Source organism: Rattus norvegicus, chromosome 14, assembly GCF_036323735.1.
Source record: "Rattus norvegicus strain BN/NHsdMcwi chromosome 14, GRCr8, whole genome shotgun sequence".
Taxonomy (NCBI): Eukaryota; Metazoa; Chordata; class Mammalia; order Rodentia; family Muridae; genus Rattus; species Rattus norvegicus.
Window position 1 is genome coordinate 72,455,701 of NC_086032.1, and position 144,179 is coordinate 72,599,879.

At 39.2% G+C, this 144,179-nt stretch overlaps 1 protein-coding gene, 1 long non-coding RNA gene and 1 pseudogene across 5 annotated transcripts; 2 read left to right on the top strand and 1 right to left on the bottom strand.

Annotated features, from left to right (window-relative positions):
• Nucleotides 1-23,118: 23,118 nt before the first annotated feature.
• LOC103693082 (uncharacterized) lies at nucleotides 23,119-73,199 on the bottom strand. 4 transcript variants are annotated; one of them, XR_010057542.1, is made up of 6 exons: nucleotides 72,310-73,199; nucleotides 51,589-51,819; nucleotides 47,704-47,852; nucleotides 34,113-34,252; nucleotides 25,078-25,228; nucleotides 23,119-23,348 (listed from the first exon to the last, which is right to left on the bottom strand). It is a non-coding gene; the product is annotated as an uncharacterized LOC103693082 (long non-coding RNA). The 4 variants fall into 4 exon arrangements; XR_010057541.1 differs by having other exon boundaries at nucleotides 47,704-48,062; nucleotides 72,310-73,196; XR_001841155.3 differs by lacking the exons at nucleotides 23,119-23,348; nucleotides 25,078-25,228 and adding an exon at nucleotides 33,221-33,311 and having other exon boundaries at nucleotides 72,310-73,186.
• A 15,898-nt stretch (nucleotides 73,200-89,097) lies between these two features.
• Nucleotides 89,098-91,210, top strand: Rab5al1 (Rab5a, member RAS oncogene family-like 1). Its single transcript, XM_003751377.6, has one exon. It carries the CDS (start codon nucleotides 89,298-89,300, stop codon nucleotides 89,943-89,945), a length of 648 nt encoding a protein of 215 aa, XP_003751425.1. The 5' UTR covers nucleotides 89,098-89,297; the 3' UTR covers nucleotides 89,946-91,210.
• Rps11-ps1 (ribosomal protein S11, pseudogene 1) lies at nucleotides 97,745-98,302 on the top strand (annotated as a pseudogene).

Below are 144,179 nucleotides of genomic sequence, written 5' to 3' on the forward strand. Positions count from 1 at the left end.
GGGGCCACCTAGACTTCTGACAAGATCCCCTCCTTAACAAATAACAGTGTTTTTTTTTTAATTGATTGTAATTTCCCTCCATGGACCCATAATGCTCTTCCCAGAAGTCATGGGTTATTAAGCAAAAATCTCACTACCGGGACTTATGTCTTTCTCATGGGCTACTGCCATAGCTGTTACTTGCCAACAGAACTTCATGAGAAGATTCTAGGCTGAAGACACCATCTACTTTGTTGCCAGTCATAGAAAAAAAATCAAACTTGAATAGATTGGGGAAAGTCCTAGCTTTCATAGCAGTGGAAGGTTTTATACAGGTTGCTATGATGGAAAAGTAGTCAATAGTTTACCCAGTTGTGACTCTGTCCAACTATAATAATGACTCACCGGGTAAGATGTGCCCTCCAGTGCAATAGCAGCATTACTGTTATGGGGTGACCAACTGCTTTCTAGCTTGATCTGAAGCTCGACTTAGCACAGAAAAACATGTATATTACTTGTTTATATAGAGAGATAGTTTTATCTCTATATCTCAGTCTTTATGAGAGAAGCTTCTTGTGAAGCTGAGGTGGGAGTGTATATGTAGAGACTCATAATTAGGCCACACCCTGAAAATAACTGATTGTGCTCTGCCCTCTATGGGACATCTATACCACATATTCCTCCATAGATTAGGATATTCCTGGTAGGAAAACAAATGAAAGAGCTAGACCATGGGAAGATGTATAGCAAAAATTGTCTTTTTGACATGACCTAGCCATTGCACTTGTGAATTTACTTACAGTTTGATAATCTGCATAAGACTTTCACAAAATTGAGCCCATCAATATTTTGTTATGGATTGTGGAAAGATCTATAATGCCTTAAGGTATTATTATCTACAGATCTGAGAGTAGTAAGGTAGCTCTTGGACTCGAAGAACTCTCAGGATAAGAAAATGTCCACTTCCCCCAGAAGCCCTGCTTGATTGTGCTACTGAAATGAATCTAAATCCAGTGCCACTAAGTAACAGAAACAGTTAATACACATTGTATAGCTTTCTCAAAGAAGTAATAAAAAATATTAAACGTACCTTGGAAATGTCTGAAGGTCATTAATTCCTATTATCAATGGATCATACCTAGTATGCTGTGAGTAATGATAACTAGTTATTGGCAAGAAAGTTACTTAGAAGGGGAAAACATATAAACTCAGACCTGAATTTTGCCTTGGGAAGACGTTATAGAGCAATAAGAGTAGGTCAAGGTAACTTCGTAATTAAACATGACCGAAGTAAATTTGTCCGATAGTTGGTGGCGGCAGAGGATGCTAAAGTGGTTTACTGGGGTACAGTAGAGAGCACTTTGCTTCCCTTTCAGGAACTTCCAACATCATGCTAGGTGTGGGAAACTTTTTAGACATTTTAAGCAAAGAAGAAGCATGGTCAGATGGGATGATAGAATGACTATTCTTGACACCCAGATTAATGGGTGGGCAGGGCTAATGACAGGGAAGAGCTAGGAGGCTGATTCAGTAATCTGAAGAGGGTACTGAGGAGGCCTAAGGAGGGCATGGTAGCACAAGCTGCTATGATGAGACAAATTGACTCTGACTCCTCATTCATCCGCCTTCCTTTACCTTTAATGATTTCTGGATGTTCTGAAGTGGAACCTGGCAGATGGCATTTTAAGAAAAAAATGACTTCAGAGCCCCAGGTTCCCATCCCATTTATACTTCTTTCCCCTCAGAAGGAGATAAGCCCAGCAGTAGTGTCTTAGGTAATTAATGATTCAACATGGTGCGTTTGCAAAATAAAATGGAATCGGCTGGAAGCCTCATTTTCAGCCATAAAAATTCAAAGGACACATGAAAGCTGATTTGTGATTGTTGCCTTTCCTGAGCAAAAATTAAACTGATTACCACGAGCTGACAATGAGCCAGTGTCTTGCAAAAGTAATGTCTTTGACATTTGCTGAGTGTTTAGCAGAAATTTTCAAATTTATCACTCTTGACATTCTTGATGAAAATGAGGTTCAAACATTATTTTGGTCCTGTAATGCTTGGCTGTATTCTTATTTGTGTTTGTGCTTAATTAATGAAAAATTAAAAGAATTCTGCTTATCTGTCTTATTGATTTTTAAAACTTTCACAATTCTATATGTGTATATAATGAATTGCCATCAAATAAATCCTCATTTATCTTTCTTCTACTTCTACTGAAATTTCCCCACAAGTTCCCTTATTATTTTTATGGTGGTGTTGTCTTTGTGACTCACTGGGTTTGATTAGGGTTCCTTACATAAGGATTGGTTCAAGTTTCACTAAGTAGTGTGAGAAACAAGTAAGAGGATATACCATTGAAGAAAATGAGTCCTCGCCCATAGTCATTAATTGCCAGTGGCTTCTCAAATTAAGGGATAGAATAGATGATCACGAAGTCAAGTTTTATTTTTGGATATCACTGTCACTTCAAGGGTGACATTATATCTATCTTTTAGAGGGCATCATTCAGCGTATCAGTGTTCTAGAAGTTATAGAGTGTCTCTATTGGTCATCTGATGCTGGGTATAGAGATATTAACTTTCTCTGTCATCGTCATTCCATTGAAAAAAATGTTTTCTTGTATTGCACTGAGAATGTCATATCTCTGACTTGGGGAAATACATCCTAACTCAGACCATGCAGGAATATAGCTACATTAATATGGCTATACAACCTGCAAAAATGGATGACATAAAAATGCTTATATCAGTTTTAGTAGATATATACCTGGTCCTCTAGATGCTGATAATGAGAGTGCAAAACCTTTCGAATAAACAGTTTGGAAGTAGGACCTTCCACCCCATTCCCATGTGTTTGAATTACAATTTGAATGTGAGGAAGGGACCTGTTAATGGTGGTAGGTTGCTTGGATGGTGTGTTGGGAGGAGATTAAAAGAAGATGGAGTAAGAATAATCTCCATGTGTTGCGTACAATCATTATATTGTCCACAAATGGATTTAATTCAAGTTTTACACGTAAGGTCTGTCACAAATAATTAACTTCAGACACAAATTTTAATGATAGTAGTTTCATTTATAATGACTTGAAAGTTGAACCAAGCCAAATGTCTTTTAAAGAATTAACGAGTAAAAGAACAAGTCCATCCATCCACTGGCATGTTATTCAGTAGTATTAAGGAAAGATAGCTTATATATAAATAACTTAAATGGTTCTTAAGTGCAATTAATGCAGCTCTTTAAAAGCCCATCTTAAAATTTGTGTAGTATATGTTTACTATTTTCAGTATGAAAAAGTTGAAATGAGGAGCAGATGCCTGGCCTTTGAGCACTAGAGGAAGGCATGATTTAAGAAATTCCTATAGCAGATTCCCTAGAATAGATACGCGCTATTGTTCAGGAAGTGCTGAAAACCTATGTAAGTGATGAAATGTCAGAGAGTCGTACATGCACAGGAATGTGTTTACATAAAAACTGATAAATTCTCGATGTGGTCAGTTGCTTAATATTTTGTACAGTAACAACAGTTCCTGTGTTTATGGAAGATGTTATCATTGGGAGAAACTAAAGTAAAGGGATGTTTGGACTTTTTGTAGTATGTTTGTAGCATTTACGTGAGGTTAAAATCATTTTAAAATAAAAACATTCAAAATAGGAGGGATGTAACTGGAATAGTTCATTTGTGGTTACTAAGGCTAAAAATGAAAACTGCAGAGTCTTTAACCTCAAAACTCTCTGGTGTAAGGGAGTAAAGCATCATTTCACCATCAGAGCAGGGACCAGGAGACAGAAGGAAGAAGAGTTTTATAAATGAAAACAACTCATTTATAGCTTAGTGGTGGAATGCTGATTCTTGTATATGCCTTGAACCCTGGAGTTTGTCTTAAGGTAAACACAGAGGGGAGTGGGAGGAGATGAGGAGGAAGAAGGGATAGAGAGACATTTATTCTTTAAAGCATATACATTGACATTAAGTGAATATGTCTAGCCCAAGCTTTTTAAAATAAGGAATTGTTTCAACACAAATAATGTGAGGCACATTCATTGGGTAGTCTAGAACAGAAGTCAAGAGGTACAAAGCCATCAATGTGACAGAGTTATTTATATTCCATTACAAAAGGAATTCTCAAGCTGATAAAGAGATTGCCATCTAGAAATTGCTTCCACACTCATAAAATGTTGGAAAGCACCTCTCATACACGCACAAACCAACACAGAGCAGTTTGGTGTAATAGACTAAGCAATCTGCTGTTTCTATTACAGCGATGCATGCTACCAACTTAGCTAAGTGTTCAGATTTATACAGAAGATAACCCAAAGACCAGTATAACACAGGCATACTCAGGTGGAAGAATAGAGCTTAGGCTACATTCAATGTAAAAGTAGAGATTTCTTATCCTTAAGAGTAAGAGCTTGCTCATTCAGTATCTTCCTTAGCATTTATACACTATTTTGTTGATTCATGTATGAACATCGACTTCTTTTTATTGTGTGCCTTGGCTTATGCCAATGATCAGGATAGAGTAAGAAAAAAGACAGCAGAACTTCATTAAGGTAGCAAAAATATTATTCCATAATAATAATCACAATTAAAATGATGACAAAAATGATGTGTAATATGGGGGAAACAATATGAAAACACAGCCCAAGGGAATGGATCAATATAGAGCCAATGGTAGATTCGTTAGACCAAAATTGACTATCTTAAACGTCATTTCTTCCCATATCACATTAAGTGAAAAAACAGCAGTAGTTAGGAGAGCTAGCTGTGCTCCTGAAGACTGTTCTCAAACCATTATGATATAAGATAAAATACAACACTTATGTGGACAGTCAGAGCTAGAAGCCAGATCTGGTGTCATGGAAACAATGCTGAGTGTCTCACTCAGATGTATTGAGAGATAGAAGTATTATTAGACTTTTAACTTTAAAAACTTCTTTAAATTTCTTTTTTCTTTTTCTTTGTAAATAAGAGAAGTGTTGTAGAGGGTTATGAACTGGCAGCAGCAATTCTTTTTATTATTGGATATTTTTAAAATTACATTTCAAATCTTATCCCCTTTTCCCCAACCTACCACCCAACCCTTTCTGCCTCTCCACCCTGACATTCTCCTACATTATGGGGTCCAGCCTTGGCAGGACCAAGGCTTCTCCTCTCTTTGGTGCCCAAAGAGGCCATCATCTACTACATATGCAGCTGGAGCCATGGGTTTGTCCATGTGTACTGTTTGGGTGGTGGTTTAGTCTCTGGGAGCTCTGGTTGTTTGGTATTGTTGTTCTAATGGGGTTGCAAACCCCTTCAGCTCCTTCAATCCTTTTTCTAACTCCTCCAATGGGGACCCCATCCTCAATTCAATGGTTTGCTGGTAGCATTTGCCTCAATATTCATCATGCTCTGGCAGGACCTCTCAGGAGACAGCTATATCAGGTTCCTGTCAGCATGCACTTCTTTGCATTAGCAATATTGTCTGGGTTTGGTGGCTGTTTGTATATGGGCTGGATTTCCAGGTGATGCAGGCTCTGAATGGCCATTCCTTCAGTTTCTGCACCAAACTTTGTCTCCATATTTCCTCCTATGAATGTTTCTGGTCCCCATTCTAACATGTCTAACACAGTAGTAAAGTATGCCTATGATTGTTCTGTGATGTTCTTTCCAGTGATGATTGACATTCGAGAAGTACCTGTAAAGGAAAATTTACCCTGAATGTGGGTAACACTGTTCAGTGAGCTCTTGATCTAGATGAATCCGAGTATAATTGGGTTCAACTCCTGTCCTTTGTTTCTTATGCTTCTATTACAGCTGCCGTAGACTTAAGTCTACAAAGTCTTTGTCTTTAAACCTGGGCTTATACTAGTTACTCTTCAGAGGACTTTTAGGTAGTTAGAACTCAGTGGAACTGAATCATTAGTCATTTTGATGGTCTCAGCTTTTTGGGAGGCAGTGTTTTCTGCTTCATCAGCATATAGATCAATGTTTTTAACCTTGTGGGCTATGCTGTTTTAAGGGTCAAATGTCCTTTCTCAGGGGTGGCATAAGACTATCAAAAGAACTCATATTTATATTATGATTCTTAACAGTAGCAAAATTACAGTTGTGAAGTAGCAACAAAAGTGATTTGTGATCAGGGGTCACCAGAACATGAGGAAGTTTGTCACAACATTAAGAAGATTGAGAGATTGATAACCATTGCTATGATGGATAGTAAGCAGACCCCAAAACATGACAGCATTAACACACACACACACACACACACACACACACACACACACACACACACACACACACACAGAGACGCAGACAAAGACACACGCCCATGCATGCACATACATACGCACACACACAGTACACACATAGTACATTCTTGTGCACATGCAGATCTATGTGCAAGTACACAGACACTACACAGTTCCCAGGCTATCTTCTCATAACCTCCTGCATGAACACGGAAGCACGCTGTTCATGTTTTTAAAGTCCACCTTGTCTTTTGCCATTTCTTCTACAAGAACAACTTTATAAAAATGAACTTGGCCATCTCTGTGGATGAACCAGTTACTCCTCCATGCTCATCTTATCTAATCCATACCTGGAAATGCTCCATTTTAGAAGATTAAAAAAAACAGGCTCACCCTGAAGCCTGCTTACATTTTATTACTTGGACTGGAGTTAGTCATTTTATTTCTTTATACTTTAAATAACTCCTCTGTAACATGAGCTTTAAATTTGTTCCATAATGAGTAGGACAATTTTATGCATACAAAGAATTATAAAAATTCTATAACTGTATTCAACAAACCACCTAAAACGTTGCCATCAATGCCACCACTATTACTACCACATGATGACCATATTTATCTGGGACTTTCCTCTTATTTTGGGGTATACTGTTTGTGTCTGCTGTTTTCTATTTAGTTTTATTTTTCCCCATCCAAAGAAAAGTCCTTCCCGAGTTCCCTAGTCTTGGTATGGGTCCAATGGATAGCTTTCTTATCAGAAGAGAGATTTGCACAACATAGCCAAGCATTCACATGCTAACGTACCCTCCACCCTCAGCCTTCAGGAGCCTCTCAAAGGATGTGCCTTCTTTCCTGGAGACTTTTAGAAAATTCTCAGACTTTGAGTGTTGGTACTCTTTGCTATGTTCTATCATGAATGATAGTTTTAGGGCAAGCAACTAGCATTTTAAATAATCATGATGTTCAGGAAAATGGCATCTAATTTTAATGCTTTCAACCACTGCTCCTTTTCAAGGCACAAAGCAGCCAGACTTTCTTTTCACTGAAGAGACCGCTAATGTGATGACACCCAAACCATCAGCTGCCTCCCACGTGCACGCTGACAGCTGGGGTGCTTTCAGCCTTCCCTGCCATTATTGTCCTCTCTATCTGCCTTTCTTTCTTATTAGATTGAAATGGTAGCATTTTGTTGGAGTTGAGTCCAGGGGGTTCTGTGGATTGACAGACATAATTATCACATTTGCTTCCCAGCATGTGGCATCTAAGTAATAGTCTTCATATTTATCCACCACTAATCAGAAAATATTTCAATCATTTGAGAGGATTTTTTTCCCCAAAACACAGAACTACCTAGGGAACCCATCCAATAATCATAGTCTTCATTTCTGTTATGAGGTTATATTCTTCCCCTGGCTTTATCTGCGAGCTGCATTTATCATGCAAAGACTGGGGCTTTCAGTGAGTGTTTGATGGGCAGGTTTATGAGCTTGCCAAGAAGACACTCATTGATAGAAGCTGGGGCAATGCAGGGACTTTTCCATAAAGGGAATAATGAGAATATGTTGGATTACAGGAAACAAAATATGGGTAATTACAGTTTGAAAACATTTGTAAAAAGAAAAAAATGAGTATATGAACACACTGTTTTATTTGTTGTTTGAACAAAGCACTGAGGATCTTGGCTCTGGGTATTCTAATAAATTTCGAGCTAAATTAGTCTTATTATTTTCTTTTTTTTTCTGATGTGAAATCAACAAACCTTTACCACTATCCCAGAGTCATTTAGTTAGGGGTGGTTCAGAATTTATGTAAAAGGAATCAAGACATGAATGAGATTTCCAAGTAGTAAAACATTTGCCATAGTGCATGCTGGCCTTGACTTGCAATGGCAGAAGAAGACTTTGACTGTGTGTGGTACAAATTCTATTCCCCATCTTTCTTTGAGAAGATCTACCAAGTGTGATCACTAGAGTAACAAGATAAATCAGAACTGAAAGCTCAATGACGTTACTGATATAGAAATGACAATAATAATAGTGAGATGTATGGGTACAGCGAAGAAGAAAGGTATCTAAGGATTAGCACTGTGTATTTTACATTTGCCAAGTTTCTAGGGCTCTACAAGCATCACATTATTTAAGCCTTTCCACATGCAACGAATTGGCAACACTACTGACCTCAATTTAAAAAGAAGAGTTCACATATTAAGCAAATGTTTGTGGTTCAGGCAGTCTCTAAGTGGTAGAGGTAGGATTGTCTAAATGTAGCCAATTCCTTTGCCATGGTGTCATGCTGTATTGTATGTAGATCTTTTTATCCTAAACTAGACGTTTAAGAATATTCAGAAGTCCACCAATCCCTGACACTATTAATGATACTCTGCTATGCTTGCAGACAAGAGTCTGGCATAACTGTCTTCTGAGAGGCTCCACCCAGCAGCTGACTGAAACAGATTCAAAAACAAACAGCCAAACATTGGACAGAGCCAGGGGATTATTACAGAAGGGTTGGGGAAAGGATTGAAGACCCTGAGGGGATAGTAACTCCACAAAAAGACCAACCCTTAAGGGTTCTCAAAGATCTGAGCACCAACCCAAGAGCATACATGCACTGGATCTAGGCCCCATGAACATACTTAGCAAATGGGCATCTTGGTCTACATGTGGGTCCCCCAACAATTGAAATGGGGCTTGTCTTTAAAGCTATTGCCTGTCTGTGGAATTTGTCCCCTACCTAACTTGGCTGCTTTGTCTGCCCTCTGTGAGAGAGGATGTGCCTAGTTCTGTAGAGACATGATGGGCCAGGGTCAGGGGGATAACTGGGGTGGGGTGTTCAAGCCTCTCAGAGAAGAAGGAGAGGGCGTGAAGGGAGGGACTGTGTGAGGGGGAACTGGGTGGGATGGGCAGAAATTGGGATATAAAGTGAATAAACAAATAAATTATTAGGAAAGAAAGAATATTCGGAAGACAAAAGGAGTGGGGACAGAGTCTGCTATTTCATAATAGAAAAAGCCCAACAGAAAGCAGTTAAAGATGGATGTGTTCCGGAAGAGCTGAGAGCCCAACACTGATGGAAGCTAAAAGTAAATAAACACAGCCTGTTAATTTTGATCCTCCTGTTGCTGTGAATCTTCTCGGGAGGTCCATCAAATGGCCCACTGCCTTCGTTGTCTGTTTATTTTATTTTGTTTGTAAGCTCAGGGAGCAGAAACCCATTTCTTCTCTGTGGCACACCCATAAAAGTTAAATAACACTTCTATTAAAAGACACCAGGAAGGCTCATTCCCATTTCCTTTGGAGACCTATTTACCGCTATCCTTTCTCTTGTGTGACCATCTTAAGAAAGAATGATTTTGTTTTTCCTATGGCATGGAAAACTTGCTTCAATTATAAGAAATCTTTTTTAGGGTAAAAAAAAAAACATCGTAGGCAATCTGAGTGGTGCTGAATGTTTTTGGCATGGTCGCATGTGATAGTCTGGGTTTTCGAAAGAAATTTAATATGTATATAAGTAAGTATAAAAGATGAGTTAGTGGAATGTCTTAGAAGTGATACGGACTGTATAAGCTAACCACGACTGTCTGCATGCTGGAGAAGTGGAGAACTTCAGTATCTGACGCTTCATATACTGATGCTTCATCAGTCCCAAGCAGTTGCTGAAGGCCTAGATGATTGCCGATTATCCATCAATGCTGGAAGTTAAAGAATCAAAAACTGGGATTCTAATGTCAGTAAAAACTGCAGCAGCAGCAGCAGCAGCATTGAAGATGCACAATAAGCAAGAAATGAAACTGAGCAACAAGGCATCATAGCTTTGTCCTGTTTATCCTGGAATCTCTTTACAATAAGACCAGCTAGAGAGAAGGTGCTTCTAATTTTGGGGGGTCATGGTTTCAGGGACTCACTCAGTCCTTGAATCATTTCTGGAATTACTCTTGCAGATATGCTTCTTTGACTAACTTGAAAATGAATGCTAATCATTGCTCTGGGAAAGAAAAAATGGATATAGAGCTTCCTTGAAATAACAAATTTGTCTTTGATCAGCAGGTTAATGAGTTTGTCTGCTCAAGTTATTGAATGTTCATAGTAGCTGACTGAGGGGACCTCATAGTACATTTTAGAGGAAGAGAACACTACACAAAAAGGTTATGACCATGGCCAAGGTTGCAGAACACAAGGTCCTAGAGCGGGACTTCTCATGCTCTTCACTGCAATCTAGATGTAAATCTAAATGGGAAGTGTCTCTCATGGTCAGGATGGATAAGGACGTCTTCTCTGAAGAAGGAAAATCAGACTGAATACCTGGAGGATGAGCCATAACTGGAAAAAGAAAATGTTAAGCCAAAAAATTGTAACCGACGACGACGACGATGACGACGATGATGACGACGACAATGGCGATGAAATAAATCCAAAAGCACTAATGTTAAGAAATATCACTGCTGAGGAAGAGTAAAATTATGGTGACTGGAGAAGGTTGTATGAACAGTGCCAAGAGAGCCCAAACAGTGCAATGTGATTTTAAGGTCCTCCAATTAACCCTTTGATAATTCTGTGTTAGTTCTGGAGAGTGATGGTAAAAGTTCAGGGTTAGACCAGAACACAGAACTGTCCATTGATTTTCCATTCAGTAGACCTTAATAAGAATAATATCCATGTCATGTAGTTGACAGAATCTAAATAGGAAAGAGACATGCTAGACTAAGATATACAGACAATAAACATCTACAACTTTGTCAGGAAGATACTTTCCCCTTGAAAAGTTTAGAGGGCAGTGTAGGGTCAAAGAAGGATTAGTGAAAGGAGACAAAACCATGTGTGAATGCTGATAGGATTGATCTAGAAAAGATGATGAACAATGATGTGCAAGATAGAGAGAGATTGATTACCCAGAAACAGTGCTCTCTTTGATTCCTACGCTTTGGATGAAAGGTACTTATGTACATTTAAATGCTTTGGATGGGCAGCCCGTTCTGCTTGTCCTGACCTATATTATGCTCATCTGTGTCTTTGATGAAGTTAAATAACACCAATATGCAATAAACTTACTGTTTTTATTTGCAGTGGTTTTATTTTCTTCAAAAGTCCATTGATTGATTCCCTCCTTTGTGATAATTAAATCAGATAATTGGCCTATTGACTTATCACACACACTCAACAGATATGTTTGAGTGTTCAATATGCCCATTACTATATTAAATCAAATGTTACTCACAGAATATTTACATGGAGCTCCTGCAGCCAAGATTTTCTTTCTCTTAAAAGTAGAATGAAATATTACATAACATACATCAAGGCCTTTTGCATAGGTCTGTTTTTATACAGAAGAAAAAATATTTCTGTTACTGGAAACCGAAAGATACGGAAAGCTCTCTAGCTTTGGATATCTTCATACATTTTTTTCTTTGATCAAACTTTGCGTGTGTGTGTGTGTGTGTGTGTGTGTGTGTGTGTGTGTGTGTGTAGGTGCATGTGCACCTATATGCACTTGTGTATCACACATAAAGTAAAGCTTTCATGTCTTCAATTTGGAACACTGTTGAGCAGTGTGGCTTATATCTACCTCCAGAACCAGAAACTTCTAGTTATTTTTCTTGAAGACATGAATTAGCATTTGCATATAATGTGGTTCTGAGAATGTTCACAGAGCTCTATGAAGGTAGCTAGAATTTAGGTGTTCACTAAAACTTAGGGTTATAAAGAGATATGCCGTAAGGTAATATTGTTCTTTAGCAAATATGTATTGACCACTGATACGTAAAATATCATTGATGAATCTCAAAAACATACCAAAAGAGAGAAGCTATATGAGAAGATAGTAAAAATATTATGGTGGTAGAATAACACTTGATCACCATGTGTAGGAGTTGAGTAGAATAGGAAGAAGGGGAGTTTTTGCTGGAAATGATCTGATTCTTCATTCAAATTCTTTGACATGGTCATTAGAAAATCACATGGTAATTTTAGCATGGTAAACAGAGTTTCACAATGATGCTCTCAACAGAGTTTCTGCTCCCTCAGGCTACAGATATCATCTAAGAGTTTCAAGCATGAGAGGAATTCAAGGTGTCACTGCCGGCTTGGAAACAGAAAGCAGCACATGGGTAAGAAGTATGAGGTATTAGAATTCTCTGAAGCACTGTCTCAGCACCAGTCAGTTTTGGGGGACTTGAGGCCACTGCAGATATAAATATGTATTTTGCAAACAACCTACAGAATTAAAACTGTACCTTCCTCCAGAACTTCCAGACAAAAGCCCAAATTACTTGGCAGTTTTATTTAAGACCTTGCTAAGTCCTACATAAAAATTAACTATCAGAATTTTAAATGACTGGAAGAAAATAAGTTGTGAATCTTTAGGCAATTGTTTGTTTCATTTTGTTTTGTAGTCATCAAAATATAACACACTGATGGTGACTGACAAAGGATTTTACTGTGTTCACATTGCCCCTGCAACTGTGTGGATACACATTTGTATGTGATTGATTGTATACAAGCTTGGTGTACTGGCTAGTTTGTGTGTCAACTTGACACAAGCTGGAGTTATCACAGAAAAGGAGTCTCAGTTGTGGAAATGCCTTCATGAGACCCAGCTGTAAGGCATTTTCTCAACTAGTGGTCAAGGTGGGAGGACCCAGCCCATTGTGGGTGATGCTGTCCCTAGACTGGTGGTCTTGGGTTCTATAAGAAAGCAAGTTGAGCAAGCCAGGGGAAGCAAGTCAGTAAGTGACATCCCTCCATGGCCTCTACATCAGCTTCTGCTTCCTGACCTGCTTGAGTTCCAGTCCTGACTTCCTTTGGTGATGAACAGCAATGTGGAGGTGTAAGCTGAATAAACCCTTTCCTCCCCAACTTGCTTCTTGGTCATGATGTTTGTGCAGGAATAGTAACCCTGACTAAGACAAATTGGAACCAGCATAGTGGGGTGTTCCTGTGACAACTTGACCTTTGAGGAAGACTGTGGAAGGACTTTGAAACTTTGAGTTGCAAGAGCTATTGGGATGTTAAGAGCTTCTGTAGGAGCTTGAAGATAATGTTGAGAACAGTACAGAAGATGGTAACCTGACTTGTGAAATTTCAGAGGGAAGATTAAAACTCTTGTCAGGGCCAAGTTGTTTTGTTCATGAAGATTCTGTGGTTTTGGTTAGCTGGGGCAGAAGAATTGGTTGTGATCAACAAGATACCAGGACTACTAAAGCGAACCCTTGAGTTACTGGCACAATTGATGCTGGTCAGCTGGAGCTAAGAAATTAGTGGTGATTAAGAAGAGACCAGCATTGTTGAGGTGAAATCTTCTGGGAAGTGTGAAAGAATTTCTGTGCTTTTCAGAATGAAAGCACAAAGAGGCTGTGTTCCCTCCTCCATTGTTGGTGGGGTTGCAGACTGGTACAACCATTCTGGAAATCAGTCTGGAGGTTCCTCAGAAAATTGGACATTGAACTGCCTGAGGATCCAGCTATACCTCTTTTGGGCATATGCCCAAAAGATGCCCCAACATATAAAAAAGATACGTGCTCCACTATGTTCATCGCAGCCTTATTTATAATAGCCAGAAGCTGGAAAGAACCCAGATGCCCTTCAACAGAGGAATGGATACAGAAAATGTGGTACATCTACACAATGGAATATTACTCAACTATCAAAAACAATGACTTTATGAAATTTGTAGGCAAATGGTTGGAACTGGAAAATATCATCCTGAGTGAGCTAACCCAATCACAGAAAGACATACATGGTATGCACTCATTGATAAGTGGCTATTAGCCCAAATGCTTGAATTACCCTAGATGCCTAGAACAAATGAAACTCAAGACGGATGATCAAAATGTGAATGCTTCACTCCTTCTTTAAAAGGGGAACAAGAATACCCTTGGCAGGGAAGAGAGAGGCAAAGATTAAAACAGAGACTGAAGGAACACCCATTCAGAGCCTGCCCCACACATATACAGCCACCCAATTAGACAAGATGGATGAAGCAAAGAAGTGCAGACCGACAGGAGCTGGATGTAGATCGCTCCTGAGAGACACAGCCAGAATACAGCAAATACAGAGGCGAATGCCAACAGCAAACCACTGAACTGAGAATAGGACCCCCGTTGAAGGAATCAGAGCAAGAACTGGAAGGGCTTGAAGGGGCTCAAGACCCCATATGTACAACAATGTCAAGCAACCAGAGCTTCCAGGGACTAAGCCACTACCTAAAGACTATACATGGACTGACCCTGGACTCTGACCTCATAGGTAGCAATGAATATCCTAGTAAGAGCACAGGGGAAGGGGAAGCCCTGGGTCCTGCTAAGACTGAACCCCCAGTGAACTAGACTGTTGGGGGGAGGGCGGCAATGGGGGGAGGGTGGGGAGGGGAACACCCATAAGGAAGGGGAGGGGGGGATGTTTGCCCGGAAACCAGGAAAGGGAATAACACTCGAAATGTAAATAAGAAATACTCAAGTTAATAATAATAAAAAAAAAAGAGGCTGTGTTCCAGAGATAGCCAAGGTTATACCTTGTGCTGTGGCTGGACCTGGTAATGTGTAAGTCACCCAGGTGGTACTGGTTTTGAAGGCATGAAGGAGTCATGAAGAGCAGCTGAGGCTGGGCACTGTGAGAGGCCATGGAAGGGCATTGGTGTAAGTGCACCCTCAGTTGCAATTGATGGCCCAGGACTGAAGGGGTCATGCAAAGGAATTGAGGCTTGGCACCATGAACAGAGCATGCAGGAAGATATTGGTGAAGCCTAGTTGCAGCGGAAGACTGCAGTACTTTAGAAATGCCAGTACCATGAGATGACCACCAAGAGCAGCAGCAGCAGTGGAGAACTGGCATCTGCAGTCTAGAAGACAAGATGTATTCTACAACGTGCAGAACTAGAGAATTGACCCAAGCCCTTGCAGAAGCCTAGAAGATCATGAGTGGATCCCAGATGTTAGACAATTAGTTTGATTTTGATTTTGATTGTGACTGTGGCCTGGTATTTTTCCCTCTTTAAGGAAGAAAGTATTTTAGTGACGTCCATAGTTAAGAGACTTTGAACTTTAAAACAACTTTGAGTTTTAAAAGATATTGGATATTTTAAAGGGATTGAACTTTTAATATGTAAAGACTGTGGGACTCTCAAAGTTATTTAGATCTTGGGGATGAATAAGAAAGTAAGGGTTGAGGCTTAATAGTGATGTGCTTGTGTGTCAAGTTGACAAGGGGTCAATTGTACTGGCTAGTTTTTTGTATCAACTTGGCACAAGCTGGAGTTATTACAGAAAAGGAGTCTCACTTGTGGAAATACCTTCATGAGACCCAGCTGTAAGGCATTTTCTCAACTAGTGGTCAAGGTGGAAGGACCCAGCCCATTGTGGGTGGTGCTGTCCCTGGGCTGGTGGTCTTGGGTTTTATAAGAAAGCAAGCTGAGTAAGTAACATACCTCCATGGCCTCTGCATCAGCTCCTGCTTCCTGACCTGCGTGAGTTCCAGTTCTGACTTCCTTTAGTGATGAAGAGCAATGTGGAAATAAGCTGAATAAACCCTTCCTCCCCAACTTGCCTCTTGGTCATGATGTTTATGCAGGAATAGAAACCCTGACTAAGACGCTTGGGTAGGTACATATACACATTAACTTCTAAATACAAAATGGATAAGCAACTTAAATCATCTATGCATGTATAGCAAGTTCCCTCTGCCTCCATTGCTGATGAGTTATGAAAAATTCCTGTGACAAACAGGTCTCCGAAGTGTGTATATTGAGCTAACCATAGAAGTGAGGATCAGCTAACAACAGAGACCTCTAAAATGCTACATAGAAACCAATTACTGAGAAATTTCCTACTACTACTACACACACACACACACACACACACACACACACACACACACACACATGTGTATATATTTCAATTGAGTTATCCTATAATTTGGGGACAATTCCTCTCCCAGATATCATAGGTTATCAAATGAAAAAGTTCAGTGTCAATAATTGATAACTTCCTTTCAAGTTGTTGCTTAGTGAGGTCACATAAAAACCCTATTACAGGATAGTGGTAGTAGTTTTGATTACCCTCCACAATTTGATGGTAAGACCTAATTGATGAATATACCACAAACATGAATTGCAGGACATGGAGAAATCAACTTGATTTATATCTAGAAACTTCAGCTGTATGTAGTAGCTTTTACAATAATTTATGAGAAGAAACATAATCAACAATCTTACATAGCTATTTAATAACTGTAACTAAACTTGCATAGCAACAGTAATAACTGACCTGGAAATCGATATAAACCCACTGGTATAATAATGGAATGAATGTCAGAGGGTAAGCTATCCATTTTTGATTGGACCTAAAGCCTGATCCATAAAACAGAACTCATATGTAGCATTATTAAGAGGCTCAAAAACTGATGGTTCAGTCAGAGGCCCCAGAAGGGATTGAGCACTCTTAGCTTGCTAAAAGGTCATCACAATAAACTTCCTCCTATGTCCTTTTCTTTACTCTCATAGATTAGTACATCTTTCAGCCCTCATAGGAGAAACTTCTTTTTGCATTAGATGGTGGACGCAGAGACCTATAACTGGTCAAAATGCAAAGAACAAGAGGCCATTGAATGCTCAGTCCAAAATGGAACATTTATATCACACCTCATTCCCTAAGGTTCAGAGATCTTTGTGAAGGAGAAGGCAGAAAGAGGGTAAAAGCCAGGGCTAGTGAATGTTAACAAAGAAACATTTTCCGGACATTACAAAGTTGTTGCACATACAGGGCTGTTGCAAATATGGACTCTCTTCAGTTGTGATTGCATGTACAAGACCTAACTTCCCAAAATCAAAACAGTCAATATTCCAAAGTGAAGGTAGGGTGGGAGCCATGAAATCTTACCCCTGGTTGACGGGCCTCTGGCAATTGGTAGCTTTTTTGGAAAGGGAAAGTAATCTTCAATCTGATAGTTATCCCTTGAGAGACTATTAGTACTCCAGTAGATGGTCCAAGATTTAGGCACACAATGACAAACACTAAGTGGATTCAGAGAAATGTTTAAAGCACACAAAGTTGGGAAAAGAATGTCATGATGGCAAGGGAGGAAGAATTCAAAGAGACTGATTGGGACAGAAACGTTCAATATTATATAATCCAATGAAATACTTTCAGGAAATTGTAAGACAGTAAAGTAAAAAAACACAAAAATTAAAAAAGATCAAAGGTCACAGATTTGGGTAGATTGTGTGAACTTAAACAAGAGAGTTGATATTCATTATTCCAGATACAGCAAGCTCAAGACCAGAGTATTAGAGAGGTTGGCACCGATGAGGATAGATGAAGGCCAGTGCTTCAATTTGAGGGCAAACCTTGCGACATCTTTGCATGGAAGAGACTTTTTTAAGTTGGGTTACTTCCACAAACAATTTATCTCTATGAGATCACACAGGGTAAAATGGCTTTTGCATGTAAATTTTGAGGAGATATGGCATGGTATATAGTGTTTCCGACTTTACAGCTCAAATTCCATGTCTGTGACAGTTAAATACTCCCTGGATGCTCAGATTGTCTGGAGCCAGTAGGTAAACTTCACTGGGTCCATATCTGGACGCCAAAGAAAGCTGAGTACAAGGCAGATGACGTGTGCCTGAGTGTGGAAAGCAGGGACCTGCCCCAGGTGTTGACATCGCTATTTCTATGTTTCACTCTACACAGTCCAGTCATCAATGTTCTCTATACCATCTGCAAGCCAAGAGCATTGACCTTGGCACAATGATGATCAAAAAGGTGAATATTGGTTGCTGGGTATGAGATTTCTGCAACATGCAGACCTCATAGGCCGCACAGGCGTTCAACCTGGTGAGACCTCTAGTATACTCATTAGATACACACATTTTGCCAGATGACATTTAGAATTCCAGTCTTGCAGTGAAATGGCTTCTACACATTTACACAGAACCAGTTCTTCTAAGATGGAAAGTTTCCTTAGTTCTTCATTTCATAGTCGATCAGACATATTGTATGATGAACTATGTTAAAAGATGTGGAATTATGATTGACAAATACCAGTCAATAAAGGGTAGTACTACAGAAATACTATGAGTGAACCCTTTTATCACAAAAACACTACTGAAAATCAAAAGGCAAAAATTAAACAAATCAGAGTTGCAAACAACAAAGATTCCCTTTGGCACTGAAGAAACACCCATGTCCTGGGAAACATCACCTTGTAACCAAGGTTTCCAACATTTTTATATTTACAGTGGATTTTACATATGTAAATATATATATATACATATATATATATTCTTATGTCAACAGTGAATCAGAAGCAGGCACTATCTGAGATGAAGCAGAGATTATCAGGGGATTAAAAAGGGGCAAAAATTGGAAAGTGTATGCATTCATTTGAATATAGTAAAAGTCAATGAAAGAGTCATTGTGAAACTTATGATTATGTAAAATGGATACTCACTAGTAAAACTAACACCACACACAAAACTCCAAGTCCCCCCTTTTGTTGAAGGCATGTAGTTAAAATATTTAAGTGGAAGTCAGGAGGGTTACATTTGTCCCTCGATTGCCATTCCAACACTTATTTTACACACACACACACACACACACACACACACACACACGTGTGTGTGTGTGTGAATATATATGTGAATATATATGTTTGTGTGTGTAAACACAAATATATATATATATATATATATATATATATATATATATATATATATATATATATTGGAGATCTTTGTAAAACCCATCTGTGTCTCTGAGGCACCAGGCACTTCTGGAATCACAACTGAATTACACAAGTCACATGAGGTTTCTTTTACAATCCCAAAGAAAACAAAGGTAAATTGGAAAAGCACCCTGGGATTGACTGCAAACAATTGAAATTCTTCTCAGTTAAATGCTGAGATGAAAAGGCCAAGGCAAGCACAGCTCTGCAGAGAGAAGAAATGAAAAGTCAAGTCTGAAAGCTTTGCAGATGTCGATACTGCACAGAGTGGACTTAGTTCTGGTAGAAAAAAAAAGCCACAGCTACGGAAAACTTTCCACAGTTCAGTTCCTGTGCATATCCCCGGTCACCCTTGGATTCAACCTGCTGTGTGTTTAATGAGTCCTCCAGAGGTCTCACCAGGTTAAAGGGCTGTGCAGACCATGAGGTCAGCAGCACACTGCAGAAATCTCTTTTCCCAGTCACCAACGGTCAGTTAAACCCCAACACATACACCTTGTGGGTCAGTCCAAATACTAGAAAGACCGTAATTTTCCAGTGCCAAATAACCAAAAAATAAAAAATAAAGAAATATCCATGAAATACTTTGCTTGAAATTTATCTTCACTGCATTTAATATGTCTAATATTCATCAGGGAAGATATAATAGTTACATTTTACCAATAAGAAAAACAAAGATTGGGAAATTTACATCAGCCCCATGATGCACATATCCGATTTTATACCAATGTCTGCCTAAGCCCTTTGCAGTGTACAGCAATTACGAGAGAGAGAGTGGGAGGGAGGGAGGAAGAGAGAGAGAGAGAGTTGATATTCAACTTCTACCCCAAGCAAATGGAACATTTCTAAACTTTCTTATTAACATGTTAGTTTATTTGAATTTTTGTGACAAAATACTTAGCAGAAGCCATTTAAGAAGGAAAAATATGCTTTGGATAACAGTTTAAGGGATAATGTTCACCATAGCATGGTTGTGGAAACGTGAGGAAGCTGGTCATATTGCATATGACCATCATGGAGAGATAGACGCTGGTGCTCAGACTGTTTCATCCCTTTTCAACTTTTACTTATGCACCTACTCTAGTGAGTCTGCATCCTTCAAAGCATCACTGTCCATGCCTCACAGACATGCCTAGCAGTATGCTTCCAAGGTGATTCTAAATCATGACTATTTGACACTGAAGATTACTCTCCAAGGGAAATGACTTAGGGCCAATAAACTACAAACATATTCAATTGTCATATCCTCACATAGTTCTCAATGATTCCTGTTCCTCTGGTAAGCAAAAGAGAGTTCTGAGAAGACACTGTCATGGGCAGAAGTTTAGATCTTTGAATGCCTTTATACTGCTAAACCTCTCTAATACCAATCTTCATCCTGCCACCTCATCAAAAACATGTATTAGATTATGGCCATCATGTTGATTCAAGTGACTGCAGAGTGAAAGACCAAAAGGAATTAGGGAAATTAGGAAATTAGGGAATGATGGAGATTGGTCCTAATGCTTTGATTCAATTAGGAATCTTCATGTCCAAATGCTAAAGGTCCTTGTCTCCAATTGTTTTGTGATTGATCAATAAAAATGCTAGCACTAATGCTGGGCAAAGGGAGGAAGGGAGGGACCCTTAGAGTTATGCAGGCTAGGATGCAGGGGAGAGGAGAATTGCTATGACTCAGGGAAAAATATGGGTTGCAGGAGCGTCCAGGAGAGAAAGTCAACCAGCCATGTTAGAATTTGTGTAGGTGGCCACTGGTCCCTTCCCTGATTTGGACTGGGTTGGCAGGGGACGGTTTAAGAGTGACCAGCCTTTGAAGTAGCCAAGAAATTTCAAAAATAAATGTGCGTGCATGTGTGTGTGTGTGTGTGTGTGTGTGTGTGTTTCATTTGTAGATCCAAAGAGTTTCTGTGCAGGTGTCTGGAATCCTGAGATGTGCTGAGAGAACAAAACAATATAACCAAAATTCACCACCACAGAAACTCTTAGTTCTTACCTCAGATTCCTTAGGTACAGGTTCTAGCGAATACATTGGCATTCATCTACAGTCCACATCATCACTAGAACACAATTAAGGAGCTGAGTCCCACGATTCAATTTTATTCATCTTTCTATGGTAGGCAAATAGCTATAAGGTAGTGGCCTTGTACTAGGCCTCCAGATACCTCTCCATTTCAAGAATGAAATATATCTTTAACCAAAGCACAGGAAAATTTTATGGCACATGTCTAGCATTTAATGCTCTCTCCCAGAAATGTTTCTTGACCATATTGCCATAAACTATACCTTATTTAAACTCATAATTTTCTTCTAGTATATTATTTAACATATGGAATATTTGTTATCCAATCCAAAAACCTTGCCACATTGACAAGATCTATGAAAAACCCATTTAAAAATAGATTAAGGGAAAGGAAATACATTTGTGGCCCACTAATCTCTTGTTAGTAATTCATAAGGTCCAATTGTTAATGTGTCCATATGTCTATCCTTTATCCAGGTGATTGAGCAAAAAGTTAAGAATGGGTCACTAAATTTGAGCTTGTCCAGAAAGTTATGAGTGATGTGTGTGAATATCTCAAGAGGGTATAAGGGAGTGAAGCCAGGTTTGGAAATCAGGCACTTAATGAAACATCATTTTCAAAGGAGAAAATATGAAAAATTATGATGGAATCCTACAGAATATCAGTTGACTCAAACACTCTAAAATGTCTGACTTTTTCTGAACTATCATTTGCATGTTATTCTAAGGCAAAAGGCTACACTTGGCTGTAAAGTCATGTATTGACATGAATACATACCCACTACTTAGTCATCCATCTAACTTTCGTATACCCAACCATTATTAATCCAGTCAGACCACAGTGTGTGGAAAAGAAGCCAAGGACAGTGACTACTGATTCAGTTCTGTCTATATTCATGCAGTGTGAGAGAGCTTCCATTTTTACCATCTTCTCATGAGGACATATCATTACAGTTATATTATATAGAACACATTGAATAAGTATTGAGCCAGTGAGCTCCATATCTCTTTTTCATTGTTATTTGCCTCTTTCCCTTTTCTTTGAATAGTGGAGGGGAAGACAGATTCTCCTTAGACATTCATTATCAAAACCTTAAGACAGAGAAGTATTCCAGAGACAGTAAGAACAGGATCGCATGTTCAAAACCAACCTGGGCTACAAGGGTTAAGGGGATAATTCTAGGGTAGACTGGGCTACAGAGCAAGATCTTTTGTCAAGAAAACAAAGTGTGTGGGGTGTAGGGCAAGAGGGAGAGAGGGAATGGGGGAGAAAAAAAGGACAAGCAAAATGGAAAGAAGAAAACAAAACAAAGCTTGGGTTGAGGGATGATTGCAACGTACTTGTCATTAGTAATAGTTCGTACAAGAAACTTCCTTAAAATTGCTCTCACTCACATTTCTATTGATAACTGTGTTTCCAGACCCAATGGCAAAATGAGTTCCCTAGAATTACATCCTCTGTTTTCCACATTGCAGCTGGATGAATGTAGCACGAAGACTCTCACATAAAACCCAATAAGTCCTGTCTTACAGTATTTATGTACTTCTGAAATGTCCTCCTGGCGTAGGACCTTCGATTTCCTTGTAACCACTGGATTATGATAAATATAGCTATAATCTGGTGACTGTGTAATATATAAGATGCTGTCTTCCTTCCACATTTACTGTAGAGATTATTCCAGAATTTTTGGCAGGGTAAATAGTCACAGTGAGGAAGCCCACCTAGCTGGAAACTGCATAATCTCTAAGACATATAGCAGTCTGCAGGAAGGAATGACCAAGGGAATGGGTGGACATCTTGTCTCATCAGAGCCTATAAATAAGAAGATAGGTCAACAAAGACACTGAGTACAGCATTGCAAGCCTCTGAGCAAATGACTCAACTGAGCTGTGGGTGGACTCAAGCAATAAATGCAGAGAGGTAGTAAGAATGTGTACTGTTGGTGGCACAAAGTTTGCAGCCCTGTTGTATACTGCTTAGGAAGCTAGCTTATTTGGGATGCCAATTATTTTATCTCTTAGCAATTCCATGAAACGGTAATAATTATTATAGTTGTGAGAAGTAATAATAGTATACATTAAACACACTATCATTTGCATACAAGAAGACTCAAGGAAGGTGAGCTATTCTCATTCCACACTGCTCTAAAATAATAGAAGATCTCCTTCGAAGTTGTTTTTAGTCAATTTGGTTTTTCTTGTTTATTTTGTTTTGTAGAGTGTCAGCTTACGGTCTTCTTCCTATTCTTGTCCACATTTTCAGTCCTCTTCACAAGTTCCTCTTCTATGGAAGACCTCTTTTCAGATTTTGGCTTCCAGTTGACTTGCTCTTACCATCTCTCAGAACTTACAGGGAATACTAATCCTTGTTCCACACCGTTTTCAGGACTTTATGAAGATCATCTCTGTGTGTATTTTGACATAGTCATTGAAAACAGAAACAAAATGTATATGAATTAAAATGAACACAGTATTTTACTGCCTAATATACTTAAAGTTTTGACCAAGCAGGTTCACTTTTTAGAAGAATTATCAAGTCCACTTGGGCTTTTTGTTTTTGTTTTGTTTTGTTTTTGTGTGTTTGTGTGTGTGTGTGTGTGTGTGTGTGTGTGTGTGTGTGTGTGCATCTACATTTTGTAATCAATTCACAGTTAACTTGCTTTAAGTCTGCCCAAGATGTAATTGCTACTGGATTCAAGGAAATGGGAGGCTCCCAGCAGCAAGGGGCAGTTCAAAAAATGAGAAGAGGCTTTACTTGGAGAAAATCTGGGTTCACAGTCTTCCTGTCCTGTGCCTTTTGACAGCTATGTGGCCTTGGACAAGTTGCTCAATTGTTCTGGGCTTCTGTTTCCTAATGGCAGAATGAGGACGATTGCAGTTATCTTAGAAAACTGTCAGATGTGACCTATATCCACAGTAGCAGAAGCCAAATACTTTGTGGCTTTATTCTTCTTTGGTAAAAGAAGGGCCTTGTTTTGGGAAATTTCCAACATGAATATGTGATAAACAGGTAGGTAGGTAGATGATGAAGAGACAGATAATAAAAGAAAACTTAAAATTCAACAAAAGAAAGATGAAGTCTTCCTGGAGTAAATGAGGTGATGGTTGACATTTCTTGATAGTTTTCCAGGAAAATGTCATGGCACATTTAAAGGAGGCTTTAAAGGCCGCCTCAGTTTACAGAGAGCAAAACAGCTTAGAAAATACACCTGTGTTCCAGGAAGTCTCAAGAGACTCTTACTCTTCATGCATAATGATGCAGCAATTTAGATACTCCGAGTTTGGAGAGCAAAACTCTTGATGATTGAGGCCTTCCTAACACTGAAGTAGGCTCACACCCCTGTCTACACCAGGCCTGTGACCCTCAAGGCATTTCTAGCCACAGCTATATAAAGAACAGTCTGACAATGCTCTGGACAAGGGTTTGCATGGAAAGTTATTGTAGGACTGACACCTCTTGGCTTGTTGAAAGACCTGTTGTATACCCGGCAGGGAGTCTATATAAAGGATGCTCTTGAGGATTGCACAGAACAAATTTATCCTAGGAGAAAATAAAGCTAAAATTTAAAAATCGGCTTTCTGAACATAAAAGGTGGATGAAGAAAGAAAAGGGGAGTCTTATCTGCTGTGCACTTCTCTCTTGTAAATCACAAGCACATTAGGAAGGATTTCTAAATAAAGGTACTAAATCCCAGGGACAAGTCTTACCGAAGTGTCTGCTAGGCCTAAAGACAGGAAGCAATTTCTTTTATTATATATTGTGAACAATGAAGGATCCAAGAGTCTGCCCTAGGGGAAACAGTTTTGGAATTTCTTCTGTAAAGACTGAGCACAGCCCGAGATGAGCAAACATGGAGAGATACCTCAACATGAACCATTTAAGGGCATTCTGAAGCACTTGTGAGTGAGGAGAACATATATGGATACCAACATTTCCTCATAAAGTGTGGCGACAGGAAACCCTGTTTATATCCCCATGTAGTACCCCAACTCTCTGGAGTGGGCACGCTATATATCAGTGTGCTGATTGCTGGAGATTTGCAGATTTGGTATAATACATTAGCCAGTGTGATAGCAACTTTGAGCAGGGTCTGCCCATATGTAGAATAGCTACTTAGCACAAGCTATTGTTACCTGAGTCACGAATTAAAAGGACACATCTTGTTACTGGGGACTATATAGTAATCCTGACAGCAATTCCTCCACACACTATGTTGTCATCCAGCAGACAGTATATGTGGGCATGTCCAGCTTGCTTCTAACCCAGGAATTTAAGTTCCTGAGCCTGAAGAAAGAGCACAGTGGATAAGATGGGTCATATGCCTGTTATGTAAATGTGCGCACTGGAGTTTACATCACAGCACCCACATTAAAAAGTAAACAGGGTAGGCATAATTGCCTAATTGCAACCTAAGTCCTTTGGAGGCAGAAATGGGAGGTACCAAGCAAAATTAATCAGTCTGTTCTGGGATCAATAAGAAATTCTGCATTGTATAATAAAATGAAATATAATAAAGAAAAACAAACATGACAAACTTTGGTCTCTACACCTATCTTCAAATAGGTATATGAACACACATGCAAATATAATATACATGTATTACATGTAAGCACAACACAAATTCAACACACACAGACACACACACACACACATACACACACACACACACACACACAATGGAAAGTGAAACAACAAGAGAATTGTGGCACCTGGCTCACTAACACGATTCCTTACCAACAAGAACCCTTCCTCTAAATTGAATTCGAATGATCTTCACATCTCTCTTCCCTGACTGGCCTGGCTGGCTGCTTCACGTCTGTTTCTTACCTTTCCTAGCTTTGTAGCAGCAGATTTAATCTTTGACATTCTTCTAAGACTCCAGTTCTGATGTCTTCTCAACTAGATTCTTTGTGGCTTATGCTCTGACATCTCAGAGCTGTCATGGCTTCTGGTCTTTGATCTCTGCCTACAGCTCAGAAAGAGCAACCGCCCCTTACGCTTTCTACTCTCTGTTTGAAACACTTCACTTATATGAACACATTCAGTTCCAGATCTCTGTTTCTTCTCGCCCTCCCTCCCTACCTCTTCTCGCCTCTCTGTACTGCCCTCCTCCCTCCATTTCTCTATCCTTATCCCCTTTCTTTCTACACTACATTACTCTTCAGGATGACCTGCTAGCTACTAAGACTAACAATAGACTGTAGGTTAACTTGACCTTACAATACAAACTCAGAGAGAAGTGGCCACAGTGACTTTTCATCAGGAAAAATTCCAGAGGGCAGTTTTATAAATGAAATTGTATCATGCCCTCCACTAGTGGGCAATCTGATAAAGAGACCTGACAATGAAGGTAAATTTCAACCAGTATGAGAAAGAAGGAAGTGAATTACTGTTGACACAGTGTAAAGTGAAGTATTCTAGTCTACCTGGGATCCACCATAAGTCAGGCATTCTGCTTTAGAGGATGGTTCACCATAGATCATAAAGCTTAGCTGTTCTTTTGAATGAACAAGTGTCATCACCAGTCAGTAAAAGACCTTTTGATGCCCATCTGAGACCTTTAGTTTTCACACGCAAACAATAGCATAGATATTTATATAGGTGTCTAAAAGTAATCAAGTCAAAGTAGTGCTTTTTGTCAAAATGGAAGAAAAATGAGTGGGGTTTTCAATGAGTTCCAGGACACTCTTAGGAGACAAAAGATCTACAAGAGCAGTCAGGGAACTTGTACTTCACTTACAAGTCTCCAAGGAGCCAATAATCTTCAGTCCATTCAAGTTATTTCTTCAACTATTACTTTTCTCCAGTCTATAAAAACACTTGTTTCTCTCCTAATATCCTTATTGGTATTGATTTATGTCTCAACAAATTAAAAGGGGTTGTCCTGTGTTTAATGTGGCCTCACTCTCTTCTTTAGAAAGCCGGCATCATATGAAGCATCTGGCAGATTTCTTTGCAAAGGGACCTTTAAATACATGGTTAGAGGCCATTGAGAGGTCTGAATAAAAGAGATGAATGTCTTCTTTCCTGTTTGTCACCTCAGTTTCTATTGGCTATCGGGCCTTGGCCATGGCGAATAATGACTTTTTATATTGAAGGGGCAGATGTAACATTTCATTAAATGTCAAGGAAAATTTAGTCATAGCACTTGAGTTTGTATACAGGTAGGATGTTCTTTCTGAAGAAAGAGGAGAGACTATACCAAATATTAAAGGGAAGATGAGTTAAAGGGATTTCTTTTTTTTTTTGGTTCTTTTTTTTCCGGAGCTGGGGACCGAACCCAGGGCCTTGCGCTTCCTAGGCAAGCGCTCTACCACTGAGCTAAATCCCCAACCCCTGTTAAAGGGATTTCTAATGCAAAGATTTCTTTCCCAGATGAAGGAATGAAGACCCGAGATGCAACAGCATACTTATATCAAGTGTGTTGAAAAAAAGGGAAGAAGTGATGCTTCCCATGCTACAAAGAGATTTCAGAACAGCCTTCTTATTGTTCAGTTTGGTGCATACATTGCTTCATGACTTTCCTCACACAGCATTGCACAGTCATACACATTATTTTTGCGTGAAGGGTTTGTTTACATATTACATACTTGCTCAAAACAAATCCTTAAGATCTGAAGGCTAGTTTGCATGGGGGACATTTTTGCATTCCACTAATTTATTCTCATCAAGTACATTAGTTGCTGTTTCCTTTACTGTCTAGTCAAAATCCATCTGTCTCTAAAACCATCTCCTTGACCTGTAGTCCAACCTGCCCCATCAGAATGTCTCCTCTTTGAGTGTCTCCTCTGGCAACATGTAGCCTTCTCAGTTCCCTCTAGCACTGAGAAGGATACCTGGAAACCATAAATTTCTGTATGAAATTTATTTATTTTGTATTCTGAAAAGAAGATCAGTATTTGTCCTCTCCAAATAAACAAACAGTTTGTTTTTGTGTATATGTGTTTGTGTGTTGAAAGGGAGAGACAAAGGACTGTAGTGGCTTTTCTACTCATCCCTTGCACAGCCAACTCCCCCTTTCTCCTTGAACTATAGCAGTTATAATGCAGTGCATCTCAATTCTACTTACTATCATGTTAATTAGAATGGCCCCTTGAGCTCTTGTAGCTGTAATAACTACATGTCAGGAAATGAGGAAATCATATTGTTACTGTTGTTGCTATTGTTATTGGGTCTGTCAACTATACATTTACTCTTTAGACACCTACAGCTGCAATATATTTGTACATATAATACTCCCTATTTCTTCTTGACTTTTCTATTGGATATACTTCTATAATCTGTTTTTGTCCATTTTAGGGCTTAAATCTTTTCCATAGGAAATCATTTTTAATGTAAGTTTTGCACTTAACAGCAAGGTGGGAAATTTTCACTTCAGAGTTTCCTGCAACAATTTAAATGTATCTCTTCGTTTGCATCTGCTTCACTTAGTGTCATATGACTGTATTTTAGATCCTGGTACTGCAAGCTGGTACAACCACTCTAGAAATCAGTCTGGTGGTTCCTCAGAAAATTGGACATAGTACTTACTATCTGAGGACCAGCTATACCATTCCTGGGCATATAGAAAAAAGATGCTCCAACATATAAAAAGGATACATGTTCCACTATGCTCATAGCAGCCTTACTTATAATAGCCAGAAGCTGGAAATGTCCCAATGTCTCTCAACAGAGGAATGGATACAGAAAATGTACATTTAAACAATGAACTATTACTCAGCAATTAAAAACAATGACTTCATGCAATTCCCAGACAAATGCATGGAACTAGAAAATATCCTGAGTGAGGTAACACAGTCACAAAAAAAACCACACATGGTATGTACTCACCGATAAGTGGACATTAGGCAAAAAGCTTCGAATAACCAAGACTCAACTCACAGACCATATGAAGCTCAAGAGGAAGGAAGACCAATGTGTGGAAGCTTCAGTCCTTCTTAGAAGGGGGAACAAAATAATCACAGGAGGTAGAGGGTGGGAGGGACTTAGGAGGAAGAGAGGAGGGGAGGGGAAATGGGGGACAGGATCATGTATGGGAGGAGGCACAGGTGATATATAGAGGGTCAGGAAAGTGAACAGAGGTGTGTAGCAATGTGGGATACGGAATTGGGGGCAGCCACCAGAAACTCCTAGATGTCAGGAAAGCAAAAGGGATCCAATAAGGGTGACATTAGCTGAAATACCCAGTGAAGGGTAGGGAGAACCTGTAGAGACCATATCCAGAGTTTAGGCAAGACCCCCTGTTGAGGGATGGGGCCACCCACTCATCTCCAAAATTTTAACCAAGAATTGTTCCTGTCTAAAGGAAATACAGGGACAAAGTGTGGAGCTGAGACTGAAGGAAAGTCACCCAGAGACTCTCCTACCCCTCCCCGGGATCCATCCCATATGCAGCCACCAAACCTAGTCACTATTGCTGATGCCAAGAAGTGCTTGCTGACAGGAGTCTGATATTGCTAGAGCCTGACAAATACAGATGCAGATGCACACAGGCAACCATTGCACAGGGAACCCAATGGTGGAGTTAGGGAAAGGACTGAAGGAGCTGAAGGGTTTGCAACCCCATAGGAAAAACAATATCAACCAACCAGACCCCCAGAGCTTCCAGGGACTGAACCACCATCCAAAAGTACACATGGAAGGATCCATGGCTCCAGTTGCACATGTAGCAGAGGATGGCCTTATCTGGCATCAATGGGAGGGGAGACCCTTGGTTCAAGGCTCAATGCCCCAGTGTAGGGGAATTCCAGGGCAGTGAGGTAGGAGTAGGTGGGTGGGTGGTTAGGGAAGCACCTTCTTAGAAATGGGGGGAGGGGAATGGGAATAGGGTTCGCAGAGGATAAACTGAGAAAGGGGATGATAACATTTGAAATGTAAATAAATATCCAATAAAAAAGAAAAACATCTATATCTGACTACTTGCAAGGTTTTATAACCATAATTAACTTTTAAAATTGTTAACTGTGTCTCAGTATGATTTTATCTTTCATATATATCTCATTTGAGACTCTAAGTCATATATACCTGTAAATTTATAAACTGTTAGAAATTCTAGTTCTAATTTATAAAATTGGAAAAAATCATTCATAATACATTTTCCCAGTCTACAACACCTGCTTTTAAAGCTTCAATTATATCATGTATTAGTCTGAGATTATTTAGTGATAACTGATACCTTAGTGAAATAAGGTAATCTTTGAGACTCTGCAAATAATTTGTATTGCTCATTTTTCTTAACTTTATTTAATATTCTTTTTTGCCATCTCTGGTTTTGTACTACCACCTTTTAATGTTCATCCCTACAGTTTGATACCTTGTATATTTTTATTTAGATCATTCAATTTGGTAATTTTTGTATCTTCTATTTCTTTCTCTGCTCATGGTTTAAGTGATACATCACTAATTTCCTTTTTCTTCCCTGTCTTTTTGTGCCTCTTCTGACTGTTGTTTGCCCTGGCTATGATTTATTTATTTCGGCTTTACTGAATGGATAATAATTTAAGTTGTATTCAGGCTACTGTGATAGTTTTCCTAAGCATTTTCTAGAGCTTAATGCTCTAACAAATCAAAAATCAGTATATTTACTTTATAGGGTGGCCTATAACTATTTACTGGGCAGAGCTCCAGTTCCCTCTCACGAATATGGTATGGCTCGAGGGTCTCTTGTGAAGGAACTCTGGGGTGAGTACTTCAGACTCAAGCTGGTCTTGACTCAAATACTTTCCCAACCTGTTTTCATGGTGGGAACACTTTACTCACAGCCTCTTATATTCCCTGAATTCCTCTTAGGTCACTGTAGATTTTAGGTGTTTGGTAGCAGACATCACGACACGGGTTTCTAAATCTACTTTTCTTTCTTCACTAGTGCTTTCCTGTTTGAAACTCTTAGCTCCCAGGCAACTTGGCAACCAGTGTATATACTGGAGTCTCAAGGTACCATGATGTGCTTGCTTCACATGTGCTCTGTGCTCCAACCAGTGCCTCACTAAAGAATTCTAGATAACCTTGCAGGAGTCAAATAATCTCATACCTTTATCTCATATAAATTTCATATCTTAAAAAGATGTCTTCACTTATTCTGTCTAGGCCAGTTCACATTTAATTAATTAATTAATTTAGATAGCATCATTCACTAAACCTGAAACTCAGTATTTAGGTAAGATTGATCAAATAGTAAGCTCTAGAGATGCTCCTCTCTCTGATATCCCCAGTGTTAGGACTACACACATTTTTTAGTCAAAGTCTTATTTCTATGAAGAGACATTATGACCATAACAACACCCTTTATTCCATTTGGCACCAGCCTTTTCATTAAGTCTTTTATCTTCTTAAGCAATAGACTTAGCTCCATGGTACTTCTTAGGGCTCATTTTTCTCCACAAACTGTACATTTTGTAGTTTTCCTTGCCTCACTTGTTCATTTCAATACACATCTGCATAAAAATGGCCACTAATTCCTCCTGACAGAGGGTCATGTGGCTATATTGAAATCTCCTCTGCCAAAGTCCTGAATCCAAAACTCTCCGATTTAGTCTCAGGTAGACTTTTAAGACAAGGGCAGACAGCAGTCGCACTCTTTACCAAAATATCACAGAAATGGTCTCTAGGCCATTTACTAATATTCTTCTCCTCTGAAACCTCTAGGGTCAGGTTGTCACAAATCGTATTGCTCTCAGTACCACTGCCTTCTGTGCTTCTACTGGTATGACTCATTATGCTCTGCTTAAAGCATTCTAGTGCTTTCTTAATCCAAAGTTCACATTTCACCAATAGGCAGCATGGTCAGGCGCTCACAGAAACGTCCCACTACCTAGTACAAACTTCTGTCTTAGTCAAAGTTCTATTGCTGTGAGGAGACACGATGCCTATGTCAATTCTTATTTAATTGGGGCAAAGGTTTAGTCCATTGTCAGCAGCCTGCAGGGAGACATGGTGCTGAGGAAGGAGCTGAGAGCTCTGTGTCTTGGTCTGCAGGCAGCAGAAGGGGATTGCATATCATATTGGCCATAACTTAGGGATATGAAACCTCAAAGCCTACCTCCAAAGTGACATATTAGGCCACATCTATTTCAATAAGGCCACACATTTTAATAGTCCCATTCCCTATGAGGCAAGCAGTCAAATATTTGAATCTATGGGGGGCATTTATATTTAAACTACAATAGAGAAGTTTATATTGAAATCACCATAATACACATGCTTCCACTGTTGGAATTTTTTGTGTGCTGCTGAGATTCAAAGTCAGGTTGCATTCTTGTGATGCAAGCACTATGTCAATCAAGCCAATTCCATAGCCACTGTATCTATTGTCTTCTAATCCAAATTATCTAATCTTCAAAATGCCTATAAAAGATTGATATCATCTTTTTGATGAGGCAACAGTCTAACAGAATCTTAATAGTTTTCTCTTATTAAGAAGCTTATTCAGTGACCAGTGCAATGCTAGTTTAAGCTAATCACTCAAACACTTGCTTTTCAGCGTTATCTATATAACTATGGCAAAACATTGCTGAATTGTCTTCTACCATTTATTTTTGACTTTGCATGCTGGTCATTTCCTTGTCGATGTGATATGAGGTTAATTATATTTATTTGTTACCTCCCATGTCCATAAGGAAATGCTCAATTTATTACATCATTGCTTGCTACCTGCTGCCCTGTCTGTCAGCCATGATGGAATCTTATTCCCATGGAATTGTGAACTCCAGTAAACACTTCTGTAAAAATGGAGAAACAAATAAAACCACTCTGTCTGACTAGTCACTTCTGTCCCAACTGCACCTAGCTGGGTACCTATTTTCAGTAGTCATCAAACAGGGAAGACCCTATGTTGCACTTCCCCAGACATATCCCCTTCTCTAAACACACTCCTCTTTTTAGGAGGCTGGAGGGAGTCAGTGTGTGTGGGAGCACACTCAGGGAGGAAGGGGTGGGGAGATGGGATAGGGGGTTTCTGGAAGGGAAAACAGGAAGGGGATACTGTTTGAAATGTAGATAAAGAAAATACCCAATAAAAATGGAAAGATTAATAAATAAATATCTTACAAAAAAGGAAAAAAAGAAACTTAGATGATTGGGGAAATGATTTGAATGACATAATCCTCTAAGTCCAATTGAGCTCAGATATCATTTCTACCAATTTCTGCAGTTTCTCAAAGAAAGTTATTTAATTTCACATTTTTCCACTATAAAATGGTGGTAGCAAATGTGCCAGCAAAACATAATGGCATGTTTGTGTAAGAAACCCATGCCAGTAACAAGTACAAAGTGATGAGATTGTGTTCCACAAAATACTTTATTCCCATTCCTTATAAGATGCCTCACCACCATCATCAATTACAATTACCACTGAGAAAATCTTCTTAACCTGAGAAAACAAAACAGTTATTTTGAGAATACACACAGTCATGGTGAAGTTGATCATAAAGAGTCCCAAGGCTTGTGATACAGCCTGTGAGCCTTAATTCAGATTTCCTGTGGAGTCGTTAGTGCATTGGTATCATTGACTGGCCAAGTGTGCAAGGTCATGTGGCATGAAAGTGTTTGTCCCTTGCAGGAACTTTGTGAACTAATTTCTCTGTAAGAATAGCAGATAACAGAGTTGGTGTCCTTTCTGATACACAGTGAAGAAAATAAAAGTGATGCTAATTAAAAAAAATTAAGATTTCCGAGTCTTTAAGCTGGATTCATGGTTTAAACATTCCACAGCTCTTTTCTATGCTCTCACTGGTAAAGAGACAGGAGAAGAAAGAAAGGAAGAAATAAAGGAAGAAAGAAGGAAAGAAAGAAGGAAAGGAAGGAAGGAAAAAAAGAAGAAAAGACAAAGAAGTTAATCTCAGCTGCTTTTGACTTAGAAATTGAAGGAAATATATGTAAAGGACACATGGAAATTTATTTCGCAAACATTTCTTACAATCCATTCCATACCTGTCAGAATAACACTACAAGAATATGCAAAAAGATGACGGCTTTCCTAAGGCTCAAGAATGCTCACTGGGTCCTGAAAAAGACTGGAATTACACTGAACTTTTATATAACTTGGAGACAATATGACCATTAATATTTAAAAGAAAAAAAACTTTCCAGGTCACCTTTACACAAGTGTAGGAGAATCTGAAGGAAATGTGCATGACAGAGCCACCCACCCATACATATAATACATACTCACCCAGGGCCATTGATGTTCTAGGTACTGACAATAGAAGACTTTGTGAAGCGTGACAGGTCCCTGTGTGCTTTGAGTTCATGTACTTTATGAACTGGAACGTGCTTGGTGAACCATGAATGATTCAACAAAGTTTCAAGGTCCTGAAGAAATTTAGTATAGCAGAAACAATATTAACAGTCATCCATTTGCCCTGTAATGTTAAGGCTCCACTATATGACAATATTGAGTGAGATAGAATTTGTAATAAAATTGTTTCCCAAATGAAGTAGTATTCAATTCTTAATTTAACTGTTCAGCTTTTGTAGCCTCAGGTCTAATGAGCTATTCTTATATCTAACGTGGTTAGAATGAGAATCCCCAAATTCAAAGTATCATTCAAAGTATCAATTATTGCAAATTAACGAGACTATTATTCTTACTCGATTTTAGCTGAGAAAGGGAAGTCTTAATACCGACCATAGTTGTTAGGGAACAATTCTCTAAGCCGAAGGACTATGCTTAATAATTGGCTCTTATAATTAAACCAAGACTGGGGCTATTTATCAACTGCACTCTAGAAACTTCTCAACTCACACTTGAGCCAATTCTGTCTTTTAACAGATGTTAATATGACTTGACCATGTCGTTCTCAGCAAAGGCCACATGCAGATCCACATCTGACTTCAGAGAAAATACAGTTTACTGTCGATGGTAGGGACTATCAAACTCCTGCTTTGCTTGAATTTGTCACATTTTTACATTCTGGTTTCCCCAAAGTATATCCACAACTATTGCAAATATTACCTTTTAATTCACTGTATTTAAAATAAACTATTGCTGCCATCTGTCAATCAAAGCTTGCTTTCATCGATTACCCTTTGTGCAGTGTTTATGTCTCATGACCTGCTGTTGTTGATATATATCTCATGAACTCTGATCATTAAATAACATATTACTTTATGTGTAATGTGTCCTGTAGAATAAACATGTAGCCATCTTTTATCTGGTTTCACCTAAATCTGAGTCTAAAAATCATGACATGAATGTTTAAAAATGCTTTACCATCTCCCATACGTAGGGCTATTATCTTCCATTTTGTAGTTTAACATGAACTGAAGATAGAGTCAGTTATTAAAATTCTCTGTACACAAGTTTTGAGGGTTTTCTTTTCCTTTTTTTTTTTTTTTTGGAGCTGGGGACCGAACCCAGGGTCTTGCGCTTGCTAGGCAAGCGCTCTACCACTGAGCTAAATCCCCAACCCCGAGGGTTTTCTTCTTGGACTGCTTTCTTTTTTTTTTTTTTTTTTTTTTTTTTTTATTAACTTGAGTATTTCTTATATACATTTCGAGTGTTATTCCCTTTCCCGGTTTCCGGGCAAACATCCCCCTCCCCCCTCCCCTTCCTTATGGGTGTTCCCCTCCCAACCCTCCCACCATTGCCGCCCTCCCCCCATAGACTAGTTCACTGGGGGTTCAGTCTTAGCAGGACCCAGGGCTTCCCCTTCCACTGGTGCTCTTACTAGGATATTCATTGCTACCTATGGGGTCAGAGTCCAGGGTCAGTCCATGTATAGTCTTTAGGTAGTGGCTTAGTCCCTGGAAGCTCTGGTTGCTTGGCATTGTTGTACTTTTGGGGTCTCGAGCCCCTTTAAGCTCTTCCAGTTCTTTCTCTGATTCCTTCAATAGGGGACCTATTCTCGGTTCAGTGGTTTGCTGCTGGCATTCGCCTCTGTATTTGCTGTATTCTGGCTGTGTCTCTCAGGAGCGATCTACATCCGGCTCCTGTCGGTCTGCACTTCTTTGCTTCATCCATCTAGTCCAATTGGGTGGCTGTATATGTATGGGCCAAATGTGGGACAGGCTCTGAATGGGTGTTCCTTCAGTCTCTGTTTTAATCTTTGCCTCTCCCTTCCCTGCCAAGGGTATTCTTTTTCCTCATTTAAAGAAGGAGTGAAGCATTCACATTTTGATCATCTGTTTGAGTTTCGTTTGTTCAAGGGATCTAGGGTAATTCAAGCATTTGGGCTAATAGCCACTTATCAATGAGTGCATACCATGTATGTCTTTCTGTGATTGGGTTAGTTCACTCAGGATGATATTTTCCAGTTCCAACCATTTGCCTACGAATTTCATAAACTCGTTGTTTTTGATAGCTGAGTAGTATTCCATTGTGTAGATGTACCACATTTTCTGTATCCATTCCTCTGTTGAAGGGCATCTGGGTTCTTTCCATTTTCTGGCTATTATAAATAAGGCTGCGATGAACATAGTGGAGCACGTGTCTCTTTTATATGTTGAGGCATCTTTTGGGTATATGCCCAAGAGAGGTATAGCTGGATCCTCAGGCAGTTCAATGTCCAATTTTCTGAGGAACCTCCAGACTGATTTCCAGAATGGTTTTACCAGTCTGCAATCCCACCAACAATGGAGGAGTGTTCCTCTTTCTCCACAAACTCGCCAGCATCTGCTGTCACCTGAGTTTTTGATCTTAGCCAATCGCACTGGTGTGAGGTGAAATCTCAGGGTTGTTTTGATTTGCATTTCCCTTATGACTAAAGATGTTGAACATTTCTTTAGGTGTTTCTCAGCCATTCGGCATTCCTCAGCTGTGAATTCTTTGTTTAGCTCTGAACCCCATTTTTTAATAGGGTTATTTGTTTCCCTGCGGTCTAACTTCTTGAGTTCTTTGTATGTTTTGGATATAAGGCCTCTATCTGTTGTAGGGTTGGTAAAGATCTTTTCCCCATCTGTTGGTTGCCGTTTTGTCCTAACCACAGTGTCCTTTGCCTTACAGAAGCTTTGCAGTTTTATGAGATCCCATTTGTCAATTCTTGATCTTAGAGCATAAGCCATTGGTGTTTTGTTCAGGAAATTTTTTCCAGTGCCCATGTGTTCCAGATGCTTCCCTAGTTTTTCTTCTATTAGTTTGAGTGTGTCTGGTTTGATGTGGAGGTCCTTGATCCACTTCGACTTAAGCTTTGTACAGGGTGATAAGCATGGATCGATCTGCATTCTTCTACATGTTGCCCTCCAGTTGAACCAGCACCATTTGCTGAAAATGCTATCTTTTTTCCATTGGATGGTTTTGGCTCCTTTGTCAAAAATCAAGTGACCATAGGTGTGTGGGTTCATTTCTGGGTCTTCAATTCTATTCCATTGGTCTATCTGTCTGTCTCTGTACCAATACCATGCAGTTTTTATCACTATTGCTCTGTAATACTGCTTGAGTTCAGGGATAGTGATTCCCCCTGAAGTCCTTTTATTGTTGAGGATAGCTTTAGCTATCCTGGGTTTTTTGTTATTCCAGATGAATTTGCAAATTGTTCTGTCTAACTCTTTGAAGAATTGGATTGGTATTTTGATGGGGATTGCATTGAATCTGTAGATTGCTTTTGGTAAAATGGCCATTTTTACTATATTAATCCTGCCAATCCATGAGCATGGGAGATCTTTCCATCTTCTGAGGTCTTCTTCAATTTCTTTCTTCAGTGACTTGAAGTTCTTATTGTACAGATCTTTTACTTGCTTGGTTAAAGTCACACCGAGGTACTTTATATTATTTGGGTCTATTATGAAGGGTGTCGTTTCCCTAATTTCTTTCTCGGCTTGTTTCTCTTTTGTATAGAGGAAGGCAACTGATTTATTTGAGTTAATTTTATACCCAGCCACTTTGCTGAAGTTGTTTATCAGCTTTAGTAGTTCTCTGGTGGAACTTTTGGGATCACTTAAATATACTATCATATCATCTGCAAATAGTTATATTTTGACCTCTTCTTTTCCGATCTGTATCCCTTTGATCTCCTTTTGTTGTCTGATTGCTCTGGCTAGAACTTCAAGAACTATATTGAATAAGTAGGGAGAGAGTGGGCAGCCTTGTCTAGTCCCTGATTTTAGTGGGATTGCTTCAAGTTTCTCTCCATTTAGTTTAATGTTAGCAACTGGTTTGCTGTATATGGCTTTTACTATGTTTAGGTATGGGCCTTGAATTCCTATTCTTTCCAGGACTTTTATCATGAAGGGGTGTTGAATTTTGTCAAATGCTTTCTCAGCATCTAATGAAATGATCATGTGGTTCTGTTCTTTCAGTTTGTTTATATAATGGATCACGTTGATGGTTTTCCGTATATTAAACCATCCCTGCATGCCTGGGATGAAGCCTACTTGATCATGGTGGATGATTGTTTTGATGTGCTCTTGAATTCGGTTTGCCAGAATTTTATTGAGTATTTTTGCGTCGATATTCATAAGGGAAATTGGTCTGAAGTTCTCTTTCTTTGTTGTGTCTTTGTGTGGTTTAGGTATAAGAGTAATTGTAGATTCGTAGAAGGAATTCGGTAGGGCTCCATCTGTTTCAATTTTGTGGAATAGTTTGGATAATATTGGTATGAGGTCTTCTATGAAGGTTTGATAGAATTCTGCACTAAACCCATCTGGACCTGGGCTCTTTTTGGTTGGGAGACCTTTAATGACTGCTTCTATTTCCTTAGGAGTTATGGGGTTGTTTAACTGGTTTATCTGTTCCTGATTTAACTTTGATACCTGGTATCTGTCTAGGAAATAGTCCATTTCCTGAAGATTTTCAAATTTTGTTGAATATAGGTTTTTATAGTAAGATCTGATGATTTTTTGAATTTCCTCTGAATCTGTAGTTATGTCTCCCTTTTCATTTCTGATTTTGTTAATTTGGACGCACTCTCTGTGTCCTCTCGTTAGTCTGGCTAAGGGTTTATCTATCTTGTTGATTTTCTCAAAGAACCAACTTTTGGTCCTGTTGATTCTTTCTATGGTCCTTTTTGTTTCTACTTGGTTGATTTCAGCTCTGAGTTTGATTATTTCCTGCCTTCTACTCCTCCTGGGTGTATTTGCTTCTTTTTGTTCTAGAGCTTTTAGGTGTGCTGTCAAGCTGCTGACATATGCTCTTTCCTGTTTCTTTCTGCAGGCACTCAGCGCTATGAGTTTTCCTCTTAGCACAGCTTTCATTGTGTCCCATAAGTTTGAGTATGTTGTATCTTCATTTTCATTAAATTCTAAGAAGTTTTTAATTTCTTTCTTTATTTCTTCCTTGACCAGGTTATCATTGAGTAGAGCATTGTTCAATTTCCACGTATATGTGGGCATTCTTCCCTTATTGTTATTGAAGACCAGTTTTAGGCCGTGGTGGTCCGATAGCACGCATGGGATTATTTCTATCTTTCTGTACCTGTTGAGGCCCGTTTTTTGACCAATTATATGGTCAATTTTGGAGAAAGTACCATGAGGAGCTGAGAAGAAGGTATATCCTTTTGCTTTAGGATAGAATGTTCTATAAATATCCGTTAAGTCCATTTGGCTCATGACTTCTCTTAGTCTGTCGACATCACTGTTTAATTTCTGTTTCCATGATCTGTCCATTGATGAGAGTGGGGTGTTGAAATCTCCCACTATTATTGTGTGAGGTGCAATGTGTGTTTTGAGCTTTAGTAAGGTTTCTTTTACGTATGTAGGTGCCCTTGTATTTGGGGCATAGATATTTAGGATTGAGAGTTCATCTTGGTGGATTTTTCCTTTGATGAATATGAAGTGTCCTTCCTTATCTTTTTTGATGACTTTTAGTTGGAAATTGATTTTATTTGATATTAGAATGGCTACTCCAGCTTGCTTCTTCTGACCATTTGCTTGGAAAGTTGTTTTCCAGCCTTTCACTCTGAGGTAGTGTCTGTCTTTGTCTCTGAGGTGTGTTTCCTGTAGGCAGCAGAATGCAGGGTCCTCGTTGCGTATCCAGTTTGTTAATCTATGTCTTTTTATTGGGGAGTTGAGGCCATTGATATTGAGAGATATTAAGGAATAGTGATTATTGTTTCCCTTTATATTCATATTTGGATGTGAGGTTATGTTTGTGTGCTTTCATTCTCTTTGTTTTGTTGCCAAGACGATTAGTTTCTTGCTTCTTCTAGGGTATAGCTTGCCTCCTTATGGTGGGCTTTACCATTTATTATCCTTTGTAGTGCTGGATTTGTAGAAAGATATTGTGTAAATTTGGTTTTGTCATGGAATATCTTGGTTTCTCCATCAATGTTAATTGAGAGTTTTGCTGGATACAGTAACCTGGGCTGGCATTTGTGTTCTATTAGGGTCTGTATGACATCAGTCCAGGATCTTCTGGCCTTCATAGTTTCTGGCGAGAAGTCTGGTGTGATTCTGATAGGTCTCCCTTTATATGTTACTTGACCTTTTTCCCTTACTGCTTTTAATATTCTTTCTTTATTTTGTGCGTTTGGTGTTTTGACAATTATGTGACGGGAGGTGTTTCTTTTCTGGTCCAATCTATTTGGAGTTCTGTAGGCTTCTTGTATGCCTATGGGTATCTCTTTTTTTAGGTTAGGGAAGTTTTCTTCTATGATTTTGTTGAAGATATTTACTGGTCCTTTGAGCTGGGAGTCTTCACTCTCTTCTATACCTATTATCCTTAGGTTTGATCTTCTCATTGAGTCCTGGATTTCCTGTATGTTTTGGACCAGTAGCTTTTTCCGCTTTACATTATCTTTGACAGTTGAGTCAATGATTTCTATGGAGTCTTCCGCTCCTGAGATTCTCTCTTCCATCTCTTGTATTCTGTTGGTGAAGCTTGTATCTACAGCTCCTTGTCTCTTCTTTTGGTTTTCTATATCCAGGGTTGTTTCCATGTGTTCTTTCTTGATTGCTTCTATTTCCATTTTTAATTCCTTCATCTGTTTGATTGTGTTTTCCTGGAATTCTTTCAGGGATTTTTGCCATTCCTCTCTGTAGGCCTCTACTTGTTTATTAATGATTTCCTGTGTTTCCCTAAGTGTGTTCATGTCTTTCTTGAAGTCCTCCAGCATCATGATCAAATATGATTTTGAAACTAGATCTTGCTTTTCTGGTGTGTTTGGATATTCCATGTTTGTTTTGATTGGAGAATTGGGCTCCGATGATGGCATGCAGTCTTGGTTTCTGTTGCTTGGGTTCCTGCGCTTGCCTCTCGCCATCAGATTATCTCTAGTGTTACTTTGTTCTGCTATTTCTGACAGTGGCTAGACTGACCTATAAGCCTGTGTGTCAGGAGTGCTGTAGACCTGTTTTCCTCTCTTTCAGTCAGTTATGGGGACAGTGTGTTCTGCTTTCCGGCGTGTAGTTTTTCCTCTCTACAGGTCTTCAGCTGTTCTTGTGGGCCTGTGTCTTGAGTTCACCAGGCAGCTTTCTTGCAGCAGAAAATTTGGTCTTACCTGTGGTCCCGAGGCTCAGGTTCGCTCGTGGGGTGCTGTCCAGGGGCTCTCTGCAGCGGCAGCAACCAGGAAGACCTGTGCCGCCCCTTCCGGGAGCTTCAGTGCACCAGGGTTCCAGATGGTCTTTGGCTTTTTCCTCTGGCGTCCGAGATGTGTGTGCAGGGAGCAGTCTCTTCTGGTTTCCCAGGCTTGTCTGCCTCTCTGAAGGTTTAGCTCTCCCTCCCACGGGATTTGGGTGCAGAGAACTGTTTATCCGGTCTGTTTCTTTCAGGTTCCGGCGGCGGTGTCTCAGGCGCAGAAGTCCTGCCGCTCCTGGGCCCTCCCCCACGGGAGCCCAGAGGCCTTATACAGTTTCCTCTTGGGCCAGGGATGTGGGCAGGGGTGAGCAGTGTTGGTGGTCTCTTCCGCTCTGCAGCCTCAGGAGTGCCCACCTGACCAGGCGGTTGGGTCTCTCTCTCACCGGGTCTGGGAGCAGAGAGCTGCTGCGGGCCGGGATCCGCGGGTGTGGGACTTCCGGTAAACACAGACCGTGCCTCCTAGAGAAATTCTGCTTCCGTGTCCCAAGCTCACCAGGCAGCTTTCTTGCAGCAGAAAGTTTGGTCTTACCTGTGGTCCCGAGGCTCAGGTTCGCTCGTGGGGTGCTGCCCAGGGGCCCTCTGCAGCGGCAGCTTGGACTGCTTTCTTACCTTCTGGTTAGCTGCAGTATCAGTCTGAACTATTGTTGACACTTAGCCTTGTGGTAAGGGATATGAACAACCAATTGCATATTACAAGATGAACACAATGTGACTCTGAAGCCATATTGATGAATTCAAGGATGGTGTTTCTTATTTGAAAATATCATTCATCGCTCATGTGGTAATCCTGCCAAGACTGAACCCCCAGTGAACGTGATTTTTGGGGGGAGGGTGGTAATGGGGGGAGCATGGGGAGGGGAAGCCCATATAGAAGGGGAGGCAGAGGGGTTAGGGGGATGTTGGCCTGGAAACTGGAAAGGGGAATAACAATCGAAGTGTAAATAAGAAATACTCAAGTTAATAAATATAATAAAAAATAATAATACACCTAGAGCTAAGTAATTTGTCTACGTGAAATCACCTTGTACTTATAAAAATAGCCAATATTTTGATAAGAGAATTATTGAAGTTGAAGTAATATATCTCATATACTTTAAAATTATAAATTGATATGACATACTTGGTTGAAATTATTAATAAGGTTCAGAATGTTTTCTTTCAATATTGTAAAGATCTCTCTTAGAGCATGCTTAAAGTTTCATTTGGACAAATTGGATTTTATTTTAATAACTGAAAATAATGCAGCCTAAAAGTAAACTTCTTATAAAACTTTTAGGGACTATAGAATGTACATTCTAACCGGCAAGTTCTACGCAGTATACCAGCAGGTAAAATAAACATGTCTTGCATTTAAATCATATATAAGCACATGTTTTTGCTCACACATGAAATAATGCCTTGTGACATTTGAAAGGAAGTCATGACACTCCTGTAGAGCAAAAGTCTTTTTTTTAAATATTTATTTTTATGTGTATGAGTGTTTTACTGGCATGCATGTATGTGTGTACTGTATGTCTGGTGCCTGAAGAGGCCAGAAGAGGGCACAGGAGCCCCTGGAACTGATGTCAAGCACAGTTGTTGCCATGTGGGTGCTGGGAACTGAACCATGATCCCCTATAGGAACAGCACATGCTCTTAATCAATAAGCCATCTCTTCAAGATATATGTATATGCATATATATAATGTATATAATATATTATTATTCACTTCTTTATCAAAGGATATACTCAGTATGTTAACTCTGTCATATGAACTTAATGAGAAACTAGAAGAATTCCCACTTCCTCTACCACAGAATGAAAGCAGCCTGGATCCAGGTGGCCTCTGAAATATTATAGGGTCTCATTTACACATCATAGGAAAGTATGCCTTTTGTTGAACAGTTTTGCAAAGGACAACCAACTACTCTTTCAATGAGGTAACTAATCTTGGCTAATTAATCCCATAAATGGACACTCCTCTACTCCACTGATTGAGAGGCGGGGTTTGTTAGCTGTTGGAGATTCTGAGATGCCTATCCTTATGCAACATGAAAATTTATTTTCCCTACACTGAGTGGTCCAAGTGGCTGAACTCAAGAGTTGTGCCTCAGTTGGTCCACCTGCTCAGGCACATCCGTGTGAGCTGGTCATCACATCAGCCTCTTTCTCTGCGTTGGCTCCTGAGTTTTCTCTTGAAGGCAGCTTTGAACAGGGTACCTCGTTCCTGTTTGTCATGGACTCTTCTGGTTACACTTTGGGAACAGTTGGTCATTTTCCATAGTACAGTAAGTAAACAATAGGGACACATAACAATAGAACTTCTGGGTAGCAACAGAAAATGTCTTTCAGGAATGTTATTAATGAATTTTATCAGTATAATTTTATCAGTATAAATTTAAAGCTGAATTCTGTCTTTCCGTGAGCCCTAAACCTACGTCTGAATTGATGAGATTATTCTCTATTATGTAGTGATCCCTACAAGCTGTGACCCATAATATTAGGTCTACCATAGGTGGCTTCTGAAGGAAGCTGTTTCCATAAACTCTTGGCATTATTATTGCCAGAATAACTGGAACTGGATTAAAAGCTTTAAAAAATCCACAGAAATAAGCTTTGTGTCACTCCACATAAATGGGAACTCATACACACAGAGGTAGGAAGCAATATGCACTGGTTTGGTTGTAGTTTTCATAAATGTTTTCTTGTGCATATTTAGCCTTTGACCTCACATTAGGTCTTCTGGACAAGCCCAGACATGAGCTTGACTTTGACCTTTGGAACTGTTTGACTAAGATGCCTTAGGAAGGTTCCCTGATGTGGATTAGCCCGTAAGGTCATCTTCACAGATTATAAGGACAAACAGGTAGCTTAGAGGACTGTTATACAATCTGTGGTTCTGCGTTCCCTGTCCCCCTCCACCACATTTTATTATAGATCGCTTTCAAGGACCTGGTCACACAGGTTATTGCTTTTGGTGGACGACATACTCTTTTTCAATCCCCATGTTCCATCAGCTGGAGCAATCCATACTCTCTGTTCTAGCATGGAGTCTATTCAAAAGTCATCATGCTCGGAGAGAGTTTATTCAAGTGCTTCCCTCATCAAACATCTTGTAAGCAGTGTATATGAACACATATACCAGCAAATGCATGTATATTGTGAGTTGTTTGTGTTGGGGAAACAATATACCACAGATGGGTGGCTTTTTAAGAAAGGAAATTCTACTTTCACTGTTATGGGGAATGGACACTGTAAGAAGCCAGTAGAGTGGATGTCTGGCAAAGGTCTGCTTTCTTTTTCACCCATGACCTATTCTCACTGTGTCCTGGTAGGAAGAGAGGTCTGTTGCTTTCATCCCCTTACAAGAACACAAATCCCAACCTTGAGAGCTTTAAAACTTCATGACCTCATTATTTAACCAAACCTCCACTGAGTATCATCATCTTAGAGGTTAAGATTCCAAAATACAAATTTTGGAGGGATACACACATTCTGTCCATAATATGTGTTGTGTATTTATACATATATGCTCATTTTCCACAGGTGGAAATGCTGTCAAGGATAAGCGAAGAGATGGGAGAGATAGTTCAGTTGTTGCGACTGCTTAGTACTCTTGCAAATGACCCATGTTTTGTTTCTAGCTTCCACGTGGTGCCTCACCATTATCTGAAAGCTCAAGTTCTATGCTCTATTCTGCCCTCCATGGCTGCTATATGCCTAGGGTCCAGATACATTCATGAAGTCTCACATGCATACACATAAGTAATAAATCTTCATAAAAAGGATCAACGATAACAGGCATGTTGAATGAGATGTTCATAGGCATCATTTATAGTCATGTGAAATTCAGTTTCGTGTTATAAAGTGGGCTTATTACAGAATGTATACTAAGTCATTTCTGTAATGAAAAGCAATTCTGAGTGAAATAATATTTGGAGCATTATTTTAAAATGGATTCTATTTGTCTAGTGAAGTTCAGATGCCATCTGGATCAGACCAGGTAAAATCCCTTCAGAATCTCCCACAATAGCAAACAAACGCAATCTGAGAATACCATTCATCTCAGATGACTGACAGATGAAACACCTAGAATTAAAATATTATACAGAATCAATCCCTAATGAAGAGGCATCGTGTACACTTAATTTCAACGTAATCTCATGATTTTATAATGTGGCTCACATGGGAAGTCTTCTGTACCTGCTATTTTGCTGATTCCCCAAGCTGATCTGAGTACGCTCCCCTGACAGTCCTTGCCTTCTCCTCCACTTGACAGGATGAGTCAGTTTCAGATGTCAGCACACGGTGCATGTGTTGACTTTTTAAATTTCCATTTTGACACCCTAATGATCTCTTCATAGATTTACACTGAGATAATATTACAATTTTATTTGCATCTTAAAGTAGTTTTCTAATTTTGTGCTGCTACAGTGGTTATATTTATAATACTTTACTCTTGATATAATGTCATATATAGATTTGTGTATGTTTGTGTATGTGTGTGTGTGTCTGTGTTTGTGTGTGTGTGTGTATGTGTGTTTGTTTACATAACAAAGTCTCAATAAATGTTTCCTTGTCTAGATAACCAAATTAAACCAGTATTTTGTTATTTGCTGCTTCTGTCAATGACAGAGAGGATCAAAAGATCTATGTTCTCACTCTGCAAATTCCTCAGCTTGAGCTTGAGGGTACTTGCAGGAGGTAGGGCTATCTTGGAAATTTCAGCATTAGATATTCTGCAATGCAGACACCAGATGGAGAGATAATGGGCCCTGCAGGCCGCCTCAGTGAGGGTAAGGAGATGGTAGATAAGGTGCTAACATTTGAGGACTGCAAGTAATTTATTACTTAAGTTTCTGGAAAACACTATCCATTTCCTCTCTAAATCACCTCTACTCTTTATCTAGTAGTAACACACTGAACCAAGTGAATGCTAACAAAAGATGAAGCAGCCATCATTTTAATCTGGTCTTAACTGCTGGCTGCGTTTCAGATGACTTACAAAAGGCTTTGAAGAAGAAAGTGCTATTACCCATTTTATTTCAGGAGATATGGAAAAAGAGGTTCTTTGATTCGGTTATACAGAATGCATTAAATTATTCAGTAGGGAAATTATAGTTTGACTTCCAAAATAAATATTTTTGGTTAAACCTCTAGTTGAAGTTTTAACATTTACAATACTCTGTAAATGCTGCCCCATCCTCTCTCCCTGTCTCAATGATTCTAGCCTCATCCTAAGCATCAATATTTAGCAGCATCTTGACTGGCAGCAGGGGTGGATCTGTATTCCTCTGCTGACTACCAGAAAGGACTAGGTCCTAATCCCAGCAGAGCAAGAAGGTAGGCTGGACTATTGATAAAGCTTCCACAATATTTGGCTCCCTCTCATTTGATGATGTCAGAGGTTCTGTCTACATGTTCACCAGACAGAAAGTCTCCTAGCCTTTTTTAGGCATTACAGATGAGGTCCACCTCGGGGTCTCATCATTGTTTCTTTCTCTATATGCCATGCTCCTTTACATTGAAACTCTCATAGCCTGCACAATGTCTCCTATTTATCCTTGATGGTGTCAAGTGAAATATTCTTGGATTATTCATTTGTAGAAGTTTTGATTAAAAACCTACCTTACTTGCCACTGCATTGAAAAAAATTTTTTTTTTGGTTCTTTTTTTCGGAGCTGGGGACCAAACCCAGGGCCTTGCGCTTCCTAGGCAAGCGCTCTATCACTGAGCTAAATCCCCAACCCCGCATTGAAATTTTTGGCTCCCCCAAAAGGTATATATTTTCTGTTGTGTACACACATATGACAGACACACACACACACACACACACACACACACACACGCACACGCACACGCACACACACACACACACACACACACACACGCACACACACAAACTCAGAGATACCACCAGTATGATAGTAGTTCTTCATTTTCTCCCAATATGGTCTCTAACCACTGTACAGGACAGTCCTGAACAGTTCAGAGATTTCTAGCTTCCGGCCTTTGAGAGAAGGGGGAAGCATAACTAGCCATACCAGTCAGGGCTTGCTTTGTAGGTGCAGTAGGACATGAGAAGAAGATAAAGGAAAGGGGAAGGACTTAACAGAGCAGAGAGGGGTGAAGAAAGAGTTCTGATAAACACCTGAACTATAGTCAAATCTGTGCCTCCCTCCACGCTATGAAATAAGACCCTTGGCTCTTGTAATTGCTTCACCCTTTGAAGGTTTAAAGGTGAAAATTGTCAGTGTTGTAGAACAATATGTGCTGATCAGTACAGCCTTTCTCTTTGATTGTGACTTTGCAGGTTTCATAAATAACTACCCACCTGAGAACTTGTTCCTCTAGAGCTGAATTTTATTCTGATTTTTCATCCTTCTTGATTCTTATCCCTTTGTGCCAAAATTGTATTTTTCCAAAGCTGTTTTCAAAAGTGGTTTTGTTCTGATTTAATGGGCTCAGTTTCCAATGTTTGGGCTGAAATTGAGGAGAAGCTTTGTGAGAAGTGAATGCATTTGAATAGTGAAGTTTCCTGTGAGCAGAGATGAAGTATTGTTTCCCTCTGAAGCTGCCTCTGTTACTTTACTTCTGTGTTTCCTTCCATGTTCTTCTTTAAAACTTTCCAAAATGACATCAAACAGCCTGGATCCTCATGAAATAGAGCAAGTCCTTTTATCTGCAGGCAGGCTGATGGAGAAAGGATTATCAAGCAGAGGCAGCCCAAACCATTGTTCTTATAAAATATATTAAGTATATAAAAGAAAACTTTCTCTTTCTGTCTACTCACTGCTGTATGTCTACTCTCTATAAACCAAGATATGACCACACAAAACAGCAAAGCATAAATAACCACAAGAGAAGCTCATCCGAATGAAGATGCATCACTCAAGGGGGTAGACAATAATAGCAAAAAGAAGAAAACAGAAAGCAGAATTTATTGATGAACTATTTTCTGCTCAGCAAAACACCATCTTGTATACTTTAGATGTACCTGAAGTCATTCATGGTTTTACAAAGCCTCAAGGAATTCTTTATTCTATGAGAGGAGAACAAAGCTAAACCAAGTTACTGACAATGTTGAATAGCAAAGCCAACATTTGAATTCAGATATTCCTGACATGATAAACAACATCACTCACTTCGCCAAATTAGTATTTTTTCTGCATAAAAAATTTTTAAGAAGGTTTCTGTTTCTTACAGATGATAAGAGAGAAACAAGAAGATCAAATGTTCAGAGAAGGGAATAATCAGTAGTTGATTATCAAACAAACATGTAGTGGATAACTAATGTTCCTCTGGACCTGAGTGTTTCAGCACAGCTTAGTAATACAAAACATGGAATCTTAGCATCACAAAGATTTCTCTATATGTCAAACACTGGCCTTTCATATCTACATGGATTAATACATAACAAGCAACTGGGCTTCATTTTGTAACAGAGAGAGGAATGGTTTCTGGTGTGGGCTTAGTGCTTTGGAATTTGCGACATTCCTCTGTAATGTAATTTAGCCACCCTTTCTTGCCTGAGATGAACTTTGACCTAGTGAAAGTTTCTTGAGAAAGCGCACAGGAGCAGTTTGACAGTGTAATGAAGACAGCATAGTTAATAAACTGTGAAGCCAGATCTAGAACCTATTCTTCAGCCACCAAGACATAATTTTTCAGGCCATGTTGGCTGGCATCCTAATTGATCTCTGAACGGATGTAATGAAGATTTATTAAAGCAAAGAGTGAGCAATCTCTAGGGAATAGTGCAAGGAGCTTTGCCCTTGTTGGGGACTGTTCAGCTTTACTCTTATAAAGAGGTTGCTAATGTCTCTCTTCATTGGATAGTGTCTCATCTCTTATACTCCCACTTCAAAAGGATGCTTGGGAATTTATGTCTATAGATGTCCTGACATTTACTGTTCTTTTTCCATGTTCAGTTAGCTTTTATCTCTCCTTACCAATTCTATTTTGTTTTATTAGATTTGATTTCATTTCAATTTTTGGTGATTGAATCTTGTCAGTGTGAACGTGACCTCTCACAATCCAAAGGCCACATGCCCAGGAAGCTTTGACCTCATCACAATAACACAGAACAGCACACAGTTAATAAAGGTAGAAAGCGAAGGAGGATGCTCTGTTGCATTGTATTTTGATGAATGAATACAATTTGGTAAGAGGAGGGACAGAGAGTAAGAAGAGGAGACAGTGAAAGAAAAGGCAGAAAGAATAAGTGGGCCTAGTGTATATTGAGAAAAGAAACAAAAACTGAAATGTTCCTATTAAACCCTTTTTAAAAAATAAATTTGTGTTTATGATATGTGTGTGATATACGTGTGTGTGTCTGGATGCACTTACTCGTGTGTATGTGTACACTTCATAGGTACGTGAATGAAGATACACATGTTCCACAGTTTGTGTTAGGCCTTGCCTTTCACACAGTCTGAGACAGCTTCTCTTCTTATTTAGCATTCATATACCAGGATACCTGACATACAGTCTCCTAGCAATTATCCTGTCTCCTCATCCCACCTTGAGGTTGTAGATGTTTGCTACTGTTTCTTGATATATATGTCTTCTGTGGATTTGAACTCATGTCCTTTCACTTCCATCCCAGCGAGTCATAAAGCCACTGAGCCATTTTCTCAGCTCACCTGTTATACTCTGAAGGTGTCATACTACAGAATCTTTTCCATCTCTCTTAGCCCATGGTTTATTCACCTTCCAGTGCATATACCGTAGATATAACAGTTATTAAAATACCACAGAATTTTGCTTCCTAACTAGAAATGTGAACACAGCGTTTTGGAAGAGACTCAAGATGGAATAAAACCGAATGCAGAGTTTTGCCAGTTTGGTTTTCTAATCAAAGTGTTGCAAAAATTTCAAGGTGAATATACCTTTGGTACTTCAGAAAGCTCTGAAGCCACTGTCTTCAATAAAGTAATGACAGCTGTGGAATAGAACCAGGAGGATGTAGTCCTAATGTTTTGATCTACAGTTGTTATCCTGGATACTTCACAACCAAAGGATGCTATCTTCCTAGCTGATATCTGTCTTCTAACATACACTAGGATACAACAAGCAAAGCTTGTGTATGCCTTCCTCCTCAACTAAACAGCCAAAGAAGACAAGGTTAAATAATTTTTCCAAGATCAATCATCTATGTTTTGGAAAAGAATCTTTAGAGTGAAGCTATTAGTTGCTAACATTGATAATGGTTATTTTCTTTCAATTGTATGGTATAATTGCTCACTGAAAGTTTTACTTTTACCTGGGAATGTCTGCACATAGGTCCCTGAAATGGATGCAGCAATATCCTCCTGTCTCACTGATGTATTCATGCTCTTAGCTGGAAATAAGTTCCACTTTTCTTTTTGTTAGTGTGCTGTTACATATACATATTGCTCAGATAATCATATAATCACTAATCAGATAATCAGATAATTCCAGCTACACTGTCTTTTTTTTGATTTGAGAAAAATTTATTTCAAAAGGTTATTAAATTAATTAAATACATCTTTGCCATAACCTTTTGAGAAAATGCCTGCCTTTCAAGGTGAAATATTTTGATAAGACTATGAAAAAGGGGTTTAAAACATTAAGTACAAGAATGACTGAAATTAGTGGTGAATTTTATCTTCCATTGGATTCACGTGGGACTGACATTGACCATGTTTTCCACAGGAACTTTCTACCATCTAGTACATTAATTAGACAGCCAACACTTGATGCTTCCACTTTTTTTCCTCGCTGACTTATCTTTCTTTCCTACTTTCCTTAACCAAGAAACAAAATAATAACATTTCTTCTTACAACGTATATGTCTGAACACAGACATGATATGTCAAGGCGTTGCCTGTCATGCTGTCACTAGTGAGCATTAATGGAAACTTTTTTTTTTACTTTATTTACTTTATATCCCAATATCAGCCCCATTTCTCAGTACTCCCTCACACATATTCTCCACCACTCCCCAACCCCTTCTCCTCTGAAAAGGGGAAGCACCCCTGGCTATCACCCTACCATGGCACATAAAATAATTGTAAGACTAGGCACATCTTTCTCATTGAAACCAGACAAGGCTGCCCAGTTGGAGAACAGGAGCCATAGGCAGGCAATAGATTCAAGACTAGCCTACACTTCAGTTATTTGGGGGCCCACATGAAGACTAAATTGCACATTTGCTATATATGTGCAGTGGAGGCTAAGCCCAACCTATACTTACTCTTTGGTTGGTGGTTCAATCTCTGGAAGGCCCCAAGGAGAAGGCCCCAGGTTAATCGACTCTGTTGGTCTTTCTGTGGAGTTCCAGTCTCCTTCGGGTCCCTTAATCCTTCCCCAAGTCTTCTACAAGACTCCCCAAGCTCCATCTAATGTTTGACTGTGAGTCTCTGTATCTCTTTTCATTGGCTGCTTGGGTGGAACCTCTCAAATGACAGCCATGATAAACCCCTGTCTGCAAACAGAACAGAGTATCATTAATAGTGTCAGAGATTAGTTCTTGCTTATAGGATGGGTCTCAATTTGGGCCAGTCACTGGTTGGTTAATCCCTCTACTTCTGCTCCGTCTTTGTCCGTACACATCTTGTAGGAAGGACACATTTTGGGTTGAAGGTTTTGTGGATGGATTGCTGTCTATCCCTTCACTTGGAGTCATGCCTGTCTAATAGTTCACTTAAGAATCCATATCCCCCCATTGTTATCCCTGTCACCTAGAGTCACCCCCATAGTCATCCTGTGGCTTGCCACTCCTTCCTCTCCCACTCCCATGTCTCTGACATATCCTAGAGCTGCTCTCCCCAACTGCTGATTTTTGTTCTTTGTTCCCTGATTTCCCTACACCTGATCCTTCTGCCTTTCTCTCCTCCCCATCCCCAATCCCTCCCAGTTTTCTCCCTCCATCCATGTCCAATATCTATTTAATTTCCCATTCTAAAAAAGATTCAAGCATCCTCCCTTGGGCCCTCATTGTTATTTTGCCTCTTTGGTTCTATGGGTTGTAGTGTAGTTGTTCTACACTTTATGGCTAATCTCAATTTTCCAATGAGTACATGTTCTTTTGGGCCTGAGTTAACACACTCAGGATGATATTTTCTAGTTCTATCCATTTGTGTACAAAATTCATGGTGTCCTTGTTTTTTCTTTTTTTTTCTTTTTTTTCTTTTTTTTCGGAGCTGGGGACCGAACCCAGGGTCTTGCGCTTGCTAGGCAAGCTCTCTACCACTGAGCTAAATCCCCAACCCCGGTGTCCTTGTTTTTAATAGCAGAGTAGCATTCCATTGTGTAAATGAACCACATTTACTTTATCCTTTCTTCAGTTTAGGGACATCTAGGTTTTTCTCTAGTTTTTGGCCAGATATATGGTTTTTACCGAAAGCAAAATTGCGGGAAATATATGGTGCCCCTACGGTGGTGTTGAAACTAAATCAGTGAGCTAACATAATAAAGCACATTGCTTCCTTACTCTGCTGTCCAGATGGTTTATAAATAGGAGAGAAAATGCGTATGTCTCATGAAGAATTTTAGTGAACTGAGACATGTCCTTGGACTTGAACCATGGTTAGTTATATGAGCCAACATGAGGAGACCCTGCAAGGCATAAGAGAACATTGCAAACACTATCTCGGTAGTTTGGGAACTACTTGCTCAGGCAAGCCATCTGATTTATAGGTACCAACGAGACCTCCCTGGAACATCCAGGTCTTTGCTCTTAGCTTGCCCTGATCCTGATTTAGTACTTCCTAGCACATACTGGCTGAGTGCATGGATTATTTTGCATGACAAACAGGTGAAAAGTTTTTTTGTGATTTTAATTACTTGAAACTTTAGTTTTAGGAGGTTTTCATATGTTTGTTTTTATCAATAACTTAGTAGGCTTCTGGTGTGTTATCCTCTCACCAATCTTGTGTACTGTTTAAAACCATGTACACTCTTATACTACTACTAGTTTTCAAACCTGCATTTACACACCTTTATTTCACCAAGTCCTACACACTTAACCTCCATGTATATGTGAATGCACATATGCATAGAAAATCTGGATATGAGAGGTAAATGTCCATTGACAAATGAAAGGATACAAAAACTGTAGTACATGTTGTTAATGGAATTCAACTTAGCTGTACAGAAAAATTAAATAATAAAATTTGCAGGAAAATAGATAGATCTGGAAAGTAAAACTTGAGAAATGTAGCTCCTAATCATGACATTAGTACGTCCTTGTACACAGTGTTGGAGTTATTAAATGGAGTACTGAATGTGTGAGAAGCACCCATTGTCATGTACACACTCAGTGACGTGCACACAAGCAGTAGTCACCACAGCTGCTGTATGAGGTTTAAGTGTACAGTCACAGTCTCCAGTTCTATAGTTAGGTGCTTTATGTTAAGCTTCAGTTAAAAACAAGTGAGTGAAATCTCTAATATTCCACCTCAGTGTGTCTTCCTCTGTTTACATCTTATTTTTTACATTCTCTACACACAAAAGTCATTTTCTTCACTAATACAAAATGAGAGTAGACATAGAAAGACCCGAGTTAATTTGCCTCAAATGAGACAAAAATATCCTGACTGGATCATTGCAAAATATATTAGAAGTCATACGGAAAATAATTTATCAAAATTAGAAAATGGTTTACCTCCATGAGCAATAAGTCTTGTATGGCTATGTCAGGGTTCCTGACATATAACCATACTGATGGGCATCAAGCTCACTGAATCGCAAATGGAGCATCAATTTTCATTATCTTGATGTGTGCATAGCTTGTCCTTCATTGCACACACAGGACAGTCTTCTCAAATCAGACACCAGTAAATTGCATCAGAAAACCTCAAATGGTTCTGTCCTGGGAAAGACAACCTCAAGCTTATTTAGACGGACTACTTTGGCTTAGTTTGTAGGTGTGCAGTTTGCTCTTTTCTTCTCCCCTTTGTTCACCGATTAACCTCTTAGAGTAGAAGTTTAAAATGAAAGTTTTCCTTTTCCTCACACAACGCTGCGTTCTTGTGCTCTCTGTCATCCTGTATAATCTCAGGGTTAGAGGGCTTTTAGGCTAGCTTCATTGTTTAAGCCAGCTGTTTTCCAATTTTAGATGCCCCTTTAAAAAGAACTCCTTTAATGAACATTTATGATACTCCTGCTTTTGTTTATTTGCTTTTGATACTCATTTTATAGTTTAAAGTAATTCTTCCTAATGGTGGCTGGGTTTACATCGTGTCTTCCTGTTTTTTTATATCATTGTGTTGATCCCATCACTTTTGCTCTCTGGTTTGGCTATATCAACCAAACTACTGAGCTAAATTTATTCCCAACTAAATTCTCAGTCACTTGTCTCAGATAACTCCGTACGGACTGAAGCAAGATGCTTTAATACTTCTCCAAGGTTTCACCTCCAAATGGACAGGTCACAGGTCCATGAATGAGTAGTAATTCCTAACTGTTAAGTACAACCTGGCAGAGGTTAAAAGCAACTTTTCTTCCACGTGTGTGTGTGTGTGTGTGTGTGTGTGTGTGTGTGTTCATAAAATCTCCCCAAGGGGCTCACAGAGACCAGCTCTATCTATGTGGTGTCATGGGGTTTACACTCTTAACACAGGCATAGAAATCTCATGTTGCAGTTGTAGCAGTATTCAGTTACTCATTCTTTGTTCATTCAGGCCATACACATTGAATGTCTACTCATGTAAGCATTGTATCAGATGTCAACCTTTATTTGTTGCATATCCCAAACACTTCATATATTTCTTATTGTGAATTATTTACAGTAATAGCTGTCCTTGCTAAAATTATTTTAATGTTCTATATTTCCACAAAATACCATACCTACAAATTAGTGTATCTTCTGTATAGGGATATGTGTAATCTTTTCTTTTATCCTCTATAGTATGAAATTAGTAAAATATTTAATAACAGTGATCATCAATAGTCCCTGGGGTAAATAACTTAATGTTTTTATTTTGAAGAGAAGACGTGGAAAAGTTTTATGACACCCCCAAAGCTTGAAAGCTGGAGCAGTTCTTGCTTCTCATAGGTCCATAAACAATGACCCCATTGTTCTTAAGTTCTCCACCTTAGACTTTACTGAAGACTTGGATTTGATTCTATGTATGCTTCATAAGTTTTTTTTCTTTATTGGTTCAGAAATTAATCAGGAAGACAAAAATGTCCCTTACCTGACCTCAAACTAGTTAGACTGCTTTTTCCCCCCACCATTTTAGCTTTCAAAAGCAAATTGTAATAGCAGTTGGGTTGTCACTGCTTTAATTTGATTTCTCCCCATGTTCTCCAGTTAGTATCCCAGTAATTAGAACCAACAGGTCCAGGGATAAAGATATAGATTGACACATATGGGGTAGCCATGTTATATTCCATTTTATGGAGACTGGGAATGGAAGAAAGGACTTTATGCTACAAGACACAGGACAGAAAAACCTGCAAAACTGTTCATGAGATGAGACCATAAACTGCTCTTAATTTGGAAAGTGAATGGAATTAGAATCTAATCAGGCAGAGGCCAAAAGCCAGGGCAAAGTGAACGGTGAGCAATTGGCAGATGCTGGTGCTAAAAGATAGATGCTCAAAATGAGCAAAACTTAATTTTCAAATAAGTAGAAAATTCCAATAAAATACTAAGTCTGCAACAGTTGGAGCAATGTTGGAAAGGTCAAAGAAATATACTTCAGAATAAGGTTCAAGGAATACTCATCAAGATTTGTGGATGATTTTATCTGTAGACATTATTTATGATGGAACTATTTTTATGGTTTTAGTTATTTAATTAGCATTAGACCTTAGTCAAGGATATTTTCATCAGAAGACATTCTCTGAAAGATGGATGGGAAATTGTAGGTGATAAAATGAATGTAATGTTTTAAAACAGATGGTTTAAAAATGAACATGTTTTATTCATAGTGGGGGAAAACAATGAAAGGAATATTAAAAATAAAGAAAATAAAAGGAAAGAGCTTAAAAGCTGTGGGTTTTTCATAGAAGGGGTGGGTTATGGTGTAGTAGAGGTAGAAAAAATATATTTCATATCAAGATCCTGATGTTAAAAATAGATCTATGTATAGTATTGATATTTAAAAGAGACAGATAAAGTGAAAGCCAAAACCTTAACAAGTCAGACACCAGATTAACAGACTCACATTTGGGCACATGTTGAGAGATATGTGGGGTAAAGGCAAAATCAAACAATGCATAGCTACTGCTGGAAAGAACCAGATTATCATATGTACACAAAACTATTATAATTGACTCATTTTTATTTTGCCCTTGGAAAAATCTTAACTGATTTATGTGTCTCTCTTTTGACAAATATCAACAATTCATTAACAAACAAGCTTTGCACATAACACATTTCACATAAATTAAGCCAGTTGTTAAAACTGTTTTGTCTCTATCATTGAACTATGGTCTAATGTTCTGTGAAACTGTCACATGACCCATGTTTCTTTCTCCTTTTCCTCCTCAATAATGCAAGTAGCCCTGAGTTAAACATGGCGATATTCTGTGATTATGAAACACTTAATTAACTGAGTAATCTTTTGAAAGTAAAGGTAAACAGAAGATTAAAATCTCTATCAATCACCCTTCGATTGTTTTTCTATTTTTAGTCTGGCTTTATTTTAGATTTTCAAAGCTACATCAGTAAGAAAAATTGATGCCATACGTGTAGGAGAAATAAATAAAAAACCTCATAGACGAGAAAGATTAACATACAGCTTTAATAAAATACAAAATGACAGGTGCTGAGCTATCGCAATCTTTTACTTAGAGAACTTGTCTCCTATGATTAATTTTGCATCAATTTTCCTTTTATCTATTGTTAAATTGTTGGTATGTGGAGGTTAGCTATAAAGATAATGCAACTAGCTATAAGAAATTCTTACAAATATTGATGACTTTTAAGACTTAAGGTGGGAAATTTGTGAGATGTTTATTTTCTCTCCTCCTTTATATGTGTTGCTAAAAATGTTCAAATTAGGAATTGAAAGTCAAGAAAGAAAAACAATGCCTGTAAACACCTACCTATCTAATGTTAGGAAGATTAAAGAAAGTCTGATAGAAACTCAACCATGCTATTTCTCCCACTTCTGAAGTGTATTTCTCAAGTTTTCTGATGGTTCTCTATCACTTAAAATAGAAAGGTATTTATTTTACTTAAAGAATAAAAAAATAAGAGTACATAAGCATTTGATTTATATTTTGTATATTTTAAGTCAAATATATTTACATGTTTAATTTTTAGCATTTTTACATGTAAATTTTCATTTAGAATGTTCCCATAAACATTTTCCATATATATATATGTGTGTGTGTGTGTGTGTGTGTGTGTGTGTGTGTGTGTGTAATCTATATATATATTTTTTTCTATTATTAGCCACATGGATGATAAAACTGTTTTCCTTAGTAAAAATAATAAACAGACAGAAAGTTGGATCTTAATCTTTTGTTTACATCAGAATATTTATTTATGATAGAGCCTTATGTCTCAGAAGAGTGGTTTAATGGATTGACATTCTTTCCTCTCCTTAGATGCAGGCATATAATCATCTATAAATTTTTATATCTTTGTGCTGACTGGGTCTGTAGGCAATAACTACACCAGATTGTTTGTATTTCCATGAAAAAATAATTCAGTCTCTCTATGATCAGTTTCTTTGCTGGTGACAGAGTACCTAATAGCATCTCTTATCTAAATACCAATGGGAAAGATGTATTTACAAGAGGGTCTAACAGCATCTCTTATCTAAGGACCAGAGGGAAGGATGTAACTACAAGATTGAGCACAGACTAGGAATAAAGCACATGAACCAGGATTCTCCTCTGTCCCTGTCTTAGAAACTACCTCCTTCCATGGAAATGCAGCTTTTCTACTGCAAGATGCTGCAGCTTGCTTTCTTCTTAACCATCGAAGGGGCCTTCAGTGTTGCCTTCTGTAGGTCTGCCCTCCAGGTCATGTTTCCCACCCTCAGCTACACTGCCCACATCCCAACTGTATTAGAAGGAGCTTATATCATTTCCTCACTCTACAAATAACAGACTTCTGAGAAGAAAAATAATGAAAAGTCAGATTGCTGCAGAGTATAAACAGAAAAAATAAAGGTAATGTTGAGTGAATTTCTGTAGTGATAAATGATTCAATACCCAGAGGTGATGAATGCTGCGAGGCACTAAATACAAATACACTAGTATTTTAAAAAAGCAAAAGAGAGAGGCTGGGGAGGGAGAGAGAGAGAGGAAAGAATGGAGAAAGGAAGGAGGGAAGGGACGGAAAGAAGGAAAGAAGGAAAGAAGGAAGGAAAGGCAGCATGAATATTGGCAAGGAAGAAGAAATCAGGGCACAGTGAGAAACACAAACACAGGAGATAAAGAAAATAGGTTGGGCAGCTGAGAACATGAAAAAAAAAATGGCCAGGACACAGACTGCAGATGAAAGGCACAAGCAGGATCTGCATGGATGACCAATTCCATTATGGAGGCACTTCAAGTTCCAAAAGAAGACAAGGTCAGCAGAAAAGCTTGTGACAGGGATATAAGCAGAGAGCCACGCTGAAGATGTACTGATAAGGTATGATCTCCCAAGTCCCAGGAAAGCCAGATAGGATTTTAATGGCATGATATGGGTAAGGGTTAAAAGAGAGAGAGAGAGAGAGAGAGAGAGAGAGAGAGAGAGAGAGAGAGAGAGAGAGAGAGAGACGCACATGAAACTTGTGACTGTGCATAGTACTCTGAGGAATCACAAATTAAAATCCAAAGTTCAATATGAATCTGGTCTTTTAGTGTCCCATCGATATTAGATGTCCTATTGAATCCTCATTCTGAATCTTTATGGTTGAATTCCTTTCTTGTTGCAAATAAAATCAGAAACAAATTTCCAATGGATGCTTCTGCCTTTCAAAACACTATTGAATGAATTTTTTGAGAATTGAAGAATGATATTCTTTTCTTTGAGCACTTTCCATGTTTTGGTATCTGTTGGTGGTACAGTGGAAACCCAATCCCTGGTTGTGACACAAGGTCTATATCATTTTGTACCATCTGACCTTTCCAAATGGATTCACATGTTGCCTGTAAGTTTTTGTCAGGCTCTAAAGTTTTCAGTGACTTCCATTGTGTGTTGGCAGCTGCCGTAGCTTTCTGTCACACGAATGCACAGGGAAAGAGAGTGGAGGTCAAATCAAGAGCTTCACATATCATATTGCAGACATGAGGCATGTCACCAGTGTTTGTTGTGTACAAGTGATCCTGATATCCAGTGATAACTCCTGGATCCTCATTGATAGATTCATTTCTGATTCCCAACCAATTTATTCACAGGTTTTATGACTTACTCTGCCATTTCTTACTCTTAATTTCAGATCAATTTTAAAGATCTCTTAATTGTGTTTGGAGTGAGAGTGTGTGTGTGTGTGTGTGTGTGTGTGTGTGTGTGTGTGTGTGTGTGTTTGTGTTCTGTAGAAGCCAAAAGATTATGCTTAATCCCATAGAGCTAGAATTACAGTCAGTTATGGTTACTTGATGTGGGTTTTGGGGAGCAAATCCCAGTCCTCTAGAAGAGCAATGAGCATGGTTAACCATGGAACCATTTCTTTAGCATGATAATTAGAGATCTTTTAATCTGAAATTGTCATTGTTATGATTCATCTCTAACTAAGGTTGATTTTATCATATGCCATCTTGGAAATATCTTCCCTTTAGGATCCAGAGTAATAGCTTAATTTCAATATAAATGTTGTCCTATCCTTGGATAGTTGTTGGCAATTTGGGTAGCTTCTTAACCCTGACTGTCTGAACTGAATATATAGTAAATAAGGAAGAGGTATTGTCTGTATGTCCTTCTTAAGGTTGTCAGAACTGGACAAGACAAGGAAAAGAAGGATGGTTTATAACATGATGGTTGCCACATGAAGGTCCAGAATGGTTATATTATTTTTCCATCATCATCTTTTTATTATTTAATCCTCACACAAATCAAACCTGCCCATAATTCTTTATGGACTCTTTGAGACACTTAACTATCATGAAAGTACCAACAGGTTTTATAACAATCTTCTCAAGATATTGACCAGTATTTCCGAGATGTTTAGATAAATAAACATGCTTGGGCCACCAAAACTTCAGGGTTTTTTTCTCACCTGATCCAAAGGGCAAGTCTATGTGCCAGACATCATATGTGAATTTATATTTCGTCTTCACTCTCAAACATTTCTAACTCCATAAGCTTGTGAAAGTAATGTCGATAAAAGGAGAAAACAATGGCACCCTTATTCACTTATGTCTAGTTCCGATCGACTCATCCGTTACTGCAGAAAGAACACAGCTTCACTGATTTATTGCTTTGCCAATTAAAAAGAAATGCAATCAGGTTCCATTAGTTTCCTATTGTGAAGCCACCTTTTACTTTTTTTTAAAGGCTGACCTTGCTGTATATCATCTATGGAAGTTGGAAGAGTCAAAACTTTTCTTTCAAAGTCTGTGAAGGACTTTGAAGGAATTGTACATTTAAAAGACATCTCAGAGCTTCAGTTTCCTTTCTTTATTTCACCATAAAGTCAAATTGAATGTAAGGAGTGGGGAAGCCTTACGTTTTGTTATTGTTATGGGAGTCCTCAAGTCCTCAAGTCCTGAACTGAGAGAAACTCTAAACAATAAATCTATAGTCAGTTGCTGGTAACCAAAAGTGTTTATCTTTTATCCTTTATTGTTTTCTGTGTGTTTTCACCATTAAATGGCTATTGCAATGGTTATTATAAAGAATCAAATTCAATGGCCAGATGAACAGATGCATAAGGAAAGGCCTTGATGGGTTCTGACTGCAGAAGTTGACGTGTTACACTGTATGTACCAGAAACTCATATCTTCTTTAGCACTCATACACTATAATTTAAATTTGTCTTCACATTAACCACTCTGGGTTTGATGATATTGGTTTTATTTCTTCTGAGTGAGAAGCTCAAGGTCAGCTGCAATGGCATGATGAAGAACATAGAACTAGGTACCCCAAAACCTGAGCAAATCCTTTAAGAACTCAGTAGCTGTTGAAGTCTTTAGCTTCAAGTAGCAATTAATGACAGTTGCTGTTGCCCATAGCACCACACAATGAAACAGCTCCTAAGCTATAGGTGTCTTGGTCCATTGGTCTTCAAGTTGAGATAGTTTTCAGGAGGCTACAGTTGTTCTCCAGAGCCTGGGTTATCATCAGAAGCTATAAATGAAGATAATAGTATTTCTATGCTGACCTTCCAAATGCCTTGGGCAGAAATGTTCTAGGCACACAAGGTCCTCAAGTCAACCTGGAAGACCTATGAGAGAACACCAGCAGGAGGCAAGCACACACCGATCCTCTTCAAATTGAAAGAATTCCTTATTGTTGATCAAGATAGCAGTGTTGTGTCAGGAAACCGAGATGGGAAAAACATTCATAGTAGAAGCCACAATTCACTAGACAGAACATCATGTTCCTTGTTGTATTGTCCAGAATTACCAGGAAGTGACTTACTTTTTCAGGAACATTATCAGACATAAGTGTGAGCTGTGGCTATAGAGTAAAAAGCCACCTCTCTTGTTGCCCACCATGGCATACAATGACTTTATGTTCATTGCACATATTAATTCTAATCACTTTGCATGAGCCCTGGTTCTCCAGCACGATGGGCTCAGTGTTCAGAGTGCTCAGTTCTTCATGAGGCTGCCAAGCTGTCTTCTTAGAAGTTCTTTATTCATATCCACTGTCTGCCTTCCCTTGGGCTTTAGAAAGGACACTTGCAGCTAGATCAAAACCAATATGCAAACAGAAAAAAAACCCCATATGCTGTATTTTTCTCTTGTAATTTGAGATCAGAAAGTTTGGTTCCGCACCATCAATAAGACACTGTTCTTTCTATCTCTCATCCTCAGCCTCAGCTTTATCCTCTCTCACGCTCTGTCTGCTTTTTGTCTATTGCTTCTTCTCATGTTTCTATGTAACAGATTATCTTGCATACAGGAATTATATTGCCCTCAAGACACAATTATTCGTTTCATTTATATAGACAAGTGTTACTTTTTCTACAATGACTGCAAAGTTATGTTAGCTTAATTTCTGAAAACATGATATATGCTGCTCTTAAAAATCATGTTTTCTCTAATTGGTTATCTTGGCAATATAGAGACCCAGTTTCTAGCAGTTTTGTCAAACTCTCTAATAACATCTTCCAAACCCTTTTGATTTTCCATGTTGATGAACAAATAATGTTTTGAAGTATTAGTGCATTCCATGTTGCCCTAGAAGCCGTAGCAAGCTTTTTTCCATTTATAGACTTGGATTGTTCTCATTCAAAACAGGGCTGAAGCATTGCTCTCTGGGCCATTGCAAAGCTTTCCTTAGCTAATGTGCTTTGAGTGCTGAGCTTACTGTAGATTCTGAGTTGGTCAAGAACCCAGAATGTGACCAAAGCCCACGGTGAAAATGATCCAATAAGCAGAGCTGTCCCTCTGTCCAGGAACAAAAACCTAGGTTTAATTCCAGGCTGTGCTGCCCTCAAAATAATCCCGTGTTTCGAATTTGTAGAGATTTGGGTTCTTTCTCTAAGGTTTTAATCTTTATCTAATGATTTAAATTATTTCCCTATGGGATATTGGTATGTGTAGTAAGTGGGCATGTGTATGCCTGTGCATGTATGTGTGTGCTTTGTGAATCGGTATACACTTCTACACATGAGTATGTGTATATCTGTATTTATGTGCAGATATGTGTATATGTGTGCGGTTGTATACACTCTTCTGGAGGCTAGATTTCAAACTTAGTTTTCATTCCTCACACACCACTCCCCTTGATTTTTGAGACAAAAGCTTTCTTATTCTTTCTGGTGTGAAGCTTGCTGATTAGCCTAGAATGGGTAACCAATGAGTTATAGGTATCTTCTTGCCTCTGCCTCCCAGCTCTGACAGTACAAGTGTAAACCATCATGCCTAACTTTATTTACCTGAATTCTCAGGATCCAGCTCAAACACTCACATTTACAAGCCAAGCACTTTATCTACTGACCCACTGATTTCATTTTAATCAATGGTCGTTTCTGCTGAAATGACATTGGCAAGAAAGAGGAGAAATGAACTAAAATTGCAAAACACTTTGGAAATGGACCTTGTATCACTATAAGAAACATATTTCCTTTATAAAAATGTACATGTAGACATGTATACATCAATATTAATGATGTAGAAATCACACTGAAGATGGATAATGAAAAAAGTTTAGTGAAGTTCACTGCTGCCCACATGAGAAGAAGTTCTAACCAAGCTTCTTCCCTACACAAAACACTTGGTATCCTCCAATCCACTGTAAAGCCCTAGCTATTGGCTGACTACACAGTCATCTATGTGTAATTGGACTATCTGTTTTTACGGTCTTATCCTTACTAAGAGAGTCATATATAAGTCCCATCTCATGGAGAAGGTCATATATGTAATCAAAAGGTGGTTGGCTACACCCATAACCTTTGTCCCACTATTGAGCTAATGGATTATCTTAAAGGCAGATTGCTACTGTAGCTCACAGATAAGAATTATAGAAAAGAATGATAATTAATTTTTCTTTTCTGGTACTTTGTATGGTACCAGATCCTTACGAATGCTATTTGGGAGAGGTAAAGCTTCTACATTAGCACCAGTCCTATTTCTTCATATTCAATGGCATAAGTATGTGGTGTTTTCAGCAATAGTACCTTACGAGCAAGTTGTAGAAAGTAACCAATAGCATTACAAATATCCTTTATTGTTTGGACTGTTCTATGTGACATCTTTGATTAATGAATCAAAAGGATGTAATTCATTCCTCGTACTGGGGTTTTAGTTGTTAGCATGTGATTTCTAGCTGGGGTGTTCTCTTCCCTACTATTTTATGAATTCATTTACACTCCTTTCATATATGTACCTATTTTAGAAAGCTTCTACTGTAGTAGGTTTTCTTACAGCTTTTCAAATGGTCATTAGTGTTAGTTGTTTCTCTTAAATTACCACCTTTAACCATACCATTCTCTCTCTTCCCATTTAATGTCCTATTATAATTTTTGCTTTATTTTACTTCAACACTATATTCCATTTTCCCTTCTTTAGAAGACATCTTCTTTCTCCATAGTCCCTTACTAGCTACCTAACCTCTGTAGATATTCTGAGTGAACCACGCATGTATAAATCTTACAAACTGACAAATACCTATAAAGAAAACATGAAACATTTTTTATTGTATCTGACTTACCTTAATTGGAATGATTGTTTCTAGCTCCACTCATTTACCTGAAATTTTTATTTTAACAGCTGATTAATATTCCATTGTGTAAGTGTACATTATCATTATTCTTTCATTGGTAGACATTGATATTGCTTTCAAATTCTAGCTATAATGAATGATGAGAAGGTTTATCTGCACTAAGATACAGAGTCCTTTGGGCATAATATGCTCGAGTGGGTCATCTGTATCTTGCAGTAGATTATGTTTTCAATGTTTTTTATAGTCTAAACTGATTTCCATGGTAGCTGTACCTGTTTGCACTTATAAAAGCAATTAATTAGTGTGTCCCCTTCCCCACATCCTCCTTAGCATGAGCTGTCATTTGTTTTATTAATCGTGACTATTCTGAATGGTGTGAGATGAAATCTCTAAGTAGTTTTAATCTTCATTTGCCTGTTTGCTAATCAAGTTAAACACTTTAAGTGTCTGTCTGCCATTTGTATTTCAAATTCCCTGTACAATTCTTCATAAAAATCTAAAAACACTCTTAAATTTATACAAGTCTTAAACAGATTCAAATAAACCAAGATAGCTTAAACAATTGTAACTAAGGGAAGGATTGAAGGAAGTAGAACCATTTGAGATTCCAAGTTGTGTTAAATATTGATTGAGATAAAAATAGCATAGTACAGGTATAAAAATAGACATGTACATAGATGAAATAGAATTGAAGACCCAAACATAAATCCACATACCAATTGATACCTGATACTTTACAACGTGGATAAAGTTACACATTGGAGAAAAGACAAAAACATCAACAAACGGTGCTTGTGAAACTGGACAGCTGTATGTAGAAGAATGACTATAGATCCATATCTATCACCATGAACAGAACTGTAGTCCAATTCTATCAAGACACTCAACATAACACCAAATACCTTAAGTGTAATAGAAGAGAAAGTATGGAATATGCCTGAACTGATCCACACAGGAAAGTATATTTTGAACAGGACTCCAATAGCACAGACCTTACTACAGCAAGTTATAAATGTGACTTCATGAAGCTATGAAGTATTTGTTTTGGTTTTCTTCATTCAAGAGTCAGCAAACAAAATCAGACAAAAAACTTCACCCATTATATACATGACAGAGGGTTAGTGTCAAGAATATACTAACAGCTAACAAAATTGAATTTAAAAACAAAACTACAAGAAACCAAAAAAAAAAAAAACCAAAAAACAAAACAAAAAAAACAACAAAAACAAATAAAAATGTGGCATAGAACTAATCACAGTTCTCAAAAGATGAAACCTGATACTTTTTCTTGGGAAATAAACTTTCTGTTTAGCTTGTTCATTCTTTTTCTTGTGTTTATTTCCTTTTCTACTATTTCCTAGTAAACTTCCTCTGAATCTAATTACTTAATAGTAACTAGTTACAAGGTCCTATTCATTTATTAGAGTCACTTATAACTTAGTGAATCTCAGCCAATACCAGGGTCATATATGTATTTGTTTGAAACTCAGGAGAATTATTTCTTCTTTCATATGCCCAGGTCATCAGTGAACAGTTGTAGTAGCAGAGATAGCCGTGAATCTCTGACTTCCCCTATGCCCATATAGACTCTTTGTATGGATACACTGACTTTCCTGTCTACCTGAAGTGAAAACTTGTGGTTTCTTTGGAGACAGTTGTGTCATATAATGCTTTTCTGAAATCTGTCTTATGAGAGGATGATGCGGTAAAAACAAAAAATAGGTGGAACCGGTTCCCACATGTTCTCACTCCGCGCTGATCCTCGGGAGCCGCATTTTTTCATTCTCCGGCTGTTTCTCTGCCAGCCACTTTCACACACTGTCCCCTTGGCAGATTGTTAACACGCCTGACACACATTGCGTTCTGTGGGCCATTCTAGCATGGTACCATGCCACGCTAGCCCCGCCCACCTAGACAAGATAAAATTGACCTAGTTCACCTGGATCTGGATCATCCTGCTCCATCGTCTCCATCTTGATTTCCCCGGCTTCTTCTCCTCCTCACTCTTTCTAGACTTTTCCCTTGCCTACCCTTCCTTCTCATCCAATGACAGCCTTTGCCTTATCGTGGACCTGCCTTGCTGCATAATGACATCATCCGACACATCAACCTTTCTGTTTAATCAAAACAAGCAAACAAACAAATAACCCCCCCCCCAAATCAAAACCTTTTAATTAAAAAGAAAAGGAAGATGGAGACAGAGGAGGAATATGATTCCAATCCAGGTGGTCTAGGTCAATTTTATCTTGTCTAGGTAAGCGGTTTCTATCTTTATTAATTGGCAGTGAATTTACTGTGTAGGTGTATTGTAGATTGAGAATTTAACATATAGATCTAATTGTTGAACTACAAGTTTCTAGAACTTTGATTTTACGGTTACAGGGGATGTGAGCAAAGCTCCCAGAGGGCAGAGAGACAACCTATTTCAGTGGTGGAAGCTGTGCTAGGCTGTAGAATACCTGGGGCTAGTGTGGCACCACGCCACACTAGAACAGTCCTTGGAACATGATGTATTTGTCAGGTGTCCCAGTCAAGGGGACAGTGTGTGAATGTGGCTGGCAGAGAAACAATCGGAGCATGTGGCTTCTGAGGATCGGCGAGGAGTGAGAATGTGTAGGACCGGCTCTGGTTCCAGTTCCACTGCCTTTTTATTTTTACCCCAAGAGAATGTTGTTGTTGAAGCAGAAGTGGGGGATGATGTTTTGCTGAGAACGGACATATTTTTCTAGAAGCTGCCTTGAAAAGGGGTATTTAATATTTTGCTAGAGCCAATACTTGAGAGGACATATGATGTTTAGAAATGATATAAGTAAAATCCAGCAGACAGTGGACAATGCTATGCCATTGGTTTGCCTTGCTGCTCTTTGCTGGTCTTCGTTGGGCTTTGCTGCCACCGGTCTTTGTTGACGATGCTGTGATATTGGTTCATCTTGTCTTCTTTGCTGATCATCCTTTGTCATGACTTTGTAGAGAGAAATGCACCAAAGATCTTCTTGTGAAATTCCAGCAGTTTCTTGATGCTTCTCAGACTCAGGCCAATTGACAGAATCTCGTGTTTTCTTCTGGATCGAGCTGTCGTTGCTGATCAGTGTGTGGTGTTTGCATGTAGATCCATGTACAGCTGCTGATTCATGGGAAGTGAGTTGCTGATATTCTGAGAATGAAGATTGGAATCACCCCCAAAGAATCATTTCTAAACAGGTCCACATCCTTCTTTGCCTTATTAACTTTTCCTTTCCACTATCTCTGGTGGGTGGTTGACGAGAAGGGAGGTTAAAGCATTTAAAATCCCTTATTAAAGTAGGCTTTGCATATGTCATAATGGTAAGAAAAGCAAGCAAAATTAAGACCAATATTATAGTTTCTTTCATACACAGAGTGCATATTTAAAACAAATATATAACACTCTCAAGTAGATGTGGAAGTCGGGTAGAGAGGAAGGGCACACATAGAAGGTGGGGAATAACAAGACGGGGCATGAAGGGATATAGATATTGTCAAAGAAAAAGACCCATTGTTTTCTACAATAAATATACACAAAGAACAGGAAAAATATAGTAGGTTTTGAAAAATATAAGCCTACAGGTAGTGTTACAGCTACCCTACTTGGGTAAATTCTCAAAAAAGTTGACTTTCTGCAAGGTGTCCTCCATTTAGGAGTTGGCCTATTACCTACTACAAAATGAATTTGTGAATACCTCCAAGCAGAGGCACTAAGAATTCTTTGTAATTAGCCTAGAAATATCAGAATTTTGATACGATAGAATTGGTATTGACTGGTTACTTAGGTCAGTTTATATTAAGGATAACTTAGTGCTTTCACCTCTTGAGTAAAGGAGCCGCATTATCCAAGTAAAGGAAAGCTACTAATGGAGGACACATTTGCGGAAGACCCACCACAGTATCCTGCATTGAGAGTGAGCAGTAGAAAGGTTAGCTGAGTCACGTGACGGTGATACAGCAGCTGCTCTCATAGTAGGAAGCCTGTATGTCACTCCACACTCAAGAGTGAACCCCTAAGTTCAAATGATCCTATTTTCTGTATTGTTCTTTATTTTCATAATTCCTGCTACATTGACTGCCTATATCCATCTCAAACCTCTACCAATTCCCTTTTGGTCTTGCAAATGATTCTCTCCCACTGACTTCAAGTGTCCTTTACAGCTTTACATAGCTGTCAGTTTTTACTTATTTTATAGAAACATTTTCCAAATCATTCCATTTCCAAACAACAAAAATTACTTGGTCTTGCCTATATTTCTCATTCCTACCAAATGCCTTTTCTCTTCACTTTTTCTTCTCTACCTGGTTTGCTATTTTTGTGCTCCCTAACCATGAATAGAGACCTATGCTTCCTGACTTATCTATATCTCTTTCATACCATAGTTGATCTCAAATTGAATAAGCAGATTTAAATTATATTTGTTTCCATATGCTTCATACATTGACAATGCTAGGTTGAAACCAGGACTTTGTCTATGCTAGGCTAGGCAAGTGCTCTCACTCTATGCTATATCCCAAGTCACATATTTTCTTGCATATTAATCTGCACATGCAACTTTTTGTATCATTAACATAGCTCTAAAATGCTATATCTGGTGACCATTCTTTTCTTGTTTATTGTCCTATAAAGATAACTTTGTCACTTCAGTGCTACTCTAAAAACATTTTTCATAAACATGTAAACATTTGAATTTTTACAATATCATAATGGCAAAGCAAATTGTAATTATTTTAATCATTTTATAGGAGTTACCTCTTTTTTGGCCTAGCAACTAAATTTATAGCTTAACTCTCTTTGGATCAGAAACACACTCCTTTTTCCAAAGTCATCATCATCTTTCTACTTACAAATAAAATGAAATCAGTGATGTTTACTGGAACAATAAATGAATGGATTATAAGAATAAATTAATTTTCTTTCACATTGTCGAACAATCTTCAATGTATATTTATACATGATATGTGTTATCAAATGTTAATGAAGAAAGACATCATCCAGTATTATGGTTTATCACTTTTGGTAGTATTACTACATTCTATGGAAACCAATGAACAACTATTTCCTTGTGACTCTATCTGCCTATGGAGGTAGAAAACCTGGACAAATTTGTGTGAACTTCTTATTATGACATTAACATATTTAGAGTTGTCTACATAGTAAGCCTCAGGTCAGCCAGGAGTAGAGAGTGAGACCCTGATCTCAAAATACAAAAGTAAAGAAAAGAAATTAATAGTTTTAAAGTATATCAGAACTCAAGGACTAGTATGATAAGAACTTCAAAACTAGTATGATAAGTTCTGATTTATAGATAAAAAATTGAAACTCATAAATATTAAGAGACCTAGATGAGATAGAGACCCAGCTGAGGCAGAGACCTGGCTGGGACCATAAAGTTCTTTGTTAGAGGCTGTAAAATTAGTCTTCATTAAGTAGTGTTATATATGCTAAGCTATTTGGTTCAGAGGCTATAGCTAGGCTTATGTTTACCCTGAGAGAGACCATTTCTCAACTTGAAATTTATTTTCGTGCCATTGCGATCAACCTTTGCAGTCAAGCAATAATGCCTCTCCTTGATCCAAGTGACAGCCGTACGTGAGATGGTCTAGCACGTGTCTAATTCTGACTGAAGGAAAACTCCTTCATCTCTTAGCTCTTCCAGTAGGAAGATTGAGAACGTTCCATAGGGATGGGTTATGCTGCAATTTAATGTTTTTCTGATGATGCTCAGTCCATAGAAAAGGATAGAAGGTTCCATTGTTTTTAGTCATTAAGTAAGGTTTGAATAATTGTGCCACCATCTCAAGCAGAGCACAGAATACAACAGTTGTTTAGAATAGCTTGTTGGAGATTTATTGAATTTGCCCACTAGGACTTGAAAAGAGTCCTTTTTCAAGAGCTATATTAGTGCCCACTATTTCTTTGCCTTGTGAGTTGGGGGAACTTTTCAAATGAGGTATCAAATAGTTCAATGTGGAGTCCTGAACCCATGTGGAAGAAGTTCAGGTTCTGGTGTATATATCCAGAGGTCATATAGCATTAGAAACTGAGAGCCTATGGTTAAATTCCTGTGGTTATTGAATTTTGCTATTTGTGGGAGCAGAAATCAGTTTCAGCCCTGACATATATATGGCATACTAAGGTGTACAGACATAGAAAGCAGGAGGTAGTCAGTCCTGACTTCTAATGGTTTGGGTGGGAGGAGCCATCACATATAATCGTCACAGTCCTCTTCTTTCATGTGCAGTGTGAAGGCTGCAAAAAAATGATAGTAACATATAGCTAGCCAATCAATCTAGATCCTTAACTGTGTTCCGGATTATACTTTATCTCACCGATAGAATTATAGCAGTCTACTCTTATCTGGGATCCAATTTCCTGCGGCTTCAGTCAAGTACAACCAAGTACAGTCTGAAAATGTTAAATAAAATATTTCCAAAAAAAGGAAAAAATAAATGACTCCTGTTATAACATTGTTTTTATGATTATTTCATTATATTATTACTTATTGCTATGCATCTCTTACTGTCTCTGATTTTATAGTTAAAAACAAAAATATATACAACACTCACGTGTAGAGAAGGCCATGACTGAGAGACTAGAGCAATCAGAAGGAGACAGGAAATAGATCTCTTTCAGGGATTTTTTTCCTTGTTGTTTTGGGAACACTCAGACATCATTATAAAGAAAAAAGAGTAGCTAGAGATAACTGTAACAGCCTTAAGATCATGCTTAAAAGAAGACAAAGTCTGTTCTTAGCACTGAAGTTTTTCTCTTAGATCCCTTTTTCTTGTCTCTATTACACCTCCACCTCCCTACATACACGCCAATAGGAAGAAAACTAAAACTAAATTCAAAATAAAAAGAAAACAGTGATTCTTCCCAACCAAATCAGCAATGGTCAACCAAAAATAGTTTTGATCTGGTAACACTGAACTGCAACCCTGTCATGAATCTAGCCTCTACCCAGACTGGAGCATGGGTCAACCAAGACTTTCTCTATTTGCATGGTGGGAACTAGATGCACAGAGTCCTAACTTTAATGAGGATATCTTCAAGCAAGACTAGCATAGCCTCTTGGTGTTGTTACTACCCTGTCATACTGATTTCTTACTTCAGCAAACTTAACTTCTCTACACTGCTCTGATGTGCATGAGTCCATCCTGGACCACCAATTTCCCATCACAGTTTGGCATTCACCATACCCAGGAAGAATTTCATCATTTGGTAGAATCAACTAAGTTGCTATGTAAATAGCATGGGACCAAGGGTCAGAGATTAACGGAATCGTTTTTGCAGCAACATAATTACATCCCAGATCTCTGTTAATATATTCATGGAGTCCTTGCTACCAATCTGTGGGTTGAATTTGGAGGAGTAGAAACATCACACTGTTCTTCCTAGAGGTCTGCCCTTTGGCACAGTGTTTCTTTCTTTCAGTTTCAACATTCTTTTTATTCCAGTGGTGTGAACAAGGTGGTTTTGTGCCTTTTGCTATCTCCTATAGCTTTAAGTCTATGGCCATTTTATGGATCCACACCTGTGTGCTAACTTTCTGTGGTTTTGTTAATGAATAAAGCTTTGCGTTCATATGGAAAGCATAGTCTTTTGGAGCTGCAAGCCAGTGGGCAGTGAACATGGTCAGGTATTTGTGGGCATCCTGAAAGGTAATATCTTACTAGATAACTTACTAGAAACAGCCCGGCAGTTCTTTTTGTATCCCTGTATGACAAGAAGTTCTCAGAGGAAAAAACAACACCTGTGTTCAAGATTCTGCAAGGCCAGCTGATTGATTAGAACTTGGTGATTATGATGTGTTGGAACATTGCAGATGCAATCACTTATCCTGTGCTATCTTTAGACCCTGTGCTATCATAGTCATTCATTATCCATCTCCAGGAACACCTTTTAGAACGTTCTAGCACACATAAACTTAGAAGCTAAGGATGCCATCAGATCACATCTGAAACCTACAGCCAAGATTTTTCTGCTTTGTTGTAATGGCAGGCCTGGCGTTCCTGCCAACATATTTGAAGTGTCTGGATTTATGACCGTCTTTTGCCTTATAATTATATAAATTTCATGAACCTTTGACTGCCTTGAAACACTGTTTGTGAGGGGATCTGAAACCTGAATTTTCAGGTTGTGACCACTCACATCTGACTCCAGAAGAAACTACACCTCCCTTCTGTCTTTTAGCTGAAAGCTGTTTTTGCATCAATATCCGTCTTTGTTTTAGTGCCTCTTACAGGTGTTCTCTTCCTCATGGCTCACATCGAGCTCTGTGCTCTGTGTTTCAGTAACCCAATGCCTCCTTTTATATCTGCAGACTTTTACTAAAGGAGTAAGAAAGGCATTTACAGGTAGGGCAGCTGTTTGCCAGGTCTGGCTCTGGGACATTGGCTGTGCCATTTGTATTATCTCCTCCTCTGAGTGTTAGACACGAAAGTAGGTACCTAACTGTACCTCCTCCATTCTGTCATAAGAATTAAATAGTGTCATGTTCATTCAGGGATATCATAATAATTAGTAACTGGCACATAGTAGGCTTTGAATCAATATACGCCGTGGATTATTTTTCTGCTCATTAGTATTCTTTACAATAAGGGATGCTCGCTGATCTGTGTGAAGAGTGTTTTTCTATTCTCTACAGCCACCCTGGAGTCAGCAATGTCCTCAGCTCACCCTGGCTGGAGGATTATTACTTGCTAACTCGAAACTTTTTTTCAGCCTTGCTGCGAGGAAGGATCAAGTAATATCACAGGCTGAGCTGGGAGACTGCAGGGAGGACATCCTGATGGGGATTATTCATGAGGCAAGCATAATCAGGGTGTGCAGGCAGAGATAGGGACTGTTGGATGCTGTTCAATTACAAAGCTGTATGGTGAGGCAAGCCCTGCTCAGGACAGCTAGAGATGATCTGCAACTGGAAGTGGGGGATCCTCAGGGCTGCTGGTAACCTATTGAGGGCCTGGGAGAGAAGGTTGTTTGGGGTTGAGAAGCACTGTGGGAAATGGTAGCAGGGAGTGGAAAGATTTTAGTGGAAAGAAAATGACTTTTGCTATGCTCTCTTAATTTGAATAGGAACTATTTCTCAAGATTTCTCCATGGTGTAGCCAAGTATGAAGACTAAATGATACTGGGAACAAAATTACACAATTCGGCCTCTCCCCTGTATTCTTTAAGCTGGTTCTTTAAGTAGAGTATGATTTTCATTCATTTCAATTAATGTATTTATTCATTTACAATTACAGACACACACATGTACACACATGCACACACACACATTTTTGATCGAAGTCCCTTCTTCCGCCAGTAATCTTTCTTATACCCATCTCTCTCTAACTAAATCTTTTCTTTCCAAGGCTTCCTTTTATTTTTATGGATTTTCTCGTGACTCATTATGAAGTGGAAACTTCTGGATTCTTTAGAAAGTCAATTATGTCAACTAATATTTTTCTGAGGCTTGCTAGTAAAAGGATGTTTTGTAAAGCATACATGTGAAGAAATGTTTGTTGAAACAGACAGATAAAAAGATGTTTTGCTAAAGCAAACATGAATGGACACATGATGTTAAAAAAGAATATAAATACAATCCAACAGATGGTGGATGACTCGGGATGGTATTAGCATGCTTTGTCATTCCTTACTGGTCATTGTTTGCCATGACTGCATAGAAAGAAACACACAAAAAAACTTCTGGGGCATTCTGGTGGCTTCTTGCTACTTCTGAGGATTTGGGCTGATTGACAAAGTGACATAAAAGTTTCTAGATATGCCAGATGATACAAGCTTACGTAGAGTTCTGCTAAGACAGACTCAGTGTGAAGTTTCACTCAGACTCAAGTAGTGTTGTGCTAAGTCATGACCTATGAGAGGACACGTGATATTTACAGGGAGTATCAATAAGACTCAACGGACAGTGATGGCTGGCTTACATAGCTACCTTTACAATGATTCATTGGTCTCATGCCTTTGTCTTTGCTGATCTTAACTTCATTGAGAGACACAGCAGAGAACTTCTCCCGGCATCCTTGCCGATCCTAGTTGGTGGAGGCCTGGCTGTTTTTGCTGGGTCACCGATACTGATTCATGTTTGCTCTCCTGACATTACTGCCCTGGATGGCTAATATCCTGGCAATTAGAGCATCTACTTCTAAATAACATACAGCAGGGCTTTGTGCTGGATTGATCTGCTGCTGTTGAATCATTTAAATTGAACTGCTAATATCCTGACAATGCAGCTTAGATTTGCTCCAAAGAAGTATTTCTACAAAGGTCTACTTTCCTGTGTCCTAATAGTGTTTCTTTTTCACTACCTCTGGTGGGTGGTGGGCTAGAGGGGGGTTAAAACATTTAAGAACCCTTATTAAAGGTAGGTTTTAAAAAAAATCTAAGCCTGTATCATTGGGTTCACTGAGAGCTGCACATTGAGTTATAGACTTATGGGGGTTATTTCTGTAAGAGGGGAAAAGTACCAATAGTGACACTGTGGAGGAAGATGACTCTTCCTTCCCATTCAACCACTCAGTACTTGTAGCTGGCTACTCTGAGAGCAGTGCGGTCTTATTACCCTTTCCTATCAATAAAGAGATGTCGATGGACCATAACTATCAAACAGTTCTTTCTTATTTTGAAGGCAGCACGTGATCACACAAGATTCAAATTCATACAGTAAAAGACAAGTATGTTCTGTGCTACTCAGTCCACCTGCTATCACAGTGAGCAGTTTGCCGTTTTCCTGTCAGTTTACTTAACATGAAAAGCCAATAGACTTGATGTTTGTGAGAATGGTTTTTAGTGTTTTCCACAATCCTCTTCCTACCGAGCCTCACGTATTTCACAGAACTCTGCTCACAATGAATTTAGTCACCTGATTAAATCTCATTCTGTTTTTATATCTCATGGAATAATGAGTTTTTCAAAAGAAATAAAGTCATTATTCTCTTTTAAAAGAAGCTTCCTTGCAAAACAAATGGATGAAAACAATAGAGCCTTGTGACACAAAAATCAGAAATCTCCTTCAATTCATATGTGGTCCTGTAACTCACATGGCTGCAAATGTAGCTCATGGTTTATATACCTGTGAATAAGCACACACATGCATGTGTGTATAACCAGAACCAGCTGTAGACATGCGCTTTGTGTCAATCATAGTGAAAAGCTTCTATAAATAAAATGTCTCAAAAGGTAAACACTTAATATTTGCAGAAAAGTATTTCAACAGTGAGCATTATTCAGCTCCACCCCCTCCACTCTAGCTGTGAAAGCTATTTTGGATTTGGGATGCTATAAACAATGCTGTGTTTTACAAATTCTGTGAGCAAGCACTCCTTGCCTCCTTGGTATTTCCCTAGAAGAGAGTCCTGTAATAACATAAATGCCTTAAAGAGTATAACTATTTCAAATCATACCCACATGTACAGTTAGCTCACTGCATAATGTTACTTAGATTAAGATATGCATAAATATAAAGTCAAGTTACTTTCTTGAATATTTAATATTTGTTTAAAAGTTAAAACCCTCCTCCTGTGTGTGTGTGTGTGTGTGTGTGTGTGTGTGTGTGTGTGTCTATTCTAGGTCCCTTCCCTCACCAATTCCAAAATGGGTCAAAGTAACTTTTGAAAACAAGCTGTGAGTTTGGAAGAGAAAATCTGTCTCATGCCCCCATTCCTGGCCTCATTTCTGTTCCTGGGAAGTCTTAATGTTGTTCTTTATTGTCTTATCATCTTTCCCATTGGTCTGTTCAAGTCTTCTTGAGGTATAATGTTTTTGTAATTGACTTGTATATGCTCCTTGAACAATAGTATGTTGTTGGCGCGCTTCTGTGGTGGCAAATATTCTTTGAGTTGCTTCATTTTAATTTCGTATTAGATGTCAACATTTAAAATGTAAATGCATTGACAACTTCACAAGACTCCCTCTGAAATTTCTGTTGGAGCCAAATGACTCTTATCCCTGGATCTCTTCTGGTCTCACCTTCATGTATGTTCAAAGACTTCTGTGACATATTTTGGCACACGACAATAAGACAGCGCTTGACAATTCAATGGGGAGCTCGACTACAGAGGAGATAGGGCTAGATAACTTTAATAGGACACATGGCTGACATTGGCCTGAAGGGGACATGCTACTCCAAACTGCTCCATTGTCCCTTAGTTGCTGTCCATTCCTCATCTTCTCCCTCTACACCCAGGCTTTCCCATATCCAACTGTGATAAAGGCAAGGTAAGTGTTCTCAAGTCAATACCTGATCTCCAGTTTAATATTTTTCTGGTTGAAATCTGTTCTATCAGTTTCCTCATGAGGAATCCCATCAGCATATCCTGGCCCATGACTTCTGGCCTTTGCATTAGGTTTCACTCTCCCAGCCTGACTCTTCTCATTTACCCCTGTCCAGACTCTTGTTTCAGCTCTGCACTCAAAATGCTTTTAGCACTTCTGGCATACTCTCAGAACCAAACTAAGAAGCATCTTTCTCAGAGAGAAATTCTGCAAACCTACTCTTTGCTAAGTAACAAGTCCTTTTGATTTGGAAAAACTTAGGGTGAACTATTACATTTGGAATAACAAAAAACCCCAGATAGCAAAAACTATTATCAATAATAAAAGAACTTATGGATGAATCACCATCCCTGACCTCAAGCTGTATTACAGAGCAATCATGATAAAAACTGCCTGGTATTGGTACAGAGAGAGGCAAGTAGATCAGTTGAATAGAATTAATAACCAAGAAATGAACTCACACACTATGGTCACTTGAACTTTGACAAAGGAGCTAAAACCATCCAATGGGGAAAAAGACACCATTTTCAACAAATGGTGTTGGTTCAAATGTAGGTCAGCATTTAGAAGAATGTAAACCGATTCATTCTTATCTCCTTGTACAAAGCTCACATCCAAGTGGATCAAAGACCTCCAAATAAAACCAGATACACTGAAAGTAATAGATGAGAAAGTAGGGAAGAGATTCAAAAACACAGGCACAGGAGAAAATTTCCTGAACAGAACACCAATGGCTTATGCTCTAAGATCAAGAATCAACAAATGAGACCTCTTAAAATTGCAAAGGACACTACCAATAGGACAAAACAGCAACTAGAAATTGGGAAGATCTTTACAAATCCTATATCTGATAGAGGGCTGATATCCAATATATACAGAGAACTCAGAAAATTTGACTCCAAGTATCAAATATCCCTATTAAAAATGGGGTACAGAGTTAAACAAAGAATTCTCAACTGAGGAAACTCAAAAAGCTGAGAAGCACCTAAATATTCAACATCATTAGTCATCAGGGAAATGAAAATCAAAACAACCCTGAGATCCTACCTCACATCAGTCAGAATAGGTAAAATCAAAACTCAGGTGATGGCAGATGCTGATGAGAATGTGGAGAAAGAGGAACACTTCTTTATTGTTGGCAGGATTGCAGGATGGTACAACCACTCTGGAAAGATCTGGTGGTTCCTTAGAAAATTGGACATAGTACTACCTGAAGAGCCAGCTGTACCACTCCTGAATATATACATAAAAGATAATCCAACATATAACAAGAACAAATGCTCTACTATGTTCATAACAGCTTTATGGAAAGAAGCTGGAAAGAACCCAGATGTCCTTTCACAGAGAAATGGATACAGAAAATATGATACATTTACACAATGGACTACTACTCAGCTATTAAAAACAATGGCTACATGAAATTCGTAGGCAAATGAATGGAACTAGAAAATATCATCCTGAGTGAGATAACACAGTCACAAAAGAACACACATGGTATGCACTCACTTATAAGTGGATATTAGCCCAAATGCTTGGATTACCCAAGATACAATCCACAGACCATAGGAAGCTCAAGAAGGAAGACCAAAATGTGTATGCTTCAGTCCTTCTTGGAAAGGGGGAGAATACTCACAGGAGGAAATACAGGGACAAAGTGTGGAGCAGACTGAAGGAAAGGCCATCCAGGGATTGCCACACCTGGGGACCCATCCCATGTACAGACACCAAACCCAGATACTATTGTGAATTCCAAAAAGTGTTTGCTGACTGGAGCCTGATATAGCTGTGTCGTGAGAGGCTCTGCCAGAGCCTTACTGATAGACATGAGGATGCTTGCAGCTAACCATTGAACTGAGAATGGGGACTTCAATGGAGGAGTTAGAGAAAGGACTGAAGGAAATGAATGGGTTTGCAACCCCATAGGAAGAACAATATCAACCAACCAGACTGCACAGAGCTCCTGGGGACTAAACGACCAACCAAAGAGTTCACATGGAGGGGCGCATGGCTCCAGGTGCATGTATAGTAGAGGATGACATTGTCTGGCATTAATAGGAAAAGCTCTTGGTCCTGTGAAGGCATGTTTCCCTAGTGTAAGGAAATGCCAGGGTGTTGAGGTGAGAGTGGATGGGTGGGCGGGAGTGAAAGCATCTTTATAGAAGCAGGGGAAGGGGGTGGGGGATGGAAGAGGGTGGAAAGGGGATTACATTTGAAATGTAAATACATAAAATATCCAATAAAAAAGAAAAAATATATTGAAGTTAGAATTTGTGTATCCTGCTCCCAATTACACCATAAATATCTTAATGTCAGAGACTCTGGGTTTCTTTTCTCGTACTTCTTTGGAGAGGTAGGTCCTTTTTCCATACATCAGAGATTGACAAGCAGGTAAGCCAGTGTTTCTGGAGCCCGCCTAGCTGAGGAGCACCTTGGACAATATCAGCTTTTGTTATGTGCTACATTGGCGTACACACACACACACACACACACACACACACACACACACACGCACCCCACGTACCCACGCACGCATGTGCACACACACACACGAAAACATATTGAGTTATCTTATTTAATAGAGTGCTCAAATAAAGCCAAATGTTATAACACAAGTAAATGGTGTCAGAGACGTCAGGAGACATGGCTAAGATCATTTAGACTCTCAGCATCTTTCCAAGACCAGGGTCTTTGGTTTTTTTTTTTTCCCATTTCACAACCATATCTGAAAAATGCTGCCTTCATCAATCCTGGGATGCTTTCCATTTACACTTCTTCCAGGGAATAGTTCTACAGTCCAAGCATCTTAGAGTGATATGGGTTCCCTCAATGGCATTTCATACATGTGATTGTATTTCAAGCCAGCACTGACTCTAGTCTTCATGCTTATTGCTATCGGGCACACTTTCAAGGATTCTGAGATATTCCAAGTATGTGTTTAGCTGGTTACCCAGCTGGAAACCCTTCTCATTCACATGGGCTTTAGACATAGCAATCTTCCAGTTTGGTAGCTTGGCTTGTTAATTGGCACATTTTCACGAATTAGTTAATAATAGAATGGGCGTAAAAGTTGATTGGATTTACAGTGTTTTGGAGTTGCTGGCAACTGTTTTACTGGATGAATGGGAAATCTACACTAATTGGAAGGCAGAGAAATAGGATTGGCACTACCTGAGCGTCTGCAAGGTGCCAGACTTCTTGTAGGTTTCAGGACAGCTGCCACTGGCCATTAGAAAGTCTTTCCTCAGTAAGAAAAAAAAGACACACATTGACACAAATAACCCAGAATAAACCACACAATTAAGAAATTCACAAAGTAGCTTGGGACACACGGAAGCAGAATTTCTCTAGAACCGGGCACGTTCTGTGTTTACCGGAAGTCCCACACCCGCGGATCCCGGCCCGCAGCAGCTCTCTGCTCCCAGACCCGGTGAGAGAGAGACCCAACCGCCTGGTCAGGTGGGCACTCCTGAGGCTGCAGAGCGGAAGAGACCACCAACACTGCTCACCCCTGCCCACATCCCTGGCCCAAGAGGAAACTGTATAAGGCCTCTGGGCTCCCGTGGGGGAGGGCCCAGGAGCGGCAGGACCCCTGCCACAGACACCACCGGACCCTGAAGGAAACAGACCAGATAAACAGTTCTCTGCACCCAAATCCCGTGGGAGGGAGAGCTAAACCTTCAGAGAGGCAGACAGGCCTGGGAAACCAGAAGAGACTGCTCCCTGCACACACATCTCGGACGCCAGAGGAAAAAGCCAAAGACCATCTGGAACCCTGGTGCACTGAAGCTCCCGGAAGGGGCGGCACAGGTCTTCCTGGTTGCTGCCGCTGCAGAGAGCCCCTGGACAGCACCCCACGAGCGAACCTGAGCCTCGGGACCACAGGTAAGACCAAATTTTCTGCTGCAAGAAAGCTGCCTGGTGAGCTTGGGACACACGGAAGCAGAATTTCTCTAGAACCGGGCACGTTCTGTGTTTACCAGAAGTCCCACACCCGCGGATCCCGGCCCGCAGCAGCTCTCTGCTCCCAGACCCGGTGAGAGAGAGACCCAACCGCCTGGTCAGGTGGGCACTCCTGAGGCTGCAGAGCGGAAGAGACCACCAACACTGCTCACCCCTGCCCACATCCCTGGCCCAAGAGGAAACTGTATAAGGCCTCTGGGCTCCCGTGGGGGAGGGCCCAGGAGCGGCAGGACCCCTGCCGGAGACACCGCCGGACCCTGAAGGAAACAGACCGGATAAACAGTTCTCTGCACCCAAATCCCGTGGGAGGGAGAGCTAAACCTTCAGAGAGGCAGACAGGCCTGGGAAACCAGAAGAGACTGCTCCCTGCACACACATCTCGGACGCCAGAGGAAAAAGCCAAAGATCATCTGGAACCCTGGTGCACTGAAGCTCCCGGAAGGGGCGGCACAGGTCTTCCTGGTTGCTGCCGCTGCAGAGAGCCCCTGGGCAGCACCCCACGAGCGAACCTGAGCCTCGGGACCACAGGTAAGACCAAATTTTCTGCTGCAAGAAAGCTGCCTGGTGAACTCAAGACACAGGTCCACAGGAACAGCTGAAGACCTGTAGAGAGGAAAAACTACACGCCCGAAAGCAGAACACTCTGTCCCCATAACTGACTGAAAGAGAGGAAAACAGGTCTACAGCACTCCTGACACACAGGCTTATAGGACAGTCTAGCCACTGTCAGAAATAGCAGAACAAAGTAACACTAGAGATAATCTGATGGCGAGAGGCAAGCGCAGGAACCCAAGCAACAGAAACCAAGACTACATGCCATCATCGGAGCCCAATTCTCCCACCAAAACAAACATGGAATATCCAAACACACCAGAAAAGCAAGATCTAGTTTCAAAATCATATTTGATCATGATGCTGGAGGACTTCAGGAAAGACCTGAACACACTTAGGGAAGCACAGGAAAACATTAATAAACAAGTAAAAGCCTACAAAGAGGAATCGCAAAAATCCCTGAAAGAATTCCAGGAAAACACAATCAAACAGTTGAAGGAATTAAAAATGGAAATAGAAGCAATCAAGAAAGAACACATGGAAACAACCCTGGATATAGAAAACCAAAAGAAGAGACAAGGAGCTGTAGATACAAGCTTCACCAACAGAATACAAGAGATGGAAGAGAGAATCTCAGGAGCAGAAGATTCCATAGAAATCATTGACTCAACTGTCAAAGATAATGTAAAGCGGAAAAAGCTACTGGTCCAAAACATACAGGAAATCCAGGACTCAATGAGAAGATCAAACCTAAGGATAATAGGTATAGAAGAGAGTGAAGACTCCCAGCTCAAAGGACCAGTAAATATCTTCAACAAAATCATAGAAGAGAACTTCCCTAACCTAAAAAAAGAGATACCCATAGACATACAGGAAGCCTACAGAACTCCAAATAGATTGGACCAGAAAAGAAACACCTCCCGTCACATAATTGTCAAAACACCAAACGCACAAAATAAAGAAAGAATATTAAAAGCAGTAAGGGAAAAAGGTCAAGTAACATATAAAGGGAGACCTATCAGAATCACAACAGACTTCTCACCAGAAACTATGAAGGCCAGAAGATCCTGGACTGATGTTATACAGACCCTAAGAGAACACAAATGCCAGCCCAGATTACTGTATCCAGCAAAACTCTCAATTAACATTGATGGAGAAACCAAGATATTCCATGACAAAACCAAATTTACACAATATCTTTCTACAAATCCAGCACTACAAAGGATAATAAATGGTAAAGCCCAACATAAGGAGGCAAGCTATACCCTAGAAGAAGCAAGAAACTAATCGTCTTGGCAACAAAACAAAGAGAATGAAAGCACACAAACATAACCTCACATCCAAATATGAATATAAAAGGAAGCAATAATCACTATTCCTTAATATCTCTCAATATCAATGGCCTCAACTCCCCAATAAAAAGACATAGATTAACAAACTGGATACGCAACGAGGACCCTGCATTCTGCTGCCTACAGGAAACACACCTCAGAGACAAAGACAGACACTACCTCAGAGTGAAAGGCTGGAAAACAACTTTCCAAGCAAATGGTCAGAAGAAGCAAGCTGGAGTAGCCATTCTAATATCAAATAAAATCAATTTCCAACTAAAAGTCATCAAAAAAGATAAGGAAGGACACTTCCTATTCATCAAAGGAAAAATCAACCAAGATGAACTCTCAATCCTAAATATCTATGCCCCAAATACAAGGGCACCTACATATGTAAAAGAAACCTTACTAAAGCTCAAAACACACATTGCACCTCACACAATAATAGTGGGAGATTTCAACACCCCACTCTCATCAATGGACAGATCATGGAAACAGAAATTAAACAGTGATGTAGACAGACTAAGAGAAGTCATGAGCCAAATGGACTTAACGGATATTTATAGAACATTCTATCCTAAAGCAAAAGGATATACCTTCTTCTCAGCTCCTCATGGTACTTTCTCCAAAATTGACCATATAATTGGTCAAAAGACGGGCCTCAACAGGTACAGAAAGATAGAAATAATTCCATGCGTGCTATCGGACCACCACGGCCTAAAACTGGTCTTCAATAACAATAAGGGAAGAATGCCCACATATACGTGGAAATTGAACAATGCTCTACTCAATGATAACCTGGTCAAGGAAGAAATAAAGAAAGAAATTAAAAACTTTTTAGAATTTAATGAAAATGAAGATACAACATACTCAAACTTATGGGACACAATGAAAGCTGTGCTAAGAGGAAAACTCATAGCGCTGAGTGCCTGCAGAAAGAAACAGGAAAGAGCATATGTCAGCAGCTTGACAGCACACCTAAAAGCTCTAGAACAAAAAGAAGCAAATACACCCAGGAGGAGTAGAAGGCAGGAAATAATCAAACTCAGAGCTGAAATCAACCAAGTAGAAACAAAAAGGACCATAGAAAGAATCAACAGAACCAAAAGTTGGTTCTTTGAGAAAATCAACAAGATAGATAAACCCTTAGCCAGACTAACGAGAGGACACAGAGAGTGTGTCCAAATTAACAAAATCAGAAATGAAAAGGGAGACATAACTACAGATTCGGAGGAAATTCAAAAAATCATCAGATCTTACTATAAAAACCTATATTCAACAAAATTTGAAAATCTTCAGGAAATGGACAATTTCCTAGACAGATACCAGGTATCGAAGTTAAATCAGGAACAGATAAACCAGTTAAACAACCCCATAACTCCTAAGGAAATAGAAGCAGTCATTAAAGGTCTCCCAACCAAAAAGAGCCCAGGTCCAGACGGGTTTAGTGCAGAATTCTATCAAACCTTCATAGAAGACCTCATACCAATATTATCCAAACTATTCCACAAAATTGAAACAGATGGAGCCCTACCGAATTCCTTCTATGAAGCCACAATTACTCTTATACCTAAACCACACAAAGACACAACAAAGAAAGAGAACTTCAGACCAATTTCCCTTATGAATATCGACGCAAAAATACTCAATAAAATTCTGGCAAACCGAATTCAAGAGCACATCAAAACAATCATCCACCATGATCAAGTAGGCTTCATCCCAGGCATGCAGGGATGGTTTAATATACGGAAAACCATCAACGTGATCCATTATATAAACAAACTGAAAGAACAGAACCACATGATCATTTCATTAGATGCTGAGAAAGCATTTGACAAAATTCAACACCCCTTCATGATAAAAGTCCTGGAAAGAATAGGAATTCAAGGCCCATACCTAAACATAGTAAAAGCCATATACAGCAAACCAGTTGCTAACATTAAACTAAATGGAGAGAAACTTGAAGCAATCCCACTAAAATCAGGGACTAGACAAGGCTGCCCACTCTCTCCCTACTTATTCAATATAGTTCTTGAAGTTCTAGCCAGAGCAATCAGGCAACAAAAGGAGATCAAAGGGATACAGATCAGAAAAGAAGAGGTCAAAATATCACTATTTGCAGATGACATGATAGTATATTTAAGTGATCCCAAAAGTTCCACCAGAGAACTACTAAAGCTGATAAACAACTTCAGCAAAGTGGCTGGGTATAAAATTAAGTCAAATAAATCAGTTGCCTTCCTCTATACAAAAGAGAAACAAGCCGAGAAAGAAATTAGGGAAACGACACCCTTCATAATAGACCCAAATAATATAAAGTACCTCGGTGTGACTTTAACCAAGCAAGTAAAAGATCTGTACAATAAGAACTTCAAGACACTGAGGAAAGAAATTGAAGAAGACCTCAGAAGATGGAAAGATCTCCCATGCTCATGGATTGGCAGGATTAATATGGTAAAAATGGCCATTTTACCAAAAGCAATCTACAGATTCAATGCAATCCCCATCAAAATACCAATCCAATTCTTCAAAGAGTTAGACAGAACAATTTGCAAATTCATCTGGAATAACAAAAAACCCAGGATAGCTAAAGCTATCCTCAACAATAAAAGGACTTTAGGGGGAATCACTATCCCTGAACTCAAGCAGTATTACAGAGCAATAGTGATAAAAACTGCATGGTATTGGTACAGAGACAGACAGATAGACCAATGGAATAGAATTGAAACCCCAGAAATGAACCCACACACCTATGGTCACTTGATTTTTGACAAAGGAGCCAAAACCATCCAATGGAAAAAAGATAGTATTTTCAGCAAATGGTGCTGGTTCAACTGGAGGGCAACATGTAGAAGAATGCAGATCGATCCATCCTTATCACCCTGTACAAAGCTTAAGTCCAAGTGGATCAAGGACCTCCACATCAAACCAGACACACTCAAACTAATAGAAGAAAAACTAGGGAAGCATCTGGAACACATGGGCACTGGAAAAAATTTCCTGAACAAAACACCAATGGCTTATGCTCTAAGATCAAGAATCGACAAATGGGATCTCATAAAACTGCAAAGCTTCTGTAAGGCAAAGGACACTGTGGTTAGGACAAAACGGCAACCAACAGATTGGGAAAAGATCTTTACCAATCCTACAACAGATAGAGGCCTTATTTCCAAAATATACAAAGAACTCAAGAAGTTAGACCGCAGGGAAACAAATAACCCTATTAAAAAATGGGGTTCAGAGTTAAACAAAGAATTCACAGCTGAGGAATGCCGAATGGCTGAGAAACACCTAAAGAAATGTTCAACATCTTTAGTCATAAGGGAAATGCAAATCAAAACAACCCTGAGATTTCACCTCACACCAGTGCGATTGGCTAAGATCAAAAACTCAGGTGACAGCAGATGCTGGCGAGGATGTGGAGAAAGAGGAACACTCCTCCATTGTTGGTGGGATTGCAGACTGGTAAAACCATTCTGGAAATCAGTCTGGAGGTTCCTCAGAAAATTGGACATTGAACTGCCTGATGATCCAGCTATACCTCTCTTGGGCATATACCCAAAAGATGCCTCAACATATAAAAGAGACACGTGCTCCACTATGTTCATCGCAGCCTTATTTATAATAGCCAGAAGCTGGAAAGAACCCAGATGCCCTTCAACAGAGGAATGGATACAGAAAATGTGGTACATCTACACAATGGAATATTACTCAGCTATCAAAAACAACGAGTTTATGAAATTCGTAGGCAAATGGTTGGAACTGGAAAATATCATCCTGAGTGAGCTAACCCAATCACAGAAAGACATACATGGTATGCACTCATTGATAAGTGGCTATTAGCCCAAATGCTTGAATTACCCTAGATCCCTAGAACAAACGAAACTCAAGACGGATGATCAAAATGTGAATGCTTCACTCCTTCTTTAAATGAGGAAAAAGAATACCCTTGGCAGGGAAGGGAGAGGCAAAGATTAAAACAGAGACTGAAGGAACACCCATTCAGAGCCTGCCCCACATGTGGCCCATACATATACAGCCACCCAATTAGACAAGATGGATGAAGCAAAGAAGTGCAGACCGACAGGAGCCGGATGTAGATCGCTCCTGAGAGACACAGCCAGAATACAGCAAATATAGAGGCGAATGCCAGCAGCAAACCACTGAACTGAGAATAGGTCCCCTATTGAAGGAATCAGAGAAAGAACTGGAAGAGCTTGAAGGGGCTCGAGACCCCAAAAGTACAACAATGCCAAGCAACCAGAGCTTCCAGGACTAAGCCACTACCTAAAGACTATTCATGGACTGACCCTGGACTCTGACCCCATAGGTAGCAATGAATATCCTAGTAAGAGCACCAGTGGAAGGGGAAGCCCTGGGTCCTGCTAAGACTGAACCCCCAGTGAACTAGTCTATGGGGGGAGGGCGGCAATGGGGGGAGGGTTGGGAGGGGAACACCCATAAGGAAGGGGAGGGGGGAGGGGGATGTTTGCCCGGAAACCGGGAAAGGGAATAACACTCGAAATGTATATAAGAAATACTCAAGTTAAAAAAAAAAAAAAAAAAGAAATTCACAAAGTGAGTGTGCACCAGTTAATGTGTTAACTGATTATTAGACCTAAATATTTATTTCACAGGGCATAAAGTATAATGCCATCCCATGTACAGGAAAGAGTGTTTCAAAGGCATGGATAATCTATATTTGCTCACTCCCCCACCAATACCTAACTTGGTTTCAGAAATTATAACCAGATATGTGGTTGTAATTTTTTTCCAGCCATGGCAATGTAGGATTGAGTAAAGAATGAATCAGATTTTAAAACAATGGGTGATATGTTCATCCCTAAGTTTTCATTTTTTACTTGGCACATTCCTGATTTGTTTATTCACTGAGACAGGGCTTTGCAATGTAGTTCTGGCTGGCTTTGGAAGATACTGTGTAGAACATGGTGGCCTAGGAGTCATAGAGAATCACGTGTTTCTGCCTTCTGAGTCCTGGGATTGAAGGTATCCACCAGTAGCCCAGGCAAGTGCATTCTTTTTAATGCCTTTTGAATGTCACTGATGGCATCACTGATGTGATGATAAAAATCATGGCAATTTTTATCTCTGTCATGATCTTACTTGTTGTATACATATATTTAATTACCACGCCATACCTCATAAGCATGTGTTAATTTTTTTCATGTAAGGTGAAAGGAAATGTTAGCTACTTCAGTTCGATCACTGGAGTTTGTATACACGTATCAAATTATTACAGAAATGTATAAAATTAGTTGGAAAGGAGAAGAAAGATCAACAGGAGTAAGAGAGGAGGTGAATATGATCAACACACAGTATAAACATATATGAATTACTTTGTTAGTTACATGCCAAAACATTGAAAACAAATGGGTAAAGTCCCAGTACTATAGGAAGGGAAACAAAAGTACTTTAAGGGTTTTCTATTGTTGTATTAGGTGTTTTTTTCCTGTTGCTGTTTGCTTCCATAAATGTTTATGATAGCTAGGTAAAGAAGCTAGATTGATGGGTAACATCAGTGAATGCATATTTTTTCATCTCGTGGAAGTTGGCCAATTTGTCCTAATGACAGCATGGATCTCCTGAGGGTATCTTGCTTGGGGAATGTTATAACTGCAACTTGCAAAGTATTTGAAGTAACACAGACCAGGTGGTATAGATGCTTCTAAGGAAGATAAATCACACTTTTGGTTTTCTACTGCAAAATAAGCAGAAAATAAATTTATCTTTGATATAAAAATAACAAGGGGGGATGGACAGAGAGTCCAGGAGATAAGAGTATGAAGTGCTCTTAGAGATAACCCGAGTTCAATCCCCAGCATCCACATTGGGATGCTTACTTTCCCTTATCACACGAGCAACAAGGGATCCAACAGCACTGGCCTCTATGGACATACATACATACATACATACACACAGACACACCACGGGGAGGCATACACATGCATATGTAATTAATAAAAATTAAAAGAAGTAAAGTAAAATAAAAGAAAAACAACCAAGATAAGAAACAAAATCTCTGAAACAGAATTTCTTAATCTCTTTGTTGTTACGGGGATATGATACGTTGTAATATGGAGGAATTTCTTCTCTACAGACTTAAGACTTTGAAGTCCAAGGTCAAAGCAAAAGCGTCCACAAATGGCTTCCCGGCTGCATTGTGGCCTGGTAGAAGGGGCAAGGGTGGGGGATGGAAACTGTAGGCCGACCTCATCTTTCTATAAGATACCAATTCCACTCATGAGTCACTCCCTCAAGACCTAATCGTGTGTTAAAGATATCACCTCTCAATGATGTCAGAAGGACAATAAAAATTCTGCATGATCGGAGTCCCGCGTCGGCCAGTGTGAGAAGCAGCGAGTAGGCGACGCCGCTGCAACTGTGGCGCGTCCGATCTCCGGGCCGTGCGTGGCCTCACTGCCGGGAACCGCGCCCCAGTTATTTTCTCCAGAAAGAAGAAAACATTGATACCTTGCATCCTGGAAGTTCATTTAGGAATCTGAAATCAGGGACTTCTTTATAATTTGGACATGGCTAATCGAGGAGCAACAAGACCCAACGGGCCAAATACTGGAAATAAAATATGCCAGTTCAAACTGGTACTTCTAGGAGAGTCTGCTGTTGGCAAATCAAGTCTGGTGCTTCGCTTTGTGAAAGGCCAATTTCATGAGTTTCAAGAGAGTACCATTGGGGCTGCCTTTCTAACCCAAACTGTGTGTCTTGATGACACAACAGTAAAATTTGAAATATGGGATACAGCTGGCCAAGAACGGTATCATAGCCTAGCACCAATGTACTACCGAGGAGCACAAGCCGCCATAGTTGTGTATGATATTACAAATGAGGAGTCCTTTTCGAGAGCAAAAAACTGGGTTAAAGAACTTCAAAGGCAAGCGAGTCCTAATATTGTGATAGCTTTGTCAGGAAACAAGGCTGACTTAGCAAATAAAAGAGCTGTTGACTTCCAGGAAGCACAGTCCTATGCAGATGACAACAGCTTATTATTTATGGAGACATCAGCTAAGACACCAATGAATGTAAATGAAATATTTATGGCAATAGCTAAAAAGCTGCCAAAGAACGAACCACAAAATCCAGGCGCAAACTCAGCCAGAGGACGAGGAGTAGACCTTACTGAGCCTGCACAGCCAGCCAGAAGCCAGTGTTGTAGTAACTGAACTCCAGTGTCAACTTCCTAAATGGCAAAAACCATGGAATTGGGAGCATTTAGCCGGCCCAGTGTGACTTCCAAAAAGAGACTATGGTAGAATCAAGTTTCTAATACTGAATTATTTTGAGTGTTTTGAACTTAATTTTTAATAACATGCATGTGTTCCTCCAGCAGTAGAAAGGAAAATGAGAACTGTGTATACACTTGTTCCATGGGAAATTGCAGGGGAACAGTTCATCTCCAGTGGGCATGGACCCACTCTTAACCCACCCAGTCTCCAAACTGGGATGATAGTCAGGTATGGAAGATTCAAAATTACTAATGTATGCTTTAGAAAAACATTTTTAGAAGACTAAAAATATTTATGCTTAGCAACAAAAGCCAAGCAAATGGTAATTTTCTTTGATTGTCTTAAAAAGCCTACATTTCACATATTAATAAAGTAATCCCAAGAAAACAGTCCTATATCTCCAGAAAGAAGGAATATTGGTGGCATCTTAATTTTATTCAGTCATGTTACTTCTTAAAATTTAATTGAAGAAAAAAAAGTCATGTAACCCCATCCTGTTTTAGGAATATAAAAACTGATAAGTGCATTTTAATGGATAGTGGTCCCTTCATAGGAGCTTCTTTTTAAGACAAAGTGGAAACAAACCAGGTATCTGCTTTCTATTTAATCACTGTTGGCTATTACATAGAGGTCTGTCTAGAACAGGGAGGGGGCTCTGCTTCCCTTTGGACATGATTAGTCAGTGCACTAACCATTATGTACATTCAAACTTGATTATTTTAAATATTCAGCTGTACTGTAAATAGAGTACTGCATTGTAGTCTCCATATGTTTATTATTTCCTGTAATATTTAAGAATTGCCTAAACATATACAAAATGTACAGTTACTAAAACAGCTAATTATTTCTTTCTCCCCCTATGAAAGGAAGGGGCTTTGCTGTTCTTACATGCTAGAACCATAATAAACACCGTACTTGCAATTTGTAACGTAAGTATTACAATGTTATTAGTAATCTTGAAGCCTTGTTTTTTGAAGTCCATTTTATTTTAATCAGTATATTGCACTAATTATTTTAGGTATTTTCATTATATGAAATCTACCATGTGTCAGATGATTTAATCTATTTAAGTGTTGATCTGCTAGCAGAACGTGTACATTTTACAGTAACTCAAAATTAGTAAGGAGAACAGCTCACCAGTGTTTAGTTTTATATTGAGGTGCTCAGGTTGGAATAAAGTGGTGTAAAAAGCAAAAAAAAAATTCTGCATGAGATTTTAGAGAAGACGAACCTTCAAGACACATTATGAAAGCAGCACAAACCAATCCAAAACAAAAGAGCAATAATAAAGGACATGCAGAAGTTAAAGTCACCAGGCATCAAATCACATCCATAAACCCACAGAGTGAAACTTGCCAGTAATGACTCCTAGAAGCTCCTAGTTGGGTCGGAAGCCTCCCCTCGCCTCCTCCCACCTTATTAAACAGGAGATTGGAGTTTTACAGGCTCTGCAATAAATGTGAGTCCTTGTAGTTCCCAGGGTACTTGACAAGGAGTTTCAGCTGTCATTATTTCACCATGACTAGATGGAGTTGGGCAGGAGAGGGAAAGCCAGAAAGGATTTGATTTACCATTGTCCTTGTTCCAGGGTGTCCTTGGCAGTCTGTTTTAGGATGCTTCTCAAGTCACCACAGAAACATCTGCCAAACACTCAACTTAAGGCAAAGGCTCACTGGGTTTTTATGCCGTGCTGCAGCACTGGCCTGTTTCTCCAGACTGCAAAGTGAGTTTAGATTCCATTGGAAACTTAGGCGGGGGGGGGGGGGGAGCTTATTTGAAGGCTGGCTGCATAAAAGCTGACACCTGCTACTTGGAATTTTTTAAAAATAATATCTGGTTAAGGGAAAAATGTCAAGGGCTTTTCAAATCTGCATCAATTTGAATAAAACCATTGTCACACGACTTGTGAAAAGTCAAAACACTTTTGGGTGAAGTTGGAATTGATTTTTTTCCCTTTACGGAGATTGGCACAAAAGCAAAACCTTAGAGATCACAATCTGAAGTAATTTTGTGAGAACTGCCCAAGCCCAAATCTTCCAATTAAACTCATGTTCCAGAAGATAAAGCATTTGCTGAATTAGAGTGTCTAATTTGATAGATAAGGGTATCTCTTGCCTTCATAAATATTGTATCAAGAAGTAAAATCAGACAAGGCTGTATTCCTGATAAAGCCATGAAAAGTGGTTAACATATTTTCAAGATAAATCAGTTTGGTTGAGATACACACATGCCATGTTTTCTAGAAAAAAAAGAATGCTACATATTAAAAAGCAACTTTTTTCTGGTTTGCAAATGAACGAAAGTTGTAGATGGATTTAACATGAAAATAAGGTGTGTTGTATATTTTCTTCTAGAATATAAATTTAACCTGAAAAAAGGAAAAGCTTCTCAATGGATTCCAGTTGTCATTGGCTTGATAATTAGGGTTCCAGCCAACTCAGATTATGATCTGTGGTTCCTTAAGTTCTCAAAGGCAACCATCAGGGTTCATAGGAAAGACTTCAATGAGCATAATGTTCATTTATGGCCTTGAGGAAGCATTGAGTAGTGTGCACACCATTAAATATGTTCAATGTCAATATGTATGGTTAGCAATGAGCAATGAAATTATTTGCAAAAGAAGATATTATTTAGTTCTGAGGGTCAGAAGTCATTTAGGTTATGCTCAAAATACTATTGTATTGAGTCCTTAAATTTACCTATCAATCACTCCTTCTAGGTAGTAGTATACTATTACTGTCAACAGAAACATATTGCTTGTCAACTGAAATAACAAATAAGCTAAGAAAGTTTTCTGAAACCTTATAGGCAGGCTACTTGCTTACCCTCTCCATGTGTAGATAAAATTCCAAGGAAATCTTCTAGGATACACCTAGACAATTGTACTAAGCTGTGATCTCCTTTCCCCCATTAGATTAATGAGGTTAACTGCTTTAACTAAATGGTCTTTTCTGGAAAGCAGATGGAAGAAATGAAAAAATTGTGTCACTGTCCTCATCTTGCTTCATCGTGATCTACTACAATGACCTTGATATGACGTGCTCAGAATAAGAGAAGCAAACAAGTAGTCAAGGAATCATAGATGTCTTCCAGTATTCCACGATGACCCTGTGCTAGAATCTGAAAGGATTTATTTCCACCCTGAACCACAATGTCTTCAGCATTAAAATTGGATGTGGATAATTATTCCTTTTAGGTTTTATATCCATGAAGTTTATAAGACCAGGAACCCATTATATTTGAGGACAAGGAGGAACAGAGTAGTCAAGTACACACTGGAACACACAGGCACACACAGAAACACAGACACAGACACAGACACAGACAGACACACACACACACACACACACACACACACACACACACACCCCTGATAAGTCACAGGTGTCAAAACCAGAATTGCTCAGTTAAAGTTACAATACTCTCCTGACATTCTTATTTATATTTTTTTCTTCTCCATCTTGATTCACTTGGGTATTTCTTATTTACATTTCAATTGTTATTCCCTTTCCCGGTTTCCAGGCCAATATCCTGATAACCCCTCTCTGTCCCCTTCTATATGGGTGTTCCCCTCCCAACCCTCCCCCCATTGCCGCCCTCCCCCCACCAGTCTAGTTCACTGGGGGTTCAGTCTTAGCAGGACCCAGGGCTTCCCCTTCCACTGGTGCTCTTACTAGGATATTCATTGCTACCTATGGGGTCAGAGTCCAGGGTCAGTCCATGTATAGTCTTTAGGTAGTGGCTTAGTCCCTGGAAGCTCTGGTTGCTTGGCATTGTTGTTCATATGGGGTCTCAAGCCCCTTGAGCTCTTTCAGTCCTTTCTCTGATTCCTTCAACAGGGGTCCCGTTCTCAGTTCAGTGGTTTGCTGCTGGCATTCGCCTATGTATTTACCATATTCTGGGTGTGTCTCTCAGGAGAGATCTACATCCGGTTCCTGTTAACCTGCACTTTGCTTCATCCATCTTGTCTAATTGGGTGGCTGTATATGTATGGGCCAAGCGTTGGGCAGGCTCTGAATGGGTGTTCCTTCTGCCTCTGTTCTAAACTTTGCCTCCCTATTCCCTCCCATGGGTATTCTTGTTCCCATTTTAAAGAAGGAGAGAAACATTCCCATTTTGGTCATCCTTCTTAAGTTTCATGTGTTCTGTGCATCTAGGGTAATTCGAGCATTTGGGCTAATATACACTTATCAGTGAATGCATTCCATGTGTGTTTTTCTGTGATTGGGTTACCTCACTCAGGATGATATTTTCCAGTTCCATCCATTTGCCTATGAATTTCATAAAGTCATTGTTTTGATAGCTGAGTAATATTCCATTGTGTAGATGTACCACATTTTCTGTATCCATTCCTCTGTTGAAGGGCATCTGGGTTTTTCCAGCTTCTGGATATTATAAATAAGGCTGCTATGAACATAGTGGAAATGTGTCTATGTTATATGTTGGGGCATCTTTTCGGGATATGCCTAAGAGAGGTATAGCTGGGTCCTCAGGTAGTTCAATGTCTAATTTTCTGAGGAACCTCCAGACTGATTTCCAGAATGGCTGTACCTGTCTGCAATCCCACCAACAATGGAGGAGTGTTCCTCTTTCTCCACATCCTCACCAGCATCTGGTGTCACCTACGTTTTTGATCTTAGCCATTCTCACTGGTGTTAGGTGGAATATCAGGGTTGTTTTGATTTGCATCTTATGAGTAAAGATGTTGATCATTTCTTTAGGTGTTTCTCAGCCATTCAGCATTCCTCAGCTCTGAATTCTTTATTTAGCTCTGAACCCCATTTTTAATAGGGATATTTGTCTCCCTGCAGTCTAACTTCATGAGTTCTCTGTATATTTTGGATATAAGGCCTCTATCTGTTGTAGGATTGGTAAAGATCTTTTCCCAATATTTCGGTTGCCGTTTTGTCCTAACCACAGTGTCCTTTGCCTTACAGAAGCTTTGCAGTTTTATGAGATCCCATTTGTTAATCCTTGATCTTAGAGCATAAGCCATTGGTGTTTTGTTCAGGAAATTTTCTCCAGTGCCCATGTGTTCGAGATGCTTCCCCACGTTTTCTTCTATTAGTTTGAGTGTATCTGGTTTGATGTGGAGGTCCTTGATCCACTTGGACTTAAGCTTTGTTCAGGGTGATAAGAATGGATTGATCTGCATTCTTCTACATGCTGATCTCTAGTTGAACCAGGACCATTTGCTGAAAATGCTATCTTTCTTACATTGAATGGTTTTGGCTCCTTTGTCAAAAATCAAGTGACCATAGGTGTGTGGGTTCATTTCTGGGTCTTCACTTCTATTCCACTGGTCTATCTGTCTGTCTCTGTACCAATACCACACAGTTTTTATCACTATTGCTCTGTAATACTGCTTGAGTTCAGGAATAGTGATTTCCCCGGAAGTCCTTTTATTGTTGAGGATAGTTTTAGCTATCCTGGGTTTTTTTCTTATTCCAGATGAATTTGCAAATTGTTCTGTCTAACTCTATGAAGAATTGGGTTGGAATTTTGAAGGGGATTGCATTAAATCTGTAGATTGCTTTTGGTAAAATGGACATTTTTACTATATTAATCCTGCCTTTATTTATATTTTGATGTAAAATAGTTGTTGTTATGCATCTCTGAAGGCAAAAACTGAATATTGAGTAGTTTTCTGCATTTTTGCTTCTTTTATCCCTCTAAATCTTTAAACTAATTTCATTACAAGCAGAATTGAAAATTACATGAAGTATTAGGTTAAACAGCGTGGTATACACAATACTGAATATCTGTTTTATAATATAGTTTCTGGGGATCACTTTTTGCTTCTAGATTTTGCTGCGGTCCTGAAGCAGCAATTTACTTGAGGTCTGTTTTTCTTACTGTTGTTGTACCCCATGAGCTTCTTCTGTGCCCCTAGATCCTCCTTTATTCATGGTTATACATTCTATTACCCCCAAGTTAGAAGAGATTTATGTATTTTCATTTCACTTGTATGAATGTGTTTCTCTATGTATATAATACACCACAAGGATGGATCTTTGTGGGGGCCAGAAAAAAACATTAGATCCCCTGGAACTACAATTATAGTCAGTTGTGAGTTACCATTAGATGTCATTTTGAAAGAAGATGGCAAACTAAGACCCAGAGTGCGGAGTATGGAGTGCCTTGCATACACCAAGCTCTAAGCTGGTTATTAGGTACTCTGGCAAAAGACCTCACCAAGACCACATTAAAGCCTTGAGAGATGAAATATTCTGATTAAACATGTGACGGAAAGCTCAGGAATGCTAAAGGGTTCCTTCAAGTTTGTGCGTCTAAGAAGTAGGACAATGAGGATTTAATCCACATCTGTATGTCGCCAAAGATTTGATTTGACTGAGTAACTTCACCACCTCTCCTCCTGTTACACCCATATGTCACAAAGATTCCAGGTAGATCCAGGCTGGATAATGAAATGATACACTCACTGTGATGATGAATGGATGTGGATTAAGAAAGGGAATAACATTCGAAATGTAAATAAGAAATACTCAAGTTAATAAAGAAAAAACAGAAAAAAAAGAATTCAACTCAAAGTAAAGAAGTCATTATGAAATTATCTGTTGAAGGGGAAAGAAAACAGATGAACCTAGGGAAAACATCCAGAAACAAGAATATAAATGCCACTAGAACTATTTCCTCACCCCCTAAGCCTGTGTTAGTTCTCATGACTTTTCAGTCCAATGTACTGTCCAGGACCACAGACAGCTACCAAGTACCATTGCTTTGGTATCCAGTAGAAGAGTATTGTGTTGGAATCAGAGGCTTTTGGATCACAGCACAAGGCTTTAATTGGCTGAGCTGGTCCCTCTGTATGACCTGAAATAATGAGCTGAACCTGAGGAAAGAGAGCTGAGCATTCTACTCCACTATAGAAAGAATGACGTAGATCACTATATAGGGCTAGAAAGGGGGTCTGGAACTAATGGAGAGAAAGATTTCTCAGATGGAGAATATCGTGTAGGATCAGTGCTCTAAAAGTCATTTCTTTTTCCTGTAGAGTTACTTTATCCCACCATAGTTTAACCAACAACCTGTTCTTGCTGTCTTATTTCTCTAGCTGCTAGGTAGACAATGGGAGAAGCATTTGCACCTAGTTTGTTTGTGTGTTTCAGTTAGTATTGAATTTAGGGATCCTTGGTTTGGGTTCTTTACCCTAAATTTAAATGGTTCATATTCAAGATAGAGCTTTCAGAATCATAAGGTCCTCGTGCTTTATTTGAAGCCAAACAAGGCATGTCTGGACTTGTGATAACTTTATTTATCTGCATAAAATTCCATGCAAGAGTCTCTATATCTAAAAACTTTTCTACATGTGTTATTGAAAGTTCCTGGGTTAGTCAAATCAGGTGACTTTAAGATGTAGGCTTTCTGGATCAGGAGGTTCGATTTATTTCTAGGACCTGGAGTATAGCAATGGGACTTTGGTTGTCTATCAACAATCATCCATAGCATCCTTTGATCTCATGTAGCAATGCCTAACACATCCCACTTGCATTCTTTGCTGGTGTCCTAGTTTGATTTCTATTACTGTGACGAAACAGAGTTACCAAAAGCAACCTTTGGAGGAAAGGGTTTACTTGGCTAACGTGTCCAAGACTGAAGAAGAGACTGCGGAGGACACTGCACACTGACCTGCTCTGCTTTCGCTTGTTCTGAACATGTCTCCAGGGGTAGCTTTGCCCACGGTGGACTGGAATCTCTCATATCCATATTTAATTAAGAAAATGCCCCTCTCTGTTTCTCAGGCTGTCGGGAAGATGACGGAGATTCAGGCGGAGCGTGCTTACCCAAATCAGCCTACAATCTTTCAAAAGAAGACGTGTGTTTTGCTTGTAGAAACACGCAAGGAAAAACTCCCTCGCTACTACAAAAGTTTTGGTCAGGGTTTCAAGACACCCAAAGAGGCCATTGAAGGCTCCTACAGAGACAAGAAATGTCCCTTCACTGGCAATGTCTCCATCAGAGGTTGGATCCTATCTGGTTTCATGACGAAGATGAAGATGCAGAGGACCATTGTTATCCACCGAGACTATCTCCATTACATCCTAAAGTATATCTGCATTGAGAAGCATCACAAGAACATGCCTGTTCACCAGTCCTCATTTCAGGGATGTCCAGATCAGTGTGACATTGTCACTGTTGGAGAGTGCAGGCCCCTGAGCAAGACTGTACAATTCAATGTGCTCAAGGTTACCAAGGCTGCTGGCACCAAGAAGCAGTTTCAGAAGTTCTAAGGGGACTGTAGCCAACGCCCTAGAATAGTTATTTTCGAACTTCCAAAAAGAAAGGAAGAAAGAAAGAAAGAAAGAAGGAAAGAAAGAAAGAAAGAAGGAAAGAAAGAAATAGAAAAAAGAAAAAAACAAAATGTACTACCAGATTTTCCTACAAGCAATCTGATGTAGTGATTTTCTCAGTTAAGATTACACTTCCAGGTTGATTCTAGGTCATGTAAGCTGACAAGACAAACAAACAAATACCACACACACACACACACACACACACACACACACACACACACACACATGTACACACACACGTACACGCACAGACACACACAAGCCAAGACAGCTGGCAATGGTATGCATTGGTGAAATTTTTCTTAGAATCACCTTTAACATATGCAGAATTTTAAATATATTTATAATCATTGTTTTCATTAACTTCCATCAATAATCTTCCCAAGGAAGTATTTTGACAGAAAGATAAATCCTTTAGTAGAGAGAATAATAATTATATTATGAGAAGAAAAATTGGATATCCTAAAGCTATCAATGTGAGAAAAGTTCTGTAAATTTGAGTTATCTGTCAATGTAATGATAGTCAGACCTTTTTTTTTTATTAACTTGAGTATTTCTTATATACATTTCGAGTGTTATTCCCTTTCCCGGTTTCAGGGCAAACACCCACCTCCCCCCTCCCCTTCCTTATGGGTGTTCCCCTCCCAACCCTCCCCCCATTGCCGCCCTCCCCCCAACAGTCTAGTTCACTGGGGGTTCAGTCTTAGCAGGACCCAGGGCTTCCCCTTCCACTGGTGCTCTTACTAGGATATTCATTGCTACCTATGAGGTCAGAGTCCAGGGTCAGTCCATGTATAGTCTTTAGGTAGTGGCTTGGTCCCTGGAAGCTCTGGTTGCTTGGCATTGTTGTACATATGGGGTCTCGAGCCCCTTCAAGCTCTTCCAGTTCTTTCTCTGATTCCTTCAACGGGGGTTCTATTCTCAGTTCAGTGGTTTGCTGCTGGCATTCGCCTCTGTATTTGCTGTATTCTGGCTGTGTCTCTCAGGAGCGATCTACATCCGGCTCCTGTCGGTCTGCACTTCTTTGCTTCATCCATCTTGTCTAATTGGGTGGCTGTATATGTATGGGCCACATGTGGGGCAGGCTCTGAATGGGTGTTCCTTCAGTCTCTGTTTTAATCTTTGCCTCTTCCCTGCCAAGGGTATTCTTGTTCCCCTTTTAAAGAAGGCGTGAAGCATTCACATTTTGATCATCCGTCTTGAGTTTCATTTGTTCTAGGCATCTAGAGTAATTCAAGCATTTGGGCTAATAGCCACTTATCAATGAGTGCATACCATGTATGTCTTTCTGTGATTGGGTTAGCTCACTCAGGATGATATTTTCCAGTTCCAACCATTTGCCTACGAATTTCATAAAGTCGTTGTTTTTGATAGCTGAGTAATATTCCATTGTGTAGATGTACCACATTTTCTGTATCCATTCCTCTGTTGAAGGGCATCTGGGTTCTTTCCAGCTTCTGGCTATTATAAATAAGGCTGCGATGAACATAGTGGAGCACGTGTCTTTTTTATATGTTGGGGCATCTTTTGGGTATATGCCCAAGAAAGGTATAGCTGGATCCTCAGGCAGCTCAATGTCCAATTTTCTGAGGAACCTCCAAACTGATTTCCAGAATGGTTGTACCAGTCTGCAATCCCACCAACAATGGAGGAGTGTTCCTCTTTCTCCGCATCCTCGCCAGCATCTGCTGTCACCTGAGTTTTTGATCTTAGCCATTCTCACTGGTGTGAGGTGAAATCTCAGGGTTGTTTTGATTTGCATTTCCCTTATGACTAAAGATGTTGAACATTTCTTTAGGTGTTTCTCCTCAGCATCTACTGAAATGATCATGTGGTTTTGTTCTTTCAGTTTGTTTATATAATGGATCACATTGATGGTTTTCTGTATATTAAACCATCCCTGCATGCCTGGGATGAAGCCTACTTGATCATGGTGGATGATTGTTTTGATGTGCTCATGGATTCGGTTTGCCAGAATTTTATTGAGTATTTTTGCGTCGATATTCATAAGGGAAATTGGTCTGAAGTTCTCTGTCTTTGTTGTGTCTTTGTGTGGTTTAGGTATAAGAGTAATTGTGGCTTCATAGAAGGTATTCGGTAGTGATCCATCTGTTTCAATTTTGTGGAATAGTTTGGATAATATTGGTATGAGGTCTTCTATGAAGGTTTGATAGAATTCTGCACTAAACCCGTCTGGACCTGGGCTCTTTTTGGTTGGGAGACCTTTAATGACTGCTTCTATTTCCTTAGGAGTTATGGGGTTGTTTAACTGGTTTATCTGTTCCTGATTTAACTTCGGTACCTGGTATCTGTCTAGGAAATTGTCCATTTCCTGAAGATTTTCAAGTTTTGTTGAATATAGGCTTTTATAGTAAGATCTGATGATTTTTTGAATTTTTTCTGAATCTGTAGTTATGTCTCCCTTTTCATTTCTGATTTTGTTAATTTGGACACCTTCTAGATTCCTGTGTATTGGTGGCTCTCAGCCTGTGTCTGAACTACCTTGAGGTTAGAACAGTTCTTTCACAAGGACTACCTAAGACCATCACAAAGCACAGACATATGATCCATACCACTAGTGAAATTACAATTATGAAATAACAATGAAAATGATTTTATGGTTGGGGGTCACCACAATGATTTTATGATTGGGGGTCATCATGAGGAACTGTATTAAAGAGTTACAGCATTAGGGAGGCTGATAATCAGTCTTCTAGATATTTATGAAGTGTTTACATTAACTAAAAAAGATGCTACGATACTGATATTCAGTGATCAAAAATATTATGCAAACATAATCCCAAACCTATGTGAATATAGATGTGTGTGTGTGTGTAATTATACCAAAGATACCAGATTTTATATATTAAGACATTAATGATGGTGCGTTAATTTTTTAACACGTTTCCAGTTTTGCACTTGTTATTTATAAAGTATCTCAATATAAGTATTTTCTCTCTCTGTCTCTCTATCTCTGTCTATGTCTCTGTCTGTCTGTCTCTGTCTGTCTGTCTGTCTCTCTCTCTCTGTGTATGTGTGTGTGCGTGTGTGTGTGTGTGTGTGTGTGTGTCTGTGTGTGTGTGTGTGTACGAACATGTATATGTGTGTGGTGTGCACAATTGTGAGTGGATGCTCCAGGTTTGTCAGGTATCTTTTCTCAAATTTTCTCCACCTGTATCTTTGCTGAACCTAAAGTCATTTTAAATACTCTGGCTGCCCACTGAGCTTCGGGTATCTGTTTATCTCTGCTGTCTGTCAAACCTGAATTATAGACATCCCACCCCACCTGTCTTCTGGGGATCTGAACTCAGATCCTTGTGCTTGTGCAGAAGGCACTGTACCGATTGAGCCATACTTCTAGCCCAATAGACATACATTCTGAAATCAAAATAAATGAATAAACCAAAATATTTTATGTTAAACATATTTTTGTATCACTCCGTGGAAACTTGGAAATAAAAGTGCCACACCCTGGCTGTCCCTGGGTATAGGAATGTGAGGAAATAACTACTTCATCAACTCACACCCGATTCTTACCCTGAACCCCTTCCCTGTTGTCAAATCTCTCCCTCTTTAGGCAGAAATCCCACTTTCCAAAACACTAAAGCTGAAACCTAAAAACATAGCTCCTAAGTCCATCCTGATGTCCAGAGACATATGTAATTTCACTCAGTTTTCTCCTCACCTGAAGGATTGCAGACATGTTAGAACAAGGCACACATATATAGTGAAATGCTACGAGGGACTAAATTAACTCTAACTGCTCTCTCCTCTCTGTCCTTCAAAGAAGTAACCTCAGGCTACTTCTGCTCTTCATTCTGCTTCCTACATTATATCCACTTTCCCAAGAACACAGATTATCTATAGTTAGAGGTCCTGCAAATTTTCATCATATTTCTTAAGCCTTACCAATTTATACACTTTTTAACCTTACATTGTATCAGGTGGATTCGGTCGTATTTCTCACTCACTCACCAAGGTACCCTCTGCATTTAATAAACATGTTTTATACTCATTTATGCTTCTTATTCTCTTCCTTCTTCTCCCCTCTCCCCCTCCAGAACCTCCACAATTCTAGTCTTTTTTACTTCTGTAAATGTGGGGGTTTGGTTGGTTGTTTTTTTAAAATTAATTATGTTATTTATTTACATCCCAAATGGTTTCCCCCAACAGAGTCCCCCCTTCCCCTTCCTGTTTGCCTCTGAGAGGGTGGTACCTTCCTGGGTATCACTCCACTGTGTAGCATCAAGTCTATGCAGACTTAAGCACATCCTCTTCCACTGAGGCAGGATAAGCCAGCACTCTGCAACATATGTACTGTCTTGGTCTACCCCATGAATGCAGAGCATGTGTACTTTATGATATGCTTCACGCACATTATAAGATACATGGTAAGACATTATCTTCCATTGCTCTCACTCAGAATTCCATTTTAAATGCAAAATAAAGTACCATGTACGGTGGGAAAGTGTTAGGAGAACACTGAATGGATGCACATTGAACCCACTCATACAAACATGCATCATTTCTCAGTAGAGCACACATTATTGAGAAAAGCATATCTTTACAATACTGCTGTCAACAGCGAGACTATTTTGCTGTTAATATAACATAAGCACGATCCTAGAACACATGCCATAGATGTTATCTTCAAAGTTTCACCCTCTGGGGAGCTAACCAGGGAGGAAGAGAGTCTTAGTCCACCATTGTGATGGTTTAGGCATTTGTCAAAAGCATGGTCCTTTGCTGGAGTTCAGATAGAACTGAATGGAGGTTGGAAGTAGAAGTTGTTCAGTAGCAGAATCAGATGAAAATGTGTGTATCTTATCCAATTCCAGGAGCATCTTCATGGATGCTCCAAGACACCACCTGCTCCCAGCATATGCCACTACCATTAATCTGTCAGCACTGGCCAATTTATTTCTCACACCCTCTACACACCTTGCAAGAAAACAATACTGTTTTCCCTGTGACGACTTTTCCTACTCTCTAACAGATGTGTATTTTACATTTTTTCCTTGTAATCACCATTTTGTCTTTTTCTACTCACTATTTGGGTAGTCAGTTAACAGTGTATGGCATGTCAATGTGAACATATATGGAAGAGTGTATGTCATTTACCTAAGCCATGGATCATCTATGTCACATACAAATATGAACAGAGACACCCTTCTCGTCTCTCTCTCTCTCTCTCTCTCTCTCTCTCTCTGTGTGTGTGTGTGTGTGTGTGTGTGTGTGTGTGTGTGTGTTTGTGTTGGCATGTAAAGGAGAAAAACCCATAAGAAGACACAGAAATGTGTAATGTGCCTGCTCCCTTATCAATTTAGGACATGCAGAAATATTCATTTAGGACTTAGAAGGGTCAGAGGTGGGCTCTGTAAATCCAGTGTTCAGAGTTAACACAGAATGAATAGTAAGGGACTTTATTGTCGCATGTTTTGCTGCATGAATAACTCTAGGTTATTTGCAATGGTATTTGCCTTCTAGTGAGCTTTACAGTTTCAAGTGAAGTATCCTAGAAAGGCACTGGTTTTCAAAGAAAATGAAGAAGCAAGTAGAAAAAGGTCTGGCTTGTGCAGAGAGAGACGGAATGTGAGACATTGTTCTTGAGAATCAAGTACTGAGTGCTTGTTCGGTTGAGCCATGCAAATGAGAGGGGTAGAAAGAAAATGGCAGAATTCATGTAGCTGGCCTGAAAAGTAGTTATTGTTGCTAGTATGCAGCTTCATATATTTAACTATACTTGAAATTTGGTTATCTCTTCTGTCCTTGGTGACCCTAGAATTCTGTTTGTATATTCTCTCTCTCTCTCTCTCTCTCTCTCTCTCTCTCTCTCTCTCTCTCTCACACACACACACACACACACACACACATATTTGTGTGTGTGCACAGAATATAGCAAAAACAATCTCATACTCTGCCTTAAATTTCATTTCACTTTAAATGTATACCCATAGCTAATTGTTTGAAGGGAAAAGATTAAGTTGACCTAAGTTGTGTGCCTTTTGTGTGTTTGTTCTGAAAATATGTTGAATATACAAACATGTCTCACTTGGTTTGCTGAAATAATGGGTCCTAGACCTGTATTGCTTTTTCTCCTAAAGAAGGGATTAGTACTAATATATTTGAATATTTATATAACATTATATGGCCTGGGCTTATAGGACTCTATTAAAACATCATGAATATAAACCATTATTACTTCTATTTTACAAATGACAGTATGTGTATATGAGAGAGCTACATAGTTACTGGAGCTGTGCTTTGAAGCAACATAGTCTTTTTGTAATGTCTTTATCCTTAAGTAATAATGTTCCTCTGCCTTTTCCTTGGCATGAACAGAAAACATGAGGAATCCTTACACCGTACAATGGGGAACAAGGAGAAATTTGCTTATACTTAGAATGATACACCTGACTTGAGAATTCATCTGCACCGATCCATTAGGTGGTTGCAGTAATTGGTTACTTTAGTCAGTTTACCTTCGACACACTTTGTGGTACATCGGTAGACAATGGATAAGCAATTACTATTTCTTTGAGAAAATGCAGCACATTCCTCCTTCTAGCATTTTGTTGCTATTGCTTTTGTTCTGCCTTCGTGGTGCTGGGAGACATATCCAGAGCCTTATGCATGCCAGGCAAGCATTTTAGCACCTCGGACCCTCTTCCTGGCACTTCTGTATATAGAGATGTTAGAAAAATGAATTGGCAGAGATTTCCATGGTAGAAAACAACATCTCAAGACCTTTAGTCAGCAGGCTCTGACTGTGACTGCAGAGTCCAAGAACATCATGCTCGATCACAGAACACTCATTATTCTCTCTGGGTCTCTGTGTCTTCGTGCCTGCCTCTGTCTCTCTGTTTGTCTCTGTGTGTCTGTCTCTGTCTCTGTCTCTGTCTCTGTCTCTGTCTCTGTCTCTCTCTCTCTCTCTCTCTCTCTCTCTCTCTCTCTCCAGTAAGCACAATACTCAGCTGTGAGATTAACTCTACACCTGAGAGTGTAATGTTCTGCCACTCACATCGTTTTTTTGTTGTTGATAGCAGATAGGCATATAAAAGTTCTTGCCAACTAGTCCTCAGAAGAAGTTGCCACAGATTTTAAAGAATTTCCTGTCATGATGAAGGACAGCAACAAAAAAGTCTGACATTCTGTTCATTACTAGAGGGAAAATGAGAGTAGCCTGGCCTTCTGGCAGGCATGTGTGCATCAAATTGGCATTGCAGTGACACAGTACAAAGGTTAAAGTAACTCAGGTCAACCTCAACATGGGTGGCTTCTTAAACTAGTCTATATTTTCTAGTTTCATGCCTGTTTAATTAAATATTCAAAAATAATTTACATAAGGGAGAAAAGGGTTTATTTGATAATTCCAAGTAACAATTCATTTTAGCAGAAACTCAAGCACATAGTCATATCACATCATAGTCAAAATCAGTGAGAGAATATATCCTGGTATGATCTTATCTAGCTTTTTTTTGTCTTACATAGTTTTAGAAGCTATGTCTAGGGAATAGTGCCACCTACAATGGTTTGAGTCTTTTTACCTCAACTAAAAAATCAAGGAAATATGTCAAGGATATGCACGCACCAAATTGATCTGCATAATTGCAGAATAAAAATCTCTTCTCATGTGATGCCAAATTTTGTCAAGTTGACAGTTAAAAACTAACCTACAAGATCAATCCCTTGTCAATTGGACACATAAACACACAGTCCAAACTTTAAAATTTCCAATGCTTTGCAAGATCTCTTTATAAGCCCAAAGTCACTTTAGAAGTCTAAAATTATTTAACTGTGAACATCTATTAAAAAAAGAATTATATGTTTTACGATTCCAAGAAGAAAAATCAGGTCATAAAGTAATCACCCAAATTACCCAGCAATCTAAGTACTAATCGCACCGTTTATTGTCCAATATTTAGTACTCAATCATAACTTAATAGTCTGGGCCTCAGAAGGCTTGTGAAACCCTACTTCTACAGCTCCCCTTTACAGTGCACACAGCTTCCCTCATAGGCCAGCTCCTTTCTACACCCACAGCTCTCTTTCATGGACATTCAATTGGCGTGGACTCTCCATTTTCTTGGAGTCTTCATTGCAATTCCCCAAGGGTCTATCACAGTCTCTCTTCAACTGCCACCTCTAGGTTCAGACCTTAGTTGCTATTCATGACATTTGTGATCTTGCAGAATCAAATTTGTTCTAGCAATAATACCACTTCTTCAGCACCAGTTGCTCTCTTGTTTTTCTTTCCATTGCTAATAACATAGAATAAAAACAACACAGTGAAAGATTGGACTTATTTGGCTTATCATTCTAGGCTATGATCCCTTATTTTGAGCAAAACAAAGCAGGAACTCAAACAGCAAGTCACACAGTTAGTCATATGTCCAAAGTCAGACCAAAGAGAAAATGAATGCATCTTTGCGTTCTTTATTATTTTCTTTCTTCTAACTTTCTCTTGACTTTTTGTGCTTCAGATTCCTCCTGCCAATGGTAAGCTGCTGCCCACAGTGATGAGTTTGTACATCAATTAGCAAACAAGATAATCTCCCAAAGCTGTTGCAACAAGTCAACTGATTGTGATAGCTCATTAAGCTTTTTCTTTCAAGGAGAAAGTAAGTTGACAGTTAAAATGGACCAGCACATTATTCAAAAGACAAGAAATTTGGGTTTTTAATTATTTGAGACTCTATGTACCTCTGTCGGAAAGTCAAATACAATTGTATGTTTTCATTTTTTTAACCTCCCAAACACAGCTTAATTATTTACCTAAGCTTGTGAAAGTCACTGTGAATATCTTTTCTGTGGTCCCTGAGTTAGAGACTCTTTTTCTTTTGGTCTATTTCTATTAGGTTTTGACCAGTACCCAATACTGGCTGTTTACTGACAAATTTGCAAGGTCAAAGTTCAAGATTACATGGCTGTTGAGGTTTGGTATTTTTCTTGTATTGTAATGCTAAACACTGACTTCAAAGGCTTGATTGCCCACAGGGACCACAAGTACCTAAATGACATACTCAAGGAACTCTGTGTAATCTTGCCCCCAAGTTAATCCCTGATTACTGAATAAAGAAGACTACAGCCAATATCTGGGAAGAAGACAGATACGGGGAGTTCTTGAATTCACAGGCTTGGGGTCTGAAGAGACTATGAGGGACAAGTTGGAGAGAGGAGGAATCTGCCACAGACTATGTAAATTACGAATACATGGCTATGAAGGTTGGCCAATTGGAGTTAAGAGCAGTTTACAGGGAACATAGAAAGTTATAATTCGGGGTTATTAATGGGGAAATGGATTCTATTAACATAGAAGTTAGATCTCTGCCCAGATCTAGTGCTGATGAAGACTTACGAAAATAAAGGTTTTGTGTCTTTTGACTGGGAACTGAATGATCAAAGGAAGGGTAGAAACCCTAATTTGAGATTCAGTACTTAGGACAACAGGTGGCTCATTGGTCTAGCCTCTGATGAGGAGTTTTGGTAGAATGTGCTTTATATTATAGCAGAAGATTTAGTGTGGAAGTAAGCGATCACAAGTCCATTCCTCTTATAATAGCTCTCTCTTGAAGATAACCATGGAGTTCACACAACAATGAACTTAATTTCCTTTTAGGTCAGTTTCATCACAAGAACAGTTATGGGAAATCTAAACTATGACACCATGGATGCCTTTGTAAGGGTGGTTTGATTTTCAGAACTTTTCCAAAGATTTTTTCTTTTGCATTGGATATAATTCAAGTTAATATAGACTAAATTGAATTCTAGCCATAAAAAACTAAAATTAATAAAATTGTGATACAGTGATAGTACATCTTCATTAATATATTAAAATATTAGATAGTGGTGAAATCAATAATTCCACAGTGTAACAGTGGAGACATTTTTGAGTTATGATAGCAACCATAGTAAGAAGAACTGATTTTTCATTGTGGACCAAGCCATATCTTTTATTCAATTGTTTGTAACTGGTAGACTTTGTTGGGTCAGAAATTAAAGCCTCTGGACAAGAGACAGTGATGAAAATTTTCAGTTCTATGGATTCTTTAAGCCTTCTGGATTAATTTGCCTCTCTAGCAGTTCTTTGTCTCCCAGAAGGCAGTTTCGAGAGCTCTTTCCTTAACTGGCTTGCTGCCTGCCATTCTGTTATTTCTCCAAGCTTGCTGAGATTCTTAGTAAGTTCTGTTAGTGTTGGAAATAAATCACACACACACACACACACACACACACACACACACACACACACACTCCTATATCTTTGTGTTCTAGTCCTTTCAATCACTGAACTGATTTAAACTTGAATGATAAGATGCTTATTTAGGGTTTGGTAACGTTATTGCAGGCTAATTTCTATTTATTTATGAACATTATAAACATTTTGAGGATTGAAAACACACTCTTCCTCTTTTAGTACTCAGGTCCAGCAGTCAAACACATGTGTTATTGGCTTTGGGTACAGGTTAGTAAAACCCAAGATTCTCTTTGTCCACCTCCTTTATCTGATCTTGCTCTCCTTTCCCTCACACTACTTACCCACATCATGACCATATTGAAGATAATAACTGAATGCTGAGCTAATTACTTTGGAATCTAAGCCAAGCAAAGCCCTCAAATGCAAAGAAGCACTCACGACTGTCAATGAGATGGGAGCGTAGACTATAAAGAGAGCACTACTTTCCTTATGGTTTTAGATAAAATGCCTGATAATTCATACATTTTACAATATGAATAGGAATAAATGTTTTGAAACCCATTGTAGTGGTTTGAATTCGAAACGTACCCCGTTGGCTCTGGTATTTGGAAACTTGAATCCATTTAGTTGGGGGAGGAGTCTTGGTGGAAGAGACACTTCACTGGATGGGGTAGAGGCTTACGAATTTATAGCTCCACCCCACTCTGCTTCATGTTAGAAGTTGAAATTGTGATCTTTTAGCCTCTTACTCTGTCACCATACTCTTCCTGCCACGATGAACTTCTATCTCCCTGGATCCTAGAGCCCGAACCAAAATAAACTGCTCCACAACTGGTCTTGGTCATGATTATTTTATTAAAAAAGCAGCAAAATAACAAATAAAGAATAGCTTGAGCATACAAAACTGAGGTAGTAGGACCAGCTTTGCGAACAATCCCACAATCCCTTTTCAAGAGTCTCATAATGTGTGGAAGATATTCAGATGGTTTCCTAGTGTGCACAGTGCTTCACAATTACAGCCTCACCTTAGTGGCCACTTGTCACAATTGATGAGCCTGGCAGTGCTAATAGGCTTACTTTGAGTATGAAAACTGAGACCCACAGAGCAGTTTCAGTAACTTCATTAAATTCTGTCAGCGGCAAGGACAGAATGCAATGTCCTAACTGTGATGATGAAACAATGAGGACTCAGAGGAAAGGTCAGGAGATGGTACTGCAGGTAAGAAGGACAGAGATACCACTGTCACCCCTACTGGTATTATTGATAGACCCTCTCCAGCTGTTCCTCCAACTGTATTAGATACAAAATGTCACACTGTCCTATTTTTCAAAGGAATGACCAACTCAGAACATTTATTTTCTCACACTGTAAATAAAGCTCAGAAGTACTGATTTAAGCATGCTTATATCTAATGCTGTTTCCTTAAACCATTTCCTCCAAGAGTTCCTAAGCAATTTTGTCCAGAGCAAGGCTGTGTATATCACAGGCCTGTTTGTTCCTTATTTTTCCTAACAAATGGTAGTTGACCCAAGATGACAGATTTAGACTCATTGCCTTTATGCCTTCAGTGCTCATTAAAGTGTCTGTCCAAAATCATGTGCTTCACAGTCATTAATGGAGAGGCCAAAAGGAAGATTTACCTCTTGAACGAGATGAAGAACCCTTTTCATTCTTCCACTCAGGTCCATACCAAGAAGGACTGATACATACACACTCCATATTTCCTTCAACATTATCCCTTTTAATCAGCTGTTAGCTGTCCAATAAAAGCACTACTCAAACATTCAGGGTAATGTCTTCAGAAACTGACAGGGAAAAGGGATATGAGGTTTTCCCTATAATGAATCTTACCTGCACTCCTCCCCACTACTGTCAGCCCTGCCCAAGGTAGAGGATCCACAATCTGCCTGCAGTAAAACTGGAAAGGTGAAAATCCATTTCAGCAATGGGCTCTGTGCAAAGTGGCTGCTACACTGTGGATTATACCGTTCCCTGACCTTTATGGGATGGAACATCCTTCACAGCTGTCATTACCTCAGTGCACTGGCCCATAAATATCATTAAGGGAGGCATCTTGACTGGGGATACATGCCAAGATTGGGGGAGGGGGACAGGGCTGAGGAAACCTGTCCAGTGGTTCAGGAAGTGAAGCTACAGCTAGATGCTGCTAAGGAGACTCAGGACTGAAGCCAGGGAGTAGGGTACCCATGATCCTCCCTCTGTTGTCCTGCAGCCATCTGTTCTTCTGTCTATCTCTCCATTAACTGTCTGTAAAGTTGGGAAAAGGCGAGAACTTCTGTTATTCCCTCATCCCTTGCTACCATGGAACATGCTTGAATTTCCAGGAACTTTTGCTTTCCTGGAACCTGTTTTGCAATGAAGAGAATCAAAAGTGTTCAGATAGAAATGGACAAAAGGCCAACTCATATGTCTTATCTAATGGAATTGTTTGTTATTGTGAGTGTAACAGGTTCGAAAGAACAAGTCAGCAAGCAAGAGACCCAGACAGAAGGACTGAAGCGCCTGTCTAGAGCTAAAGAGCTGTAAATTAGGGAAGACAATGATGAATCGAGTAGAATCAGAAGATAGGAAATAGCCCATTCCAGAACAGGGACAGAAAAGACTAAGGGAGACTTTCTTACTTAAACTTCCCTTATTATTTCTGCCTTAAATAGCTGGATTACTGCCTCATAATTGAGAAAAGACAAGTTTTGTTCAATCTGTCACTTCAAATATCTATTCTATCTCTCATCTCTTAGCATCATCACAGATAACGTGGTGACAAACCAAATATCTGAATGCCCCACAGCCTAGGCACATTGCTTCTTAAAATATATAGCATCACAAGAAGAGACCATGAAGCACAGAGTGGCAGGGTATAAGGTCATAGACCACTGAAGGTCATTGTTTCCTAAGAGAAGCAGCTTGAGCCAACTCTATGTGAAGCCTTGTGAAATACGTACCATTGTTTGCTTTTATTTTTGAAAGCCCTAAGGCTGACAAACTTATTCCTTCTGTCTGTGTATCATAGGAAGGAAAATGTATACTCATCCTCCCTCTTTGTCCTTTCTTTTGTACTAAGAATTTCCACTGAACTTATAGTAAGCGTTATGTTTGAAAACCAGACTGTGCAGAGGCTTCATTTATGTTTACTATCACAGATTTACTTAAATGACATACCAAGCAAAGGGGTTTAGGAGTGTACTAAACCTGATGCTCTTCCTATTTGCTTTCACAGTGTCCTGGGCATGCAGAGCTTCAGGCGTTTGAGACATTGTTCTGTAGTTGTTCAGGAAGGAAAGTTGCTCTGTTCGCTAATTGTTAACAGTATGGCCGATCTGCTCAAGGGTGTGCAGGTGGCTGATGGGCTGGAATTTCACCTCTGCTCTCCCACTTCTTCAGCAGCAGTAGAGTTCTTCTGCCTCTTGCCTCAGCCTCACCACGTTAACACATGTCATACAGGCGAGGAAGGTGCCCTGAGCACAAGCTTACACAGTTAGTCTCTGTATTTGTTTCAGCCATGTGGCCTTGTTCCCTATATACATATGGGCAGACCCCAGGTTGTGATGGGTTCACCTATGCCCTTTTCACATGACAATACTATGCATGGAGTGTGCATTCAAAAAAACTACTTTGAATTTTGAAAACTTGGTCCTTTCCTCGACTGGTCAGAGACAGCATGTTTCTCTCTCACTGTGCCGGGTGGTCCTGCTGAGTTGAAACTATGGTCCAGTTCCCGAAAAGATCCTCTGCAGTCTATTGAGGTGTTAACTTAAGATATTCAGTGAGTTGGGCACACTGAATACAATCAACATAATGTTTTCAGTGAACAGTGGGATTATTCGAAAATAAACATGCCAACACATTGTAAGTCAGGGAGCCTCAATATTTCATTTTACTCCTTGACTCAACCAATAAGTCTCACTAGATATGGTGTATATGTCAGGGGCAGAAGAGAACACATCGGCTGGGCAGAAAAAATGACCAATTATAATAACAGAAGGAAGTCTGGTGAAAGAATATAGATTTTGAAAACAGAAAACCAAATGCTGTGTCAGTGTAATGACTGGCATTGGAAAAGTGGCCTGGCCTGGCCGAGATTTAATTTACTTCTATCTTAAGTGAGTTTAATGTTAAACTTACACCATGATGAGAGATTAATAATACTGCCAGCGCAGTTGCAGCATAATTATTTCAGAGATGAAAAACAGTTTGGGGATTGCTGCTGTTATTTCCAGTATTATATTTCCAGTAGTATTATATTCAGCAGGCTCATTCTCTTACCTTGCAGGAAAATAATTTGAAAAGTTTTCTCATAAACTAGTTAGCCAATTTGAAATATTTTATGTCACAAGGTGAAAATGTACCACTGCTTTGTTATCCCTTCAATGTGAGATTCAAACATCCTTGCTTGAGCCTTTCTTCTTGTTTAATGTCTTGTTTTGTGAGCTATATCATGGGTATCCTGTACTTTATGGCCAATACTCACTTATCAGTGAGTACGTGCCATGCATATCCTTTTGAGTCTGTGTTACCTCACTCAGGATGTTATTTTCTAGTTCTTTGAATTTGCCCAGAAAATGTATTACGTCCTTGTTTTTAATAGCTGAAAAGTATTCCATTGTGTAAATGAAGCACATTTGCTGTGTCCATTCTTTGGTTGAGGGACATCAGGTTTGTCAGGGAGAGGATAAAGTGTGTGGAGAGATAGAAGAGAGGACCAGAGGGCCAGGAGAGTGAATGGAAATCTGTAGCTGCAGGGGCATGGAGGATTTGGGTTAATCTCCAGGAAGTCCCAGAGGCCTGGGACAGGGAAGGCACCCAGGAGTCATTATGGGTAACCTTAGCCAAGATGCCTAACACTGGGGATAAAAACCTGAGGTGGTTGCCTCCTATAGCCAGGCAGTGGAGGGATAACAACACCAACCTGCTTACAAAATTTCAACCCCAAATTTGTCCTGTCTAAAAGAAATGCAGGGACAAAGAAGGGACAGAGATTGAGGAAATGGCCAATTAATAACTTCCCCCAACTTGAGACCTATCCCATGGGCAAGCACCAATCCCTGACACTATTACGATCGTCAGTTATGCCTGCAGATACAAGCCCAGCATAACTGTCCTCTGAGAGGCTTCACCCAGCATCTGGCTGAAACACATGTAGATACCCACAGTGAATCATTGGACGAAGGTTGAAAACATACTAAAGAGTTGGAGGAATGACTGAAGGCCTTGAATGGGATTGGAACTCCACAGGAAGACCAACAGAGTTAATGAACCAGGACTCCAGGGAGCTCTCAGAGACTGATCACCAAACAAAGGCAAAACCAAGTTCCCTGGTGCATATGTGGCGGACACACACCTCAGTCTCCATCTTGGTACCACAGGAACTAGGCTGAGGACTTTGCCTAAATCTGTAGCCTGACTGTGGACTCCATTCTCCCACAGGGCTGCCTTGTCTGGCTTCATTGGGAAAGGATGCTCCTAATCCTGTAGAGACTTAAGAATCCCAGAAGATCCCAGTAGATCTGAGTATCCCAGAATTGTGGGATCCTCAGAGTTTCCCTTCCCTCTCAGAAGAGAAGAAGGAATAGAGGAGGGATGCTGAAGGGGAGAGGGTTCAGAGTTTGGGATGTCAATTAATTAAGTAATTAAACATTTTTAAAAGGAAAGAAAATGTTCCACTGTGCCCTCTGTTATAGGTGCTGAGAACATGTAAACATTCTATATTTTCTACAAAGTACCTGTACTCTGTACTTGGCATATGGTAGTTCACAGATAAATGGGATGACAACATGACTCATTGTGTTTCTTGATGACATTTTTTTCTGAATGTATGGATAGAAAACATGACCAGTAAGTATAACAATAATTTTTGTAGCCTTAAATATACTAACTATTAAAAAAGTTATTAAGTATTAAAATAGTCAATAAAAATTTGTTGGCATGGAGGGGTCACATTAAATGCTTTTGATACTGTAGGATGGATGCCATCATTTGTAGTCCATATAATAATCAGGGAGTGACTGGAAGTGAGAGTCACAGGTTAGAGGAGAGAAGAGTACAGGATTGGTATACTTATCAGCTAAGGAGCTGGCTCTGTGGGTACAATGTTAGCTGTGAAAGTATCAATTCCTCAGTTCGAGTCCCTAGAAAATATATACAAATCCAGACGTGGCAGCACACATCTGTAAACATAGCATTGTGTTACAGAGACAGGTCGATTTGTAGAGCTTGCTGGGCATCCAATCATGCTAGGCAACAGTCAAGCTTCAGGTTCAATGCCTGACCAAAAATACAAGTGATTTCAATATCTGGTCTCCACACATGCATTTGTGGATACAAATAAACACCACACACACACACACACACACACACACACACACCATGTACACACACATATACACACCACACACAGACACACACCACAAACACACACAAATGCACATATGCAAATATGCATGTGCATACCCATGTACATAAACATCACTACTATACATTAATACCTTTTGCTCATACCTTTGATTATAATGATTCTTACTGTAAAATAGAAACACATTGATGAGAATTGAAATCATGGCAGCCGTTGGAAAGGTCTTTGTCATAAGGCTTTCTTTTCCTGAAATATTCTCAAGATACATCAAATTACCATGTTGGGTAACCGTGCCAAGGGTGTTCTTACTTATTTATATACTCCCTAGAAGCACACATGTAATTCTCTTCACTTGAGTTTGCTTGGTGGTATGATGGAAATATTGTGCTTTTAATTTATTTTCTATTTCCTCCCATGGAGGATGATGTGGCTCCAAAGCCGAAGAATGTGAATAACTGTAAATGGCTTTGAGACCCTTCTGTCATCACATCTCCAAGAGTCATTATTGCCACACAGAACAACAAAGAAGCAATCAGAGAACAAAACGCATCCTGTGGACGCCTCACAAGACTGTGAAACCATCCGCCTGGAGACCCCTCTTTTGTACTCATGTATTGTGATCCAGCTCTTGTGTCTTTAATGCCTACTAAGGCTTTGAAATGTGATGTGAAGTTTTATGTATACATCTCAATAGTTAGAAGTAAAACTCCAAACTGTTTCTTTGTGACTCTGAACATCATGTCTGTAGATTGGTAGAATGAACTTGGGCAAACATAGCTCTTCATTTATAAGTGGCAGGTTACAGGAGGATGATCAAAATATTCTATTAATAATGGAATGTGAATCAAGCAATGCTTGATAGTCATTGGGAAACTGAGGTATACTTTGGGGTCTCCTTAATTTCTCTTTAATCTGTACTCTGGTTGCTGTGTCCCTATTCACTTACATTCTTCAAATTTTCCTATATTTCAGATTCACAGTGAAATCAGAGATTTCTTGTGGCAGCTAGTAAAAAAAATCGTAGCAAAGCCAGACTTGGCTGTAATTTATGGAAAAACCAAGCCCAGAAGTAAACTAAGATTAAGTTAATAAAGAGACACATTCCCAGGAGAATGATATAAACATAGCAGTCATGCACTCACAACTGTATGGGTTTGGGATAGGGTCCACAAAAACCTGGATGAGTAAGCATCAAGTCATAGATGGCGAATGTTCTCATGAGCTTCTGCACTGCTAGGAAGAGGAACTGGAAATTGTGGAATGAGAGGAAGTTGGTGCTTTCAATATGTAGCAAGTGGTTAGTCACTTGTGCTCTAGTGGGTAACTTCTCATGCATGCCCATATGAGTGGCTGTAGTAAAAACCAGTGGGTCACAAACAAAGGCAAAAGACATAAAAGAGGAATGAGGACCTGGTGGGAGGAAATCTATATTCCAGAGGCTAGTCCAACACCTTCGTGTCTATGAGAAGCACAGACTGTATTCAGATTGTACTCAGAGATTGTTGATATCTTTGTTAGACATGCTATTTTGGAAAGAAAATGAGGTTTTATGCATTAGAGGTTTTGAAGTAAATGCATATGATTAATATTCATTCTATGGATTTGCAAAAAGTAAGTAATATTATTTTAAAGGATCCATGATAAAACAATATAAAACTACTGAAAGCAATGTAATTATTGTATTCTGTACTTATGGTGTTCTGTAACATGAAAACTATTTATTGAAGAGGGGCTGCATTGAAATTTGGTGGGGTTGGTGGAGGATAAATTTAATGGTAGTCCGTAAGGCTACAAAATAATGATAAAATGGAGGGAGACAGTGTGGAAAATAGTAAAGAATGAATAGGATCTGGCCCACAGTCTTGTTTTTGTTTTGTTTTGTTTTTCCTTCGAGTTTATGATTTAGTAGATAGAATTCTGCAAAACATTTTTGGGATATGATAGATGGGAATAGTGAAGAGCTATAAAGAGATAATCTATTCTGTGATTTCGTTTACAGGTACATAGCTAACGATTATGTTATACTGACCTTATAATTCCATTTCTAACAAAGAGGTAATCTCTGTTTTCGAATTATGTTTACTATCAATAGTCATTGTTGTATCTGAGTGATGTATAATTTCATTGTTTCTGTTTTGTTTTGGGGCTTGAGAATATTTTCACTAGATTTTAATATCTTTAAAATATTGGCATTGTACATTTTTCTTTACTCAGCTTTTATAAGGCATTTTCAGTTAATGGCATTAAGAGGGTGGTAACAGTAACTTCATAGCATACTGAAAAGCCCTGAGCACAAAATGATATCCTTTGACTGTTTGAGATAATACTGCAGTGTGTAGGCATTCGCTTGCCAGCTTTGCAGTTAGCTGCACTGTTCTTACTTGCACACATGTAGATGACAATTTTTCTAGGCTGAGCAATAAAATTCACTTAAAATTCTGTAAAGTATCATAGCAAACATGTTTGCCAAAGGAACTATAATAAACTAGAGAAGGCTTAATTTCTCTAGTCTTTCTACGAAAGTCAACATTGTTCTGCATGGTGCTGTGGATTTTGTTTTTATTGTGGTACAAAAATGATATTATATTTTCTGCTAAGATTGAATTGCTTTTGATTTCCCATTGAATGTAGTCTTGGAAAATGACGGCTGGGATGCCTGCTTTCTTGACAGCATCAGAGGGCAGCAATGTGTTTTCAGAAGGTACTAGGCACAAAGTGATCTTTCCAAGAGGCACCTTGTGCGTTGAGGATTCTGCAGTAACTACAGCAGTTGTGAGGTATTGGCAGTTAGAAATCTGTGAGCCTCTGGAATAGCAGAGCAGGTACAGCAGCTTTTTCTAGTAACAGCAGGAAATTTGTATCCTGATACGATGGCAGCAGCTTTCTTCAGTTTTTGATAGTGTGACATAAAGTTATTCTCCCCTGTTGTGAAAATAAAATGTCTTCTAGAACTTTCAACAAGTTTGTGTCTGACATTCTGTATTGCACTGGCCTTATTTATTTTATTTAAATATATATTATATATTACATCTGGATCAGAGTTCCCCCTCCTTCTCTTCTCAGTTCTTCCCCTTCTACTGCTTCACCATCCACACCTCAGTTTCTCTTTGTTTCTCTTCAGAAAAGAGGAGAACTCCCCTGGTCACCAATCATCCCTGGAATATCAAGTTGCAGTAAGACCAGGTACATCCTTTCCTATTGAGGCTAGGCAAGGTTACCTAATAGGAGCAAAGGGTTCCAAAGCAGGCAACACAGTCAGTAACAGTTCTTGTTCCTAGTTTTAGCAGTCCCACATGAAGATCAAACTACCCAACTGTAGGTTAGTCCCATGCAGACTCCCTTGTTGGGAGTTCAGTCTCTGTGATCCTCTATGGACCCAGATTCCTTGATTTGTGGTTTTTTTCTTGGGGTATCATTAACACCTCTGACTTCTACAATCTTTCCTCTCACTCTTGCACAGGAGTCCACAAACTCTACCTATGTTTTGATGTAGACCTCTCCATCTGTTTCGATCAGCTGCTCAATAAAGCTCTTTACACACACACACACACACACACACACACACACAGAGAGAGAGAGAGAGAGAGAGAGAGAGAGAGAGAGAGAGAGAGATTTCTCTATGTAACACTAGCTATCCTGAAACTCCTAAGACCAGACGGGACTTGAACACAGTGGTATATCTTAGTGCTGATTAAAGGTGTGTGTCACCATTGCCTGGCAATAACTGTCTTATTAAAATGCCATTAACCCAGATGCCCTTCAACAGAGGAATGGATACAGAAAATGTGGTACATCTACACAATGGAATACTACTCAGCTATCAAAAACAATGACTTTATGAAATTCATAGGCAAATGGATGGAACTGGAAAATATCATCCTGAGTGAGGTAACCCAATCACAGAAAAACACACATGGTATGCACTCATTGATAAGTGGATATTAGCCCAAATGCTCGAATTACCCTAGGTGCACAGAACACATGAAACTCAAGAAGGATGACCAAAATGGGAATGCTTCACTCCTGCTTTAAAAGAGGAACAAGAATACCCTTAGGAGGGGATAGGGAGGCAAAGTTTAGAACAGAGGCTGAAGGAACACCCATTCAGAGCCTGCCCCACATGTGGCCCATACATATACAGCCACCAAACTAGATAAGATAGATAAAGCAAAGAAGTGCAGGCTGACAGGAACCGGATGTAGAGCTCTCCTCAGAGACACAGCCACAATATGGAAACTACATAGGCGAATGCCAGCAGCAAACCACTGAACTGAGAATGGGACTCCCATTGAAGGAATTAGAGAAAAGACTGAAAGAGCTTGAAGGGGCTTGAGACCCCTTATGAACAACAATGCCAACCAACCAGAGCTTCCAGGACTAAGCAACTACCCGAAGGCTATACATGGACTGACCCTGGACTCTGACCTCATAGGTAGCAATGAATAGCAATGGGCACCTAGTAAGGGCACTAGTGGAAAGGGAAGCCCTTGGTCCTGCCAAGACTGAACCTCCAGGGGTTGGGGATTTAGCTCAGTGGTAGAGCCCTTGCCTAGGAAGCAAAAGGCCCTGGGTTCGGTCCCCAGCTCCAAAAAAAAGAACCAAAAAAAAAAAAAAAAAGAAAAAAAAAGACTGAACCTCCAGTGAACGTGATTGTTGCGGGGAAGGTGGTAATGGGGGGGGGGAAGGATGGGGAGGGGAACACCCATGCGAAAGGGGAGGAGCAGAGGCTAGGGGGATGTTGGCCTGGAAACCGGGAAAGGGAATAACAATTGAAATGTAAATAAGAAATACCCAATTTAATAAAGATGGAGAAAAAAATGCCATTAACCATTTCTGGTTTTGTCTAACCCTGAGTTATATGTAATATTTAATAATAGCCTATATGTAATCATTCAAGGACAGATGGGTTCATCGGATATTGGTCGTAGAACGGGAATTGATGGCTACTTTTGAAATATAACCAACTCATAGCTTGTGAGTATTCTATCCAATTTGTGAAAATGAAGTTTAGCACATCTCATACCTTATGCTGTGTGACAATTCCTTAGGAGACATTCATTTGTAAGTCAAAGTTCTATAGAGGAACAGAATTGATAGAATGTTCTCTTGATCTCTCTTCCTCCCTATCTATCTACTAATCTATCTATCTATCTATCTATCTATCTATCTATCTATCTATCTATCTATCTATCTCTCTATCTCTCTCCCTCTCTATCTCTCTATCTATCTATCATCCTTGAATGATATCTATTTTCATGTATATTAATATATATAACATATATTTATACATATTAAATGGGATTTGTTAGAATAGCTTACAGGCTATGTTGAGCTAGTTCAACAATGAATGTAAGAATCCAGTAGTGGTTCACTGCACAAGACTGAATGTCTCAGCTTGTCTTCAGTATACACCAGAATTCTGAAGAAGTAGATGCTAATTCCAGTCAAGGAGTGGACTTGTCAGAGAGAATATTTAAAAAGCAGACAAAAAGCAAAGATACCTATTTTTCCATTTCCTTGACATGGGCATCAACCAGCAGGTGAAGTCCAGATTAAAGGTTAATCTTCCTACTTCAAGATATCCAGCTTAAAGGTGAGTCTTCTTACTTCAAATGATTTAATTAAGAAAAACACCTCACAAATGTACCCGGATTCTTGGGTTTTAGTTAATTCCAGATGTAGCAAAGTTAAGGTCAAGAATAGCCACCATAGGTCATAAAAAATATATAATTGCAACCAGTAGGATCCTAATGCCAGACCAAAGAAATGACTCCATGCAATTCCAGCCTGATGAACCAATGATCATTGAAGAATGGTTGAGGCATTTTTAAGGTGGTTAAGAGACTCCTATATAGACACATCACTACAAATTCACATCAAACTATGTCTGATAAGTTTCCTAAATACTCATCACTGTCGTCCTTATTCTTAGTCAACTTTGTACTTCTTGTATACTATATTAACTTCCAAGACTACGTGTATTTAGAGAAGGATTAAAGTCTGTTGTGAGAGACCAATTGGCCGGGGCCTAAACGGAGTGTATGATAACTCCTCCCGACTCTTATGCAGAATGTTAGTAGTCCTGATCTTATGATGGCCTCATACGGATAAATAAAATTGCTTTATGTTCAAATGGAAGCCATTTTCAGGGTCTACCTAGACTTGTTTGTCAGATTGCATTCATTAAGACGGAACTAACCCTGTGTCATGTACAAGAAGACAGTTTGCATGAATTTCCTCTACTGCCTTTCCCTCTTCATTTTCCCTCAGGGCAGATGATCCAGTCTCAGTTGCTCGCATTATCACCCACAGCATGGACTCCTCAACTACAAAAGCAGAAAGGCATGTTATATTATGCCAAATGGAGAAAAATGACCAAATCAGGATTGCCCTGTGAATGTTGCACCCTAGACATTTCAGCCTTATCGCTCTGAGTAGGGGTCACACGACTTTTCTACACTCTTCTTTGCTTGTTTGGATGCCAAGTATTAACATGAAGTGGCTGTTCCTGCAAGACATGAACACATCTCTAATCACTACAGAAAGGACACTAATGACAGACTTGGCTGAAGTCCACCTTCATTAACAAATGAGATGATTGAAATTACTTTCAGGGGTGTGGGTGAGATGTTAATTAGAGTGTTGATAACCCCAATACCACTAGATCATTTTAAAGTCCTATCTCAGCATGGGGGATGATAACCCCAAAGTCCAGTAAGCTTCCCAACTTCTATGTGTTAGAATACTTCCTGAGACTGCATGTCCTGGGAAAGCATTATATATAACTAGGGCAGAAGGTGTGTAGCTGGTGTCTTTAGTGTCTATTGACCCTTGCTCCTTGAGGGAATGTTAATAGGCCCCAACTTGTTAAAGACTTATGCAAGTCATTTGATTCTAAGATATCAGTGACATTTATTATATTAGGAGGATAGAACTCTACACTATCCTCCTAAGATTCTCATATTGAGTTTAAAATGAGATACACTAAGAAAACACTGGGTAAGTCATAGAACACTTGCATGTGGATTCAAATGACTTCCAAATAGTTTGAGAAACCCTTTGTGTGAAGTGTCAATCTCAGAAATTTGGTTGACTGGGCAAAACATTCACTTACATAGGGTATTGAAACACAACCTTATCTGAATGATACTTATGCAATAGCCTCTACAAGATTATGTGCTAAAGCCTAGGTTTCTAGTTGACGGCTTCATTTTTGGAACTGGAAGAAAATTTAAAGGGAGGAAATAGGTGAGTTTGAACATATCTTTTCAGTTGCAGCTTATCACAGTCTCTTACTCTCATGGCCTCTGTTTCTTCTGACATAAGTAGGCTTTGCTATGAACTTCTGCCACCATGACGATCTGCCTCATCGGGGGCCAGAATCAACAAAGACAAGTACTGCCGATGAACTCTCTATGAAACTGGGTTAACCAATCTTTTTAAATTGCTCCCATTGTATATTTGATCACAATTTAAACTTAACACAATGTTCTTTAATTCTTCTAAATAACCAATTGTGAAAAATGGTGATCTATAATGTAAGTTCATTTCATGATACTCAAACATGCTTAGGGAAGCTGAAGCAGGAAAATCATAATTCTGAGGCTAAAGAACAAGCCCAAGGCCAGCCTAGGCAAGTTAGTGATAACCCTGTCTCAAATGTAAAAAGAGATTTGGGTGTGTAGTTCAGTAGTAGAGCCCTCTGTTAGCACATGTGAGGTTCTAGATCCAATCCCAAGTGCCAAAGAAAACAAGAAAGGATGGGATGAAAGGAAGAAAAAGACAACGTGGGGAAAAAAGCAAGAAAGAGTGAGAGAACAAAATAGGGAAAGAAAGGAAAAAAGAAAAATAACAGTTCTCTTTCAGATCTTACATTTTGGGTGGTTTTCAATTAATTTAATCCAACTAATTAAAAAAAGTAGAGTATAAGGGTAAAGATATTAGAGAAAAAATTGTTTAGTTTAACACCTTTAAAATTTTTCAATGAGGGAATGCTTCATGTACATATGTATGTATGTATGTATGTATGTATGTATGTATGTATGTATGTATGTGTGTGTGAAGTATAATACATTTTATTACAGAGACTTTCAGAAACACCACTGTTATGACACATCAGAACTGGAATACTTCCAGGAGGACCTCTCCTCACACACAGAAGAGGATGTGTGCAGGGAGCAGGAGTCAGATACCACAGTAGCTCTGTGATGGTCAATGGACCTTTTAACAAAGCAAATGTAGACTTGCTGAACTAGAAGAATAATTAGAGATTATTTCTATGGTGAATTAAGCCCAACAAGTACAAGAACCACTAATTCAATGTGTGATTCAAGGATGACCTGGATACTTCAAAGAGACTTCAGACAACCACACTGACTCCTGACAGGATAACAGTCCATTCTAATTTTGATCCATTTTATTCCCAGTCCTGTCTGCATTTTTCTTTAGTTCTGAGACATATATGTATCTATGTATATATACATATATATACACATATATACACACATACACACATATATACACAGAGATATACACAGATATACATGTATACACATATACATATATACATATGCATGCGCAATGCACACACATACACACACATGCAAATGCATATATATATTTGCAGCATCCCCTGTGGTTCACTTTAGCTTAATCATCTTCCTTCAGCAATATTAGAGAGGAGATGAGACGGTTTTTAGACACTTTAATGGAAGCATGGATTAAAGCATCTTAAAATTGTGCAAGATCTTTTGAGTAATAGGCTAAGGGGCATAATCATATAATAATTAAAACATGGGTCATTCTCTCTGCTTTAGCCAGGAATGTTACCCCTCTTAAAGTTTATAATTGACCTCAGAAAGAATATGAGAATGTGGCAGTTGTTTTGTGTTGTGGGAAAGAATACTAATGCCCTGGCTGACTTCCACTCTCTGACCAGCCTTTAGAACTCCCTTCCAGTCCAATGCAGAACTCTGGCATGCAGAGATTATTAATGCTCTGTCTTCAGATTGACAATTTCAGAATGCATAAAATCCTCAATAGAGAAAAAGTGGAAACTTTTATATAGAAAGCTTTAAACTTTCAGCCCTTCCCTTTTAAATGGCAATGATTTTATTCTGCGGTGCTTGTGGGCAGAGATAATACAAGAGACTACCCTGCATGAGAGTCCAAGTTTAATTACTTTGACAAAAAGAACATTCCTCATTTTCAACTCAGCTACAGAATAATTTCAAAAATGCTAAATCTCACTAAATCACCTCTTAAATCATAGTTAAGTGCAGGCTCTTAACCCAGACTCAATAAAAAACGCTGCCTGAGGGGAGAGAAGGAGAAACGTGGGAAGAAAAGAAGTTTATGGGATAAAAGAAAAAGCCAGTGGGTGAAATTTTAAAAATGCATATATGTCACTTAAGTCTACAGAAAACACTTATTAACAGCTGGCCCACATAGGAGATAAATTGCTAGACCTAGACACGTAGAGAGAATTGTCTCGGGGCAACATGGATCTGTATGGTCTATCAATAGACATTCATCAACTGCCTGATGTACTTCAAGGCCTGTTAATGACAAATCTTTGGGCATAGACAACCAAAGTGGTCTTTCAAATGATATAAACAAGACCACGGAAAGTTTTGCTATAGGACTAAGTCCAAAGCCTATGGTCTGACCTACACAGTCCTCAAGGATCAACCTGATCCCTCTTTAGTATCATCTCATCTCTTGCATCATTTACAAGCTCAGACTTCCTGGGTTGGTTCCAACTCCTTTGAGAAGAGAATCAGAGAGATCTTAAATAGGGGATTAGTGATGTAACTAAATGTAAGGTTATCATCACAAGGTTGCAGATGGAAGATAGACATGGAATAAGGTGGGGGAAGGACAGTCTGATTTATTCCAGTACTTCTGAAAATGGGAAGATTCTGTCCATATTCCTCTTCTCAAGATTCTGGGGAAATTTCCTCCGGAAACCAAAGACTTAAAGTGTGAGCAATCTGCCTCCTGGCTCCCTCTTGGCTTCTGTCTCTAACAGACTAGTGTCTTCACTGCAGGACATTGATCTTCATCAACTACTCGATTATGTATCACGGACCTCCTAAACAGCAAGTAGGAATATGCAAATCTGTACAGTTTAGTGGATTTCCATGCTGTCTACTGGCAATGTCAACCGGGCTTACTTGAAGATGACTTCTCCCTGGAAAGTCCAGTACCTATTGTACTGGAAATGTCTGCATGCATAATGTTCAAAGGCACTTGGGACTGAAGTCTGTAAAACCTACCATGGATGTGGAGTGCAAAGTATATTTATCTGTACACAAATAAAGTTGAACAGATCTGGCTAGCACACAATCTGAGCACAACACAACTGCCTTTTGTTCTGTAAAGAAATCTATTTCATTCCCAGTGCAGACCCCTACCTGTGCTTTGAAATACCAGATCTTATTTTTCAAATACCTTTTCTATGCAAGGTACTTCTTGATTGGCATGACTAAGATAAATCCCTTGGTCAAGACTCCAGTCTATCGCTTTCTCGTGTTTCATTTTCTCATAAAATTTATCACTACCTAAAATTATTTTGTACTTTTTAAATTATTCACATATGTATTATCTGCCTTCTTGTCCCATAAGTTAGAGATTGTATCAGACATGTCTGTTTATATATTTCTAGCATGTGCAACAAAATTGGAACAGAAGATATGGTCAGAATTTGCTTATTTTGAAGAGGATGAGTAAAGGAAAAAGTGAGTGAGATAGTCTGGCTATGAAGAATTCTAGATTTGGAATGGGAAATCAAGAAAATATTTAACCCAAATCTTGTGATAACTACTCCATTTGAAGACCATTGAGACTGACATAACCATAGAAGAGGCACCATTTCAGACTGAGAAGAAAGTTTAATAGAATGAATATCATTCTGTCCTCTCTTACCAGGGGACTTGGGTAAATGATAAGTATATTTGCCTCAGCCTTTCCATCTCTGAATAGGTCTGATATTAGAAATCTCCAGAAACTTAGTAAAAGGGATGGATGAACAAAGGCGCATGCAAGGAAGGCCTCAGTTCAGGACTTGGTCTTCTAGAAGTGCTAAGTATACATCCACTCCATTATTGAAGGGATATTGTTAAAGGAATATTCATTTATAGTTTACCTATTTAGTGGGAGATGCTGAAATACTTGTAGACAGACAGTAGCAGGCAAAACAGATCAAGTCATTTTCTTCTAGACCTGTCATAAGAGGGTTAAAAACCACATAAACACATCTTTTTAAAGCCTTAAAAGTCTGAGTTTCTGAGTAGCAAGAAAGCAGGGATGCAGAATGCCCAGGGGGTACTGTCAACTAAGGCTCAATTGGAGGATGACATTTAAGCTGAGATCCAAAGAATAAGCAAGAGACACACACACAAAAAGGCCAACAAAGCAGTCCAGGACTTAGGAACCTCATGTAAAAAGACTGAGAGTTTCTAAGGGGAAAAGGAGCGGATTGAGTCACCGCCGCTGAAAGAGTGGTCGATGTCTGGAGGGCAGAGATAAGGCTGTGAGGTCTGAGACCAGACTGCAGATGTGAGAAGCCACAGATCATGCTGAGACTTGAAGGCCAGTCTAATGGTTTTGGATTTACTTCAAAGCACAATGGAAGTTCATTGGATGACTTCAAGCTAGTGAATAGCATGATCCAGTCATATTTTTAAAAGGCTACTCTCTCTGGGTGCTATGTGAAGAATGGGTTAGAATGTGTAAAAGTGGTAATAAGGAGTCCCATTAGCAGCAGTGAGTAGCAACTCCCAAAGTTAGACATAGTCACCAGAGATTATTAGCATTTAGAACCTTTGAAACACTTGGAGCTGTATCTTTCTTCTGTTGCTATGTCCTGCCGTATATGAGGAGCAGGTAATGAGTTACTGTACTTCAGAACCCTCGGGAAGATCCATATTCCTGAGCTAAGTGGATCGTCTCTAAAACATTCATAGACATTGGCTTTTATGATCCCCTTGGCTTTTAATCTTGAATTTCCATGTCTTAATGTTCTGCAGTCATGGTGGTCAATTATTTTGGTGGTCAAAATGATCGATCTATTTAATTCACAGGAGACACTGTAGATTTTATTGTAACCCTGTATGTCTCTGTCTCTCATAAAACTTCACCTGAGTCCAGTGACAGAAAGGACCTGGTTAAAAATTATAATCCATTCATCCAATTGAAGTCTTTCTCAGAGCTAATGTAAAAGCTTAGTGTCAAGACTGTCAGATGTAAGTGGGAATACTTTCATAACATATTATCCCATGACCTTAAAAGTCACATGGATTGTCCACATGTAATCAATCACTAACATAGGTGGATGGAGTTTTGTCATATTTCCTGGATTACAGTTAGCGCTCTGCTCATGTTCCTCATGTAATCGTTACAGCAACATTGCCATATAGACAATGCTATTCTCATTTTATATGAAGGGATAAGGGTCTATTTTTTCATGCTTCCCAACTGGAATAGGGATGGTATTTAAGTCATTATCACTGTAGGAAATCCATAGTAAAAACCCCACTATAGGGGTAGAGGAGTTTGGGAGAGAAGGAAAGAACTCTCTTTAATGCTTACCAATGAATTAGTTATCTTACTCTCACTGCCTTCACCTGTATAAAATTAGTGCTACAATGTTTCCTAATCAACAATACACAGTGAAACCCAGTTACTATTTTCTTCAAAAAATTTAGAAATAGGTAAAGTGGTGATTCTCCTTGGTCTTCTTGACGGAAGCACACAGGTATACTTCCCTAAGGAGTGGTTGCAGGCCATTCATCTCTAGAGATGTTCTTCAGGATAGTTCACTAGAAACAAGGAAAATTCCTCACTGGAGCTGATAACTCACAAGACTTTCAATTGCATCAGGTTCCATTGTTACTACTCAGTCTGAAACACAAAACTTCTAATGTGATCTTTTGTTAGCTTTCCGTAACAGTTGTGTATTTAACCTCACTGTGAAAGGTAATGATCAAGTAGCAGGCTTTTGCCTAGCAACAACAGGAGGAGGAGGAGGGCTTCTAATTTTTACATCATCCATTTGCCTTTACTTCAACTGATGATACTGATAAGGACTAATGAGATTTTCAGATCCACCTGCCACTGTGTGTCTTCATTTCCTGAACCTATTCACATCTATTTTCAAGTCATTTTTCAATTCTCTTAATTCCCGTGTTCTTCATTTGCCTACGCTGTCCCTTTCCATGACTTTTCTTACTTCTTCTTTCCACCCAGGCATGTGTCTCAAAAGTCAGTCTTCTCTCCTAAAAACTCCTTGAGGACTCTCTTAATGGCTTTTCAAATGCATTCTCCCCCTTCTTTGGTAATCCATTTAATAAGGAAGTATAAAGCCAGAATTTATAAGACTATAGCACTGTTAAATGTCAGAAAATATTGACATACTTGATGGCCAGTGTTTCATACCTGGGACACATAAGTAAACAACAACACTTACTTATATTTCTTACATAATTCTGAGTTGAAATAGTCACCGTAATTAAATTATTCATATCCATCTGACTTCCAATGAATCTCATTGGTCAGAGAAGGAAGCTATACTTTACCATAGCCAATATGCATATGAAAAAAAAATTCCACTTGGAACATACATATGTAAGCCAACATTAAGAGTGATCATAGTTTCTTTAAATCCTATTTCTCAGGTAATATATTGCATATGTGTGTAATGGTTATAGGTCAGAATGAACATGTTTAATGACTACAAGAAGTAGCTGGTTAGCTGTAGAGAGCTGCGATGTGCCGCGCCTCAAAGATGGCGCTGGTTTCCGCCTTCCACCCTCCCAATGGTGAGCGCTCCTTGCAGTAAACAAGTCCTTATTTGGCTATGTCTGCTTGGCCTGCTAGCTTCCGCAGAGTGACAGCCTATCTACATGACCCACGTGGCTTGCTAGGACTGGCCAGTGCTAGCTATTTAAGTGTGGTGCAGGGCATTCCCCAGGAAGAGAGACAGTAAGAAGAGAGAGAGTCAGAAGGGAGAGAGTCAGAAGAGAGAGAGTCAAAGAGAGTCAGAAGAGAGAGAGAGAGTCAGAGAGAGAGAGAGAGAGAGAGAGAGAGTCAGAGTCAGAAGAGATAGAGGTCAGAAGATTGTATCAAGGTTCCTGAGTAAAACTGCTTGAAGAAGATCTCCTGTGGCCGTGTCTTCCTTGCTGGTCGAGGTTGGGCGCGGCAGTTAGCTTCTTAGATTTTTTCTTTTTTTATTGGATATTTTTTATTTACATTTCAAATGTTATTCCCTTTCCCTGTTTTCTGGCTATAAATCCCCTATCCCATCCCCTTCCCCTTCTTCTGTAAGAGTACTACCCTTACCCAACCATTTCCCCTTTCTGCATCACCCCAACATTCACCTACACTGGAGCATACAGCTTTGGCAGGACCAAGGGCTTCTCCTTCCACTGGTGCCCAACAAGGCCATCCTCTGCTACATATGCAGCTGAAGCCGTGGGTCAGTCCATGTATAGTCTTTGGGTGATGATTTAGTCCCTGGGAGCTCTGGTTGGTTGGTATTGTTGTTCTTATGGGGTTGCAAACCCTTTAGCTCCTTCAATCCTTTCTCTAATTTCTCCAACAGGGACCCCGTTCTCAGTTCAATGGTCTGCTTCTGGCTGTGCCTTTCAGGAGACAGCTATATCAGGCTCCTATCAGCAGCACTTCTTAGCTTCATCAATACTATCTAGTTTTGGTGGCTGTATATATATATACGGGCTTTATACCAATGTGGGGCTGGCCCTAAATGGCCATACCTTCAGTCTCTTCTCCAAACTTAATCTCCATATCCCCTCCTATGAAAAGTTTGTTCCCCCTTTTAAGAAAGACGGAAGCATCTGAACTTTGGTTGTCTTTCTTCTTGAACTTCACGTGGATTGTGAATTGTATTTTGGGTTTTTTTTAGCTTTTGGGATAATATCCACTTATCAGTGAGTGCATACCATGTGTGCTCTTCTGTGATTGGGTTACCTCACTCAGGCTGATGTTTTCTAGTTCTATCCATTTGCCTATGAATTTCATGAAGTCATTGTTTTTGATAGCTGAGTCATACTCCATTGTGTATCTACACAATGTACCACATTTTCTGTGAAATCCATTCCTCTGTTGAAGGGCATCTGGGTTCTTTCCAGCTTCTGGTTATTATAAATAAGGCTGTCATGAACATAGTGGAGCATGTGTCATTGTTGTATGTTGGAACATCTTTTGGGTATATGCCCAGGAGAGGTATAGCTGGGTCCTCAGGTAATGGAATATCCAATTTTCTGAGGAACCTCCAGACTGATTTCCAGAATGGTTGTACCAGTCTGCAATCCCACCAACAATGGAGGAGTGTTCCTCTTTCTCCACGTCCTTGCCAGCATCTGCTGTCACCTGAGTTTTTGATCTTAGCCATTCTGACTGGTGTGAAGCAGAATCTCAGGGTTGTTCTGATTTGCATTCCCCTGATAACTAAGGATGCTGAACCATTTTTTAGGTACTTCTCTACCATTTGATATTCCTAGCTGAGAATTCTTTGTTTAGCTCTGTACCCCATTTCAATAGGGTTATTTGACTCTCTGTAGCCTAGTTTTTTGAGTTCTTAGTATATTTTGGAAATTAGCCCTCTATCAGATGTAGGATTGGTAAACATCTTCTTAGTTTTTTTTTCTACTCAATACCTGTAGACAATTGGCAATGATTTAGGGAGTTACTATCTTGTCTGTGACCACTTCTTTCTTCTTCACATAGGTTCCAAATCTTCTTTCTGTATTAAGAATTCCCAATGTTTTTGTCTGTTATCTACTTGTGGAAGCATATAGGATGCTACTAGTTTTTTTTAAAGATTTATTTATTTATTTTGTGTATCAGAACACTGTAGCTGTCTTCAGACACACCAGAAGAGGGCATCGGGTCCCATTACAGATGGTTATGAGCCACCATGTGGTTGCTGGGATTTGAACTCAGGACCTCTGGAAGAGCAGTCAGTGCTCTTAACCACTGAGCCATCTCTCCAGCCCCGGATGCTACTAGTTTTAATATACATATATATATTTATATATTTATATTTATATATATATTATATATATTATATATTATATTATATTATATATATTATATATTATATATATATTATATATATTTATATATATTTATATATATTTAATATATATATATCCATCACCACGATTACTTGAACCCATGCATAGAAGGGAGGTTTGGGAGATAAATCTTCTATCCCATATGTACAGTGTAACCCTAAAATCCTGTCTTCTGCAGGCCACAGGCAGCTTTTACAGAATGTCACTAGAAAGCTTCTATTTCATTATTCAATAGGTAAAATGGCTGTTTCCTATTTTCCTATTAAAATGCCTATAGGACTTCATTTTCTGAAGCTATAACACAATTACCTGATAACTTGATGAAAATGGTTACAGCAGCTACTATTTGTATGTAATTCTTTTTTTAAGATTATTTATTTATTACATAGGAGTGTTCTTCCTGAATATATACACCTAAAGGCCAGAGGAGGACAACAGATCTCATTGCAGATGGTTGTGAGCTACCATGTGGTTGCTGGCAATTGATCTCAGGACACCTGGAAGAGCAATCAGTTCTCTTAACCTCTGAGCCATCTGTCCAGCTCTCTATAGCATTCTTAAAAGATGACCTCCATATCTGTACCCATGCTCATTCAAGAAGTTATTCAACACATTGAATTGATCCCTAAAACTCCTATTCTAAAACTTTCAAGGAACCTTACTCAACACCCTGACAGAATGTTTGCATATTTAGGAGAAGAAATAGCTTTGGTCAGGTATAAGAAAAAGGAAACTTCATATCAAGACTGAAATGCTGAGTCTATAATCTCTCTCTCTCTCCCTCCCTCCCTCCCTCTTTCCCTCTCTCCCTCCCCTCCCCTTCTCCTCCCCCTCTCTCTCTCCCCTCCCCCCTCTGTCAGTCTCTGTATCTCTGTCAGTCTCTGTCTCTCTGTCTCTGTCTCTCTCTGTCTCTCTATCTCTCTGTCTCTGTCTCTGTCTGTCTCTGTCTCTCTGTCTCTCTCTGTCTCTGTCTCTCTCTCTCATATTTTGATTTGTAAAATACATGTGTCTAATCTCCAGCATTGCTACCATATGCCCTCCTCCAGTCTTAGATACCATGCTTACCAAGAGTGTCTCATGGTCACAAGTAAGCACCAAGCTCATATGCTTTTGGTGCTTCGTTTTTGTCATCATGGTGGAAGAGAGAGATGATCATGTCTATTGTAGCCTCTAACTCAGTTCAAATTGAGCCTCTTCATTTTGCAATGATTGCCCCTACTTGAGAGTGACTTCTTTCTCCTACATTCAAATAGCATATCAGTCCAACTGACAATCCTACCAGCTATCAACACGTCAGGTATTCCCTCAGTGTTGAGTTGTATGTGCAGAGCCAGATGGTGCTACATAAGTTTCTGAGAGAGAAAACTTGCCAATGTTTTCACGCAGCTATAGAACTTACATGCTATAATATCAAATTGCCAGGCAAAATGTGTCCATTATTTCAACTTTAGTATGATTGTTATATATGCTCATTTCTTGGATTTGAGGTCATCTTCAGAGGAGGAAATTCATATTTCTCCTGTCTGATTCTATAATCCCTGTCACAAACCACTTGGTTGGGGAAGGCATAGATCTTGAGGCAAAATTTGCTACCATCGTTTTGCTAAGTAGACATGGTATGACATCATCATCTAAATATTTTATTTATTAAAAAGACCTCATATATCATCAGTTTCCTCTTCAGGTTACATCTTTCTGTATATGAGTGTATATGGTGCCTGCATGCTCTGTGTGTGCATGTTTGCATGTTTGTGTAGATGCTTGCCTATGGTATATGTTTTTTGCATGAATGTGCATGCAAGTGAAACCCTAAGTTATCAGCTGGTAGCTTCTTCAAGCATTATGTACTATCTTTTATTGAGGCAAGGTCTCTGGTTGAACAAGAAGCTTGTAGATTCTGCATAGTCTAACCCATCAGCTTGTTCCCTATATCTCCTGCCTGAGTGAGGGTCTACGGGTACTCTGGCTATTGTTTAACTTTATACGAATACTGGGGTTCTCCTCCTCACTCTTCCACAGCAAGTACTTTACTCACTGAGTCATCTCTTCAGCCCCTAGGTTTCATTGAATGAACTACCTTTAGAATAAAGCACAGACTCCTTGTCTTGAAATGTATGCCTCCAGTCCTTTAAATGTGTAGCACATGTAACATCTATGTCTCACTGTGCACAGCAGATCTTAGAAACAACAGCACAGTTAAAGAAGACTCAGAAGGGAGAGGAGAGGAGAAAAGGGAATATTTCAGAGAACAGGGCTAATGGGAGAAATGGAAAATTCTCTGGGAAGTTAACTAAATAAGAGAAGGAAAGGAATGGCAGGGAGGGCAGGATATAGAGTGCATCAGAGTTTATATAAATTTGTAAGAATGTAGGAGCAAGAGTAGCATGAGAAGGAGGAAGAAGAGAGTGAGTACATATGTATGCATTTGGCTTAAAACAAACAAACAAACAAAAAACAAACAACAAAAACCAGTGATGATAACTTCCAACTAACAAATCTACAGTCTAACTCCTACACATAGGCTCAGTATTTCTGAAGCCAGGGTAGAATGGTTTTAAGAGAGAAAGATAAAAGGGAGCTTGCTATGACTTTCCATTTCCTAAAAATGTCAGAAACTACACCCATGAAATCTCATCAACATGGCTGCATAGAGATGAGCTGAGCAAAGGTAACACCAATAGAAATGCTCAGATAGAAGCTTGCTAGGCCTCAACCCTAGACAAAGATCTACAGGAATGTTTGAAATGCCGAGAACAACAGAAATAGTCTTCCCCAGAAAGAACACACTAATTGGTTATCCAATCCCAAATACTCAGCCTAGGAACAAAAGCAACAGTACCACTACTACCACCACCACCACCACCAACAACAACCATTAAAGAGAAAGCAGCCTGGAATTTGAAAGAAAGCAAGTGGCAGTGCATGCAGGAGGATTTGAGCAGGAGGGAGGTAGTGATGGAAGGGAGGTTAGAGAAATTGTATAATTATAATCTCAAAAGGCAAAAAGTTATTTAATAACTAATTTAAAATTATTGCACTTGAGCTCCAAATGTATGGAAAAATAATGTAAAATTCTCTCTATCAGAAGAAACTAGACTTGGTTACCCCCATTGCACAGTAACCCTGGGGTGATATGAACTTAGGATGGTTTGGCTCTGCTTTTTGTTGATATTACATGGTTGTTTTCTTTGAGGTCTTGTACTCAGAAAGCTAGTCTAGAGCTGAGTATGCAAGACTTACATTGGCAGAAAAAGGCACTTGCTATTACTCTCTGTGAAATATTGTTGTGTACCAAAATGAGCATACGAGAAATTCAACAAGATAGATAAACCCGTAGCCAGAGTAGCCAAGGGACACAAAGAGTGTGTCCAAATTAAGAAAATCAGAAATGAAAAGGGAGACAAAACTACAGAATCAGAGGAAACTCAAAAAATCATCAGATCCTACTACAATAGCCTATATTCAACAAAACTTGAAAATCTGCAGGAAATGGACAATTTCCTAGACAGATACCAGATACCAAAGTTAAATCAGGAACAGATAAATCAGTTAAACAACCTCATAACTCCTAAATAAATAGAAGCAGTTATTAAAAGTCTCCCAACCAAAAAGAGCCCAGGTCCAGATGGGTTCAGTGCAGAATTCTATCAGACCTTCATAGAAGACCTCATACCAATACTATCCAAACTATTCCACAAAACTGAAACAGACTTGGCACTACTCAATTCATTCTATGAAGCCACAATTACTCTTATACCTATACCACACAAAAACCCAGCAAAGAAAGAGAACTTCAGACCAATTTCCCTAATGAATATCAACACAAAAATACTTAATAAAATTCTGGCAAACAGAATCCAAGAGCACATCAAAACAATCATCCACCATAATCAAGTAGGCATCATCCCAGGCATGCAGGGATGGTTTAATATAGGAAAACCACCAACGTAATCCACTATATAAACAAACTGAATGATAAAAAACCACATGATCATTTCATTAGATGCTAAGAAAGCATTTGACAAAATCCAACACCCCTTCATGATAAAAGTCCTGGAAAGAATAGGAATTCAAGGCCCATATCTAAACATAGTAAAAACCATGTACAGCAAACCAGTAGCTAACATTAAACTAAATGGACAGAACCTTGAATCAATCCCACTAAAATCAGGGACTAGACAAGGCTGCCCACTCTCTCCCTACTTATTCAGTATAGTTCTCAAAGTCCTAGCCACAGCAGACAACAAAAGGAGACCAAAGAGCTACAGATTCGAAAGGAACAAGTCAAAATATCACTATTTGCAGATGATATGGTAGTATATTTAAGTGATCCCAAAAGTTCCACCAGAGAACTACTAAACCTGATAAACACCTTGAGGAAAGTGACTGGGTATAAATTTAACTCAAATAAATCAGTAGTCTTCCTCTACACAAAAGAGAAACAAGATGAGAAAGTAATTAGGGAAACGCCACCCTTCATAATAGTCCCAAATAATGTAAAATACCTTGGTGTGACTTTAACCAAGCAAGTGAAAGATCTGTATGATAAGAACTTCTAGCCTCTGAAGAAAGAAATTGAAGAAGACCTCAAAAGATGGAAAGATCTCCCATGCTCATAGATTGGCAGGATTAATATAGTGAAAATGGCCATTTTATCAAAAGCAATCTACAGATTCAATGCAATCCCCATCAAAATACCAATCCAATTCTTCAAAGAGTTAGACAGAACAATTTGCAAATTCATCTGGAATAACAAAAAACCCAGGATAGCTAAAACTATCCTCTGGGGGAACCACTCTCCCTGAACTCAAGAAGTATTACAGAGCAACAGTAATAAACATTATATGGTATTGGTAGAGAGACAGGCAGATAGACCAGTGGAATAGAATTGAAGACCCAGAAATGAACCCACACACCTATGGTCACTTCATTTTTGACAAAGAAGCCAAAACCATCCAATGGAAAAAAGACAGCATTTTCAGCAAATGGTGCTGGTTCAACTGGAGGTCAGCATGTAGAAAAATGCAGATTGATCCATTCTTATCACCATGTACAAAGCTTAAGTCCAAGTGGATCAAGGACCTCCACATCAAACCAGATACACTCAAACTAATAGAAGAAAAAGTGGGGAAGCATCTCGAACACATGGGCACTGGAGAAAATTTCCTGAACAAAACACCAATGGCTTATGCTCTAAGATCAAGAATTGACAAATGGGATCTCCTGAAACTACAAAGCTTCTGTAAGGCAAAGGACACTATTGTTAGGACAAAATGGCAATCAACAGATTGGGAAAAGATCTTTACCAATCCTACAACTGATAGAGGTCTTATATCTAAAATATACAAAGAACACACAAAGTTAGACTGCAGGGAGACAAAGAACCCTATTAAAAATGGGGTTCAGAGATAAAGAAAGAATTCACAGCTGAGGAATATTGAATGGCTGAGAAGCACCTAAAGAAATGTTCAACATCTTTAGTCATAAGGGAAAAGCAAATCAAAACAACCCTAAAATTCCAGCTCATACCAGTCAGAATGGCTAAGATCAAAAACCCCGGCGACAGCAGATGCTGGTGAGTATGTGGAGGAAGAGGATCACTCCTCCATTGTTGGTGGGCTTGCAGACTCTACAACCATTCTGGAAATTAGTCTGGAGGTTCCTCAGAAAATTGGACATTGCACTACCTGAGGACCCAGCTATACCTCTCTTAGGCATATACCCAAAAGATGCTCCCACATATAACAAAGACACATGCTCCACTGTATTCATAGCAGCCTTATTCATAATAGCCAGAAGCTGGAAAGAACCCAGATGCCCTTCAACAGAGGAATGGATACAGAAAATGTGGTATATCTACACAATGGAATACTACTCAGCTATCAAAAACAATGACTTTGTGAAATTCATAGGCAAATGGATAGAACTGGAAAATATCCTGAGTGAGGCAACCCAAACACAGAAAAACACACATGGTATGTACTCATTGATAAGTGGATATTAGCCCAAATGCTCGAATTACCCTAGATACACAGAACACATGAAACTCAAGAAGGATGAGTAAAATGCGGATGCTTCATTCCTTCTTTAAAAGGGGAACAAGAATACCCTTGGGAGGGAATAGAGAGGCAAAGTTCAGAACAGAGGCTAAGGGAAAGCCTATTCAGAGCCTGCCCCACATGTGGTCCATACATATACAGCCGCCAAACTAGATAAGATGGATGAAGCAAAGAAGTGCAGGCTGACAGATTGACAGGAATCAGATGTAGATCTCTCCTGAGAGACACGGCCAGAATATGCAAATACATAGGCGAACGCCAACAGCAAACCACTGAACTGAGAACAGGACCCCCGTTGAAGGAATCAGAGAAAGGACTGAAAGAGCTGAAGGGGCTTGAGACCCCATATGAACAACAATGCCAACCAACCAGAGCTTCCAGGGACTAAGCTACTCCCAAAAATCTATACATGGACTCACCCTGGCCTCCAACTGCATAGGTAGCAATGAATAGCCTAGTTAGGGCACCAGTGGAAGGGGAAGCCCTTGGTCCTGCCAATGCTGGACTCCCAGTGAGCGGAATTCTTGCGGGGAGGGCGTGGAAATCGGGAAAGGGAATAACATTTGCAATGTAAATAAGAAATACCCAATTTAATAAAGATGGAGAAAAAAAGAGTCCTTGGGATCACGTTGTGCCATACAGATGTTCTTGTCCCTCTTGCACTGCCTACAGTAGCTATGTAGGAGCCTAGAATTCTTCTCTATCCTAAATGTCCTTTCTGTGAAAGGAAGGCTAACCACCGCCTCCTAAGAAGTCTCACATCTGCAAATTTATTGCTCTGTCTGCTGTAGGCATCTTCAATGAAGGTTACTATCCAGATAGAGAAAACACCTGTATCTCAAGAGAAACAGGAAGTATCCACAAGTTCTAAAGATAGTATTCTGCACCGGTATACCGTAAAACCACTGCAGAAACAGTCTTCGAAAAGATGGTCGACTAAGAAAAAAGAATCATGAGGTGTCTAAATTTACCAGACAAGAGTCTATGATTTAAAGTGGAAGAGACAGATAACCTTCAAGTAACTAGATTAGAATTTTTTGCTGACATCAGGAAAACTGGAGAGAGGACTTATTACTAAGCTACTTGACTTGACAAAAGATTAAAACCTGTATGCATGCATATGAGAACATGCAGATTTCAATGCTATTGCACTTTCTTAGGGGCTTTATTTCTCTAATGTGTATTTGATGTTTTCTCTGATCTACTTCTCTCTATATGAGTTCTTACTTTAAAAGTTTTTCCATCTCTTATTACTTTTGTTCTTCGAACTGTGTAGCTCCTATTTCTCCCTTTCTTATCTACCTCCCGAGTTTTTATATCTATTCTATATAAAACATAGAAGTGCATGTGAGGCCTTTCTTATTACAATTTTGTCCCCAAGACTTAGAGTGGGACAAGATGAAAAGTAATTATTTACTGACTAAAAGAATATACGCATTGTAATTTCTGCCATGCAGTAAACACAGGGTGCAGCCAAACACAGGAGAGCATTGCCTGTATTTGGAAATCTCAGAGAAGAGCCAGGTTGCATTAAAAACAATGTTAATTATGTCTCCTTTTAATGATCCCAGTTTCTCCAGCTGTCAAATGAATTATCACCTTTTAAACATGCCCGTTTGGAAACTGCTTTAATTTACAGGCAGAAGATACAAAGGAGTCAGAGTAATTGGAATTAAATTTATTTGAGAGAGTTTCCCTTTTTACTGTTGTATAAATGAGTTCAAATAAATTGAAATAGCAACCAACTTCCAAATGAATACAGGCAGCCAAGTGAGATTACGTCACCGTAAGCCAAAGGCTGGAACTGAACTGATCCGTAAAGAATTATTCTCAGGAACAGGAGGCTGCAGCGCTCTTAAATCTCGGGGTTCTGTGTGTGTTTTCCTTTTGAAAATAACCTGCTCTGGAAATAGTACATCCTTCTCTGAAGGACAGCAATAACTTCAAATTATAGGAGTATCCAAATTATGGGATGAACACCTCTGGGTGATTGCATTTCTGAAAATATCACTTAAAGGAAAAGGCATTTCTGATTTCATGAAACAGTTGTAGGAAAAGCACCTTCAAAATAAGGCTTCAGAACTCAGAATAGAGCGGGATGGGGCTTATAAAGGGAAGGGACAGTCGCAACACACAAACCACACAGGGGAAAAGAACAAAGAAAAAAACGTGATCAACTCTTCCTGCTGATGGCCCACAGGTGAACAAGTACTGAGGAATCCGAACAAGAATAAACATCCTCTCTCCCTCTCTCCATTTGGCTTCCTCTCCTCCCTCCTTCCCTCTCTAGAAGGCAGTGAAAAAGAAATTATGAGTGCCAGTCTTGTATAGACAACATACTCGAGAAATAAAGGGATTTGCCATCTTCTACTGTAGAGGAAGCCTAAAGAGTGGGAGAGTGACAGCATACATACGCTGTGTGCAAGTTTTCTCAGAACATGGCATGTGCTATCAAAAAGCAATAGTGTTAAAATCTTCATTCAAGAAGACCCAGAAGCAATCTGATAACCACTTGCAGAGGAAAATTTAGTTTCCTTCATTAGAGTCTCACCAGGGAAGCAAACTACTCTTAATGGTAGGCTGCATGTCCAGCAGTTGATGGTCAATAGAAAATGAACCCAATGGAATTTTAGGAGGCTCTTGGTTTCAAAACACCAAGTCAGAGTTTTACCATTTTGTAAATTTATTTTATTATCATTATTTATTTTCACTTAATTTATATTTTTCTTTTCTCTTATTAACCCCAATGGATCTTTTATGTGTATGATATGGCTTCCAGTTTACAGTTTCTACAGAATTCTTGAGGGTACAAACAAGTGGGTTTCTTTTCCTAGTGCCTATTCTTGGTTCTTTTCATTCCGTTTGTTTTGTCCAATTTTAATATGTTAGTTTGTTTCATCTTATTTTATTTTCTTATTATACATTAGAAGCTGTTTTGTGTGTCAATTTGACACGAGTTGGAATTATCACAGAGAAAGGAGCCTAAGTTGAGAAAATGACTCCATGAGACCCAGCTGTAAGGCATTTTCTCAACTGGTGATCAAGGGGGGAGGACCCAGCCCATTGTGGGTGGTGGCATCTCTGAGCTGGTGGCTTTGGGTTCTATAAGAAAGCAAGCTGAGCAAGCCAGGGGAAGCAAGCCAGTAAGTAACATCCCTCCATGGCCTCTGCATCAGCTCCTGCTTCCTGACATGCTTAAGATGCAGTCCTGACTTCCTTTGGTGAAGAGCAACCACAGTGGAAGTGTAAGCTGAATAAACCCTTTCCCTCCCCAACTTGCTTCTTGGTCATGATGTTTGTGCAAGAATAGAAACCCTGACTAAGACACAAGCATTTCATTTTCTGATGAGAAAGAAAAAGGTTGGTTAAGAATGGGAGAGAGGTGTAGAGAAATGGGGGGAGTAGAGGGAGAGGAAAGCCTAGACAGGATGTATTATGTGAGGAAACAATCTACTTTTTAATGAGAGAATTCCTTCAGCAATGATTTAATAAGAAAAAAATATTTGTCACTATCAAATCAAAGAAGATATCTAAAGATGGAAATGTCTCCCATGCTCATGGATCTACAAGATTAACATAGTAAAAATGGCCATCTTACCAAAAGCAATCTACAGATTCAAGTCAATTCTCATCAAAATTCCAACACAATTCTTTACCGATCTTGAGTGAACAATTCATAACTTCATATGGAAAAATAAAAACCCAGGGTTGCTAAAACAATCTTGTGCAATAAAAAGAACTTCTGGAGTAGTAAAGATCTCTGATTTCAAGCTGTACTACCAAACAATATTAACAAAACCTACTTCTTAACAAGAATGTCTTATGATTAATAAGACAGAAAAGCTTGCAGGTTTTCATAACTGCAAGTAAAATATGGAGTCGATGCATTTTACAGCAAGGATGGCATGCATTTTCTAATAGTTTAATGCAGAACATTAGTTTAATACATATCCTCATCTGTTTGATGTTGCCAAAACAAAATATCAGAAACCTGTTACTTTATGCAGCAAAGAATTTTATTTAATAGAGTTGTGTGGTCTAAGAAATGGTAATAGTAACTACTCAAATAAAGGATTTCTAGCTGGCCATGGCACAGTAGATGACATCATTGTGTGAGTGTGTATAAAACAGAGAGATGATGTGGTGCTCTCTTTTGCTTTTTGATGTTATGGTGAACATTGGGAAGAAAAGGTTTTATTTAGCTTACAGGTTGAAGTCTTTCATCTAGAGAAACCAAGACAAACTGAAAGACGCAATTTGTAGACAGACACTGAAGACAAGACCACTGAAAAACTTTGCATACATGCTTGTACCCCATAGTTTGCTGAGTTCTGTTGTCATACATCTCAATACCACTTTTCCTGGCATGGTATTACCTGTAGTTAGCTGGGCCCTTTGACATCAATGAGCACCAAAGAAAATGCCCCACAGTCATGCCTACAGGACAATATGGTAGGTAGATTTCCTCAGCTTTAATTTCATCTTTTCAAAGACGTCTAAATTTGTGTCAACTTAACCCAAACACGTCAGCAAACAAGACCATACAGGGTGCCATGGGGAAGAACATACTGAAAGAACATAATCCATCTTTAAGAGAGTCCTTCAAGAACAACCTTCCTCCCTGTGACAGTGCAACACACTATTCACATTCCTCTAGGCTCCTTAAGGCTACGATAGTGGGACCAACCCTGCAGTTGTGACACTTAAGACAAGGCGACCATATGTTCAAAGAGCAGTGGGTCTGATTTGAGAAGATGATGGCTGTGTTGACACCAAAGACATGACTCTGTCCTGGGTTACATCGAAGGCTTTTATCCTGAGAAAAACTATTATCATAAAGGAAAGCAGGAGACAAATTAATATCCACACACAGAGTGCTTGACTGAATTAAAGGGCAGTTTTAAAATAACTAATGGACCAGAACTTTAACTTGATTAAGAAATGCTGGCTTACTCATGGAGAAGAACATGCATCTAGCCAAAGAGTAAATTTCTAGCTTTAAAGAAAATAATGATAGAACATTCTGTTTATGCTTTAGATCTTTGGTGAAAAGATAACTAACATTTACCAGCATTGATTAATTTTTCTTTCCCAGTCATAAGAAAGATTCTAATTCCATTCTCTTTTTTTACTTTTGCATTTTTTTACTTACTTTTAATTTTTTACAATCCAGTTGTTACCCTCTTCCTGTCTGCCCTCTCACAGTTTCACATCCCATTCCTCCTCTCCCCACCTGTCTCCATGATGATGTCCCCATCCCCACAACTCACCCTCCACCAGATATCCCTACTCCCTGGGGCTTAAGTCTCTTGAAGGCTAGGCACATCTTCTCTCACAGACTAGGTAGTCCTCTGCTGTATATGTGTTGGGGGCCTCAGACCAACTAGTGTATGTTGCCTGGTTGGTGGCTCAGTGTCTGAGAGATCTCAGGGGTCTAGGTTAGTTGAGACTGCTGGTCTTTCTATGAGGTTGCCCTCCTCCTCAGCTTCTTCCGATTGTTCCCTAATTCAACTACAGTGGTCCCTGAGTTCAGTCAATTGGTTGGGTGTAAATACCTGCATCTGTCTCAGATAGCTGCTTTGTTGGGCCTCTTGTAGGACAGCCAAGCACCTGTCTGTAAGCACAACATAGCATCAGTAATACTGTCAAGACTTTGACCCACCCCTTGAGATAAATCCCAATTTGTGTCGGCCACTGGACCTCCTTCTTCTCAGTCTCTTCTCTTTTTGTCCCTGTAGTTCTTTTAGACAGGAATAATTCTGGGTTAGTGTTTTTGACTGTGGAATGGCAACCCATCCCTCCACTTGATGCTCTGTCTTTCTACTGGAGGTAGACTCTAAAGGTTTCTTTTGCTCACGGTTGGGCATTTCATCTAAATTCCCTTCTATTGAGTTGTGAAAGTCTCTTATCTCCCAGGTCTCTGGTACTATACAGAGGGTCCCACTCCCTCCCAGACCCCAAGGTTGCATATTTCCATTTGGTCTGCTGGCCCTCAGGACTTCTCTTGTATCCTCCGAATACCTTCCCACCCATCATGCTCCCCTTCCCCTCCCCGTTCCCACCCATGTCCATCCCTCTATCTTCCTCCTGTGATTGCCTTCTCTGTTCCAGGTGGGATTGAAGCATCCTCACGTAGCACCTTTGGCTTGTTAACCTTCCTGAATTTTATGAGTTGTGTCCTGGGTATTCTGTACATTTTTTTTTTGGCTACTATCCACTTATTAGTGAATACATATCATGCCTGTCCTTTTGGGTCTGAGTTGATATCATCAGATGATATTTTCTAGTTTCATCCATTTGCTTGAAAGTTTATGGTGTCATCATTCTCAATAGCTGAGTAGTATTCCATTATGAAACTGAACCACACTTCCTGTATCCATTCTTTTGTCGTGGGGCATCTGGGTTGTTCCCAGCTTCTGGCTATCACAGATATGGCTGCTATGAACATAGTGGAGTATGTGTACTGTGGTATGATGGGGCATCTTTTGGGTATGTGCCTAAGAGTTTAACCCTTTAAGAGTGTTAAAATATTGGAGAGAGCAGAAATTCAATGCTCATATCATAATAAAGCATAGTCAATGCTAGACATAATAAAAACAATATACAGCAAACCAACAGTCAATATAAAATTAAATGGAGAGATAGTTGAAGCAATCCCACTAAAATTAGGGACAAGACAAGGCTTCTCATCCTCCCCATATCTTTTCAATATAGTACTTGAAGTTTGAACTAGAACAATAAGACAATAAAAGGAGTTTAAGGGGATACAAATTGACAAAGAAGAAGTCAAGTTATCACTATTTGCCGAATTCCCAGCTATTTTGTAGTAGGGTAGAACACAAAACCAATTTCAGTTAATAAATTTTGATCAAAGTGACATATCCCTTTTGAGGAAAAATCTAGCAAAGTGCTAGTTTTATGTTCTCTTTCTCTGTTAGAGAAAACCATGGATTCTAGAAGAGTCTCTACAAAGTGATCATGCTTTTTTAACTAGGTAAATGGTGGTTGCTGCAGTGTATGTAGATCTGTGATAAGAATTAACTATTGTAGTCTTAAATTCCAGAGGTCCTGAGGGTTGCGCTGATGTTACTGTGACACAGCCTAACCTAGTTTGGTTACTCTTTGGTACCAAGA

Coding starts and splice junctions, on each gene's coding strand:
- Rab5al1 (XM_003751377.6), top strand. CDS start 89,298: ATGGCTAATCGAGGAGCAACAAGACCCAACGGGCCAAATACTGGAAAT.